Here is a 142936-nt window from a genome sequence, read left to right as displayed (position 1 = left end):
TCCACAGCAGCAGGACTCTTTTTTGTCCGCAATAAGGACTCAAGTCTCAGGCCTATCATCGACTATAGGCAATTGAATGCTATTACAATAAAAGATCGCTATCCTCTACCGCTAATCCCTGAGCTCATTGAGCAGGTGCGTGGAGCTACCTATTTTTCAAAATTGGACCTGAAAGGAGCATACAATCTCATTCGAATCCGTGATGGACACGAGTGGAAGACTGCATTCAGAACCAGATACGGATTGTTCGAATATCTTGTAATGCCATTCGGGCTATGCAACGCCCCTGCAGTTTTTCAACGATTTATAAACGATATTTTCAGAGACTTACTAGATGTCTGTGTTGTGGTATATCTGGACGATATACTTATATATTCACGATCCCTGTCTGAACACATAAGACATGTAAGACTAGTATTATCGAGATTGCTTGCACACAACCTTTATGTGAAACTGAAAAAATGCTTGTTTCATAAAGAAGAGGTACTGTTTCTAGGCTACATCATATCCAAAACAGGAATCGAGATGGACATGAGTAAGATATCCTGCATTCAGGATTGACCTACACCAACCACACGCAAGGCGCTACAGCGATTCCTTGGATTTTCGAATTTCTACAGGAAGTTCATTAGAAACTTCTCTGCCATTGTGAGACCCCTCACACAGCTCACTAGCATTAAAAAACCATTCAAATGGTCAGATGAAGCAAATAAAGCTTTTCACCTGTTAAAGACAAGGTTTACTTCTGCTCCCATACTACGCCATCCAGACCCATCCCTCCAATACATTCTGGAAGTAGATGCGTCAAACATGGCAGTAGGAGCAATACTCTCCCAACGACCAACTCACACTTCACCACTTCATCCAGTCGCCTTTTTTTCTAAATCCCTAAGCAGTCCAGAGATAAATTACCCCGTGGGTGAAAAGGAACTGCATGCTATAAAATTGGCTCTGGAGAATTGGCGACATCTACTCGAAGGCACCCAATTACCAATACATATATACACGGACCATAAAAATCTCCAATATCTTCAGACTAACAAAACTCTCTCGCACCGACAGGTACGATGGTCACTATTCTTTCTAAGGTTTAACTTCCTAGTGACCTACACACCTGCAGATAAGAACAAAAAGGCGGATGCACTATCACGACTAACTGAAGAAAACTACTTTGAAATCCCTTCCGTTCCTATAATACCTCACAAACGCATTATTGGAGTTGTCCGTTCCTTGAAGGAAGAGGTTTTGCATGGTATAAGTTTGGATTCACCCCCACCACAACTAAATACTGATGCAGAAGGCTTCCTCTACTACAACGACAAACTTTACATACCACCTACCATACGCACCAAGATCTTGGAATTATCGCATTATGTGCCTATGGCAGGACATATGGGTATGACAAAGACTCTTAATCTGATTACCAGGCAATTCTGGTGGCCTGACATGAAAACATCTATACAAAAATTCGTCTCTTCATGCAATGTCTGTGCCAGGTCCAAAATTGACACTACGAGACCATCCGGTCTACTATGCAGTCTACCAATACCCCAAACTCCATGGGAAGTTGTGTCCTTGGACTTTATAGTGGAATTGCCTCCTTCCAAAGGATTTAATACCATCTTAGTGTCAGTGGACCATCTGACAAAAATGGCACATTTCATTGCTATTCGCAGACTACCTTCGTCCAAACAAACGGCAGAACTCCTGATGAAACATGTCTTTAAGTTACATGGTATCCCAAAAACTCTTCTGTCTGACCGTGGATCACAATTTATTTCCAAGTTCTGGCAAGAACTATGTCACATACTACGGATCGAGCGGAAGCTCACTTCTCCTTACCATCCGCAGACCAACGGACAGACTGAAAGAGTCAACCAATGCATCGAGCAATATTTACGTTGTTACACTTCTTACCAACAGGATGATTGGGTGGAACTTCTCCCTCTGGCAGAATTTGCCTACAACAACGCAACCCACAGTACGACCAAGCAGAGTCCGTTCTACTTGAACTATGGGTTTCATCCCTCTATTCTTCCACCACGCATCCTTCCTTCAAATAACCCAGTAGCTTCAGACTATCTTACCCAAATAAAGGACTCTCTGGGTTTGCTTAATACTACCATTTCACACGCTCATAGTCAACAAAAGAAGTACTATGATCTTCGCAGAAGACCTTCTCCTCAGTACGCTATCGGGGACCTTGTTTGGCTCTCAACAAAAAATTTAAGACTGAAAATCCCTAGCAAAAAGCTTGGACCTCTGTTCTTGGGACCTTTCCCAATCAAGAAACTTATTGGAAAAGCTGCAGTACAGCTTACATTGCCAATAGACCTCAAAATACATCCCATTTTCCATGTGTCGCTACTGAAGCCCCATGTTCCTGACCAAGGAATAAGGCCTACTATCCCTCCTCCTCCTCCTGTACAAGTTGAAGGTGGAGAAGAATATGAGATAAAAGAGATTCTGGATTCTCGTATCCACAGAGGAAGACTTCAGTACTTGGTTCGATGGAAGAACTATGGGCCCCAAGACGACACCTGGCTAAACACCTCTGACATACATGCCTCTAGATTAATCCGCAATTTTCATGCAAAGTACCCAGACAAACCAGCTCCAGAGGCCTTCAGGAGCCGGCCTTAAGGGGGGGGGGTACTGTAATGTTCTGGTACCTTTGGGTACCCTAATTACTCTTTCATAAGTGTATGCGCCCCACCATTCTCTTTTGGTAAGGTGCGCATACACCTTTAAGACTGATGCGGTCATCACTGAGCGCCGGACTGGATGGCTATTTAGATCGCCGGCTCTCACTCACATGTGTTAGTTCAAACTGCTTTGTGCCTTGATGCTAACCTGTCTTGAAGCTCACATGCTTGCAAGCATACCTCGCTGTCGGAACCACGCTGCGCTGATCCCTGTATCCCTCTACCGGATCATCCGCTCTTGCCGAACCTCTCCTCTGCTACATTGCTATTAGTGATAAGTACCCCACAGGGGAAACCTCTATAACCTTTATACTAAAGCTTACACTATCTAGCTCTGCATATTAAGGACTATTACTACATCTGCATTATCTAAGATTGCTAGCTCTTGAGCCTACTACCACCTGTTCTTGCACTGGGTTGATCTCTCTTGTATGTCCACCTGCTACTCTGTCATCTACTACCATACATGATTGCTAAACCTATCTGCATCCCATCTGCTACTATCTTACTTTCAAGAACATTTCCTTTCAAGTGTCTGTCATCTACCATCTCTACCCAACCTGTCTCTTCAGCCTATCATCACTGTGTTACTATATACATAAGTCACTCTAGGAAACATCTTATTGAGTGTGTGTATTTACTTGCTGAATTGAGATCATCCACACATGATGAGTCATTGAGAGTTGGGAATGGTGTCTCAGCATTTCTCTACATGACTACTGAAGTGGAATATTTCTGCAGCTGAAAATCCACATCATACGTAAAACGCAGGAGCGTTACACAATTCTAAGCATTTGCATGAGTACTCGTGCAAATGCTCCAATACCTGAAACAGATACCTTTGGGGTGCGATTTGAGCCCAAACAAAACGAATGGGCCCAGTTGAAAAGGAATGCGGCAAGATTCCTCTCTGAATCACATGCACCGCATTCCTGTTCAAATCGCTTGCGATTCTTTTCAGTGCTATTTGAGCCCGATAATTTTGTATGGGCTCAAACACGTATCAGCGAGTACTTGACTGAAAGAATCAGAACTTGCACTCGCTGGCAAAAAAACGGTATCGATGTAACCCTAACAAAAAGTATTAAAAACACAAAGATAAAAGTTTATATGCATTCAATCAAACTCTGAATTGTTAATTTGAAATATTTTAACCATTTAGCTATTCCATCTAGCCAGTAAATGTTTTCGTGGTTTCAACCCCGGGAATGTACTAGCTAAAAATTAATCAAATTAAGGTTTCCATCATCTGTTCCTTCAACTGAATGGTAACAATATATTGTGTTACCTTTTGTAAACCTTTTTATGGCTATGAAATCCAAAAGAGCATTCATCTCATTGTGGACTTTAAAGCTCCCAAGACCCTGCTGCTGCACATTCAGACCACTTTGACCTTGGATTCTGATGGATTCTAAACTTCGAGATGTCATCTCTGATTCGGTAATGTCGCTTAGAGTACTTGAGTATTTTCCTGGATACTTTTCTAGCCATGGTCTCTTTGCCCCAAGAGGTCGTTTATGAAACTGCAGTCAGGTTCAGCAATTTGAGTCCTAAAGTTGCTATTGCCTCCGTACTGCAGAGGATTGCTGGTATCTACTTTCAAAATGGTTCCATTTGCACTGCACAAATCAAGATCTTTGCAATGGAGCATCCTAAGGACATGGGACAAATGTAGTCATACTGTAGGCAAGATTATCTGGCTTGCATCCTTGAGCTAAATTGTCTTTGTCATGTTGCTTCTGTCTCTGGTATTTTTAGAGGGTAGGTTTTTTTCTTCCTCACATTTGAACATTGTCATGGTTTGGTTTGGGGCAGCCTTCTGCGCCATCTGTCTAGTCATATCCAAGAATCAACACTTCCAATCAACATCCTAGAATTGCAAGTGTCTCATCTGTTGTTACTTCATTGGACCCCTTTTCTGACAGATCATTTGGTCCGAGTTCAGTTGAAAAATACCACAGCAGTGACTTCCATCAATCATCAGGAGGCACCAGGAGTGTTGGGGTAACTACAGAGGTAGACTCGAACCTGTTCTGGATGGAGTATCATATTTCAGTGAGCTCTACAGTTCTGGGATGCAGAACTGGCAGCTTTTTTCTCAGCAGACAATGTCTAGATCCAGAGGAGGTATACTGGGATATATTTCAGTGAAGGATGCCTAATTCAGTGTGCTAGCTTCTTGGTTCAACAAGAAGCTGGACAGATTGGTTTTTAGGCTGTGGGACCGGGGACTGTGGATACAGCAAATATCCTGGTCCAGATTATGTTTTTACTCTGCTGCAACTTTTACTTCAATGGATCAAAAGCAAGTGCATTCCACTTATTCTATTTGCTCTGAATTGGCTTGCGATAATGCGGTATGCTGACCTCTTTGTCTTTAGGCAGATGTGCTGTGGCTTCTGCCAGATTGGCTAGATCGATATTTTTTCCAGCCTGGCTGTTAAAAGTCAAGTTTTAGATTCTAGGGCATTTCAGATTAAAGCTCCTAAATGTAGTTCCAAACAAAATGTAAAATTGACAGTGAACACCTGTTTTCACTCTGGAGTTTTCCCTGCATTTCTTTTTTGTTCTTTTTTTCCTTCAATTAGGAGTAGAAAGATCTTTGTTCCTTAGCACATCCAGAGTCACGTGTCTACCTTTTCTATTCTTTTTCTTTGTCCTCTTGCTAAAAATTCTTTGATTTGCACTTCCTTACAGGGGGTTGGTCCTCCTGGTAGGCCTCCACTCCAAACTGTAAAATCTAAATCTAGTATTGTCGATAATTCAAGACCCCTGTTTGATCCTATTTGGGAAATTTCCTTGCATTATTAGTCCGTAATGTGGTCTCCCTTGTGGCCAACAATTTGGCCAGAATGGTTTTCCAAGTTATGAGCATTGTCCTGAGAAGGTGTTTTTTTCTACCAAGGAAGGTGTGTGGGGATCAGAAATAATGCTTCAATGATCAGCAGATTCTATCACCAGTCAGCAGGAAACTGTATAAGATTCTTAGAACTTAGAACTGGTAGTCCAGTGTGCCAAGTGGGATAGGGAAATGTTTCTTACATCAGTGGGATCAAGTCTCCTTTAGTGCAAGAGATCAACCTCCCTGTTCGAGTTCAGCAGTTAATTCAGTGATTGTAATCCACCAAACTGAAACCCTGCAAGGCACTTTCTTTATTGCAACTGGACAACCCTTAAGCTGGCCATACATGTTTAGAAAATCGTTTGAAAAAACGGTCGCATTTGATAAAGATCTGTCCAACGTGCATGTCATAACATCATTATATAATTTCCCCCAACTGTTGACATATTATTGTTCGTTAACAACATAAATTATACATTTTTCATCAATTGGCGGAAATGATTTAAAGATTTTTTTGACCTTTGTGAACCCTTACACTCGAAGGGTTAATTAGCTCAGGTGTAACAGGTTGAGGGCTCCTATAAAACTCCCAGGCTGCTTGGGAAAGATACTCCACCCTGGAACCAGATTCCTGTGTAGGACTTGGGAGTAGAATTTTCTCTGAGTGGTGAGATTAAGTCTGTGTGACTAAAGAGACTATATTTGTTCTGTGTGACGATCAGATGTTTGAGCAGCGGTGGGGTCTTCCAGGCAAGGCAGACAGGTTCCTATGTTTTTTAAGTAAACGCCCAAGGTGGCTAGGGTTTTTTCTGTTTTGTTTTATTATTGCTGGATTGATACCAGTGTTCCGTGAAAAAACCATACCAGTGAAAATTCCCTACCCTCGTCACTTCCGGTGCACCTACGTCATTGAACAGCTGAGGAGCTTACTAGTGTGCATGCTGGGAGGGTAGGGAATTTTCACGGTAGTGTGTTGTAAAGTTACACCGCATCAGCTGTTGCGACGGTTACATTAAAACATCTCGGCTGCAATATGAATCATCTCCGCTCCTACCCCTGTCACTTCCCTGATCTTGGCTACTAAATGTAAAAGCAGCGGCGGGTCTATGAAAATATAAATCACGGAGCCAAGATCTCCGTGATTTATACTTTCATACACCCACCGCTTTTACATTTAGTAGCCAAGATCAGGGAAGTGACAGGGGTAGGAGCGGAGATGACTCATGTTGCAGCCGAGCTGTTTTAATGTAACCGCTGCAACAGCTGAGGCGGTGTAAAGTTACAACACACTACCGTGAAAATTCCCTACCCTCCGAGCATGCGCAATGTTAGGCTCCTCAGCTGTTCAATGACGTATCCGGAGCTGTGAGCATGCGCACTGCTACGCTGCTCAGCTGTTCCATTACGTTTCTGACAGGAAGTGACGTGGGTATGGAATTTTCATGAGGTATGGTTTTCTAACGTTACACCGGCACCTTGTAACCAGCGACTTTATAAATAAATCACAGTTTTTGTTTCACACTGAACCTGCTGTCTGCCTGTGCCTATTTCACTGTGCTGTGACCCATCCAGGGGGTGCTGCACACCTCGCTACTAAGCTGATCCCTCACACCATGTATAGTGACCATTCCAAACAGCAGAAAATTTCCCAGCACACTTACTAGCTAGCTTGAAAAAAAATAAATAAATAAAATAGCCCTTTCTAACAGCTCGTGTTAAAAACTGAGCTTTTAGTTGCACACATTTGCAAATATATGTGAAAGCCATAGTGCCTTGCCAAGGCTCCTCTGTGTACTGTGGTTCTATACTGTATTTATACTGTGGATAAATTAAAGGCAGGTTTGCCTGGAGGGAGCCCACTCCTCCTAACAGGCATAGGGACACATTGGTCGCCAAGCAAAAGCACAATGGCAGCTGAAGGCATCCAATGTGTCCCCATGCCAAATTCAGCTGACAAGCTGTGCAGAAAAGTGTCAATCACCCCAATCTATAACAGGACAATACTCACCACAGAGACAAATGGCAAGGGTTGGAGAGCTCACTGTATAGGACGAATGATGCAAAGGCGATGGTCTTTCATAGATTGTTTGAGGAGTTCCAAACTGCTAAAGTTAAGAGCAATACTGGAGGTGATAAAAGCATTTACAACCTGTTACAGGAGAATAGAGTGAGGATCTTGTGGGATGACAAGATGGCAGTGGCAAAATATAGGGGTCACAAAGAGCCTGGCTCTCCTTTAAATGATGGCAGACACCCTAATTTAGGCAGAACTTCACTTGGAAGATTTGACAGTGGTTTATCTTTTGGGGGTTCAGAATGTGACAGCAGATTTAGCAATCACAAGTGGGCACTGCACCGCCGTATGATTTCTACCTGCGCCTTTGGGTTTAAACTACAGTGCTTAGCATAAATGGGTACACCCCTTTTGAAAAGTTTTAAGATTTTAATCAATATCTCAATGAACATTAACAATAATTTTCAAAATGTTGACAAAATTTTGTTTTATAGAACATTTGTTTAGCTCATTACTTGAAATTAAGGTTAATAATATACCTTAGATTACAAAATATTCAGTTTTACTCAAATTAGTTGATGCAAAAATGAATACACCCCTAGAACAAAAACTAATACATCTAGTATGACCTCTATGATTTGTAAGGACAGGCACAACGTCTTCTAGATATGAAATTAACAAGTTTATGACATATTACAACATCTATCTTTTTTCAGAACTACCTCTTTTAGAGCCGGGATGCTAGATGGAGAGTGATGCTTAACTTCTCTCTTCAGAATTCCCCATTGGTGTTCAATTGGGTTTAGATCAGGAGACATACAGTACTTGGCTGCTGAATCACTTTAACCCTGCTCTTTTTCAGAAATGCAAAGTGGCCTTAGATGTGAGTTTTGGATCATTGTCTTGTTGGAAAAGTGCATGACGACCAACGGCATCGAGTGATGGTAGCATCTTCTCTTTCAATATAGAGCAGTACATCTGTGGAATTCATGATACCATCAATGAAATACAGCTCCCCAACACCAGCAGCACTCATGCAGCCCCACAGAAGGACACTGCCACCACCATGTTTCACTGTAGGCACCATGCATTTTTCTTTGTACTCCTCACCTTTGCGGCACCATATAGTTCATTTTTGAAGCCATCAGTTCCAAAAATATTTATCTTGGTCTCATCACTCCACCAGAGTACAGAGTCCCAGTAGTCAAATTATTCTCCAGCATGGGCCCTGGCAAATTCTAAGCAGGCTTTTTTGTGCATGGCCTTTAGAAGGGCTTCCTTCATGGACAATACAAATGCGTGTCATTTCCCTGCAGTGTACGCCATATTATGTCATTGAAAAACAATCACCCCAGTATGGCTTTCTACTTCTTTAGCTAACTACAGTGAACTTGCATGGCGATTTTCTTCAACCCTTCTCATCAGAAGACACTCCCGTTGAGGTGTTAATTTCCATGGAAGGTCTGGGTGTCTCTGTGAGATGGTTGCAATTCCATCTTTGTTAAATTTTTGTATCACTTTTTCTACAGTATTCTAACTGATAAGTAAAGCTTTGCTGATCTTCTTTTAGCTTTCACCTTTCTTGTGTAAAGAAATGATTTTCTTTATCAGGCCTTGTGACAACTTCTCTTCCATACCATTGCTGACAGCATGAAATGGGAAAGAGTAACGCCCTTTTAAAACCAACTGTCTTCTGGACATCTGTTTAATGAATAATTAGACTCACCTGTAGTTGAATTCTTGTTAATTAAGATTTTATTGTGTAGCAGGTTTTCCAGGCATTGGGCCTAATATGGGTCTGTCATTGTTACCGGGGGCACCTTCAGCCCATTTAAGCTGAATACCCAAGTGTGAGAGTTGAGACAATGACCGTTCTGGCATCTTTGGTTTGTTTTGTTTATTTTAAAATTGGGGATGGGAGAAGGGAATGAGTGGGATACTCCTCTGGCTCAACTAGGTAAAACTGGGACACTCTGTAGAAAAAAATGCCTGTTATCACTGTCTTGACGCCAGCTGGATGCCGACCAACGCTTACTGACGCTTGAAAAATGCTTTATCACTGAACTGTACCAGAACTTGACTTGTAACACCACTGGTTAACTCAAAAAATCCTGGATTGTAGTAAGGATAGACTCTTGACACTCTGCTTAGCGCAAAAGTCCTGTGAACAGCTCCCTCCAGCCCTTCGCTGACTGATGTAGCTCCTTGTAACTGCTTGTGCTGCTGCAACTCTCAACACTGTACACTGCACACATCAACTCTTCAGGGCCCAACCACTGGCGCCCCCTTTACACTTTCAGGGTCCTCTCACTAGGCACCCCCTCCAACACTTCAGGGTCCTCTCACTAGGCACCCCCTCTGACACTTCAGGGTCCTCTCACTAGGCACCCCCTCTGACACTTCAGGGTCCTCTCACTAGGCACCCCCTTTGACACTTCAGGGTCCTCTCACTAGGCACACCCTTTACCGCTAGCTAGCTCCTGGATCCCTTGGACCTTCACCGGAGCGGTCCCCTCTCAGCTAGGCAGACCCCAAGGGGCAGTTACAGTACTCACAAACTTGGAATGCTTTCCTGAAACTGGGCCCACTCAACTCTGCTGGTCCTAGGCACACCGGATCCTCTCTGCAGCTCAGCTTAGCTCTCTCTGTACCCTCAGGCAAGCTGCCAGGGACACCCAATCCTGCTGACAGGAGGAGAGACAGCCGTACTCTCCCTCCTGGGACTCTGCTTCCCACCAAAGACACTGCATTATGCGCTCCCCTCAAACTTATACCCGCTCCCAGAATCCTCTGCGGCAGAATCTGCCTTTCTGGTGTAGATACAGGCCTGAATGTGCCACTGATTGGGTTTCCTCCACTGCCCAATGAGAACCCTTCTGATGGAGCCAGTGGGGAGACTCCCCAGTCTCAATAGCAACACCTGGGAGACATGACAGCCCAGCTGAAAATCATGGTCCTGCTGTTAGGCAGCCAAGGCCCACTATACTTTGCCTAGCACCTACCTTGTAGGGTGCAACAGTTGTCTAAAATGTAGCTTTGTTACTAAGACTTTTATTGGGGCGTATTCGTTTTTTCAACATGGTCTTGAATTAATGTTTTAAGAAAAATACATTTTTGTGTGTGCAAATTAACAAATTGTGGTTGCAATCAAAGGCCCGCATTTGTGGGACATTTTGTAGTATAGTGTCCCATAGAAAATGTTGATTCTGAAAAGAAAGTAAGGGTTTTCTGGCAAATCTGTTGGGCTGTACTAATTTATGCGGAGCACTATACTTTGTTCAGTTAGCAGATGAACACTTAATATCTACCTAAATTTTGATATGTATGTGGATGTATAGTGCAGTGCTATTGTATTCAGTGTCTAAATAAATAACTACAAAGACCAATTATTTATACAGTCAATGCTCCCCAAATCAATATACAACTAATATATACCCAAAACTGAATGTAAGTGTCATTAACCACTTCAATACTGGGCACTTTAACCCCCTTCCTGCCCGGGCCAATTTTCAGCTTTTAGTGCTGTGGCACTTTGCATGACATTTGCGCATACATGCAACACTGTACCCATATGACATTTTTATAAATTTGTATACATTTTTTGAGACAGAGCGTTCTTTTGGTGGTATTTAATCACCACTCTTTTTTTTTTTATGGCACAGCCACATGAAATAACCAGCCCACCGTGCACAGTGTACTGACCACATTTGCTGCAGGTCTGATTTTCGTTGGACTGGGGTGTGTTGGCTACGTTCCCATCTGCACGTGTCTGGAACGCATGCAAAATCACGTGCTTTCCTGATACACACGTTGCCCGTTGGCAGATTTCTGCCATTGTTTCTGAATGGCACTCTAAAGCATCTGCTAAAGTGCGAGCTACTTTTCAAAAGAGTCAGGGACTTCTTTTGCAGGTTTCTTACGCTTAGAGCTGCACATTGAAATGAAAGGGCATCCTACATGCGATGCATGTGTAGCAATATTTCCAGGCCTGGGGCCTGAGGTGGGTCTGCCATCAGTACCGGCAACACTTCCAACACATTTAAGTTGTGAACCCAGGTGTGAGAGCTGAGACAATGACCATTCCGGCATCTTTGGTTTGTTTTGTTTTATTGTATTTAGGGGATGGGAGAAGGGAATTAGTGGGATACTCCTCTGGCTCTTCTAGGCTTAACTGGGACTTTGTACAAAAAATGCTCACTAACGCTGTCTTGGTGCCAGCTGAATGCTGACCAGCGCTACCTGATGCTTCAAATGCTGCTTGACTGGATTATTATTATTATTGTATCCATCACAAGTGCATAACTATCACGGATCCATGTATTTTAACATATATGTTTGTCATTTCTGTTATGTTATTATTTTTGTCTTTTTAATATTATAATAAACCTATACATGTTTTTTACATAGTGGTATTGTGACTGCATCCTTTCAACCGCACACATGCCTATATGGTCCCGCTATTTTGGACCTCCCTAGGTCTTTGGTTTTTTGGTATTTCATTGTTGGGGACGATGGCAGGTATATCACGGAAATATATTTTTTGAACTATGACTGGATTAGTGCTGAAACCTCGACTTTAACTTGGATAGTTAGCTCAGAAGCTCACGGACTGTAGACTTCTTGACTCCTGATACTTGGTGTAGCTCAAAAGTCACTGAACAGCTCCCTCTAACCCTTCACTGGCTGAGGTAGCTCCTTGTCACTCCTTGTGCTGCTGCATCTCTCAACTTTGTACACTTCACACTGTACACTGACTATTCAGGGCCCAAACTGCAGGTACCCCCTCTAATACTTCAGGGTCTTCTGACTAGGTACCCCCTCTAATACTTCAGGGTCCTCTGACTAGGCACCCCCTTTTACAGTTAGCTGACTCCTGGATCCCTAGAACCTTCTCCGGAGTGGTCCCTTCTGACACTAGGCAGACCCCCAGGGGCAATCCACAGTACTCACGGCCTTTGTAGGCTTTCCTGGAACTGGACCACTCTCTCTCTCCGCTGGTTCTCGGTACACCGGATCCCCTCTGCAGCTCAACTCCACGCTCTTTGGATTCCCAGGCCGCCACCCAGGACACCCACTTCCTCTGACAGGAGGAGAGACAGCCGTACTCTCCCTTCTGGGATTCTGCTTTCTGCCAAAGAACCTGCGTCATGCCTTCCCTCAGAACTTATACCCACTCCCAGAATACCTCTGCGGCAGAATCTGCCTTCTGGGGTAGATACAGGCCTGAGGGTGTCTCTGATTGGGTTTCCTCCACTGTCCAATTAGAATCCTCTCATGGAGCCAGTAGGGAGACTCCCCTCTCAGCAGACACACCTGGGAGACATGACAGCCAGCTGAAATCATGGCCCTGCTGTTAGGCAGCCAAGGTCCACTATACTTAGCCCTACCTGTAGGGTGCTACACATGCATGGTGTGAACTTGACAAAAATCCTCTATTTTCTTGGAGGTCATTATTTGCAACTCAACATTAACTGCTTCCCTACCGGCCACAGTATATATACATCCCAGTAGAGAAGCAGTTATACCAGGATCATGGTTGGGGCTACAATCATGATCCCAGTAACATTTTTTAGTGCCGGCGATTCTCTTTCATTTAAAAGTATTCAGAGCAGCTAGACAGCCGCTGGAATACTTTTACAGGTGGCTGGGGGGGGCACCCCCATTGCCTTTCTGAGCTCTCCCAAGCGATCGGGAAGCCCAGTAATGATGCAGTTGGAGGCATCCAGCTCCAGGCTCACAGTGAGAGGAACTGAAATTGTTCCTCCCACTGTGTGACGTAAGAACTGAAGTTGTTCCTCCCACTGTGTGACATCAGAACCTGGAAGCGAAGACTATTTTGTCACTTCTGATTCCGGCTCTTTGTTTACTGGCCGCATAGCAGCCAATTAGACCAATCTGTGTTTGATCGGCTGCATTGGCACCCAAAGGACAGAGTACCTGTCACTGCTATTGCTGTCACAAGGGATGTTTACATTCCTTTTGACAGCAATAAAAGTGATCAAGAATTTTTTTTTTTTAAAGAAACTGTGTAAAAATAATAAAATAAAATAAATAATAATAAAAAATGTTAAGCCCCCCACCCCCGTGCTTACACGCAGTGGCGAACGCACATGTTGGTGCCGCATGCATATGTAAACAGTGATCGCACCACACGTGATGTATCACTGCGAAAGTCAGAGCGACATCAATAATTCCAACACCAGACCTCCTGTGTAAATCTAAACTGGTAACCTGCAAAGGCTTTCAAAGCGTCACCTATAATTTAAAGTACCGTAGTTTGTCGCCATTCCATGAGTGTGCGCAGCTTTAAAGCCTGACATGTTTGGTATCTATTTACTCGATGTAACTTCATCTTTTATATTTTACCAAACAAATTATTGGTATTATATTGTGTTTGTGCTCACTAAAATTCATTGTGTATTTTTTCAGAAAAAAATTACGTTTAAAAAAACTGCTGCGCAAATACCATGCAACATAAAACATTTCAACACCCGCAATTTTATTCTCTGAGGTCTTTGCTTTAAAAAATATATATATGTTTGGGGGTTCCACGTAATTGTCTAGCAAAAAAAATATACATTTTACATGCAGGAGAGAAGTACCAGAATAGGATTGGGAAGCAAGTGGTAACAAAAAAAAAAAAAACACTAAACGGCAAACCTTACTGAAAATTGTATAAGAAAACTAAGAACAGGCTGTTCTAATGATTGATACAAGGCCTTTCAATAACAGTCCCTACTACAAGAACAGCGAACATCAGGTTATCTACAATGCTTCCATTGTTCTCACCTGCAATATTGCCTACATAACACAGTTTCTAGGAATAAAAATGAAAGTTTGAGCTCCATGGTAACAGCCGCTCCGCCCTCCCCTTTGTGTAAGAGGAAAGCGGAAATACTCCAATCTCCTTTCCACTATTGTTCTTCCGCCCTCACTAGCCCGATGACATCACCGCTCCAGAAGGAGGCTTGCACCGCACACACTCGTCCTCCCGGCTACGGTGGCCGCCGAGGACCTTGATTGTATTTCACGGAAGGGGGCTCTTCCTTGTAGGTAAGAAACCTTATCGAAGTATGGGGATGGATTAATTTCGGTGACAGTTCTCCCCGTTTTTTTCTTACAGCGGTACTGTCCTTATGTATCTTTTCTTTTGGTTAAAGACGTCGTTTGTCAGAATGCTGGTTTCCTCTTTCACATTGTTAGCAGTTTCCTTGTAGCTGCATAGCTGGGCACCATTGTGTGTGTTTTTTTTTTTTTTTAAAAGACTGACTTTTAAAAAAAGAAAAATGTCTGTACGCTATTGTATCTATTTTTATTTTTTTTCTAATAACCTTTTCTTTTTTTCCGCTTCAGCTAGGGTTGCCCCGCATCCCTTTAACCACTTCTGGACCGGAAGGTTTTTCCCCTAAATGACCAGGCTATTTCTTTGCGATACGGCACTGCGTTATTTTAACTGACAACTGCGCGGTCGTGCGACGCTGTACCCCAAAAAAAAAGGATGTCCTTTTTCCCCACAAATAGAGCTTTTCGTTTGGTGGTATTTGATCACCTCTGAGATTTTTATTTTTTACGCTATAAATAAAAAAAAGCGACAATTCTGAAAAAAATAAACAATATTTTTTTACTTTCTGCTATATATCATTCCCAATAAAAACATTTAAAAATCATTTTTTTTCGCCATGTTAGGCCAGTTTGTATTCTGCTACATATTTTTGGTAATAATAAGCATATAGTGATTGGTTTTGCGCAAAAGTTATGGCACCTACAAACTAGGGAAAACATTTATCATTTTTATTTATTTATTTTTACTAGTAATGGCGGCGATCAGCGATTTTTTTTTTTTTTTTTTTTTTTTTTTTTTTTTTTTAGCGGGATTGCGGCAGACAGGTCGGACACCTAACTGACATTTTTGACAGTGACAGGGGATCAGTGACAATACTACAGTCATCAGTGCAAAAAATATGCACTGTTACTGTACTAATGACACTGACAGGGAAGGGGTTAACACCAGGGGCGATCAAAGGGTTAAATGTGTCCCTAGGGGGTGCTTTCTAATTGTGAGGGGGTGGGCTTGCTTCATGAACACAGAGACCTGTGTTCCTAAACGGGAGAAACACAGGATCCCTGTTTTCATAACTTACAGAACAGGGGTCTGCCGTGGCAGGCCGCCATTCTGTCTCCACCGGGAGCGATCACGGCCGCTGGGCCCGCTGATTGGCTCCCCCTGTAGCCAACTAGGGGTCCCGTGAAATTATGTACAGTTACGTTGTTTCGCAGGTCAGAGCCGACTTTCCACAGTATATGTACTGCTGGCGGTCGGCAAGTGGTTAAAGGAGTTCCACCCAAATATGGAAGCTCTGCTTATCTGCTTCCTCCCTTCGGTGCCATATTTGCACCTTTCAGGGGGGAGCAGATACCTGTCAAAAACAGCTACCCGCTCCCACTTCCATGTAAGAGTGCTGCGGCAACCTAGGTCATTTGTGGCCCCTCCTCCTCCCCCCCCCCCCTGCCATCTGGGAGACACGCACCGGTCCAAGAAGACAGCGGGACCATTCAGAAAGGGCATGCGCATCATGCGCAGTAGCAAACAGGCTGCGAAGCCACAAGGCTTCACTTCCTGTTTCCCTTAGTAAGGATTCTGGCACCTGCACCCAGAGCCGATGGACGGGTCTGCTTCGGGTGCTGACATTGCGGGCTCCCTGGACAGGTAAAGGCCAGTACACACGTACCGATTGTCGGCCGAAAATATTCGGCCACCGAACGATCGGCCGATTTTCGGCTTGTTAGTATGATTCTTCCGACAGCCGACAGCGCATTTTCGGCCGAACAGAATCTGTCGTGCAAGCATTAAAATTTTTGTTGGCCAACACCAGAACGGCCGATTGTTCGCCAGTCAGTACAGATTGCCAGTCAGTACAGATTTCGGCCGACAGACAGCAGATTTGCAAGACTGGGCATGCTCAGAAAAGAAAAAACACACGGAAAGTTAACCATCACATGACATCACTTCTGCAGTCGGCTGTTGTTGGCCGACAAAATTCGTGTGCAGTCTTTTGCACTTTTCAACAGACAAGACAGCCCTCGGACAAAAGACGGCCGATCGTTCGGCCGATGATCGGTACGTGTGTACGGGGCTTAAGTGTCTTTATATTAAAAGTCAACAGCTACAGTGTTTGTACCTGCTGACTTTTAATTTTTTTTTTTTTTTTTAATACAAACTGGAACTTCTCTTTAAATACACAGGTTCTGAGGGTGATTTATTGCAGATAAGGTGAGTTTAATTACAGCCTTAATCAGCCACAAAACCTGTGTAATTAATCTGTGTTCGAGAAGAGATGAGGTGGCAACTATAGCTCTAGCCCCCTCAATTTCCTGTAAGTGAGAATAGTGTCTCCTAAGCTCCTGGTGCCTCTCGGGATATACCCATCACGTATTCCACAAGGCATCGGCTTCTGTTCTGAGGCAGGACCTTGCGAAGCGTCACCAGGGAGGCGGCTGCCACAACCACCCGGAAAGCACAGAGGGCTCCCAATGATGTAGGAAAGAAGATGGTGGCATGGCACCCTGTGCGTGGCAGCAGATTAAGGCTGGATCCGCTGGTCCTGTGAGTACTTTATAGCGGATACTCTACAAAAGGTAAGATGGGGATGATTATCTACTTGCCTACAGGGCACTTTCACCCCCTTCCTGCCCAGGCCAATTTTCAGCTTTCAGTGCTGTCACACTTTGAATGACAATAGCGCAGTCATGCAACACACTACTCATATGAAGTTTATATCATTTTTTTTCACACCAATAGAGCTTTCTTTATGTGGTATTTAATCAGCACTGGGGTTTTAATTTTTTTGGCTAAACAAACGGAAAAAGGCCTGAAAATTAAAAAAGAAAAAAAAATAGTTTGTTATAAAATTTAGCAAATGGGTAATTTTTCTTCTTCGCTAATGTGCGTGGATAAGGACACACTGATAGATGACACTGATGAGGATGCACTGGTGGGACAACACTGATAACCAGGACACTTATAATTAGTGTCCTGATTATCATTCCCTTTACCATAAGCCAGTTATTAGCTTCTTCTTCTCTCCTCATGCTGTCAGTGTGAGGAAAGGAAAGCCAATAACCTGCTTGTGTTTACATCCTGTGATCAGCTAATCACATGGTAAAGGGCTTCTGTGATTAGCCCTTTACCTCCATCTGTGATCAGCTGAGTATATAAAGTTCCATAAATACATGGATGAGGGAGTTTGGGATGGAGGAACTTGACCTGAACCCACTAGAACACCTTTAAGATGAATTAGAGTAGAGACTGCGAGCCAGGCCTTCTCATCCACATCAGTGCCTGACTTCACAAATGCGCTTCTGGAAGAATGGTCAAACTTTCCCATAGACACACTCCTAAACCTTGTCAACCGCATTCCCAGAAGAGTTGTAGCTGTTATAGCTGCAAAGGGTGGGTCAACCCAATATTGAACCCTACAGACTAAGACTGGGATGCCACTAAAGTTTATTTGCGTGTAAAGTCAGGCGTCCCAATACTTTTGGTAATATCGTGTATGTGTGGTGTCAGAGAGGGTGGGCTTTTAGCACCCACATGTCGCATATACTGTATGTCTCCTCTCCATAGACAAACAAGGTTTCTGTGCTGATAGCGCGCTCACTGTGACTGAGCTATCAAAGAGAGCTCCTGATCTCTAGTAATGATCATGTGACAGCCAATCATGGTGGTCACGTGAATGTGCATTCCTTCCCACCCCCTAGGCATAAGGACCCAGTTAAAGGGACATCAGGAAACTTTACCTCCCTTTACATTCCTCCCCATTTACTTGTCTCCTAGGTTGTCATTAAAACATGCTTGCATACTGAGTGTATTCAGTATTATCCTGCTGTGATCCACCAAACAGCTCCTGCAGACCAGGTGACATGATTGGGAGTCGGCTGTCTCTTCTTGGTACAGGCAGCTGATCCATGATGACAAACCGTTAGGTCTGGCCTCTATGGGGAAGCTGATGTCCCTCAAAATATGTCACATCCTTGGAGGCTTCAGGAGTGGAAGAAGACAGTGTGAAAAAATTAAAAAAGTAAACCAACTCCCCAAAAACTGGCGTTTCAGATTACAGATGGGGTAGGGGTGGCTTGTAGGGAATTACTGAATTGGAGTGAAGGAAGATTTACTTTCAATCATGTCTTTAGCTTTATAGATGGATGTGATGCTTTGAAAAATGAGTTCACTAAAGTGGGGTGTAATCAAGAATTTTGTTTGTTCTATCAACACTGCTTTCGCCTTTTGTGCATACTGGTTTGCAACTGGGTGTGGCTGATCTCCTCCAGCTTTTTAAAGCCACTTCCTGTTCACAATTGTTGGCTCCAGCATTGGATGCACATAAAGCTTCTGGACTGATTTCATGATTGTGACAGTGGTAAACCTTGCCTGCACAGTGTATTCAATCATTTGAAGAAAACCAGCCTGACAGAAGTAATAACTCCTCAACATTCTATTTAAAAGTTTAAAAGAACAAAAAAAGTTTTTTTGTTTTGGACGGAGTGGAGAGGGATTAAAACACCTGTCCGGTTCTTATTTCTGTCTGTGCCCACCCTCTATATTTGTCCTGATGACTGTTATCAAATTAAAGTGGTTGTAAAGGCAGAAAGTTTGTATCTTAATGCATTCTATGCATTAAGATAAAAAGCCTTCTGTGTGCAGCAACCCCCCTCAGCCCCTCTAATACTTACCTGAGATCCCTCTAGATCCATCGATGTTGTAAAAGTGTCTCGGCTGCCCGGCTTGCATGAGACAGAAGCACGGCGCCAATGGCTCTTGCTGCTTTCAGTCAAGGCAGTCAAAGAGAAAGGGGGCAGGGCCGGGCCACGGCTTAGTGTTTGAATGGACACAGGGAGCTGCGGCTCAGCTGGAGTGCCCCCATAGCAACCTGTTTGTTGTGGGGGCGCTCAACAGGAGGGAGGGGCCAGGAGCATCGAAGAGGGACCCGAGAATGGGAGGATCGGGGCTGCCCTGTGCAAAACCATTACACAGAGCAGGTAAGTATAACATGTTTGTTATTTTTAACCACTTTACCACTAGAGCATTTTGCTGTCTTACGTCTGACAATTGCGCGGTCGTGCGACGCCGTACCCAAACGAAATTGACGTCCTTTTTTTTCCCACAAACAGAGCTTTCTTTTGATGGTAGTTGATCACCTGTGCAATTTTTACTTTTTGCGCTATAAACAAAAAAAGAGCGTTTATTTTGAGAAAATAACAATATTTTTCACATTTTTTTTATATGAAATTCCCCCCAAAAAAGATGTAAAAACCAATTTTTTTTTAAATTTTTGGCCAATTTGTTTTCTGCTACCCATGTATGTTTGGTAAAAAAAAATCGCAATAAGCGTATTTTGATTGGTTTGCGCAAAAGTTATTGCGTTTACTAACAAAGGGAAAGATTTCTGTAATTTTTGGTGTTTTTTTTTTTTTAACAAGTAATGGCGGCGATCTGCGATTTTTTTTTTTTTTTTTTTGCGGGACTGCGACATTGCGGCGGACAGATCGGACCCTTGACTGACATTTTTGACACTTTTGGGGGTACCAGTGACATTACTACAGTAATCAGTGCTATACATATGCACTGTTACTGTAAAAATGACACTGGCAGGGAAGGGGTTAACTTTATTGGAGAGGGAGGGGTTAATGTATGCCTGGTGCTTACTGACGTGTGGGGGGGGGGGAGGTGACTGTGTGAGACAGGGACAGATCGGATGTCCAGCTATGCTGAACACTCCGATCTGTCACTCCCTGTCACTGAGGAGATCCGCCCGCTTGTGTTTACACAGGCGGGCGGATCTCCACACTAGATCCCCGACGATCGGGGCAGAGCAGCGGCGATCGCCACTGCTCCTCCCCTGGCCCGACTCCCGCTGTGAATGAAAACAGCAGGAGCGCGCCTACAGGGGAGGAGTCTGGCGACGTAGGTCTACGTCGTCAGACCTACAAGAGCCACTTTGCCGCAGTACTATTACAGTACTTAGTGGTAAAGTGGTTAAAGAAACAAAAAAAAAACCGAGACTTTACAATCCCTTTAAATCCCAAATTTTGAATGAGCAGGAACGGAGGAGAACATTTCCAATGGGGACACCAGTTCAGATGACTACCAGGGATTTCCCTCACTTTGGATGGATTTCCTCTTACTTCCTGTAGTAGCTATGAGAAAGGAAGTGAAGGAAAATGGGAATGGGACACAGATGTCAAAAAAACCTGACAGGCATTAGAATCCTCGCTTAAGCTGGCTATATATATATATATAATATAATTTTTTATTTTTTTGTGGCCAGCCAGCTGATCAAAAGGAAATTGAACAGATCCCCCCATCAACAAAACCAAGGTACATGGAGGAATCCTCCACTCTGCACTATTGTATTCTGACCGCGGCACTGCTTTGCTATCAGAATACACTTGTCAGCGCTTCAGCCAGTTTGTTGCATACACTGATCGAACAAACGTTTTCTAACATTCCGGTCTGATAGAAGTCAATCGGTAGATCGATTTCTCTCTAGCAATTCAACAATGAAGCTAATTTTTGTTCAAGTATTGTGATCCTTTAAACAACCACACTGTCTTTTTCCAGAGTAGCCTGTATTTCTCCTGAGGTTACCTGTGTTTTTTTTCTTTGAAGCCTGAACAATTTATCTGGCAGTTGTGGCTGCATTCTTTCATGATGTACCTGACTTTGGCTTGGTATCAAGAGATCCCAGAATTTTCCATTTCCTAATAAGTTATTGAATATTATTGACTATTCAATAACCTACTGATTTTTTTTATATCCTTTTTCCATCTTTATAAAATTCCATTACCTTATTACTCAGGTCTTTTGACAGTTCTTTTCAGCTCCCCATGGTTCAGTACATCCAAGTTAGAGCTAACAAACCCATTGACTCTTTATATACAGACACTATTTGCAATTTAAAAAGCCACAGAAGTGGGAATAACCCGCGCGTGTCACGTTGTGTATCTGTACCAAGGTCAAACATTCCAGGGGATGAAAACTTTTGATCAGGGCCATTTGGGTGATTTCTTTTATCATTCTGATTTAAAAAGGAGCCAAACAGCTATGTATTAATAAATGGCTTCATATGATCACTATCCCTAAATAAAAAAGTTTTTTGGCATGATTAGTTATATTTTCAATATCCATACCAACTTTTCACGATTTTTGCCTGGTTATGCTTGACAATCCAATATAGATACTTGAATCTCCTTTAATGTTGTGAGTTCTGCTTGTCTGCTGGCCTTCTCTTTCCACAACTTCCAGGATTCCCTGCATGCTTTGCAGCTTGTCCTCTACTGTTTACTTTCAGCTTGTAAGGACTTTAAATTCCATGTTACCTTGCTGCCTGCGAACCTGCGATTCCTGTACTGACTCTGCCTCTAGAAACTCCTCCTCTTAGCACCTCTGTAGTTCAGAAGGCAGGCTCTGTGAAGTGTGTGACACAGTAGTGCCTACTCACAGGGCATAGTAAATACATGTCACAGAATTTAAGGAAATAAATGTTTTGGACTCTTCAAGTTTACAAACTTCAAGATTGTTCAGTCTGAAAAGAGTGGGCTAGAAATAATTAAAATACAATGTGGAAATAAATATATGATTTTAATTTTGTTCCCTTTTTATATTTAATTTATTTTGTTAAATTTTTTCAAAATATTTAAGTACAAAAGATCAATGTGCAGGACGGACCAAAACAGACCAAAAAGAGACAAGCAGGTCCTCAGAAGGCAGACATATACATACCCATACATATATACGTAGTGTATATCAAGGCTACTGAAAGCAATAACATTTTAGTCAGAGCACATAAAAGAAAGTGAAAGGACAACAATCCTCATTCCAGAAAATAACAAAATACATACTGGGTATGTTAATTCGAACTAGACACATAGAAAACAATAGAGTTCCCATAAATCATATAGAGCAGGTGGGGTATTCCTACATGGATGTCAAGCAGAAAAACCACCTCTAAACACAGTGCAATATCCTTATAAAGAAGGAACATGAAAAGAAGAAGAAAAAGAAAGGAGGAAGAAGAAGAAAAAGTGAGCAAACGAAAAAGGGGGGGGGGGGGGGGGGGATTGGGATATTGAGGACAGTGAAAGGTCAAATCACTCGGTAAAGGATCCTGGAGGTAATTACGCATTTAAACTTTGGTAAAAATGAAAGAGGCCAAAATGGAAGAGTAATGAAAGTATGTCCAGACCATCCATATGAGGCTATGACATTCAAATTTCTCCTCATTCCTGCTTTCCATATATTCAATTTATGTTCATTTCAGAAGCCCAGGCAGCTACGAATGGAGTTTTAGGGTGGCGCCAGCATCTGGTGATGAAAATTTGGGCAGCTGTCAGGAAGTGTCTAATCAGACTAGTCTATGATTTTAAATTTTGACCGTAGATATGCTCCAAAGTGGTTGTAAAGGCTGAAGGTTTTTTTTTTTTCTTTTACCTTTTTATGCATGAAGATAAACTTTCTGTGTGCTACCCCCCCCCCCCCCCACAGCCCTCCTAATACTCACCGGAGCTCCCTCTCGATCCAGCGATGTGCATGAGCGCCTTGGTTGTCCTGGGACTCCCTCTCCTTATTGGCTGAAACAGAAGCAAGAGTTATTGCCTCCCACTGCTGTCAATCACAGCCAATGAGGAGAGAGAGGGGGCCGTGGCTGAGCCATAGCTCTATGTGTCTTATGGATGCATAGAGCAAGGCTTAAGAGCGAGCACCCACCAGTGCCCCCAAGGCAAGCGGCTTGCTCTTGGGGGCACTGGTCAAGGAGGAGACAGTGTCAGAGTGCCGGTGGGGGACCCAAGAAGATTGGGGCTGCTCTGTGCAAAACCACTGCACAGAGCAGGTAAGTTTAACATGTTTGGTATTTTTTTTTTTAAAGTCAAACCTTTAACCACTTAAGCCTCGGAAGATTTTACCCCCTTCCTGACCAGGGGGTTTTTTGCGATTTTTTTTTTTTTACTGCGTGACTTTAACGGACAATTGCGCGGTCGTGCGACGCTGTACCTAAACGAATTTCACGTCCTTTTTTTCCCACAAACAGAGCTTTCTTTTGGTGGTATTTGATCACCTGTGCAATTTTTTGATCATGCGCTATAGACAAAAAAAGAGTGTAATTTTTGCAAAAATAACAATATTTTTCACTATTTTTTATATGAAATCCCCCCCAAAAAAAATGTAAAAATCAAAATTTTTCAACATTTTCGGCCAAATTGTTTTATGCTACATATGTTTGGTAAAAAAAATCGCAAAAAGCGTATTTTGATTGGTTTGCGCAAAAGTTATCGCGTTTACTAACAAAGGGAAGATTTTTGTCATTTTTGGTGTTTTTTTTTTTTTTAACGCGTAATGGCGGCGATCTGCGATTTTTTTTTTTTTTTTTTTTTTTTTTTTGCAGGGCTGCGACATTGCGGCGGACAGATCGGACCCTTGACTGACATTTTTGACACTTTTGGGGGTACCAGTGACATGCAGTAATCAGTGCTATATATATGCACTGTTACTGCAAAAATGACACTGGCAGGGAAGGGGTTAACTGTATTGGACAGGGAGGGGTTAAGTGTGTCCTAGGGGCGTGATTCTAACTGTAGTGGGACAATGCTATTGGTGTAAAAACAAAGATCAACGGTTCTACATAGTAGGACCGTCTGATCTTCATTTTTACACAGGGGAGAATGACAGGCGGCTTATTTACATAAGCCGCTCTGCCTTTCTCCCGCTGTACCGATGATCGGCGAGTGACCGGCGGACATCGGGTCCACCGGTCACACGCCCGCACTCCTCCCTGAACGAGGCGGGCGCGCGCCTCAGCGGGCGCGTGCTCGCCCGCTATTGGCTCTAATAGCAGTGACAGGCGAGTGACGTAGATCTACGTCACTCTGCCTGGCCGGGGCTGACTGCCACAGTAAATATACTGTGCGCAGTCGGCAACTGGTTAATACCACTTTAACTGCTAGGACTTGTAGACCGAATAGCCTTATTTGTTATAAAGGCGATCTAACCCTTTAACATTTGCAAGGGTTGGCTACCCTTATTGCTAGTTATTCTTGTTATTTAGGTTTTTTTGTAGTGCCAACTGTTTATGCAGTGCTTTACAAAATGAAAAAGACAATACAGTTTCAATACAACAGGGATTAGACAGCCCTTTTTGTTAGAGTTTACAATTTAAAAGTGCGGGCCAAGTGATACAAAATGTAAGAACTACTAGGGATGAGCTGCTGGAGAATGTAAAAGTACAGTTTATTAGTTAGAGGCAGCATAGGCCTCAATGAAGTAATGGGTTTTCAGGGATCACCTAAAGGTGGACAGAGTAAGAGATAGTCGGACAGATTGGAGTAGAGAGTTCTATAGGATGGGAGAGGCTCTGGAGAAGTCCTGGAAGCGGGCATGGGTGAAGGTGACAAAGAAGCTGAGGGCAGGAGGTCCTTGGAGAAGAAAAGAGAATAGTTTGGTTAGTATTTTGAAATAAGTTTAGTGATGTAGTTGAGGGTAGAGTTGTGGATGGCTTTGTAAGTTGTAAGTATTTTGAATGTTATTCATTGGGTGAGTTGAAATCAATAAAGGGATTAGCAGAGAGTGGTGGCAGACAGTGAAAATATCACATTTTGAAAGATTGAGTTTGAGGAAGTGATATAACATCCATGTTGATATTTCAGTTAATAAATTCATGATGTGCAAGGAGACTGATGGAGTGATCCCAAGGGTAGAAAAATGTGGGTATCCGCATAGAAACGGTACGGAAATCTGTGGGAGGCTATCAGTTTATTATTTTATGATGCACACATATGTTCTAATAGTATAGTTAAATGGAAGCGTGAGGTATATGAATGTTTTAATTCCCAGTTCAAAGAGTTCCCTAAGTGGAGTATCAATAATCTTATTTTCGAAACAAGCCAGCTAAACCTTGTGGTTATTCCAGTCTCATGACTTTGGTAGAATTTAAGGAACATGATTTACTCATTGTCCTGAGGCACAGTTTGCTTACAAAACACCATTTGTTCAGTACATTTTGTTTGCGACTTTGTGAGTACTGGTAATTAATATTCATAGTTTTCCTTGCTACTTGATCCCCCTTATTAACTAGTCTCTCTGAGCAAGGCTGGTCCAGACCTCCCACAACACTCCTGTCTTTATGCTGTTTAGCATAGCAGTTTTCAGCATTGTACCTACGCACCTTGGGGTATTCCTGTTCATTTTATCATATGCAAAAATCCAATGGTTGTACCACTCCTGAAGACCCCCGAATGTGATCCTTGAGAATCATTTTCTTTTATAGAATAATCCTCTCTGTCATCCTTGCTTAGGCTATATGATGGTGAACACATGATCTTTATATTTCCGGCTTTAGGAAATATTCATACAGTCATAAGGGACTTTCTTCGCTGGTATGCTTTTGTTATCTTTTGTGCCATACTGTATGTGAGATTTTTTTTTAGAGTTAGAAACATTCGTGTGGATATTGAGAAATATGACACACCATTATGTCAATGAGAAGACTCTGATATTTGGCACTGGTGTATCTGTTTACCTGATATAACTCTATGTTGATTGTCATGAAACTTCTTCTAAATTAATTTTCAAGTTGAAATATGTACTTTAAAAAAAAAAATGTATTTCAATATAATTCTTTCCACACTTCTAGGTATTCCCTACTACGTGAACATGTTTACATTCATGCATAGTTCGGACAGCGAAGAGGAAGAGGACTGCAATGAACGGACATCACTGATTGCTTCTGGAAGTCCACCACTACCTTCTTATCAACATGGAGTACAGACCCCATCAGAGGCTGCAAATCAGAGGGTGAGAAATGTGCAACTAGTCCAAAAACTGCACTTCCAAGTTTTTTACAAAATATAATGTAAACATGGGGGGCCCAGAAGTCCCCAATTCCTTTTCACCAGATGAGAAGCAGACATTTAAAGGAGTTGTAAAGGCAGAAGGTTTTTTTTATCTTAATGCATTCCATGCAAGATTTCCCTTCGCTTCCTGTTCCATAGCCAAGCAGGAAGTGAGAGGATATCCCTGCAAATTAAGGGAATTCCTTGGGGACCCCCAGGTCACCAGAACCAGTGTCCCCACTGGAATATTTCCCCTTTATTCTGTTTCTGGGGAAAACCCAAAATTTGGGATTTTCTTTTCCTTATGCTTTTATTGATGATGGTAAATATGAGAAATAGAGAGAAAAGAGAAATAGAGAGGGTGCATCTGCTTAATGGGGGTACAGACAGCAATAAAAACTGACTAGTGTTCTAAACCATCTCTACTCTGTCCAAAATTAAAAAAAAGTTTAGTTATACTTTAATTAGAACACCATTAAATGTATTTATTTATTTTTTTTAAATCTCAGTATCTGAATTTGACTTGGTGTTACCTACATGCAGCTATATAACACAGCTCAGACTGGGAGAGGAACAAGCAGCACATGGAGGCTATCTGTTCAGGAGTTAACAGCAAGCATGCTGATAGGATGAGAAAGCAGAGTGACAGAGAGATGAGCAAATCACTGCGATTTCTGCTTCACTGTTCAGTCACAGGCTGGAGCGCAGGTCCATAACAGACTAATTATGATGGCCATTAATAACCAAAAAGTTTTAGGGCATCTAGTGGCAAAGGGAGGGCAGCTTGGGATTCATGGTGAGTATTGCAGCTAAAGTTTTTTTTTTTTTTTTTATTGTATATTTTAATTCTGTGTTTAAAAATAATGGTAATTGTGTGTATAGTCAAAAAATCACCACCTGAATACTATATAAATGTTTTATCATAAGGTGGACTTCATGCCCAGCTACGGTCCCACTGCACTTTGGGCAAAACGCAGCTAACTTGCGGGTTTCGTGCAGGCTACTTGCGTTTTCCCATAGACTTCTATGATGTCCAGCGGTTTTGGTGCAGTTTCAGAAAGCACACCAAAGATGCAGCATGTAGGAATTTTTGTGCGCTTTCTGAAACCGCACCAAAACCACAGGACGTCATAGAAATCTATTGGAAAGCATAGCCAACCTGCATGAAAACTGCAGGTTAGCTATGCTTTAGTAAAAGCACAGTGAGGCAGTGTGAAGCCACCCTAAGATGAATGGGCATTGTACTATCTAGGCTTTTGTCATTTGTATCCAGCACTGTTAATTTTGGCAGCAAATTTCAATTTAGTTTTAGTCTTAGTCTTAGGACTAAAATGGCATTTTAGTTTTAGTCCCATTTTAGTCTTCTGCAAGTGTTTTAGTTTTAGTCGTATTTAGTTGACTAAAACTCCAGTACATTTTAGTCGACTAAAACATCTTACATTTTAGTCGACTAAAAAAAAACGTCCTACATTTTAGTCGACTAAAACTCATTTTAGTCATCTAAATGGTCATGGTCAGGTCAGAGCGGAGGCCTGTAATGCTGCTGCCTGCAGTCAGTGCAGTGAGTGCACACAGTCCTGCTCAGAGTACTGGATGGGGGTCTCAGGTTTAAGGGTGGTCTCTGGTCTGACTCTGAACTGAAGTTGTTGAACAGGATGGGCCGGGCGGGCCTCAGCGGCCTATATGCACACACACAGTCCTGAATGGATGGCGGAATCGGATGCCAGTGGTGACTGGTGAGTGGTCTGAGGGTACTCAGGGAGGCAGTAATAGCTGGCCTGGCTGTTAACTCACAGTGGGTGCCCTGCTCTGGATGTGGTGGTGGCCGGGTGCCAGTGCCGTGTGATGAGTAGGGCCTGGCGCGTCTGGCTGTAGTGCTGCAGCTGCAGCGCTCTGGTGAGGTCAGGTGACTGGTCTCGAGTCGACTCTCTTGTAGTAGTCCACTCCTCATGTCGGGACGTCACGGGGCACGCCACGCACGACACCACACAGGCGGAGCTCCGTGAAAACCGGAAGTTGGGTAAATGTCCCTGCCTCACATTCTCGTTTAGTTTTTGTTTGTTAACAAAAACGGATTTGATTTTCCTCATAGTTGTCGTCATTTGACGAAAATGTGCTATATTTTGCGTCTCGTTTTCGTCAGTTGAAAAATGGCGGTGACGAAAACGGTGACGAAAACGTTTTCGTTGACGAAATTAACACTGCTGTAAACTCCATTGGCTGTCATGTCATTGCACATATTACCTGAATATATTACCAACATTAAATATTAGGGAAAAATATAAGAAAAGCCTTTTTCTTAATTGTTTAGTTTTCAGCAGCTTAGTAGATGCTCCTTACTTATGCGTGTGCAATACATGTTTAAACTTTAATGTGCTATTATTACATGCTCCGGATGGAATTGTGTTGCCGATCTAGAAATGACCAGCAGAGGAGTGTTAATTTTGATGATGTCAATTTTTTATTTAGTTTGTTATAGTTTTATGACTAAAATGCCATTTTAGTTTTAGTCGTATTTTAGTCTTAAGACTAAAATGCCATTTTAGTTTTAGTCGTATTTTAGTCATCTGAATTGTTTTCGTTTTAGTCGTATTTTAGTCTACTAAAATTGTGTTCATTTAGTCGACAAAAACGTTTTAGTCGACGAAATTAACACTGGTATCCAGTAAGTACTCCTGTATACCAATTGGTTGTGTGTGTTGTAATTATGAGTTTTTCTATTTTACAAGTTCTTTTTTTTTTTTTTTTTACACAGAAGCGTTATAGCAACAGTGCTGAAGCTTTGGGTGATGCAGCAAATGGAGCGACATCTGTTCCCTCGGACAGACAAGTCCCAGTGGACACTGAAGAAGAAGAACTGACTCTTAAATATGGAGCCAAGCATGTCATCATGCTCTTTGTCCCAGTTACTCTCTGCATGGTGGTTGTTGTAGCTACAATTAAATCTGTCAGCTTCTACACAGAAAAAAATGGACAGTTGTAAGTACTTTTTTATTTAAAGTTTCCATAAATGGGGAGCAATACTGAGCAATTCTTCAGCGTGAAGTGATTGTAAAGTCTTGTGTTTTGTTTTTATTTTTTTAAAAATAACAAACATGTTATACTTACCTGCTCTGTGTAGTTGGTTTTGTACAGAGTAGCCTGTATCCTCCTCTTCTTGGGTCCCTCTTTGCTGCTCCTGGCCTCTTCCTCTTGTTGATTGCCCCCACAGCAAGCAGTTTGCTATGGGGGCACACGAGCTGAGCTGCAGCTCTGTGTGTCCATTCAGACATAAAGCTGCAGTTCAGCCCCGCTCCCTCTCTTTCCTGATTCGCTAACTGACTTTGACAGCCGCGGGAGCCAATGGCTCCGCAGCTGTGTCTCAGCCAATCAGGAGGGAGAGTCCCGTACGGCTGAGGGACTTGCGGACATTGCTGGACAGAAATGGCGCTCAGGTAAATATAAGAGGGTGCTGGGGGAGGCTGCTGCATTCAGAAGGCTTTTTATCTTAATGCATAGAATGCATTATGATAAAAAAACCTTCTGACTTTACAATCCCTTTAAGCATATATACAGGTGCATCTCATAAAAACTAGAATATCATCAAAAAGTTAATTTATTTCAGTAATTCAATTCAAAAAGTGAAATTCATATATTTTATATAGATGTGTTACACACAGAGTAATATATTTCAAGCATTTCCTTCATTTAATTTTGATGAATATGGCTTACAGCTAGTGAAAACCCGAAAATTAGAAGATTACATAAGACCAATAAAAAAAAAAGATTTTAAATATAGACATGTTGGCTTATTGAAAAGTATGCCTATGTACAGTATAGTATGCATGTACTTTATACTTTTGCATGAATTACTGCATCAATGCGGCGTGGCATGGAGGCGATCAGCCTGTGGCACTGTTGAGGTGGTATGGAAGCCCAGGTTGCTTTGATAGCGATTTTCAGCTCATCTGCATTGTTGGGTCTGGTGTCTTTTATCTTCTTGTTGACAATACCCCACAGATTTCCGTATGGAGTTTAGGTCAGCTGAATTTGCTGGCCAATCAAGCACAGTGATACCATGATCATTAAACCAGGTATTGGTACATTTGGCAGTGTGGGCAGGTGCCAAGTCCTGCTGGAAAATGAAATCAGCATCTCCATAAAGCTGGTCAGCAGAGGGAAGCATGAAGTGCTCTAGAATTTCCTGGTAGAGGGCTACGTTGACTTTGGATTCGATAAAACACAGTGTACCAACACCAGCAGATGACATGGCGCCCCAAATTATCACTGACTATGAAAACGTTACACAGGACCTCATGCAACTTGAAATCTGTGCCTCTCCACTCTTCCTCCAGACTCGGGGACCTTGCTTTCCATATGAAATGCAACATTTCTATATTGTACATCACGGGACACAGAGCAGCCATAATAATTACTATTTGGGTTATACGCCACCTATAGGTGAATGGACACTGGCAACCAAAAAGAAAGGAAGTCCCCCTCTATATAACCCCTCCTATACAGGAAGTACCGCAGTTTTTTTTGGCAGTGTCTTAGAGGTGTTGGTCATGGTTGGAGAAGCTCTGCATATTTTTAAAGAAGAGGGAAAAAAAAAGATTATGCTACAGTCCTGGTTAAGATCTCAGGATCCAATGGGATTGGCAATCAGATCCATCCGAAAGTGGAAGAAGGATGGTACCTGAGCCTCAGTAAAGGGAAACGGGGTATTGCCTGTAATGCGACTCTTTTGGGCTCTGAACCCTGGGATCCGGTCCCTTGGTAAGACTAACTCCAAAGGCATTCACGTCCAAAAATTATAGGAGGACCCGGTCCTTGAATGTCCACAAGTGACTAAACCTGCTGTGATGGGTGAAGATTGGATTCTAGTTCTAGGCAGAATCCTGCGGCGGGAATGGAAAGTTCACTATAATTATGATGCACTGTTACCTTTATAATTTAACAGATACCAGTTGCCATGTTTTATGTCTCCACTAGAGGCAGTGGGGGTATTAAGCTGTGGCATGTGTACCTTGGATGCCTTACATTTTTCTGCTCTCAACCCCCCTGATGCTTGGCGGGTAGCGGGACATCCCGCCCGCGCCTCTGCTTACCCTCTGTGGCTCAGGTTCAGGGAGCACCTTCAATTGCCATCCCTGCCGGCGGGAGATCGCAAACGCAAGTTCAGCCAATTTACATGCACGAGCCTGCATGTGGAGCCGGGGGGGGGGGGGGGGGTGTGTCTGTGACGCATTGGGCATGCACGTGACATGCGGACGTGCACGTAGTACGCCACACATGTGCAGTAAGGGGCAGAGGCGATGCAGCATTTGAGTATTTCCGGTGGCGTGAGCTTCTGTCAGGAGCTTAATGGGATACAGAGCAGTTGGGTGCGTGAGTCACTATAGGTGGATGATTACATGCACTGACAGGTTCTGTTACTTTGGGATAACTGTGCTGTGTGTGATAAGCTGTTGCAGCTTGGCACACATTTTGAGTACACTAAAATAGTACCTCAAGTTTTCTTGTCTGGAGCAATGTCCTCCCGGAAAAGGAGTGGGGGGCAGAGATGTATAGTAACTAAGTAGAACTACTTCACTATTGTACTTAAGTACTGAAAGGCGGTATCTGTACTTTCCTAGAGTATAATTTTTTTCTCCTACTTCCACTTTTACTTCACAACATTTTTTCAATGATTTCAATACTTCTACTCCGATTTTTTTTTTTTTTTTTTTTTTTTTTTTTGTGCTGCATAGTTACTCGTTACAATTATAAAAATTACCACTGCCAGAACAGTAGATGGCAGGTTTCGTGAAGCTCAAAACATTATCAGCGCATACGAAAATAAATGCTACTGTATGTATAAATAAAAGCTGCATTTGAAATAATAAAAAACAATATGATGTTCAAACATTTGACTTCTTTCTTTAATAACTACATAACACAGTACTTGTACTTTTACTTTCAGTACTTGAGTAGCAATTTTTTTTTAAAAACTACTTGCAATACTTAAGTACAAAAAATGTTGAATAGTTTAGTACTTCTACTCAAGTCACTTTTTGATTGAGCACTTCCACTTCTACTCAAGTCACTTTTTGATCGAGCACTTGTACTTTTACTCAAGTATGGGTTTCGAGTACTTTATACAACTCTGTGGGGGGGGGGGGGGGGGATAGCGGGAAGGGGCACAAGTGTGCCGCCGCCAGGATTGGAAGATCCCAGGCATGCATCCTCTGTGTTAACCTCCCTTGAGAGGCCAGAGGCGACTGGCCAATCTGAGCCATTACGGTTGTCAGGCATAGTAGCCACATCTAGTGCTTCGGTCTCAGCCTACGTCACTAAGCACGATTTGTCATCAGCTTTAGCCGACGTTGAGGGAAAAATTGCTGGCACAGTGAAGGGAGGAAACGTGATAGATCCCCCTCACCCGAGCCCCCCCCCCCCCTGTTTTAGTTCAGGTTTGGGTAGAGCATGTGGAAGAAGTAGCTGTAAATGGCTTAGGAGGCCAAGCAGAGCTTTCCACTTCTAGGGAGTCAGGGTCTGAGGAGCCATTCTCAGCCTCTCAATCCCAGAGATTGTTAATTCAGTCTTATTGAAATGGTCCAGTCTGGATTTTAATTACCTCCCTTTAGAGATTTCTGAAGCCTCTTTTTCCTCATTAGGCTCGTTACACCCTCCTCAAAATTCTCCGGCTTTTCTCTTGCATCATCTTTTACAGATAGTATATGCTGATTGGGATCACCCTGATAGGGTTTTTCTGCTTCCCAAAAGATTTTCTTTGTTGTATCCTATGGAGGAAAAATTCACAAGAAAATGGAGTATGCCTACAGTGGATGCTGCTATTTCTACTGTAAATAGAAATTTAACCCGTCGTGTAGATACTGCCTAGCAGATAAGAAATTTAAATCTTTATTAAAAGCTTCCTTTGGTATTGCAGGGTCTGCCATACAGCCAGCAGTGGTGGCTATAGGAGTTTGTCAATCTTTGAAAGACCAAATTAAACGGGTGTCTAGAAGTGTTCCTTTTCAGGGAGAGTCTTCTGAAGATTTAGCAGATTTACCTGGGGTTTTCTGTTTTGCAGCAGATGCTCTTAAGGACTCCATACAGCAAATGTCATGGTTTACTCCTCTGTCAGTTTTTATATGCGCAGAATCCCGTGGCTAAAAGGTTGGCCTGCGGAATTAACGTGTAAAAAGTTACTAGCTGGCCTTTTCTCTTTCATGGGGAGCGCCTATTTGATGACGATCTGGACAAATCTATCCAAAAGATTTCGGGGGGGGGGGGGGGAAGAGAGTTAAGAGGGGAAGTGAGCGTCTTTTTTTCAAAAGGTGTCCAACACTCCGATTCCCATTACTTCTAATCCTAGGCAGTTTTGATGGCCTCAGCCGTCTGGATCTGGAGCCAAGCCTTTAGGTCAAGAGCAGAAGAAGCCCTGGTCCCAGAGGCCTATCAAGCCTAGCTCTAAATCTACCTTGTGAAGGAACTCCCCCACTCAGTCGGGTGGGGGGAAGGCTGCTACAGTTCTCAAAGGCCTGGGTAGAAGTGATTCAGGACGACTGGGTTATTTCCACAGTCTCGCAGGGGTACAAACTTGAATTTCGGGTGTTCCTTCATCCTCGGTTTGTAAGGTCAAATATACCTGCAGATACTCTAAAAAGAAGATCCTTTTTTCTGGCTCTGGACCATCTGAGGTCTCAAGCAGTGATTACAGAAGTTCCGGACGATGAGAAATTCAGGGGTTTTTACTCAAACCTTTTCGTAGTCCCCAAACCAAATGGAGATGTGAGACTTCTTCTGGATCTCAAAGCCCTGAACCAGTTCTTAAACATTCGCACATTCCGAATGGAGTCAATTCACTCAGTCATGGTCTCTCTGCAAGAAGGAGAATTTCTAACATCCATAGACATCAAAGATGTATACCTTCACGTGCCAATTTTCCAGGCCCATGAAAGGTTTTTGCGCATTGCTGTGAAAGACCGTCATTTTCAGTTCGTGGCCTTGCCCTTCAGGCTAGCCTCAGCTCCAGGAGTGTTCACAAAAACCCTAGCTCTAGTATTGGCTATTCTAAGGTCTCAAGGGAAAGCAGTTGTAGGATACCTGGTCGATCTATTTCTTATAGACCAGTTGGCTTCTACTCTAAGCCAGAATGTGTTCCGGGCAGTTCAGTTCTTAGTACGTCTGGGTTGGATTCTGAATTTGGCAAAGTCAACATCGCAGCCATCTCAAAGTCTAGAGTCTCTGGGTTTCCTTGTGGACACAGTACAGGCAAAGGTGTTTTTGCCACCAAGAAAGGTCATAGCCCTGAAGGATCTGGTTAGAATCGAAAGAGGGAAAAAGTATCCCTTTGTACGTCTTTGTATGAGGTTGCTAGGGAAGATGGTGTGCTCATTCGAAGCAGTTCCTTATGCCCAATTCCACACCAGACCTTTACAGAACAACATTCTGTCAGCCTGGAGCAAAAAGGTCCAGGCCCTAGATCAGTGATGGTGAACCTTGGCACCCCAGATGTTTTGGAACTACATTTCCCATGATAATCCACTACACTTCAGAGTGCATGAGCATCATAGGAAATGTAGTTGCAAAACATCAGGTGTGCCAAAGTTCGCCATCACTGCCCTAGATTGTCCCATGTCTCTATCACCAAGGGTACGTCAGAGTCTAGGTTGGTGGTTGGTAGCCAGGAATCTGGAGAGAGGGAAATCCTTTTTTCCAGTAGTCTGGAAGGTGGTGACTACAGATGCCAGTCTCTCCGGCTGGGGAACAGTTCTGGAGGAAGTCACTGCCCAAGGGAAATGTTCCTGGTTAGAAAGGAGCTTCCCTATCAATAACCTGGAATTCCAAGCGTTTGTCGGGCGTTAAGGTACTGGACTCCCAGACTTCGGAGTTGGCCCATCAGGGTACAATCCGACAATGCCACGGCTGTGGCCTATATCAGCCATTAGGGGGGCACCAAGAGCCAGTCAGCCCAGAAGGTGAGTCACATCCTATCCTAGGCGGAAAAATTTGTTCCATGCCTGTCTGCGGTTTTCATTCCGGGAATAGAGAACTGGCATTCTGAGTCGCCAGCAGATGTTTCCAAGAGAATGGTCCTTGCATTTCCGAGATTTTTGCAATAATTTGTCAACGCTGGGGGGTCCCGGATGTAGATCTGTTGGCATCCAGGTTCAAAAACAAGTTGGACAAATTTGTGTCCAGGACCAGGGATCGGCTCACAGTCGGACTGGATGCCTTGGTGACTCATAGTTACATAGTTAGTGAGGTTGAAAAAAGACATCAGTCCATCCAGTTCAACCTATGATGTGAGTGTGTGTTTGCTTTTAACCGTACATTGTGTACCCCTGTATGTTGTGGTGCCCATCTAATAGTTTTTGAAATTACCAATGCTCCCTGCTGATACGACTGCTTGTGGAAGAGAATTCCACATCCTTACCGCTCTTACAGTGAAGAACCCCTTACGCATTTTGAGGTTAAACCGCCTTTCCTCTAGTTTTAGTGAGTGGCCACGTGTCTTATTGTATCTCCTTTCTCTGAATAGTTTGTTCCTTATGCTAGGGTCGCCAGTACAGTATTTGTACATTGATATCATATCCCCCCTCAATCGTCTCTTCTCCAGAGAGAATAAGTTCAGTGCTTGTAGTCTTTCCTCATAGCTGATGTCCTCCATTCCCCTAATTATTTTTGTTGCCCTTCTCTGGACTCTTTCCAATTCCAGCACATCCTTCCTGAGGACCGGTGTCCAGAACTGGACAGCATACTCCAGATGTGGCCGGACCAGAGTCTTGTAGAGCGGGAGAATAATCTCTTTATTTCTGGAGTGAATCCCCTTTTTTATACATCCCAGTATTCTGTTGGCTTTACTTGCAGCGGCTTGGCATTGCATGCCACTGCCAAGCCTGTTGTCTACCAGTACCCCCAAGTCTTTTTCCATCCTAGACTCACCCAGAGGTCCCCCCCCCCCCCCTAGTGAGTAGCTTGCTTTCTGGTTTCTGGCCCCCAAGTGCATTACTTTACATTTTTCAACATTAAACCTCATCTGCCATGTAGTTGCCCACCCCGTTATTTTGTTCAGGTCCGCTTGTAAGGTTTCCACATCCTGCATAGAAGATATTGGCATGCCTAGTTTAGTATCATCCGCAAATACTGAGATTGTACTAGATATCCCCTCCTCTAGATCATTTATGAATAAATTAAACAGGATTGGTCCCTGGACAGAACCCTGGGGGACCCCACTTTCCACACCCGCCCAATCCGAGTACACCCCATTAATCATCACCCTCTGGACTCTCCCCTGGAGCCAGTTCTCTATCCAGGTACTCACCTTATGGTCCATACCTACCTTCCTTAGTTTGTACAGTAAGCGTTTGTGGGGAACGGTGTCAAAGGCCTTTGCAAAGTCCAGATACACCACATCCACAGGCTTACCTTTATCTAGGTGGCAGCTCACTTCATAGTAGAAGGTTAATAGATTGGTTTGGCAAGAACTATTTTTCATGAATCCATGCTGATTACTACTAATAATACCGTTTTCATTACTAAAGTCTTGTATGTGGTCTCTTAACATCCCCTCCAAAATCTTGCAGACTACAGATGTTAGGCTGACCGGCCTATAGTTACCCGGGATACATCTCGGCCCCTTTTTAAACATTGGTACCACGTTGGCTTTCTTCCAATCAGCTGGCACCATACCCGTCAGTAAACTATCCTTAAAGATCAAGAATAATGGTCTGGCAATCACCTGGCTGAGCTCTTTCAGAACCCTCGGGTGCAAGCCATCCGGTCCCAGTGATTTATTTATGTTAAATTTCTCTAGTTTAGTTTTAAGTATATCTTCTGTTAGCCATGGCGGTATTTCCTGAGGTGTGTTGTTTAGATCGGCCTTACATGCTAGGTTCGTGTAGCCCCCCGATTCTTTTGTGAAGACTGAAGAGAAGAAATTATTTAACACTTCTGCCTTTTCTCTGTCCTCAGTGGCCATATTTCCTTTGTCATCTTTTATGGGGCCAATGTGTTCTGGCCTCGCTTTCTTACTGTTTATATACTTAAAGAATTTCTTGGGGTTCTTTTTACTCTCCTCTGCTATATGTCTCTCGTGTTCTATTTTAGCCGCCCTGATTTTGTTTTTACATTTCTTATTACACTCTTTGTAATGCTTAAATGCTGCCAATGACCCCTCCAGTCTTGTATTTTTTGAAGGCCTTTTCTTTAGCACTAATATGCATTTTTATGTTGGAGTTTAGCCATCCAGGGTTTAGTTTTGCTCTTTTAAATGTATTTCCCTTTGGAATGCACTGGTCAATCCCTTTAAGTATGCTCTTGAAGCACTCCCATTTTTCCTCCATGTTCTTTGTTCCCAGGGTTCTATCCCAATTGATATTTTCTAGCAGCGAGCGCAGTTTTGGGAAATTGGCTCTTTTGAAATTCAGCGTCCTTATATTACCCCTCTGCTTCCTATTACTGTAATTAATACTGAAACTTATTGACCTATGGTCACTGTTTCCTAAGTTGCCCCGTATTTCTATATCCGTGAGCAGGTCTGTATTGTTGGTAATCAGTAGGTCAAGTACCGCATTGTTTCTTGTCGGTGCATTCACCATCTGACCCATGAAATTGTCCTGCAAAACATTTAGGAACTGCCTAGCCTTGGCTGAGTGTGTGGTTCCTTCTGCCCAGTCTATATCAGGATAATTAAAGTCCCCCATTATAATGACATTTCCCATCCTTGCTGCCAATCCTATCTGTAAAATGAGGTCCGCCTCCCCTCCTCCCTCTTGTTGGGGGGCCTATAGCATATGCCCAATATTACCTTCCCCACCGTGCCTTCCCTTTGAAGCTCTACCCATAGGGATTCTGCCTCGTCCTTAGCTCCATTATTAATATCATCCCTCATATTTATCTGTATACTGTTCTTAATATACAGACATACCCCTCCCCCCTTTTTACCTTCTCTATCTCTGCGATAAAGGGAATACCCCTGAATGGTCGCCATCCAGTCATGAGAGCTGTCAAACCAAGTCTCTGTTATCCCCACAAAATCTAAGTCCTCCTCAAACATCAGTAGCTCCAGCTCACCCATCTTGTTGGCCAGGCTTCTGGCATTGGTATACAAACCTCTTAATTTTGACCGGTTACATACATCCTCATTTGATGTTTTTAGGCTGCTCTCTTGATTTTTTCCCCATACCCACCCTGGGTATAGGGGCTCCGAACACCCTACCGCTAATGCCCCCATTTCTGCTCTCTGAAACTTGCTTTCCACTGGCTAATTCTACATCTGCACCCTCCCCCCCCCCCCATCACCTAGTTTAAAAGCCCCACTAACTTTTTGGCCATCTTCTCACCCAGTACGGCTGCACCCTCCCCATTTAGGTGCAATCCGTCCCTACCAAAGAGCCGGTGGCTGACTGAGAAGTCAGTTCTCCAGGAACCCGAAACCCTCCTTACTACACCAGCTCCTCAGCCACTTGTTAACTTCCCTAATCTCTCGCTGCCTCTCTGGAGTGGCTCGAGGTACAGGTAGTATTTCGGAAAATACTACCTTGGAGGTCCTAGTCCTCAACTTAGCGCCAAAGTCCCTGAAATCGTTTAGGACTCTCCATCTTCCTCTGCCTATGTCATTGGTACCCACGTGTACCATGACAGCTGGGTCTTCCCCAACCCCACCCAATAATCTGTCCACCCGATCTGCGATGTGCCGAACCCGAGCGCCCGGCAAACAACAGACTGTTCGGCGCACACGGTCTTGGTCACAGATTAGACTCCCTGGGAGCAGTTCTCCCTGATCTATGCCTTTTCCCCGGTTCAGCTGCTGCCACGACTTCTGCGCAGGATTCAGGAAGAAGGGAAACCAGTAATCCTGGTGGCTCCAGCTTGGCCACAGGAGGATTTGGTATGCGCAAATTCTAAGGTTGGTTATGGGAAGGCCATGGGTTCTCCCACTGTGTCCAGACCTGCTCTCTCAGGGTCTGATATTCCACCCTGCTTTACAATCTCTAAATTTGACGGTTTGGCTATTGAAGCCAGGATTTTGAGGGAGCGGTGGTATTTCTGGTCCTGCAGTCTCTACCGTGATAAATGCTAGGAAACCAGTCTCAAGGGACATTTATTACAGTCTGGAAGTCTTACATTTCCTGGTGTGAGGCCAGGAAATGGCATTCCTGTAAATATATAATCTGAAGAAGTAGTGGTAGATATGAAGCTTGCCTTAGGCACTATTAAAGGTCAAATTTCAGCTTTGTCAGTCTTATTTCAAAGACCAATTGCTTAGCATTCCTTGGTTTGAGCCTTTATACAAGGGGTGCTACGTATGCTTCCGCCAGTTAAGCCACCGTTGTGTCCTTGGGATTTAAATTTGGTCCTGGCGGTCCTACAGAAACAACCCTTTGAGCCCATTCGGCATATTCTTTTGACCAGAAAGTTAGTCCTTTTGATTGCAGTAGCAGTAACTTCAACTAGAAGGGTGTCAGAATTAGCGACATTTTCTTGTAAGGAGCCATTTTCGATCTTGCATTAAGATAGGGCGATTCTATGTCCACACCTAGGGTTTTTGCCCAAGGTGGTGTCTGCTTTTTATTTGAATCAGGACATTATACTGCTGTCCTTCTTTCCAAATCCTCAAACAACAGAGGAAAAGTTTTTACATTCTCTCGATATAGTACCTGCATTTAAGGTCTATTTGAAGATGTCAGCTTAGATTCAGAAGACCAACCTTTTGTTTGTGCCGCCAGAAGGGCCCAGGAAAGGGCAGGCAGCATCTAGGTCTGCAATTTCTCAGTGAATTCGCCAGGTCATTATCCGTATGGTTTAAAGGGGAAGGTTCCACCTATTTGGGTAAAGGCACACTCTACCAGAAGAGTAGGTGCTTTTGGGCATTTCGCCATCAAGCTTCTATGGCTCAGATTTGCAGGGCCGCCAGTTGGTCTTCAGTACTTACGTTCACTAGATTTTATCAGGTGAATGTTGGCCCCCCGTGATAATTCTGCATTTTGCCGCAGTGTTCTGTGGGCAGCTACGTAGATCTTTTCGGTCTGATGGCAGTTTTTCATATTTAGAGTCCCCCTTCCCTCAAGTAAATTGCTTTGGGATGTCCCAGATAGTAACTAGTGTGGCTGCTCTGTGTCCCGTGAAAATCCTTTTCTTGGAGCACATCACGGGACACAGAGGTCCCTCCCCTCTTGTCTGGAATGTTTATTGATTACTACAAAACTGAGGTACTTCCTGTATGGGAGTGGGACTTCCTGTCTTTTTGGTTGCCAGTGTCCTTTTAGCTATAGGTGGCATATAACCCAGATAGTAATTTTTATGGCTGCTCTGTGTCCCACAATTTACTCCAAGGAAAGGATTTTACAGGTAAGTTGTAGGAAAAAAATTTTTTTTCCACAGTCTGTGATGATCTGGGGAGCCACGTCAACTGCTTTATCAAGTCCAAAGTCAGCGCAGCACTCTACCAGGAAATTCTAGAGCACTTAAACATTGCCATAAAGCTGGTCAGCAGGTAAGCGCATGATTTTATTTTCCAGGAGGACCTAGCACCTGCCCACACTGCCAAAAGTACCAATACCTGGTTTAATCACTTAACCACTGGGCACTTAAACCCCCTTCCTAACCAGACCAATGTTAAACTTTCAGTGCTCTTACATTTTGAATGACAATTACTCAGTCCTGCAACACTGTACCCATATGAAATTTTCACCTTTTTTTTCACACAAATAGAGCTTTTGTTTGGTGGTATTTATTCATCATTGTTTGTTTTTGTTTTTTTGCGCTATAAATGAAAAAAGACCAAAAATGTTGTGTAAAAAAATTGCATTTTTCTTTGTTTCAGTGTTAAAAGTTTGCAAATCTAGTAATTTTTCTTCATAAATTTTGGCCAAAAGTTATACTGCTACATATCTTTGTTAAAATTAACCAAAATAAGTATATATTATTTGGTCTTTGTGAAGGTTATAGAGTCTACAAGCCATGGCGACAATCATTGGTCACACCTGATGTACTGACGGCCTATCTCATTTCTTGAGACACTATCAAGCCAAAGTGCAAACACTCCCCAAATGACCCCTTTTTGGAAAGTACATTTCAAGATATTTTCTAAGAGGCATAGTGAGTTTTTTGAAGTTGTAATTTTTTTCCCACAATTCTTTGCAAAATTATTATTTTTTTTTTTTTCCACAAAATTGTCATTACCAAGTTATTTCTCACACACAGTATAGGTATACTTGCAACTACACCCCAAAATACATTCTGCTACTTCTGAATATGGCAGTAGCACATGTGTGAGACTTTTACACAGCCTGGCACATACATAGGCCCAACATCCAACTAGCACCTCCAGGCATTTTAGGAGCATACATTACAAAAATAATTTCCTGACAACCTATCACACGTTTTTAAATGCCCTGGAGCACCAGGACAATGGAACCGCCCACAAAATGACCCCATTTTGGAAAGAAAACACCCCAACACATAATCTAGGAGTCATTATGAGTCTTTTGAACATGTAATTTTTTCCCACAAGTTTTTGGAAAATGTGGAAATAAAATTGAAAACGCATTATTTTTTTTTTTTTTTTTACACAAAGTTGTCCATTTATAAGATATCTCTAACACGTAGCATGTACATGTCAAAATTGACACCCCAAAATACATTCTGCTACTCCTGAGTATGGCGATACTACATATGTAAGACTTTTACACAGCATGGCCACATGCCATTGTCAAGAGGAAGATGAGAGACGCCAGAACCAACAAAGCAAATGAGCTGAAGGCCGCTATCGGAGAAACCTGGACTTCCATAGCAAATCAGCAGGGCCACAGGTTGATCAGCTCCATGCCCCGCCGCACTGATGCATGCAAAAGGAGCCCGATCAAGTATTGAGTATAGGGCTACAACTAACGATTATTTTATCTGTCGACTATTCTAACGATTATTTTTATTTTTTTGACTAGCTAATTAATCCTTTGAATAACTTTACAAAAAATGATACGTACAACTTCTAATATAATATTTCAACTTTCATTACATTGTTTCCAAAAAATACTTCAATGTGGTTGAAGTTTTTACAGTATACAGAAATGAATTGGCAAAAATAAAATGTAAAAAGGGGGAAATTTCTGCGCTAAAGATAAAATCATATGAGTGAAATAGCCTACAAGCAAAGCTGCTGGCACTGCATGAAGGGATGAATGAAGGGATAAGAGGGCTGCTTACCAGAGGTCCATGGCCATTCAAACTAATGAATTGGCCCCAAAACAGCAATAGGCATTGGCACTGGTACAGGGTCCCGAGCAAGCACTGTTCACATCCCAGATAAATATTCCTCAAATCCAGTAAGGCACCAAACAGGATCCATTGTGAATGGCATTTAAATGAAAAATAGAAGAGGGGAGACACATAGCGTAATCCAGTAAAAACAATAGGAAGGCTTTAATAAAATAACACTTACAAAAGGAAGCAGAAACGATCGCGTAAAACCAGATTCCAAAGGTTAGTAGGAGGATTGTGGCGTCCCGCGTCCTCACTGGTACAAACTAAGCCGGCAGGGGGCGTGTTGATGTCACGTGTGACGCGTCCGTCGCCTTTCACGCATATTTCCGTAGTCGACATAATCGATTACGCCGTTGCAGCGCTAATTGAGTGCATACTATACTGTACATGGACATACTTTTCAGTAAGCGAACATTTCTGTAATAAAATCTTTTTTTTTTTTTTTTATTGGTTTTACGTAATATTCAGATTTTCTGAGATACTGGATTTTGGGTTTTCACTAGCTGTAAGCCATATTCCTCAAAATGTAAAAGAAAGAAATGCTTGAAATAAATCACTCTGTGTGTAACACATCTATGTAAAATATGAGTTTCCCTCTCCATGACTTTTCCATTAAGGTCAAAAATGCAACCGTCAATCTCTCCCCTCACGCCAGGGTGTTAATCCTAGACTATGATCAGTCCTTTCAGCCCCCAAATTCAATAGATGTCAAAGGCTTGTAGGCTTCACCTCCATAACATCTCTAAAATTCACCCCTTTTTAACTAATGAACCACCAAGCTACTCATTAACTCCCTTGTTATCTCTTGCCTTGACTATTGCAACTCCCTTCTCATAGGCCTACCTCTCCATAGGCTATCCCCTGCTGCTGCCAGACTCAGTGTCTGCCACCCCTCTCTGCCAATCTATACACTGGCTTCTGATCGCCCAGCAAATTAAATTCAATATGCTAACAATCCCCAGTTGATCCAGGGAATATCCCATTGCCTCTTGGGGAATAAGGAAGGAATTCCCCCCCTTCCCCACTGGAGAAAATCGGATCATGCTTTGCTGGGGGGTTTTTTGGCCTTCCTCTGGATCAACTGTGGGTATAGGATTGTGTATATAGGCTTGTATGATTTTTATTTGTTTTTTTATTTCCCTTTAATAGTTGAATTGGGTGGACTTGTGTCTTTTTTTTTTTTTTTTTACCCTGACTAACTATGTAACAACATACAAAGCCATTCACAACTCTTCCCTGAGCTTCATCACCATTTTTGCCTCTAAATATCACCCAAACCGTCCTCTCAAGACCTCCTGCTCTCAAGCTCCCTTGTCTTGTGATTTCATGCTCGTCTCCAGGACTTCTCCAGAGTCTCTCCCATCCTCTTGAACTCTCTACCTCAATCTACCCAACTATCTCCTCCTCTGGCTGCCCTTAGGGGTGAACACTAAAAACTCATCTCTTCAGGGAAGGAAGCCTATCACGCCTCCAACAAATCTCTTATCACTTCCACCAGCGCATCCCCCACAGTTATAACCTTTTGTATCAATATCCACACCCTATTAGATCGTAAGCTCTTATGAGCAGGGCCAAGGGGGTTCAGAAGTTGAGGGAAAAGCGGGTATAGTATCTCCTCCTTTCTATATCCCCCTAGGTGATTTTCTCCTGATTTGTTTTTTCCCAGTATTTTGAGATGGGGGGGGGGGGTACACTAGGTATGCAACTTTTCATGAAGATTTAGAGGCCAAATTCCACTTTTCTGACCATGTTTCATGTTGCATCCACATATTGGGTATAGCATTAAACATGGATATATTTCACAGATATATATTATAGGGGTTGCAGCATCCTATTTTCTATTTTTTTTTAATTATTTTGGTGTGTATAATAATATAAAAGTGCAGCACTACAAATCATATACCAAAATGATGACATATATGGGCATATATGTTGAGAAAAAAATGAATTGAAATTCATATATATTGAGTCCCAAGTGAAAGTGAAGCATCCAAATTCATAAAGGTGATTGTAGATTGAAGATAGATCTCTACACCAGCAGAAACAAATGGTGTGTATGTGCAGCCAAAATAAGCAGTGATATGTGAATGCAAGACTAAAAGTCCCTTCTGTCATTGTAGTAGAAGGACCTGTAGACTTCATTGAAGCACAAGTGCAATACCGTCACTCCATTTGCAGTCCATTGATGGTTCCACCTGCTCTTTAACTGAAAGTCCAAGACCAAGCATAGACTGGAGCTGGAGAAATAGTTTGCAGGGGCCTGTGCATGCCACCCCATGATGGGCCGATGGTTGCAATGCTTTACAAGCTCCAATTAAAAATAAAATGCACTTTTTTCTTTCATTGTCGGTATATGTTTTCATTTTTTTTTAAAAAGTGGAATCTGCTTTTCGGTGTTTCATTCTTCTAGTCACCTGACAATATTTTCACTAGTCCCAAATGCTCAGATTTTTATACTTAGCAGATGTAGATAGCATATGGACAAGCCTGGATTGCATGATGAGTGTTTTACTGTTCAGATCCACATTAGGCACAGAATAACTGTAACCACTCAGAAGTTGCACATTCTGTTCTTTACACGATATGATGCTTTTATTCAGCACTGTCTGTCTTGTAAACATCTTTTACTCATCCATAATAAAATGCAAGGCCAAATATCCTCTTATCCATTAGGCCCCCACCCACCTGTAAAAAACAGAGATATTTCTTTTTTTTTTTTAATTTAACAAAATCCTTGGAAAGTTGAGTATTCCAACTCACACAAAAAGATGCTCCAACACCGTGCTGGGTATCCTCCTCTTTCTTAAGATCTTACCAGAAGCCCCGTGACATCACACTCACTGGGTGCCAGGACCTGGTGACGTATAAACCTGGCAATAAAAGGGTTAAGAAAACAATATACCATTTTCATCAAGACATTTTGTAAATCCCATAGGTTAGCTATAAGTTGATTATACCAGACGACTTTCTCAATGCTTTAATCCAAGAAAAACCCTTGAAATAATTTTCAGGTCTCAGGGAGCCACTGCGAAAACAGAAAATTGTCTATCAGATACTTACCGTAATTTTCCTTTCCTGATGGACTCCATGGCAGCATACATATGGGTTAACCCCGCCTCCACTCCTCCCCTATAGGACCCCATTCCCATAAGACTTTGCTCTAAGCCAGGGGCTGTGTTCCGTAAATAGCCTACTCATGACTCTGGGTGGGAACTCCTGTTGCCACGGAGTCCATCAGAAAAGGAAAATTACGGTAAGTATCTGATAGACAATTTTCAGTTTTCCTGACAGACTCCATGGCAGCATACGTATGGGAAATAACTAGCCATACACATCCGGGTGGGCAATTGCAGAACCAAAGAAAAGGGTTTAATTGACACGGTCAACCGACAGGATTTGTAAACCAAAAATTAACAGAAGATAAGAGGCCGGCTCTACACAATAATGAGCCATAAATGTATTGTTCGGGGACCCCAAGGTCACCCTACTGGTTACATTGGGAACCACATGCTGCAAAGCCACCCAGGATGTGGGCACACTCCTGTGAGCAGTCACCATCCCCAAAGGAGCCTGTTGGATGGCCCCAAACAATCCATGCCACAATCATCCTAGATGAGGCACATTTCCCTTTTGTCCTTTCCGAAAAAAAGGGATGAACATGCGTTTCTGAAGCCTGAAGGAAGCTCTAGCTTGTAGATATAACTTCAAAATATCTGAGAGATTCCTAGAACCAAAGGAAGGCACTGCTGAGAGTCAAAATCAGGATTCCCTGTTTACTAGACATGCGCTTTAACCAGCTAAACCACAGGGCGACCTCTCCCACATCTAAAGGATGCAAGTTAGCACTCCAAAGGTTGGCAGAATAATTTCTTGGTTCCCATGAAAGCCTGATGTACCCTTGGGAATTGAGTCAAGTATAGATAAAAGCACCACTCGAACTGGAAGAACGTTAAGGAAAGTTCTCCAGGACCAGTGAATCATTCTCTGCGGCTTTTTACGGTGATGTGATAACCAGGAGAAGGGCAAACATAACGGAGACAGCCCTAGAACACTACACTCCCAATTCCTGAGAAGGAGTTTAAGAACAAGAGGGAGATTCCATTTGGAAACCTCCCCTTACTCTGAGGTGTGAACCAAGTTGCTCCCATGAAGAATTGTTGGACAGGAAAGACGCCTAGACCTGGAAACACCGGTGAAGGTCCATAAAGCTGACACTTGTACTCTGAAGGAGCTGATCGATAGAGCCTATCTAAATCCGACTGGAGGAAGCCCAGAATATTTAGAACTTCTAGACCAGTACATGATCTGTCAGCAGCAGACATGTATTGCACAGACTTTGACCAGATTCTCCCGTAAACTTTGTTTGTGTTCACTCTACCATACAAGAGAAAGAGAGATGACTCTTGGGGAGAAGCCGAGGACCTCCAATCTCAAGAACCAGACTGTCAGACGTAACCATGCTGGAAATGGATGTAAAAATGCACCCAGTGACAGAAGGTCTGGCCTGATGGGAAGGGGCACTGGGTTCTAGTTGCTGAACAGTGCTAGCAAGGGGAACCATGGCCTAATTGGCCAATAAGGCATCACTGCCATTCCCTCCACAACTTCTGTTCAGGGTTTTCGTAGAAACCAGAGGATAACCAGGACTTGAAGAAACACACAGGACTCGCTTCCCTTTCAAGGATCCGTCAGGCCATCTGTGCCTGAAAAACCTCCACATGTAGAGACCATTCCTTGTTGTCCAACTGGACTCTGGAAAGAAAGACTGTTCGAATATTCTGGACTCTGGGGAAATAAGCCACTAAGATGTAGGCTTGATTCTTCTGAGCCCAAGACATAATTGGCTTTGCTTCCTTTAATAAAGAACAGACTGTGAGTCCCCCCCTTGTCTTTTAACATAGGAGACCGCCGTTATATGGTGAAAGGCCTGTAGGGTGCAGAAGGCTGCCCAGAGTTTCAGAATGTTCAACACAATCTTGTGAAATTGACAGCCCCGCCTGCCTTGAGCTATCCCCGACAGGCAGCAAGCCCCCCATCCCATATTGGTGGTATCGAATGTGATCGTGAACCAGGAAATGGGGCAATGGAATAAGAAAATGAGCGAGTTTCTCCCTGCAGCCACCAGGGGACTCATTCTCATGACTGAGGTTATGGTTCCTGGCGCCCACTACTGGAGAAACACCTTCTGAAAGGGCTGAGTTCTCTGGAGCATCCACTTGACCATTGGATCTGTAGACACCATAGAGCTAATCATTTTAGACACTAAAAGGCACGCAGGTGGGAAGAACACAGGGCCAGGAGTATTCTGTTCCAGAACATCAGGATCCAGAGACAAAGCAATGGTCCTCTTGATTATATCGAACTGAGCCCCGAGGCACACAAGAGACAGAGTGGGCTCTAGGTGTCCCTTATCCAGAATCAGCTGCTAGCTGAATTTTGAGGAGCAGCTGGCTTCTGTTTTGGGACAGTAGGAGAAGAACATCCAAGTAACTATGCAGGCGTACGCTCCTTGCTTTGATAAAGACCTTAACAACCAATATAGATGCTTAAAACCCACAGGGTGATGTTAAAAGCCCGAATGGTAGACAAGCAAGCTGGAGATGGTCTTGACTTACAGCAAACCAAAGGAACTTGCAGAGGCCTTCTACAATGTGCACATGAAAGTAAGCATCCTTAGGTCTATTGGAAATGAACCAGTCGCCTGGCTGGACCCCCTATCTTTTGATGAATACTGGTTTAGGTGCGCAAGGTGTAAAAAAACGGCCCCTGCAAGTCGCTCCTCTTCATCACCATAAAGAGAGGCGAGTACATGCCCTAAAATGTCTCGCATCCTGGGACTGCCACACCAGTGATTTTTACGTAATACAAGAGTATAAAGCTGCAAGAAAAAGTATGTGAACCCTTTGGAATGATATGGATTTCTGCACAAATTGGGTCATCAAATGTGATCTGATCATCATCTATGTCACAACAATAGACAATCACAGTCTGCTTAAACTAATAACACACAAACAATAAAATGTTGCCATGTTTTTATTGAACACACCATGTAAACATTCACAGTGCAGGTGGAAAAAGTATGTGAACCCTTGGATTTAATAACTGGTTGAACCTCCTTTTGGCAGCAATAACTTCAACCAAACGTTTCCTGTAGTTGCAGATCAGACGTGCACAATGGTCAGGAGTAATTCTTGACCATTCCTCTTTACAGAACTGTTTCAGTTCAGCAATATTCTTGGGATGTCTGGTGTGAATCGCTTTCTTGAGGTCATGCCACAGCATCTCAATCGGGTTGAGGTCAGGACTCTGACTGGGCCACTTCATAATTCGTATTTTCTTCTGTTTAGGCCAATCTGTTGTTGATTTACTTCTATGCTTTGTAGAGCTGCACGATTAATCGTATGAAAATCGCAATCTCGATTAACCCCCCCCCCTGACGATCTAAACCTGACATAGTCTCGATTCTTTGCATAGCTAAGGAAGCAGAGAGAACAGCTGTGGAAAAAAAAAAAGCCTCCCGCAAACAAACGCCTATCAGCATTAAGGCTACATTCACACCTGAGCGTAGCGATTTTTACCGCGATTTTAGTGCAGGCGTTTTTAGATTGAATAGAAACCAATGGAAAACGCCTGTAATCTGCCCAAAAAGAAGCTCATGTACTTTTTTGAGCGTTGGGCGTTTTGCTCACAGCGTCAAAACGCTCAGATGTGAACAGGGGCCATTGAAATGAATAGGATTTGTCTTGTTGGGCGTTTTGAGAGCTGATCCTAGAGCAGAAAAACTCCCCAAAAACGCCCCAAAACGCCTACATGTGAACGGAGCCTAAGGCCCCGTTCACACAGGGGCGATCCGACTTCGGGGGGCGACCTCCGAGGTTGCGGTGCGAGCAGCGCGCCGCGACCTCGAAGCGGCCGCCACGGACTTCATAACATTAAAGTCTATGGCGGTCGCCTCCGGGTCGCCCCAAAGAAGCTCCGGACCCTTTTTCTAAGTCGGAGCGACTTGTGTCGCTCCTATTTGAACGGGTCCGCAGCTTCCCTATGGAAGGCGACTTGTGAGGCGACCAGGTCGCCTTAGTGTGAACGGGGACTAAGTCTCCCAGTAACTATAAACAAAATGATTACATTGTATCTTTTCCTTCCCTCTGCCAGGGGGAAAGGAAGTTTTTAACCTCTTAAAGACTAGACCTTTTTCTGACACTTGTTGCTTGCAAGTTAAAATCAGTTTTTTTTGCTAGAAAAGTACTTAGAACCCCCAAACATTTTATATATTTTTTTAGCAGAGACCCTGCAGAATAAAATGGCGATTGTTGTAATATTTTATGTCACACTGTATTTGCGCAGAAGTCTTTCAAACGCAATTAATAGACTTTAATGAATAAAAAAAAAAAAACGTAACAGTAAAGTTATCCCAATTTTTTTTGTTACACAGAGAATCGTGAGAGAATCGTGATCTTTATTCCAAGCTAAAAAATCGTGATTCTCATTTTGGCCAGAATCGTGCAGCTCTAATGCTTTGGGTCATTGTCCTGTTGCAACACCCATCTTCTGTTGAGCTTCAGCTGATAGACAGATGGCCTTAAGTTCTCCTGCAAAATGTCTTGATAAACTTGGGAATTCATTTTTCCTTCGATGATAGCAATCCATCCAGGCCCTGACGCAGCAAAGCAGCCCCAAACCATGATGCCCCACCACCATACTTCACAGTTGGGATGAGGTTTTGATGTTGGTGTGCTGTGCCTCTTTTTCGCCACACATAGTGTTGTGTGTTTCTTCCAAACAACTCAACTTTGGTTTTATCTGTCCACAAAATATTTTGCCACTACTGCTGTGGAACATCCAGGTGCTCTTGTGCAAACTGTAAACGTGCAGCAATGTTTTGTTTGGACAGCAGTGGCTTGCTCTGTGGTATCCTTCCATGAAATCCATTCTTGTTTAGTGTTTTACGTATTGTAGATTCGCTAACAGGGATGTTTGCATTTGCCAGTGACTTTTGTAAGTCTTTAGCTGACACTCTAGGATTCTTTTTCATCTCATTGAGCAGTCTGCGCTGTACTCTTGCAGTCATCTTTACAGGACGGCCACTCCTAGGGAGAGTAGCAGCATTGCTGAACTTTCTCCATTTATAGACAATTTGTCTTACCGTGGATTGATGAACAGCAAGGCTTTTGGAGATACTTTTATAACCCTTTCCAGCTTCATGCAAGTCAACAATTCTTAATCGTAGGTCTTCTGAGAGCTCTTTTATGCGAGGCATCATTCACATCAGGCAATGCTTCTTGTGAAAAACAAACCCAGAACTGGTGTGTGTTTTATAGGGCAGGGCATCTGTAACCAACACCTCCAATCTCATCTCATTGATTGGTCTCCAGTTGGCTGACATCTCACTCCAATTAGCTCTTGGAGATGTCATTAGTCTAGGGGTTCACATAATTTTTCCACCTGCACTGTGAATGTTTACATGGTGTGTTCAATAACAACATGGCAACATTTCATTCTTTGTGTGTTATTAGTTTAAGCAGACTGTGATTGTCCATTGTTGCGTCTTAGATGATGATCAGATCACATTTTATGACCAATTTGTGCAGAAATCCATATCATTCCAAAGGGTTCACATACTTTTTCTTGCAGCTGTATGCTTAATTTTACCTCCGAGTGAGGCAAAATCTGTGGAAATTATTCCACGATGAGGAGGACTTCTGAAGGACCATGCGTGCCCTGAAAAGACCGCTTTGATGTTCCAATAGTCTGAGGCTCAAACTCAGTAGCTTCTTGAATACCCAAGGTCAAGCTTTTAGCCTACTTCTGAGGGTATATCTGGCCTCTTCACCAGCTCTTCCTAAAATCCAGACCTGTTCTGTAAAAATGTGCGACCCTCACACGCTCTGAACATTGTCCTTTTGACTGTGTCATCTTCCGGCCTAGCAGGTGCCGGACGCCACTATGCGCATGATTTACCTTGGAGCCTCACCATGGAAACCGACACCAGCTCTGGGTCCTAAACTACCGAGCTCTTGAATACTGTGTCTGCATTCTCCTTCCACGTTTCCATCACTTTTAGCCTGGGCTCTTGTGGCCATGTTTACTTTCAGGTCATTCACTGCATCTTCTAAGGAAGAGCGACATGCCTGCTTGCCTCATTAAGGCCTCAACAACTAGAGAGGCAGTCTTTAGATGCTTCACATCCTTATCTCTGAATGGATAGAGCTTGACCATCTTGCTCAGAAGGGAGGTATATCTCATGACCTTGCTCCACTTATCCAAAATTATGTCCCTTATTTCCGTTAGGAATGGGAAATTAGAACGCTCTCTCTAGAGGTGCATAAAGAACTTCCTCTTGCTTTGCAGGAGACTCTACAGGTTCTATTTGTGTAAATGCTCCCTTCAATGCCTTGACCAAGGGCGTCACAAGGGCTCTGCCTCACTTTTTGAGGTCTTTATAGATTAATGGCTTGAATAGGACGGTTCTAGTCCTTCCTGGCTGTCCATAGTGGGAGAATACGCCATAACGACTGTTGGACCTTGCGTGTGGCTTGTACCCCACTTTTTTTAAGGGTTTTCTGCACTACACGCCTCACCAGAGATTCCATTTGCTGGAAACCACCACTTTTTCCCAACCGCCTGGGCTTAGTATGGCTCACACAGAGACTTGTCCTCTGGTGCCGAAGTCCTGCATCCCCAGCAGGCTCCTTCCTTTGAGCAGCTGACATGGCGGTGGATGTGGAGGATTCAGAGCTTCTGCAATAAAGGCTGGACTTTGATTGTGACTAATGATGACTAAATCTGGAAGAAGGTTGATGTAGTGACCTAATGAGGTCTTTCCCATCTTGTGCCGTGTATTGTCAACCAGAACTAGAAGGACTTAAAAACCTAAAAGAAAACAAAATAGGGTAGAAAGGAAAAGGGTTAAAAACCCAAAGGGAATTGCTCAGGCAAGCGAAGAAAGGAAAGGGTTTAACACACCCTCTCATCCCCCGCTACACATAGGCTGGCTACAAGGCTGGGGGGGGGGGGGGCAGTGATACATCCGTAATGTGGAAATTGCACAGACAGCCAACCTGCACAGGTGATAGAACCATCAGGATCACACACAGGCAGCACACAAGGGTGTTATTGTAGAGCATGTACCTGTGAGGATTGCACACAGCATTTAGGGAAACTGCTGCCAACAGAGAAGTCCCAATATCAACAGTACTGACTGCTGATTGAATCTCTCCACTGTAATGACACCAAAGCCCACAGGACGAGTCTCCGGACATGAGTAACCCAGGGACGCTAGGCCGGCAGAGAGAGCGGCGGCTTGGAACCCAAATGCGCTCCGGCCGCCATAGGCTGGAAGACACTAGAGCAGGGGAGTAAAACAGATAAAACACACACAACTGCTGCCATGGAATATGCAAAAAAAAAAGTATACATCACTGCACACAGCATCCCCTACGACCATGCCTGGATCCATAAGACACTGCTGCATGGGCCCAGGACATTTATGGCCACCTGCTAATAGCAAGGCTCTTTGGCCGTACTGACGCTTTGCCTGCCAATGGCCAAGCTTAAGCTTTTCATGGCACCGCATCCACCGCCCTTCTCCACCCTGCTATCAGCTGGGGATTGCTGGAGACTCCACATGGCACCGAATCCATCGCCCTTCCCCGCCCTGCTAATAGCTGGGGAATGCTGGAGACTTCACATGTCTTCCGGGGCACAGCTTGCCGAACAACCAGGCCTTGATCGTGGACACTTCATCCAAGGTAAGACTTCAACCATTCTGGTCCTTAGGAGGAGGAGGAGGACAAAAAAGGAACAGGGTCTCTGGCTCAGAGCAAAGATTTATGGGAATGGGGTCCTATAGGGGAGGAGTGGAGGTGGGGCTAACCCATACGTATGCTGCCATGGAGTCTGTCAGTAAACAATATTATATCTACAACTGTTTTGCTGTCCATTAGCAAGTCTGGTATGTTGTGTGTGCGTGTGTATATATAAAATTTACGAAATAAATAAAACCATAAGGAATGTTGTATACCTGGAGTATTTGACACTCAAGGTGGATCATGTTTCAACAAAATGGGAAAAAAATCATGGCCAGAAAAGAAATGCAGACTGACTCCGTTACATTCGTGGTCAATAGAGAATTGCCTCTTTACTACGGTGTTCCGTGAAGGGACCCATTACACTGTGGTCATTGGGAGAGATGTGTCCTTACATTAGTGGTATTAAAGAAGCCATCCCTACATTGAGGTTAGTGAGAGCAGTGCATCCTTGAGTGGAAGAATGCCCCCCTTACTTTGGAGGTAATTTGAAAGAATGATCCATTTCATTGGGGATTGCTGCAAATAATGCCATTCTTGCAGTCTGCTAAAAAAAAAATCCCTGGTCATGTGATTACTTCAACATTTGTTTCAAAGGTCTTTTCCATTAGACCCAGTTCACTATCTACTAGGTCTTCCCTTCTCCAGTTTCCCTAAATCAACTTGGGGTCTGATCTCATACATTCTCCAAACTGCTAGGGGAGCCATCCCCCTCCGATGGTTGTCTACTGACCCCCCCCCCCCCTACAAAACCCCAACTTTTACATATTGTGGCGGAAATCCGGAGAATGGAATTCCTTACTACTATTGTTACCGACTCTTGTACAGTTTAATAAATGTTGGTATACCTAAGACCAATTCGAATATGGTGACCTTTCTCCTCCAAAAACCACCCTAATGCCACCTGTCGCCTCCCTTATAACCTCCTATAACCCCCTCCCTCCCTTCCCCTCCTTATCCAATGTGTGGCTCTCTCACAGCTCTGGCACCCACGTTTATTTTTCCATGTTTTTAAGTGCTGATACCTTATTCTTGCTTCAATCTTGCTCCTGTCCTGAATTATACTAGGTGTCTGTTATTTTTATTTATCAACCATAAACCTGTAAATTGTACTTTGACATTCCTCTTTTGGTGAACTGCCATATCTTTACTCTGTTTTGTTTTTTGTGTTATGTACAACTTTTAATAAAAAACATAATTATATTAAAAAAAATCCCTGGTGTCAAACCAGGTATTGTTGACCCTGGAACTATGCAGGCAGCATTGGGTGGTAGATTAGTCAGCCATTGCCCCTGGTAACCTCTGGAATAACCCTAATTAGGAATGTCTGGATTATACCTGGATTATACAATATATGTAGTGTAGAAAAATAACCGCACTTGCTGTAAATTAAAACAGTGTTTACAGACTATTTACATCAAGCTGATCTGTTACATGTATGTCCTAAAAACATTTAAAAATATATTCACATGGGCATACTGATCTATACATCCATGTGATGGGCCGTTTTCATCCCTCTGGGATGCACAGATGTTCAGTGCAGCTGTATGCAGGCAGCCTGTTCAAATCAGGGAAAGACAGGCGGCTTCATGGATCTCCAAGTGCATTCCGGAGTGTAGATCCATATGGGTCTAATCCATGCATCGGCCCTACACCATTGTACACTCCGGAATGTGCTTGGAGATCCATGTGGCCACCCGCCTGTCCTTGAATTGAACAAGTTGTCTAATTTGCTTAGCAAATCTTCGCCCAATACAGGCTATTCCACATCCCTTAGGTTGTATCTGCTTTTCTAACTTGCAATGAAACAGTAGAATGTCTGTTTTCTGTGCAGTTAGGCTCCATTCACACCTGAACGTAGCAATTAACTGGTGTTTCTCAGGCGTTTTTTAAGTCGCTCCGACTTAGAAAAAGGGTCCTGTACTACTTCGGGGCAACCTCAGAGCGACTTGCATAGACTTCCATTATGTGAAGTCCCTGCAAGTCGCTCCGAAGTTGTGGTGCACGGCACTGACAAGTCGCCTCCCGAAGTAGTAAGGAGTCGTGTCGCCCCAGTGTGAACCGACTCTAAAGGAGAGAAGAGGGAAAGGAAATTCAGGGTAGAGAGCTTCTGTTTGAGTAGAAAACAAGCAACAAAACACTTCAAACCTCTAAAGTCAGGCGTTTCTATTGAAGTCTATGGGGCAAAAAATGCTTGTAATCTGCCAAAAAGAAGCTCATGTACTTTTTTGAGAGACAGTCGTTTTGCTTCAGGTGATAGAATGCTCATATATGAACAGGGGCCATTGAAATTAATGGGATTCAGCTTGTTTAGTATTTTAGATTTAGAAGCATTAAATAGAAAATCGCTCAGGTATGAAGGGGGCCTAAAGCCTAAGGGTGCCCATACATGGGTCCGTTTTTCAGCCAGGCGGCTGAACTAAAGAACTGACTCGATTTCCCCATTCACACATTCTAACATGGCTAACAAATATTTTAGGTTTGAGGGGCTTACAAGTCATTTTATTCATTTGTTTGTCCTTTTCAGAATCTATACACCTTTTTCAGAAGATACAACTTCAGTTGGGCAACGACTTCTGAATTCTGTTCTGAATACAATTATAATGATAAGTGTTATTCTTGTGATGACAGTTTTCCTTGTTTTATTATACAAATATCGCTGCTATAAGGTAAGAGACCTTTATTTCATATATTCCCCCCAAATACTGCATAAAGAATACTCTGTAAACTATTAAATAGAGTTTATTCAATAAAAGACATAGACCCTAAATAATTTACAGGTAAATGTTTTTCAGTAAGGCTGGGTTCACACTATTGCGAATTGGATGCGGATTTCCCCACATCCAATTCACATATCAGGAGATTGTGACTGGCTCTCTATGGAGCCGATTCACATATCTCTGGAGCAGCTCTGGTGAGAATTGCACAGAAGTCCTGTGCGTCTTCTGGTCCGTTTCAGGCCCAAACTTAGCCACACAATCGCACCTGTAACGGTGAATAGGGACGCACTGGACCCCTGCTGTGAGCCGCTCTGTGTGGCAGTGTGAACCCAGCCTAACAGTTTGTGCTTTCTATGGGTAGGTTGAAAACTAGTTTCTGTTAGCTTTACTTGCCTGACTTTTATTCACCTTTACATCTGCACAATGTTGGCCGTGTTTACATGTGAGAATCCCAGAGGGGGTTCCCGGTTATTTTCTGCAGGAAAAAACCCCATTGAAAGTAAGGCCCCTTTCACACATACGGTCCAATCAGATCCGCCTGTCAGTTTTTCAGGCGGACCTGATCGGATGCCCCATGCATCCCTATGGGGCAGTGGATGTTTCCGCTGACACCCGCTGCCATCTGATCCGATCCTGTCCGTCAAATCCGGACGAATGGAAACCCAGCGGTCCGTTCTCATCCGATTCCCCCATAGAGGACAGCGGGGATCTGACAGCTCTGTCTCTGCACAGAGAGCAGAGACGGAGCTGTCATCCGCCTGCTCAGCGGGGATCGGCGGATCGATCCCCGCTGAGCAGAACGGAGTCCGTCAGCAGGAACGGACAGGTGTGAAGGGACCCTTATGGGAAGCTGACCGTTCCTGTAGATAATGCAGTTGCTGGCCTGGCGTGTTTACCTGTAAATGATTGGCCCTGAGCTCATACAGTCTGCGTTCATTTACAGGTAATCGCTTAGTCATGTATGTTGAAATTTTTCCCTAGTTTAGAGGGTTGATCTAAATTGTGTACATTTTCAGTGCCTTTTTTTTTTTTTCCTAGGTATTCTTGTATCACACTAGTCACTTCTGTAGGTAATCTTATGATCTGCTTTTGATGCTGGGACATTCACTGCAAGTTTCTTTCTGTCTCTTACATACAGCAAGCCTGATATAAAAAATTCATATGAAAAATTTGCTTTCTCTTACGTCCTCCGACAGTCGCCGCCTCTTCATATTCGTCACAATGGGGTATTAGACTTTGCTCCGAAGGAGTAGCTAGGCAACAGAATATGTTAACATTAAAGCTTTTAACATATCCCACCCACAGGGGGTGGTCCCCTCAGTCAATACCCTCCTACTTCCTGCAACCATATCTCAGTTTCAATGTCTAGCTTGTCAGGAGTAGCTGGATCTCTCTATGCTGGGGCTTTTTGCCTCAGCCTTTCTCTTCTTTTTTGATTTTTTGTTTGAGTTTTTTCTCTCTCTTTACTTAGCTGTTCTTTTTTGTCAGCGTTAGTTAGTTCTTCTGATGAAGAGGATTCGTGCGGGCTGGGTCTCGGGCTGATCCCCCTGGTCGCAGGTCGTGGGTCAGTGGCTTCCCAGCCTGCCGTCGAGCGTTCAGCCAGGTAACGATCCTGGCGCAGTGAACGACCCACCCTGTTCGGTGCAGGGATGATTGGTGAGGTGGCTACCTCACTGGACGCTGTGCGGTTTCTTAACCCCGATTTTGTGCGTCCTGGATGCGACTCTCCCTGCCTCATGTGAAGCGGCTTGTTCGCCTGTGCGGGTTCCCCACGCCATTAAGAGGTAGGTGTATCTATGCGGGGACCTGTCTGTCGGGGGGGTGTCAGTCTGGGACTGTGTAACCTGCCTCTGTTCACACTGTTTGTCTCCCTATCGCTCTGGCTGCATGCTGTGGGCTGCAGGGGGGGGGGCTGTGTGGCACTGTCTGTGTCAGCCTGTGTACAGTGTGAAGGGCTGTGTGCTGTGGGGCATGTTTTTGTCATGTTTGGGGCACGATACAGCGATCGCTGCGGCGATCCGCCATGTTTTTTTACATGGGTGGTGTTATCTGCATCACAGTAGTGGGGGAGCGGCGGTTTCGGCGCCAAACGGCGCCATTTTGCCTGCGCTCGCTCCAGCCGCATGTTTTCACTGCGGGCGGCCATTTTCTTGTAGCCTTCCATAGGCTTTAATAGAGCGCCCTGATTTCATCACTTCCTCTTTCCTGGGTGCACCGATCGAGCCGGCAGCAGCAGCAGGGGTCTCCTCAGGTTTTATCCTTCTGTTTCTTCCTATATCCATTGACTGTGTTCAGTTTTATCCCTGTGGGGGTCTCATTGTGCTAGTGTGTGTGTGCGGTGGGCTGCGCTCGCCGCGCTTGTTAAAGGGGCAGTTAACCCTTTATTCTCCGGCATATTTTTTTTTTGGGGCAAATGGATTCTCAGGAGGGCAAATTTCCTGCCACCTTGGTGGGAAGCCAGGGGACTGCTGTTTCACCCCCAGGGGGGGATTTAGCCGAAGTGGTGGCTAACCTTGCTGCTCAGGTGCAGATGCTGGTGGCTGCTCAATCCACTAAAAGACCCAGACTTTCTATTTCCTCTGATTCTGAGGGTGAAGGTGATGGGGCTGCTATGGCTGGGGTCTCCTTATCAGGGTCCCGTTCCTCCCTGAATCTCGTGGGGTCCGAGGTGGAGGCTGAGGTTGAAGGGGTTGATAATTCTCCCCCTGGCTCGCCTGAAGAGCTTGCAATCATGGATGAATTGGTTGCTTCTATAAAACAAACACTGCGTTTGCAGGATGAACTGTGTCCTCCCGCTGCCTTGGCGGCTTATGGGACACAGAAAAGACGCAAGACATCGCAGGTCTTTCCCTGCACTGATGATTTTCAGCGCGCTGTTAAGGAACAATGGCGCAATTTACGCAAACCTTTTGCTGTGCCAAGTAGGTTCAGGCTGTGTTATCCTTTCACGCCTGCCACTGATGAACGGTGGTGTGTGCCACCCCCGGTGGATCACGCAATTGCAGTTTTGAATAAATCCACTGCGATTCCTGCAGAGGATACCCCGGTGTTCCGAGATGCCACGGATAGGAGAATGGAGTCTCTTGCCCGTCATACTTATTCTGTCACGGGTTCGATGCTTAAAGCTCTGTTTGCCTCTCTTATGGCAGCCCAGGCTGTCGCAAGTTGGACGCAGGTGCTTAGGCGCGTCCTAGTGGCTGATTCGGCCTCGCCGGCGACATTGGATATGGTGGATCAAATCCATCAGGGTGTCATGTACCTGTGTGATGCTGACTTGGACTTAGTGCAGTTGGCTGCACGTGTGCAAAGCATGGCGGTGTTGTCTCGCCGCCTGGTTTGGTTGAAGTGTTGGTCGGTGGACCAATCTTCGCGCAAGACCTTAGCCAATCTGCCTTATGATGGATCTCGCCTTTTTGGGGAGTCCTTGGATACGTTGATAAAGGGGATCACGGGCGGTAAGAGCACGCTCTTGCCCCACTTCCCCAAGGCTAAGGGGGCTCCTGGTAAGAAGCATACTAATTTTCAGCCTCCTCAGGGGTCCTTTTGTGCCTTTCGGTCGCACTACAAGGGCAAACCGTTCAAGGGTCAAGGCTCCCAAAAGAAGCCGTGGTCTGGTAAACAGAAGTCCGGTCAGTCCGGACCCGCTGCCCATAACAGTGCGGCCTGAAGGGGCGCCCTCACCCAGTTCTGGGGTGGGGGGACGCTTGCTCGGTTTTCTTCAGCCCTGGCTGGCCCGCGTGCGGGACCGGTGGGTTCAGGAAATCGTTCGATCTGGCTACAAGATCGAGTTTCTCTCTCGGCCGGAGAGCAGATTCTTTCCCTCAAATCTTCAACTGTCTCCGGAGCGTTTGCGGGACCTGCACTTAGCGGTGCGGGACCTGAGGGCTCAGGGAGTGGTGGTTCCGGTGCCTCACCGGGACAGATTTCAGGGGTTTTATTCCAATCTGTTCACTGTGCCCAGAAAGGAGGGCAAGGTTCGTCCAATTCTGGACTTAAAGGCTTTGAACCCCTTTGTGCGGGTTCACAAGTTCCGCATGGAGTCCCTGCGGTCGGTGGTGGCTGCCCTGGTTCCGGGGGAATTCATGGCCTCCATCGATCTGAAGGATGCGTACCTTCACATCCCAATTTTTGAGGGTCACCAGAGGTTCCTTCGATTCGCCATTGCGGAGGATCATTACCAATTCGTGGCGTTGCCTTTTGGTCTCACCTCGGCTCCTCGGGTTTTCACCAAGGTGCTTGCACCCGTTCTGGCTTTGTTGAGAGCTCAGGGCATCTCTGTCCTGGGGTATCTGGACGACATTCTGGTTCGGTCTGCGTCCAGCCAGGGTCTAGAACAGGACCTGTCCATCATGATGCAAACTCTACAGGAGTTTGGTTGGACGATAAATTTTCCAAAGTCGACGCTGAGTCCGTCGGTTCGTCTTCCCTACCTGGGAATGATCCTGGACTCGATCCAGGCGAAGGTCTTCCTGCTGGAAGACAAGCTCAGGACTCTTCAGGAGGAAGTCAGGTCCCTCAGGGACAGTCCGTGCTCGTCCCTCCGGACGTGCATGAGATGTCTGGGATTGATGGTCTCGGCTTTCGAGGCGATTCCCTTCGCCCAGTTTCACACGCGGGGTCTCCAAGCGGAGATCCTGTCCAAGTGGGATGGGCGACCCCAATCTCTGGATCTTCTGATTTCGTTGAGCCTTCGCACCAGAAGGGATCTTCTGTGGTGGCTCCAGTCCCCGATGATATCGGGGGGCAAGTCCTTTTGTCCTATCTCATGGACAGTGATCACCACGGATGCCAGCCTGTCGGGCTGGGGTGGTGTTCTGGGCGTTCTGTCCGCCCAGCGAACTTGGTCGGAGGGGGGAGTCCTCCCTTCCGATCAACATTCTGGAATTGCGTGCGATAAATCTCTGCCTCCGTCACTGGACGGACCGACTGCAGGGCTGTCCGGTTCGGGTGCAGACGGACAATGCCACGGCGGTGGCCTACATCAACCACCAAGGGGGCACCAGGAGTGCCCGAGTGGCTCGGGAAGTGGCCGACATTCTGTCTTGGGCCGAGACTCATGTCCCGGCGATAACGGCAGTTCACATTCCGGGGGTGGAGAACTGGCAGGCGGACTATCTGAGTCGCCAGACCCTGGATCAGGGGGAATGGTCTCTCCACCCGGCTGTCTTCCAGATGTTGTTCGCAAAGTGGGGTCTTCCAGATGTGGACCTGTTCGCGTCTCGTCTGAACAACAAGGTGAGAAGGTTCGTGGCAAGGACGCGCGACCCTCGGGCAGACGCATCAGACGCGTTGGTGGCCCCGTGGCATCAGTACAGACTGATGTATGCGTTTCCACCGATTCAATTGCTGTCCAGGTTCCTCCGCAGGTTGCACTCGGAATGCAGCACGGTGATTCTTGTGGCACCGGACTGGCCTCGTCGGTCCTGGTACGCAGGCCTCGTGAATCTGGCGGTCGACGCCCCATGGCGTCTACCTCTTCGAGACGATCTCCTGTCTCAGGGCCCGATATTCCATCCTGCTTTACAGTCGCTGGCTTTGACGGCCTGGCTGTTGAGACCGAGGTCCTGAAGGATAGGGGTCTCTCCCCAGAGGTCGTTCATACCTTGATCAACGCGAGGAAGTCTTCCTCGGGGAAGGTTTATTACCGTACTTGGAAGGCCTATTTTGCCTGGTGTGAGTTCAGGGGGTTTTCACCTCGCACGTACTCGTTTTCTCGAGTGTTGTCCTTCCTTCAAACGGGTGTCGACCAGCGTTTGGCGCTGGCTACGGTCAAGGGTCAGGTGTCTGCGCTGGCCGTTCTTTTTCAACGTCCTGTGGCTTCTAACTCCTTGGTTGCCTGGTTACCTTTGCCTCCTTGGGACTTGAATCTCGTTCTATCTGTGTTACAACGTGCTCCTTTTGAACAGATCAGGGAGATCTCGTTGTCCATGTTGTCCAAAAAGGTCGCCTTTTTGGTGGCGATCACTTCGGCTCGCAGAGTGTCGGAGCTGGCGGCTTTGTCCTGCAAGTCTCCGTATCTGGTCATTCACTTGGATAAGGTGGTCTTGCGACCTAATCCTTCTTTTCTTCCGAAGCGAGTTTCGGAATTCCATCTCAATGAGGATATTGTCTTACCTTCGCTGTGCGCGAAGCGTAAACATCCGAAGGAGGTGAGGTTGCACTCTTTGGATGTTGTTCGGGCGATAAGGGTTTACCTTAAATCGACTGAGTCTTTTCGCAAGACGGATTCTTTGTTTGTCCTTCCGGAGGGTCCTCGGAAGGGTATGGCGGCGTCGGCTTCTACCATCGCCAAATGGATCAGACAGACCATTGAACAGGCATATGCTTTGCAGGGGAAAGTTCCGCCTGTGCCTGTGAAGGCGCACTCTACTAGATGTCTGAGTACGTCTTGGGCCTGTCGTCATGGGGCTTCTGTGGCCCAGGTGTGTAAGGCGGCGACCTGGTCGACCGTACACACTTTCACAAAATTCTACAGAGTAGATGTTCAGGCATCGGCAGATGCTTCCTTTGGCCGCAAGGTTCTTAGTGCGGCAGTTCCTTAGGGTCCTTTGTTTTGGACCCCTGGCTGTTGGGATACGTTTTTATCCCTGGGTTATTTGTTTTTCCTGGGTTGTTGCTCCTGTTGAGCAAGTTTTTTTCCTGTTGCCCAGCTGGTGTCCTTCCTTTGGTAAGGTTCCTTTCTTTGATGTGGAGACTGCGTTGCCTTACGGCGCGGCTGCGTTTCCCACCCCTCATGTTTGCACTGCTTTGGGACGTCCCCATTGTGACGAATATGAAGAGGCGGCGACTGTCGGAGGACGTAAGAGAAAACGGAATTTTTGTAAAATCTTACCTGTAAAATTCCTTTCTCTGAGTCCTCCGACAGTCGCCGCTCCCCGCCCCTCTTTTGGGGTTTTGGTTGTATACTCTACTGCTATTCCACTGAAACTGAGATATGGTTGCAGGAAGTAGGAGGGTATTGACTGAGGGGACCACCCCCTGTGGGTGGGATATGTTAAAAGCTTTAATGTTAACATATTCTGTTGCCTAGCTACTCCTTCGGAGCAAAGTCTAATACCCCATTGTGACGAATATGAAGAGGCGGCGACTGTCGGAGGACTCAGAGAAAGGAATTTTACAGGTAAGATTTTACAAAAATTCAGTTTTTCCGAACATTCCTTTGTTTTTCTAATCATTATGGGGTAATGGGGTCAAATTGATGTTTGTTTTCAAACACAGTGACAAAAAAATTTGAAGAAGCAGGATGGGAAATTTTCCTCAAGTGATTTTCTAACAGTGTATGTGGTTTTCGTTCAGGAAAATCCATTTATCCTAAATTCAATGTTGAAAGCAAACACAATGTTACTTTTAAGCGACAATCGTCATGGATTGTACTGATTCAAATTTTTGTACAAATGTACAGTAGGAAATCTACTGTGTGTAGCCAGCTTAAGTGATTAACAGCCATCAATCAAATGTAATCCTACTTTGGAAGATTAAATGAAATTGTTAATGCAGGAAGGAAATTACACATCAGACACCAGCTGCCCTCATACTGATCCTATGAAGATGTACAGAGAGCTATATGCCGGGGATAATAGAGAACATATATTCATAAAGGCATATTAAAGGGTTAAAACCCCTCTTGGCAAAGAAAAAAAAAAACCACAAACTGTTCTTCCTTATAAAACTGGTCATCACTACACTTGCATCACTTTTCATCCCTTATGAACTATACTATCCATGAGTAATATAAAGTGTATCAAACTGCCCTAACTACAAAAATTAATCTAAAGAGCTGCTAGCAAATTAACTGACGTGTTGTAAATACTGTAAAGTGAAAAAATAAAAATTGCAGCGCTAAACCAAAACACATAAATATGTGACCATATATGGATAAATGAACATCATATATATCAAATAAATCATATATAACCAAACGTGACTGGGAATAATCAAATGTGTTGCCACTGAAAAAAGTTAATAAAGAAAGTCCCAGGTGGTGAATGAAACTAAATGTGCATCCAAATTCAAAGATGATAGTGAACCGTGCCACGGGACCCCACACCAAGGATCAAAAGATTGCGCTCACCGGAGGGTATGGACCCAAAATACTTTATAGTATATGGGCCATACGGGCTGATGATGCTGTATACTCCCAAGATAAGGCTGGAACACCGGATGATCAGGAAGGTAGCCAAAGTGTCACAAATGGAAGCTGTAGATCTCTCACAGTCATACATGGAGGAAGTCAGACAAAACCGACATAGTGTAAAACTGCTAAAACTTTAATAATGTATAAAAGCCAAAGAAAGACTTACAAGCATCCAATGGACTTAGGCATGTAATACAGAAACTGATGGCATGAATAACGTTTCTGACGCGTTTCCTCTAAGCAGACCTAATCATAGGAAGCTGCCAAGGCTTTTATATATTATTACACTATGAACGTAAAATGAACATAAAGAACACATAGTGTTCAAAAATAATATGTTCAAAAATAAAAGGGTGGGACTTTATATGAGGTGTGGCCAGTTGACACATGATGTTTTATTGGTAGTACATATACATTTGCTGGTAAGCATAAAAAGGCATATGGTCAAACATCATGTGTTTATTGACATGTAAAATGGCGGTTAGCCTAGGTACAATCAATACAATCAGTTCAAGGGGGACATAAACAGTATACAGCTGGATAATATGGTAGAATCATAATGAAAAATGACAAAGGTAGACCAACAAACATTTGATTTGTACAACATGATAATTGGATGCATGCTAAGATGATATTGAGTATACATGGCCTCTTCAGCTCGACGCGCATCGTGAAAACCGTTTCACTTCATCAGGAGCAGGCACAATTGGACTATGTCAGTGAGGCTGTAATGGCACCCATAAATGCGTCTGGAAGGGAACTGAGGGAGCAAGAAAAAAACCGCGCAAGGCCAGAGGCGCAAGTCCATAGACATAATGTGAATTGCCATATAGGTTCTCAGGCTGGGTGATCAAATGTAGCTCTGTGCAGTGGCTGCAGCCGCGGAGGTAGCTCCCAGCGTCATGGGCAATTCGAAAACTCGGAACAACACCTGGCAGACGGAAGAGGCCATGTATACTCAATATCATCTTAGCATGCATCCAATTATCATGTTGTACAAATCAAATGTTTGTTGGTCTACCTTTGTCATTTTTCATTATGATTCTACCATATTATCCAGCTGTATACTGTTTATGTCCCCCTTGAACTGATTGTATTGATTGTACCTAGGCTAACCGCCATTTTACATGTCAATAAACACATGATGTTTGACCATATGCCTTTTTATGCTTACCAGCAAATGTATATGTACTACCAATAAAACATCATGTGTCAACTGGCCACACCTCATATAAAGTCCCACCCTTTTATTTTTGAACATATTATTTTTGAACACTATGTGTTCTTTATGTTCATTTTACGTTCATGATCAATAGGGATGGAGACTCTATGGCACGAGTCTCATTTAAAGTCCCACTTCCCTCATCTTTCCCTATCTTCCGTTTCCCCCCTTCCTTCCCCATTTTCCTCATTCCCATCAACTTATATTATTACACTATGTTGGTTTTGTCTGACTTCCTCCATGTATGACTGTGAGAGATCTACGGCTTCCATTTGTGACACTTTGGCTACCTTCCTGATCATCCGGTGTTCCAGCCTTATCTTGGGAGTATACAGCATACAGCATTATCAGCCCGTATGGCCCATATACTATAAAGTGTTTTGGGTCCATACCCTCCGGTGAGTGCAATCTTTTGATCCTTGGTGTAGGGTCCCGTGGCACGGTTCACTATCATCTTTGAATTTGGATGCACATTTATTTTTTCACTTTATACTATCCATGCCCCATATCCCCCAATACACTAACTCTATCATCCACAACCCCAATTATTATTACTTTTACAGGGGCTATGCCCAGAGTATTGGATAATGTTATGTCTGCTGGTCTATGGTATTTTACTGGCTGCAATGCAGTCTTACCTATGCACTAAAATCAACTTGTATGCCAGTTTTGTGTTTCTATGCAAATTGGAGATGTTTGTATTAGGGATAGACTGATATGTTTTTTTCCAGGGCCGATACCGATATTTTGGTCACAACGTATCGGTATGGGCCGATATTTTGTTAATTTTTAAAGTTTTGAAAAATAAAGACAATTTTTGACACAAATCTGGTACTGAACATGTTAATTTTTGTTTAATGCTTAATGGCTGGCTTGCTGGCCCCCTGTGGTGGGTGGCTGGCTGGCTGGCACCCTGTGGTAGGTGGCTGTCTGGCACCCTGTGGTGGGTGGCTGGCTGTCTGCCACCCTGTGGTGGGTAGGTGGGTGGCTGGCACAGGGGCTGTGGGTGGCTGGCTGGTACAGTGCCTGTGGCTGGCTGGTACGGAGCCTGTGGGTGGGTGGCTGGCTGTCTGGCACCCTGTGGTGGGTGACTGGCTGGCGCCCTGTGTTGGGTGGGTGGCTGGCACAGGGGCTGTGGGTGGGTGGCTGACTGGTAACGGGGCTTTGGGTGGGTGGCTGACTAGTACAGGGCCTGTGGGTGGGTGGCTGGCTGGCTGGTGCAGTGCCTGTGGGTAGCAGATACAGGGCCTGTGGGTGGCTGGCTGGTACAGTGCCTGTGGCTGGCTGGCTAGTACAGGGCCTGTGGATGTGGGTGGCTGGCTGGCACCGGGCTGCTGTGGGTGGGTGTATGGCTGTGATACACTCCCGCTAGACTACTCCCGACTACAGACGAGGCTGTCCAAGGCGAGGGAGGCGGCCTAAGAAGGCAGAATGAAGTCACAAAAATACCGGCAATATCGGCCAGTTCCGGGGCCGATACCGATATATTGGGGAAAGTGCATATCGGCCTTGCCGATTAATCGGTCTGTCCCTAGTTTGTATGCCATCTAATAATATTCTCAAGAAAATGATTTGGAAATAAAACCCCTTCCAGGCTATTTTAGCTGTCTGTATCCATTTGAGATATTTCCCCACACTTATTGTCCTGGAGAGGAGTAACTTTGAGGAAGTCCCACCTTCACCAGAACAGCTACGAAAAAGGGTATTAAGTCCAAAATGCAACATTTTATTGTTTCCACTTGTATGCTGATGCCACTAATAAAGAGTTATTTAGGACATTGGACCTGCTGCTGCTTTCTCCCACCAGCAGTAAAAACCTGATAGAGGATCTAACCCTTTCCCATTCTATGTAAAACAAGAAAAAAGGTTATGGCTGCAGTTCTGTTTTAACTTGGGTGACAGTTTAATTTACAGTAGCACAGTTGCAATGCATACTGGAAAGCACTAGTGGTTTTCAAACTGATATTTTCATCTAGTAGAAGGATCTTTTCTGTAATTAAGGGATGCACCACCTGTATGTCTTAGAGACCCTGTCACTTTGAAAAACTCATCAGCATGTACTTGGTAATATTAAGGTTACATCCACACAGCAGAATTGAAGTGGCCAGGGGTGGCTCCCAGTCAGAATCATTATATTCTTGCTGTCATTTGTAAATGCTGCTTGCATGCACTGTGTGGGACAAGGCAACAGTTATCAGTGTGGCTTTCAGATTAGTACTCTGTACAGATCAATGGCCAGCGCCGCTGTTGCTCACAAAAAAAAAACAGTCATTTGAGCTTTTACATGCGAATAGAGCCTCTGACCAACCCAGGACGAAGACCGTATGCGTCTAGGGTTGGTGTTTCTGCGCAGAAGCGAATGAGTGGTTACATGTGAATAGCAGTGGCATTGGCCATTGGTCTGTACAAAGTACTAATCTGATAGCCACCAATGACAGCTGCTGCTGGTGAGACACGGTGTGTGCAAGCAGCGCTTACAACCGTCGTAGTTAATTGGCCAGTGTGTATGTGGCCATATTCTAAATCATTTTAGGTCATAGAGTACTGTATGTACTACTAATTTATAGAATGCTGTATGTACCTTTTTTGATCTTTAATTTTGTGCTATTTAATTCCTAGTGTTATGTTTTTATTTTTATTTTTTATTTATTTTAGTTCATTCATGGATGGCTGATTCTGTCCTCTCTTATGCTGCTGTTCATGTTCACCTACATGTATCTTGGGTTTGTATAAATTATTCCTACATCTTTATAAAAAATGTTGTCAGGGCTTGGCAAATTTGCTTTGAATCTAGGAGCCACCTAAAAAAGTTAGGAGCTATTTTTTTTTCTATTTCTGTTCAGAGTATAAAATGGCAGAATAAAATAAAAGCCATAAATTACTTCTACTTACCCTGGTTGTTTCATGAGGTGGGCAATTATAAGTCATTTATGGCTTTTATTTTATTTATTTCAAAATGTAGACAGCTGTTTCATCCAGTTACACTATTGAATGAGACAGCGTTTTCACTAGCTAATTTCAAGGGTTGTCACATGATATTACAACAGAGATCTAGAAAGCGCAAAATTTCAGTAAAAAACACATTAAAGTAAATTTTAGGGCACAAAAACGCAATAAATTACGAATTCACTACCCTATATTTTTTTTATCAGCGACGCTTTAAAAGCCCCCTATAGGTCAGTTTAGCGCTATGGAGGAGGTCTTTCTATTAATATTAATGTTTGCACATGATATTGATATGATTTATGATTTCAAAAGACTTATGATTGTACACACCATTCATGTTTGTGTTTTGATTATAAGTGGCGCTAATACCCATAGGGTAGGTGGGGTTTTTTTTTTTTTTTTTTTAGTCTCTTCAGTTTTTTATACATAGTATAAGAGCAGCATTCTGTTTTTATTATTTTAGTGTTTTATTTTTTTGGTTTTATTGATTTTTATTACCTGTACAACATCTATACATATATCCATAGCGTGGATTAAATTTCTTTATATATTACTAAAAATAATGTTTTTTCTTTTCTTTTGATTTTGTCATAGGGAAGTTTTTAAAACCTACAATGTAGCGATGGACTACCCAACGTTGATCATGATTATCTGGAACTTTGGAGCAGTGGGCATGATCTGTATTCACTGGAAGGGGCCTCTACAATTGCAGCAGGCTTATCTTATCATGATCAGTGCTCTTATGGCCCTTGTGTTTATCAAGTATTTGCCTGAGTGGTCCGCCTGGGTAATACTGGGAGCAATATCTGTATACGGTACTTCACTTATAATACATGCTATTTTATGTTATGAAAGGTGAATGTCATGAAGGGCATTTTGATTTATATTAAACTTGTCATTTTAATATAAATTCACATTCTGAAATTGCAAAAAAAAAAGTTTGCTGCTCCCGTGTTCCTTTGTAAAAGCTCCAAGCTAATCGTATTTGGCGGATTAGTGTTGAATCTGATGTGTAGGCACTCAGATAAAATAATGTTTATGTTTATTTGTTAATAATTATGTTTTGAAAAATATTACCTGTGAATTTAAAAGCAATTAGCATGGGTTGTGGCTCTAGTTGGCCTAAATGAAACATATGTAACAGAAAAATAAAAAATTCAGCTAAACGGACAAAAAAAATAAGACAATGCAACAAAAATATTTAAATAAAAACATTTGCCACTTCCCTACTTTTAAAACCACTAAGGTAGCCCATAAATTATTCTTTTTTTTTTTTGATTCAACCAGCGAGTGAAAAGAAAATTACCTGATTTAACCATCCACACAGTCTGTGCGGATGGGGGAATCACTCCTGCTGATTCCATCAGACAACTTCACCCACCCACAGCTCTCTGTGAGTAAGTCTCATCAAGGGAGCTTAGTGCTGTGGTTCTTTCGGATCTGGAATTTCTCTACACCTTTAACCACTTCCATACAGAGCAGTTGCACCCCCTTCCTGCCCAGACCAATTTTCAGCTTTCGGCGCTCTCACATTTTGAATGATAATTACTCAGTCATGCAACCCTGTACCCAATCAAATTTTTTATCATTTTTTTCACACAAATAGAGCTTTCTTTTGGTAGTATTTAATCACCACTGGGTTTTTTATTTTTTGGGATATAAGTGAAAAAATATCGAACATTTTGAAAAAAACACATTTTGTTTTAGTTTCTATTATAAAATTTTGCAAAGAAGTAATTTTTTTCATAAATTCTGGCCAAAATTTATACTTTTACATATCTTTGGTAAAAATAACCCAAATTAGTGGTTATTATTTAGTCTGTGTAAAAGTTAGAGTCTACAAGCTATGGTGCCAATATTTGAAAATTGATCACACCTGATGTACCAATGGCCTATCTCATTTCTTGAGGCCCTGAAATGTCACGACAGTACAAATACCCCCCAAATGACCCCCTTTTGGAAAGTAGACATTCCAGGGTATTTAGTAAGAGGCATGGTGAGTTTTTTGAAGTTGTAATTTTTTCCCACAATTCTTGGGAAAATGAAGAATTTTTTTTTTTCTTTTTTTACACAAAATTGTCATAATTACAAGTTATTTCTCACACACAGTATATGCATACTTGCAATTACACCCCAAAATACATTCTGCTACTCCTCCTGAGTATGGCAATACCACATGTGTGAGACCTTTACACAGCCTGGCCACATACAGAGGCCCAACATGCAGGGAGCACCATCAGGTTGTCTAGGAGCATAAATTACACATATAATTTCCTAACGACCTATCCCATTTTTGAAGGCCCAGGAACACCAAGACAATGCAATTACCAACAAAATGACCCCATTTTGGAAAGCAAACACCCCAATGTATATTCTATGAGGCATAGTTAGTCTTTTGAACATGTCATTTTTTCCACAAGTTTTTGGAAAATGTGGAAACAAAATGAAAACGCATTTGTTTTTATACAAAGTTGTCAATTTATAGGATATTTCTAACACATAGCATGTACATAGCAAAAATGACACCCCAAAATACATTCTGCTACTCCTCCTGAGTATAGCGATACCACATGTGTGGGACTTTGTCACAGCATAGTCACATACAAAGGCCCAACATTCAAGGAACACCGTCAGGTGTTCTAGGAGCATAAATTACACATATCATTTCATTACAACCAATCACACTTTTGAAGGCCCTGGTAACCCCCACAAAATGACCCCATTTTGGAAAGCAAACACCCCAACACATAATCTAGGAGGCATGGGCTGAAGATGGTACTCAGGTACATTGATCGGCTTCAGAAAGGTACTCGGGTACTCTGATGAGCTTCAGAGAGGTACTTGGGCACTCTGGGCTGGAGACAGATACTCGGGTACTCTGATGACAGGTACTCGGGTACTCTGATGACAGGTACTCTGATGACAGGTACTCGGGTACTCTGATGGGCTAGAGACAGGTACTCGGGTAATCTGATGGGGTGCAGATAGGTACTCGGGCACTCTGGGCTGGAGACAGATACTTGGGTACTCTGATGACAGGTACTCGGGTACTCTGATGACAGGTACTCTGGTACTCCGATGACAGATACTCAAAGTACCCGAGTACCTGTCACCGGAGTACCCGAGTACCTGTCACCGGAGTACCCGAGTACCTGTCACCAGAGTACCCGAGTACCTGTCACCAGAGTACCCGAGTACCTGTCACCAGAGTACCCGAGTACCTGTCACCAGACCATCAGAGTGTACCCGAGTACCTATCATCAGAGTGCCTGATGGGCTGGTGACAGGTACTCGGGTACTCTGATGGGCTGGTGACAGGTACTTTGGTGGGGTAGTGACAGGTACTTTGATGGGCTAGTGACAGGTCCTCTTTATTGGGGGGGCAATCAGTGTGTTTTGGGGTGCACTGTAATCGGTAACTAGCTGTTACTGCAATCTCCTCCTCACACAGGATCAGCGTGTGAGGAGGAGAACACGGTGACAGCTAGTTACCGTGTTCTCTGTTGACATTCTGTGACCGGCTGTGATTGACAGCCGGTCACGTGGTAAAAAGCCAATTTCATTGGCTCTTTACCTAGATCGGAGATGGGCTCTGTCCGAGGGACGAGCCTCATCCTCGATCACCGCGATGCGCGCCCCTGGGGGCGCACAATAGCTGCGAGAGCGGGCCGCCATCATATGACCGCGGCCCGGATCGAGGAGCACTTGCTGTCGCCGTCATTTTTCAATGACGCGGTATGGAAGTGGTTAAAGTGGAACTATACTCACACTGAATCCAGCGATGCAATGTCCCTGGAACTCACTGCTGGAGGGCCTCCGAACTAGGGATAGACCTATATGGTTTTCCCTTACGTCCTCTGACAGTTGCCGCCCACTCATACTGTCTTCACTTATGGGTATCGACCTCTTATCCACAGGAGTAAGCAAGGCAGAAGATTTTGTTAAAAACACAAAACTTTGCATAGATACACCTACGGGGGGCTGTCCCTCTGGTCCAATACCCCCAGCTAGCCTCATTCCAATTCAGTTTGTCTTTTGCCTAGCTTAGGAGTAGGCAGGCTTCCCTGTCCTGGGGCTACAGTCTCAGCCTTTTCTCTGTTTTATTACATTTTATTTTCTGCTAAGTGTGTCTTTCTTTGCACTAATAGCTTTTTATTTGTTCCTGCGCTTAGTTAGTCAGACTTCAGAAGACTACAGCGTTTGCGGAGCTGGGAATCGGACTGGTTGTACTAGAGCCTTACGGAATCCCAGCCCACCATCGAGCGTTTAGCAGGCTATGCGTACGCTCAGGTCTCGTAAACGACCTGTCCCTGTCCTCAGGTACAAAGCCCGCGAAGTGGCCACTTCGCTAGGATGTCTCAACTGCGGTACGCCGCGTGTTGCTAGAATCCTGTTTGGCTGAAGGCACCCCCACCGCCTGGGGTGGGAGGCTTCCCGTCGCAGAGTGGCACCCACGAATTTGCATGGATCGTGAGTAACATGCTACCCCCTCTGTCTATACATTGTATGCCCGGGGGTGTGTGTGTAGGGCCTTCTCTCATGGGGATGGCAGTCTGTTTAGAGTCTGTGTGATCCCCTCATGTCTGTCTGTGTGGTCCCTGTGTCTCCCTCACGGTCCCTGATGGGGCGATATTTGCGGTCATGCCACGCTGTGGGGGGTTTGCGGGGGTCCCTGAGTCCCTCGGGAGTGTTTTGTTTCACTTTGGGGGTACAGGCATGGTTGTGGGGACCGCTGCAGTGTAAAAATCGTGGGGCCGCCATTTTGGGTGTGGGCAGGCTGTTCTGGCTTCATGTGTGGGCATTCAGCAGCCATTTTCCCTAGTGTATTCGCGCCCTTTCGGGCGCCATCTTTAATGGGGGCAGTGTAATCTTTCATGCTCTGCGGCCATTTTCCCGGAGCCTCCCCATAGTTTCATGGGCAACCATTTTTCTTTAGTTCAGTTCCTATTTGGGCCTCTAGCAGCGTGACATCACTTCCTTTCTTCAGTCGGATCGAGCTGGAAGCTGGTATAGTACAGCTACACTTCTGGGGGGCTTTCTATGCTGTTTTTCTGGGTCATGCCTTGCTGGCAGCTATGTTACTCTGTATTTAGTGGCACATGCTGGTCCTCTTTGCGGCGCTTTGCGGTGGGATCCGCCGCTGACGCTGATTTAAAGGGCCAGTGCCCAAAAAAAATTTTAAGTAGGTATTTGGGCAGCATGTTCCCCCCAGCGCTGGTGGAGGGTTCAGGTGACCTGAATCTTCTGTACTAAGCTCCCTTCCTTCTGCACTTGTGACTTTAGTGTCTTAAGTGGCTCTGATGATGTCTGAGCGGGCTTCTAGAAAAAGACCCAGACTGTCTCAGTCTTCTTATTCTGAGCTAGATATGATTGCCATGGACAGTGTACCCCCTGAAGGGTCTGTCCTCTCGGTCGGAGGGGAGGAGGAGGGGGACGACTCCCCCTCCAGGTCGGCCAGAGAACGCGCGGTAACGTCTGTGTTTATAGTTCTGTTAAGGATACACTGCTTTTAGGGGATGAGCCCCACCCGCCGGGTAAGCGGTCCTCCTTTGGGACCCACAGAACCCAGAAAGCGGCTCAGGTATTTCCCTGTCCCGCTGAGTTTCAAGAAACGGTGAACGAACAATGGCGCAATTTATAGCGCACTCTTGTGGTACCTATGCGGTTTTCAGTACCGTTGTCCCTTTGCGTCTCCAATGGATTCGCACTGGACTGTGGCCCCTAAGGTGGACCACATGGTATCCAGATTACACAAGGCCACTCTGATGCCCATGGAGGCTTATCCGGTGCTTAGAGACCCGGCGGATAGGTGGGTGGAATCTCCTTCCCGCCACTCCTATGTGGTGGCAGGTTCCTTGCTGAAGCCCGTGTTCGCCTCAGTAATGGTCTCTCAGGATGTGGTGTAGTGGACTAAGGTGCTCAGTTGCACCCTTGTGGCTGATTCCGCCCCTCCTGCTACTTTGGAGATGGTGGACCAAATTGTTCAGGCGGTTTTATGCCTGTGTGATGCGGCCTTGGATGAGGCCCCTTTAGTCTTATGCTTATCTGCTTTTGCAGCGATAATCCGTCGCCTTGTGTGGCTGTAGAGCTGGTCAGCCGACCAGACCTCCAGGAAGAAGGTGTCTGACATCCCTTATGCAGGGAATCGCCTTGGACGAGTTGGTGAAGGGGGTCACTGGGGGTAAAAGCACTCTGCTGCCCCATGTGTCCAAGGGTAAGTTTTTTGCCGCGGTAAGCGGGGCCCTTCCTTTAAACCTAACCAGGGGTCCTTTCGTGTCTTTAAAGCACATGGCAAGGCGTATCCTTCAAGGCCTCTGGTGGCCAGAAGAAGCCTTGGGCGGGCAAGTCTATAGCCGCCCACTCTGGCACGGCAGCCCCGTCCGCCATTCAGGACAGATGGGTTCAGGAACTCATTCGGTCGGGGTACAAGATCGAATTTCGATCGCGCCCAGCAGGCAGATTCTTTCCCTCAAATCTTCATTGGCCCCAGATCGTTTCCAAGATCTCCAACGGGCAGTTCAGGATCTCCTCGCCCAGGGGGTGATCGTCCCGGTGTCACATCGGGACAGGTTTTGGGGGTTTTTAACTTGAATCTGTTCACGGTGCCCTGAAAGGAAGGCAAGGTGTGTCCGATTCTGGACTTAAAGTTTCTGAACCGCTTTGTGCGGGTTCAAAATTCCGTATGGAATCCCTCTGATCGGTGGTGGCCTCTCTTTGCCCGGGAGATTCCTGGCTTTAATCGACCTCATGGATGCGTTTCTACACATCCTTGTATTTGAGGGTCATCAGAGGTACCTCCGATTCGCAATCGCAGAGGAGCGATATCAGTTCGTGGCGTTACCTTTCGGTCTCGCTTCGGCTCCAAGGGTGTTTATAAAAGCTTTGGCTCCTGTTCTGGCCCTGTTGCGGGCGCAGGGGATCACAATCCTTGGATATCTGGACGATCTCCTGTTAAGGTCGAGTTCCAGTTCAACTCTGTTGCGCGCTCTGTCAACCACGATTCGGACGCTCCAGGAGTTCGGGTGGGACATCAACTTTCAGAAGTCGACATTGCTCCCTTCTGTTCGTCTCCCTTCTCTGGGAATGGTCCTGGACTCCGCCCATGCGAGAGTTTTCCTGCCGGAGGACATGCTCCGGACTCTGCTGAACGAGGTCAGGTCCCTCAGGGACAACGAATCCTCATCACTCAGGACCTGCATGCGGTCCCTAGGATTGATGGTGTCAGCCTTCGTGGCGATGCCGTTTGCACAGTTCCACACGTGATCTCTGCAAGAGGGGATCCTAGCCAGGTGGGGCAGGCATCCTCAGTCCTTGGACAGGAAGATATCATTGAGTCACTGGGTCAGAGCGGACCTTCTGTGGTGGCTCCAGTCTCCGGCTCTGACGGAAGGGAAATCCTTCCGGCCGTTGTTATAGAAGGTGCTCACCACGGACGCCAGCCTGTCGGGCTGGGGTGGCGTTCTGGGCAAATTGTCTGCCCAGGGCACTTGGTTGGAGGGGGAATCCTCCCTACCGATACATGCCTTGGAACTGAGAACGATCAGACTCTGTTTGCTCCGTTGGTGGGATCGTCTTCAGGGCCACCCTGTGCGGGTGCAGGTGGACAACACCACTGTGGTGGCATACATCCATCACCAAAGGGGCACCAGGAGTGCCCGGGCGGCCAAGGAAGTGGCCGAGATTTTGCCTTGGGCCAAGACGCGGGTCTCTGCGCTTTCGGCAGTTCACATTCCGGGTATAGAACACTGGCAGGCCGACTATCGGAGTCGCCAGACCAGGGGGAATGGTCCCCACACCCGGAGGTGTTTCAGATGCTGTGTGTGCGATGGCGTGCCTCTAAACAAGGTGGGAAGGCTCTTGGCAAGAACACGCGATCCTCTGGCAGCCGCATCGGACGCGCTGGTGGTGCCCTGGAATCAGTATCGCCTCATTTATGCCTTCCCCCCCCCCCAATCCAGTTGTTGTCACGGTTCCTTTGCAGGTTGGTCTCGGAACCGAGGTTGGTGGTCCTGGGTGCCCGGACTGGCCGCGCCGGTCTTGATACGCGGACGTCATGCAAATGGTCGTCGAGCCTCCCTGGCGGCTCCCCTTACGAGACGATCTGTTGTCTCAGGAGGTGTTCTTCCATCCTGCTTTACAGTCGCTGGCTTTGACGGCGTGGCTGGTAAAAGCCAGATCTTGAGAGATCGGGGTCTCTCGTTGGCGGTCACTCCTACCTTGCTTAGAGCTAGGAAGGCCTTGTCCGGTAAGATTTATTATCGTACCTGCAAGGCTTGCTTCGCCTGGTGCGAATCGCAGGGTTTCCATCCACCCTACTTTTCGGTGGCAAGGGTGTTAGCCTTACTGCAATCCGGTGTGGACCTACGTCTTGCACTGACCACGGTTGAGGGTCAGTTGTCTGCGCTGGCAATTCTTTTCCAGCGCCCCTTGGCATCAAATTCCTTGATCCGCACCTTTATTCAAGGGGTGCGTCATTTGGCCCCCCCTCGGAGGGCGCCCTTAACCCCTTGGGACTTGAATTTGGTTCTGTCCGTTTTGCAACGTCCTCCCTTTGAGAACATCCGGGAGATTCCTCTGCCTGCACTGTCACGAAAAGTTGCCTTTCTGGTGGCGATCACATCTGCTCGCAGAGTGTCAGAGTTGGGGGTCCTATCATGCCACTCCCCCCTAACTGGTTCATAGGGATAAAGTGGTCTTGCGACCTCATCAATCCTTCCTTCCGAAGGTGGTGTCTGAAATCCATCTCCATGAGGACATTGTTTTGCTTTCGCTGTGTGCGAATCCTACGCATCCTACGGAGTTTGCCTTACATTCCTTGGATGTTGTCAGGGCGATCAGGGTTACCTGTCGTCTACTAAATCCTTCAGAAAGTCGGATTCTCTTTTTGTCCTTCCTGAGGGCCTCGGAAGGGTATGGCTGCGTCTGCGGCAACCATTCCTGTCTGGTTCAGACGGACGATTGTACAGGCTTATTCGCCTAGTGACCGGGTTCTGCCCTTCCCTGTCACGGCGCACTCTTCTGAGCGGTGGGTGCGTCTTGGGCCTTTCGCCATCAGGCGTCGGTGTCCCGGGTGTGCAAAGCGGTGACCTGGTCGTCAGTGAACACCTTTACAAAGTTTACGAACTTGATGTTTTCGGCATCGGCAGATGCCTCCTTTGGCCGTAAAGTTCTGAGTGCGGCAGTACTTTGGGGGAGACATGGCGTTTTTAGCCTGTCCCCTCCTGTGGGGTTTTTTTCCCCCTTGGTTATTTTACCTTCCTGGGTTTGTTTGATCCTGTTGAGCTTTCCTGTTACCCAGTAGGTTACCTTTCTGGTTCAGATAAGGTTCTTTTATCTGACCTTGGGTGCTTTGTTACCTTGAGACGGTTGCGTTTCCCACCCCTCATGTCTACACTGCTTTGGGACATACCATAAGTGAAGACTGTATGAGTGGGCGGCGACTGTCAGAGGACGTAAGAGAAAATTGAATTTTTGTAAAATCTTACCGTAAAATTCCTTTCTCTGAGTCCTCTGCCGCCCCCACCCCTCTTTTGGGGTTTATGGACTATCTACTGCTTGCTACCAAACTGAATTGGCAATGAGGCTAGCCGGGGGTATTGAACTAGAGGGACAGCCCCCTGTAGGTGTGTCTATGCAAAGTTTTTTGTGTTTTTAACAAAATCTTCTGCCTAGCTTACTCCTGTGGATAAGAGGTCAATACCCATAAGTGAAGACTGTGTGAGTGGGTGGCGACTGTCAGAGGACTCAGAAAAAGGAATTTTACGGTAAGATTTTACAAAAATTCTGTTTTTCAGGGCCGATACCAATATTTCGGTCACAACATATCGGTATCAGCCGATACGGGCCGATATTTTGTACATTTAAAGTTTTGAAATTAATTCATGTCTAACCAAAATATCCCTCACATTCCTGGCCCTTTTTGCAGTCATATGGGAGCAAGATCTATCTATTTATTTGTCTGTCTCTGTCTATCTGTCTGTCTAATTTAACGTTTGGTAAGTTGCAATAGTTTAAATTTTTGGTTTTGGGTTTATTACCACTTTAGCTGTTGCAGCTAAAGTTATACCAGCTTCTCTCAAAATAGGTGTCTGTATTGTGTCTTTGCTGACAGATTTGCTAGCTGTATTATGTCCAAAAGGCCCTCTCAGAATGCTGGTGGAAACTGCCCAGGAAAGAAATGAGCCTATATTTCCAGCATTAATATATTCCTGTAAGTATATAGTTGTTTTCACTATTCTGCCGTAGAAAAGATGTCACTTAGACATCCTTGACGTCCAGACTTGATTTAAATGCAGGGGGTGAGTTGTATGACCCTGGGCAGTCATGAGTGTTTCCTAAAAGATACCTCTGTGTCTGATAAACACTTCAATGTGTACCCTTGTGGGATATATTCCTTTCTATGTTCTAATCTGTAAATAAAAATACTGCGTGTCCCTGGTCTCTGCCTAGTTTTCCTATTTCTGTGGACTGCAAATGTAAAAACTTTATATAATGAGACTAATAGTAGGTATAGCACACAAAAAATATCTATTTCTAATTGGACAACACTTGGCACATGGCAAAAAGGTTGGCAAGCTCTTAGCTAACCAATTGAAGGGGACACATACCCGACAACGTATATCTAAATTGACACATCACTCTACTGAACTGACTTTAACCAACCCTAAAGACATTGCCGATGCCTTCAGCCAATACTATGGCTCGCTTTACAACTTAAGGGATGACATGTCCACTCCCCAACCATCTCCGGAGGACATTGATAGCTTTTTAGCTTCGATCTCCCTACCCAAATTACGACCCGCAGACGTGTCGGAATTGAACCTCCCTATCACAGACGCTGAAATTATTAAAGCAATCCATTCATTGCCCCTCAACAAGGCCCCTGGCCCTGATGGGTTCTCTTCGGAGTACTACAAACAATATGTGCACCTTTTAGCCCCCAGACTCCGGGGGGTGTTCCGCAGGGCTGCCTCTTCTGCCTCCTTCCCTCCTGAGATGTTGGAGGCTACTGTTATTACGTTGCCCAAGCCGGGGAAACCCCCGGATTGCGCGAAGAACTTCAGACCCATCTCTTTGCTCAACGTGGATCTGAAGGTCTACTCGAAAATACTGGCAAATCGAATCTCCAAATTTTTACCTGACCTTATTAATCAGGATCAGGTAGTTTTGTCATGGGCCGTCAGGCCACCGATGCTACTAGGAGGATGCTGAATCTCATCCACCATGCCGAGTCCACTCGTACTCCCACAGTGTCCCTGTCCCTTGATGCCGAAAAGGCCTTTGACAGGATACACTGGGGATATTTACGTAAGGTTCTGCAACGCTTCGGCATGGTGGGCGAGATATTGGATGCTGTACTGGCCTTGTATACTACACATTCGGCCTATGTCTATACAGAGGCTCTTTTCTCCACTAAATTTTAAATAACCAATGGCACCCGCCAGGGGTGCCCATTATCACCATTAGTGTTTGCTCTCTTCATGGAGCCTTTTGCAGAAAGGATCAGAAGCCATCTGGGGATAAAGGGTTTAGATACTAAATGTTTTACCAACAAGATATCGTTGTTCGCGGATGACATTATCTTGTCCACGACCTCTCCCTTATCCTCGTTACCAGCTGCTCAGGAGGTTCTCAGGGAGTTTAGCTCTGTCTCCTACTACAAAGTAAATGACACTAAATCGAACATGTTAGGAGTAGCAATTTCAGACAATCTAAAACAGGATATTAAGGGTATGGTTCCATTTCATATTGATTACCTGGGTGTTAGGCTCACGAGCAGAATAGGGGATCTTTTCAAAACCAATTTTACTCCATTCCTTGACCCCCTCACGCACAAACTATCTAGACTTAGCAAATATTATCTCTCCTGGTCAGGAAGGAATGCAGCGTTTAAAATGCTGACTTTCCCAAAGCTATTATACTTATTTAGGGCTATCCCCATTAAGATTCCCTTAACGTTTTACCGCATGGTTCAATCAATGGTATCCAAATCCTCTGGGACGGGAAAAGGCCTCGCTGCTCCCACAAACACTTGGTCAAACACCCCCACATAGGAGGCATGGGCATTCCAGATATACGTGGCTACCATATGGCTGCTATTCTTACCCAGTCCCTCCATTGGCTGAAGCCTGCCCAGCCACCTAGTTGGAGACAGATTGAGCAGTTGGTGGTGACACAAGGCTCTCTAGCCGACCTCATACTCAGTATCCCTCTATCTAAATGCAGCTATTCGGTGGAACATCCCATCATCTCAGCCACGGTACATGCGTGGCAATATTTTTATGCCCATAGCGCCACGCTTGCCAAACGGGTGGATGTCCCTGTCCCTCTGACTGCTCTCTCTTTTCTCTCCCCGAACCTACATTTTGGCCCATTGGTCCTCATTTGGGCTTAATACTGTTCACGACATCACAGAAGGCCCTCCAGGTTTCTCCTTCTCTGAAAGGTGCGACCAATTCCCGACTTTCGCCAAGGAATATTTCACATTCCTCCGAGTGTCTCACTTGACTTTTACCATAAAATCAACTTGCATTCCTTTCCCGGAGACGTTTTATACACTGTGCTTATTCATAAAGACATTTATGAATAAACAGTTGAAAGGTATAGGCAAATTCTACACTACCCTCCATGATAAGAAGACATTTATGAAAAACACCTATCACCTGAAGTGGGAGGGCGACCTCGGACAGGAGTTTACTGAGGAGCAATGGGTGCGATCCTATAAGCATACATTCGCTCATACCACGTGCTCCAATTTCAGGGAGGGTTTACTGAAAATACACCTTAGGTGGTATAAGACACCGTACTCCATTGATAAATACTACCCGGGCGCTTCCAATTTGTGTTGGAGACAGTGCGGACAAGTTGGCACCCTGCTCCATGTATTGTGAACAAGTGTCTCCTTGAGAAGTTTCTGGGCTTCTATATCCAAACTGATAGCAGAAGTGACCGGGATACTTAATAGAATTTCGGTGGAACAGGCATTACTGGGTATAAACATTGACAGATACCCCCCCAATTTAGGACGGTGGTCCAGAATATCCTGTTTGCTGCAAGATTATCCATAGCTCGCAAGTGGAAAAGTGACGATACCCCAACTAAGAGGGAAGTCATCCAAATAGTGGGGGAATCGTGTGTATATGAAAAAACTTTAGCTTTAATGGCCTTTAGAATGCAACAATTTCAGGCCAGATGGTCCGTTTGGAATGAATATGTAGGGAAGCATAGTCCCCACTAATCTCTAACTTCTGATTGATGCTAATGGTGAACTTGATGGGGCCCTGGGGGGGTGGGGTAGGGGTAGAGTTCAGTAGGGGGGCGCAGTATGTTCCCCCTTTGGGGTGCCCTCCTCCCAGTGGTTTCTGCAATTAGGATGCTACTAGTGGCACGCTTGGTGCCCTTGCCCCCCCCCCCCCCTGAGTAGTTCTGTACTTACTTGACTGTACTATGATGGTGATCGCTACGGAAGGTCTGGCACTTAGGTGGTTCCCATTCTTTGTGGGTCTTATCATAAGCCGTGGACTGCATTTGCATGCTCACTCATGCACCTCGCTGTACTTCAGTTGATTTGTTAACAATGTTTTCATATGTTTATGTATGTTTGTTCAATTTCTTTGAAAAACCCAAATAAAAAGATTTAAAAAAAAATATATATATATCTATTTCAAGCTAAAGCAGCCAAACCTACTTAGATTTTTTTATTGAACAAATGTACATAACATATATCTATATAACTAAAACTTAAGCTAGCCATACATTATACAATTCTCTTATTAAATTTTTCTTTAGATTTACCTTCAACTATGTAGTGCAAGGGCCTGCCTGATTGCATACAAATTGAAAGTGTTTAGGTTTGACCTCATGCATGGTTTTGGTAAATCTAAAGGAAATTTATGTATGGCCAAGCCTTAGTGTTGATTAAAAATGTGGCTACTTTGAACTATTTAAAAACAAATATAGTCTGCATAGCTTTTTGGGGAAGAATGGGGGGGGGGGGGGGTGGAGTGTGGCACTATGGGATGTTAAGGAATCTGCAGCTAGCTGGAGGCCGATAGAGAGGGTAGGCTGCTGGCCAAACGAGAGCCATGGCCCGGTGGTTGAGAAGCACTGCTCTAGGGTAAAAAGTGTATGTAGCACATTGTCCCATTTTTGTCGGTGGTCTAGCTTCTAGGATAGCCTGGTTTACTGCACCCCCCCCCCTCTCCCCATTGCTGTTCAACCACGCTACATTCAAGGAGACACGCTTACACACTTGTCATCTTATTAAAGACAGGCATGCTCACAGAGCTGTGCATCTTCTTCTAAACCCATGAAATCCAGTTCTTCTAAAATAGGTGGCTTGGTCACCTGCACCATGACAACCAACAATGCCATGCATTTAGGCCACCCACACCTTAAAATGCATGATGCTGTGCAGTCCGGCCACCTGCAGCCTAGCAACCAGTGAAGCTGGGTCACCAGGTGGCGGATCTGGCTGAGCCTGTCAAAAGGCCAGGAGGGGGTGGAATAAGGGAACTGGGTGCATGAGTTTAGTGCACAGCTCTGCTGTGAGCACGCCACAATAAAGCTGGAATGAAGCATATCCATGCTCCTGACAGGCATGCTTACTAAACGGGGGACGATGGCAACTGAGCTTTGCCTGAGCTCAACAACAGTAATGCCCACAAATCTGCTTTTGGCGGAGAAGAAGCTAACTGGCAAGAATGCAAAAAATAAGGGATTTTCTTTACAATACATAACCATTTTAGTGGAGAGGCAGAGAAAGGTATTTACAGTGCCTTGCGAAAGTATTCGGCCCCTTTGAACTTTTCGACCTTTTGCCACCTTTCAGAAACATAAACATAAAGATATAAAACAGTAATTATTTGTGAAGAATGAAGAATCAACAACAAGTGGGACACCATGAAGTGGAACGAAATTTATTGGATATTTCAAACTTTAACAAATAAAAACCTGAAAAATTGGGCGTGCAAAATTATTCAGCCCCCTTAAGTTAATACTTTGTAGCGCCACCTTTTGCTGCGATTACAGCTGTAAGTCGCTTGGGGTATGTCTCTATCAGTTTTGCACATGGAGAGACTGAAATTTTTGCCCATTCCTCCTTGCAAAACAGCTCGAGCTCAGTGAGGTTGGATGGAGAGCGTTTGTGAACAGCAGTTTTCAGTTCTTTCCACAGATTCTCAATTGGATTCAGGTCTGGACTTTGACTTGGCCATTCTAACACCTGGATATGTTTATTTGTGAACCATTCCATTGTAGATTTTGCTTTATGTTTTGGATCATTATCTTGTTGGAAGACAAATCGCCATCCCAGTCTCAGGTCTTTTGCAGACTCCATCAGGTTTTCTTCCAGAATGGTCCTGTATTTGGCTCCAGCCATCTTCCCATCAATTTTAACCATCTTCCCTGTCCCTGCTGAAGAAAAGCAGGCCCAAACCATGATGCTGCCACCACCATGTTTGACAGTGGGAATGGTGTGTTCAGGGTAATGAGCTGTGTTGCTTTTACGCCAAACATAACGTTTTGCATTCTTGCCAAAAAGTTTGATTTTGGTTTCATCTGACCAGAGCACCTTCTTCCACATGTTTGGTGTGTCTCCCAGGTGGCTTGTGACAAACTTTAAACAACACTTTTTATGGATATCTTTAAGAAATGGCTTTCTTCTTGCCACTTTTCCATAAAGGCCAGATTTGTGCAGTATACGACTGATTGTTGTCCTATGGACAGAGTCTCCCACCTCAACTGTAGATCTCTGCAGTTCATCCAGAGTGATCATGGGCCTCTTGGTTGCATCTCTGATCAGTCTTCTCCTTGTATGAGCTGAAAGTTTAGAGGGACGGCCAGGTCTTCGTAGATTTGCAGTGGTCTGATACTCCTTCCATTTCAATATCGCTTGCACAGTGCTCCTTGGGATGTTTAAAGCTTGGGAAATCTTTTTGTATCCAAATCCGGCTTTAAACTTCTCCACAACAGTATCTCGGACCTGCCTGGTGTGTTCCTTGTTCTTCATGATGCTCTATGCGCTTTAAACGGACCTCTGAGACTATCACAGTGCAGGTGCATTTATACAGAGACTTGATTACACACAGGTGGATTCTATTTATCATCATTAGTCATTTAGGTCAACATTGGATCATTCAGAGATCCTCACTGAACTTCTGGAGAGAGTTTGCTGCACTGAAAGTAAAGGGGCTGAATAATTTTGCACGCCCAATTTTTCAGTTTTTTATTTGTTAACAAAGTTTGAAATATCCAATAAATTTCGTTCCACTTCATGATTGTGTCCCACTTGTTGTTGATTCTTCACAGATAATTACTGTTTTATATCTTTATGTTGGAAGCCTAAAATGTGGCAAAAGGTCAAAGTTCAAGGGGGCCGAATACTTTCTCAAGGCACTGTATACAGTACATTAATATATGCACTGTTTTTTTGTTTTTGCTTCCCATATATGCACTGGTATTTCATTTTTAAATTGACTGGTGTAATAAAGCTTACATTTAGGCACATTGATTGACTTTTTTAAAGTCTTAAAATTATTTTTACCTTTTTCAAGGCTGCTTATTTCTGCTTAGTTCAACAAGTGAACTATGTTATTCTAACTTTGTATTTGTTTTAAAAGCTGCCATGGTATGGACAGTGGGAATGGCAGATTCTGATGACTCCGATCAAAGAACAGATCAGAATGCAGGTAAATATAATATGATGAGTCATATCTAGCCATTGGCATTCATGAGTTCATACTAGGAACTGAAAGACTAAGTTCACCCTTAGGAAAATTTAGGGTGTAACATGCTCGTAATTTCCTCGCACCCACTGTCACATTTGAAGAGTAGCTATGACCGGGCTCTGTCAATGTGATTGGGTGTAGGCTAGAAGTTTCCTTACCTGTCAATGAAATTGGACTATAAAGCCTAGTACACACAGGCCAAATTTCAGGCGACAAAAAAACGTCTGACATTCGATTCGTGTATATGCCAGCTGGTCCAATGTTTGGCAGGCTTCTGTCGGTCATGCATGTTTAAAATCTAGTGGCCGATCAGCGCTCTCAGCCAACGGCTAAAAGCGCTTACCGGAGTGTTCTGGCATGAGGGCCGTCCCCTTGTCAGAACACAACAGCTCAGCGGGGGAGATCACTATACTAACATCAGATTGTTAGTACAGTTGCTGTGATCTGAGCTGTGAGGTTTTTTTTCGTTCAACCAGAAAAAAACTAGTGGTGTGTACCAGGCTTAAGAGTGAGCAGGACAGACTTAGAGTCTAAGCTGCCTGGTTTCTCTCACCACATATAGTAGAATTACAATGGGCTATTACAGGACCAGTGGACCTTGATGGAGAGGGCATAACAGCCACTGGCCCTACTAACAGGAAATTGGGGACACTGAGCCCTGTAAATACAGGAATCAGAGAGTGTTTTTTTCAGTAGCTGCTGCTACTGAAAAAGAACATATTCATTCAAGGTAGGAAATTAAGTATACCATAATCCTCCTATATTCTACCGCTGTGTTTTTGGCTTCCTTACTCTAAATAGACTTCTTATTGGGAGCAAGAATCATTTGTTCAAGTGTCTAAGAGAAAATTACCAATGCAGTTTGATCAAAGCATTTTTTTTTAAATTAAAGCTGTACTCAAAGCTACAGTAATTTTGGATGCACAGCTCCCTCCCCTTTCTGAATTTAGAGAAAATTTGCAGCACAGCCTAAAGTTTTATAAAATGTAAAGAAACCCCTGTGATGCCATCACAGATATTTAAAAATACCTCTACAAAGTGCTAGCCAGAGGAGGGGCTGCAGGACGACCTGTGTCTATTCCTTTACATATATAGTATGTGTGTATATAATATATATATAATTGTGTGTATGTGTATATATACCGTATTTTCCGGCGTATAAGACGACTGGGCGTATAAGACGACCCCCCTATTACATGATCTACCGGTTAATACTTATTCTTAGGTTACCTTGGAGAAATTATACTCAGCGTATAAGACGACCTCCCATTTTTGGGGGATTTGTTTGAGGTTCAAAAGTAGTCTTATACGCCAGAAAATACAGTATATATATCAGTGTTGGTCATGTAAGTTAAAAAAGTAATTAGTTACTTTTGCACTTTAGCAGAATTTGAAATAAGACCATTTGTCACATGCTCTACGATCGGAGTGGTATACTATTAGGAAGGGGTTCAAAAAGCATTCTGTATCCAAGCATTATCTTACATAGAGACCTAACAATAACCTCTTTTTGGGGATAGATAATTTCAGTCCTCATTGTCCGGGTAGTTCCTTTATTAGGGAGATCTTTTGGATCTCCCTAAAATCTGAGATGTCCTGGATTTATAGGATTAAATCCTATGCCCCCTTTGGTTTAGACATCGATGTGGATGTTAATGCTTTTATTGATAATTCTTGAGCCCAAAATATTTGGGCAGTAGTAGTGACCATTTGCTGTAATTAGTTGTGACATTATTTGGTCCCGTTTTGTGTATTCATCCTATTTAATGTAATTTATACACATTTAATGTTGCTCTCATTTTTGTGAACTCGATTTGAGTGCTGGGCATTTGCTTTCTTTGCCCTCCTTTATTTTGTTTTTTTCCCACTTAGTTTTAAGTTGATCAATTCATTAAAACTTGTTTTCTCTTACGTCCTCCGACAGGCGCCTCCCACTCATACAGTCATCACTTATGGGTATTGACTTCATCTCCACAGGAGTAGCTAGGCATAAGACTTGTTAGAAACAAAAAACATTTACATAGACACACCCATGGGGGCTGTCCCACTGGTCCAATACCCCTCCTGCAAAAGCCATCCCAGCTCAGTTTGTCTTCTGCCTAGTTTAGAAGTAGATAGGCTTCCCTGTGCTGGGGCTACAGTCTCAGCCTTCTTCTATTTTATGATTTTATTTTCTGCAAATGTCATTTTTTCTTTGCATTACTAGCTGTTTATTTTGTCAGCGTTAGTTAGTCGGATCTTCGGATGAAGACGTTGTTTTGCGGAGCTGGGAATCGGACTGGTCATCCTGGGTCTCCAGGACAGAGGGTCAGATGGAATCCCAGCCCGCCATTGAGTGCTTAATAGGCTATGTGTTCGCCCTGGCCTCACAAACAACCCATCCCTGTCCTCGGGGATGCAGCCTTGTGAGGTGGCTACCTCACCGGACACATGCTCGGTTCGCCCGTGCACTCCTGGTGTCCTGCGTTTTTGGCTGACGGCACTCCCCTGCCATCTGAGGGCGGGCGGTTTCCCGTTTGATATGAGGCGCCCCCACGCCATCGGGTACAGGTAAGTACACTCTGTGTGGGGCCTCTGTCTGGGGTCCGCAGTCTTATGTGGTCTGTGGTGTCCCCTATGTCTGTGCGGTTTTGGGCTCCCCGTTCCGGTCCCTGCGATGTTTTTTCCCACAGCCAGCGCTGTGTGGGGTTTTGGGGGATCCCTCTCCTGTGTCACCTTAGGGTGCGTGGAGGTGCAGACAGTGCGGCGACCGCCGCGGGGTTAAAAAAAACTGCCGGTCCGCCATTTTAGGTGTGGGCAGCATGTCTGGCTTCACTATGGGCGCTTATACAGCATGGTATGTAGTGTATTTTGGCGCTCTGCGGCGCCATCTTGTGTGTGGCAAAGGATTGTTCCGAGCACATGTTGACGGCCATTTTGCCGAAGCCTCCCGTTACTTTGCATAGGCATCCATGTTTCCTTAGCCTGCAGCCTCAGTTCAGCCTCTGGCAATGACATCACTTCCTTCTTTCTTTCACTCAGGAGCGACCGACGGCGGTGGTAACACACTGGTGGGGCTCTGTTCTGCTGTCCTTCTCTTTCCTCCCCTGTGCAATCTTTCTGGCTTCAGTTTGTCCTTGTGGGGGGTCTGTGTTCCACAGTCCATATAGTGGTGTGCTGCGGGGTCCGCTGCGCCCTTAAGGGGCCAGTATATATTTATATATATATATATATATAATAGTTTTTTTGTAATTGAATCCCAGGACAGCAAATTCCCTCCAGCCTTGGTGGGGGATTCAAGTTCTTCTGAATCCTCTACCCTGACTAATTTGGCTGCTGTAGTGGCGACTTTGGTGTCAAAAATGGATGTGCTGATGTCTGAACGTGCTGCTAGAAAAAGGCATAGGATTTCTGTTTCCTCTGATTCTGATTGTGACATAGTTGCTGTAGGTAGCGTGCACCCTTCAGGGTCTCGCTCTTCTCAGGACCCACTAGAGTCTGAGGGGGAGGCGGAGGCCACAGGGGTGGATGAATCCCCCCCTGGGTCGCCCGAGGAACGCGCAGCTATGGATGCGCTGATTTCTGCCATTAAAGAAACACTACATTTAGAGGATGAGCCCAATCCTCCGGGCATTGTGTCATCTTTTGGTACACACAGGACTCGCAAGACGGTGCAGGTTTTTCCTTGCCCCGTTGAGTTTCATCACACAGTACATGAGAAATGGCGCAATTTAAAACACACTTTCACGGTGCCTAAGAGGTTTCAACTTCTCTACCCTTTTGCGTCTACTATGGTTGCACGCTGGTGTGTGGCTCCTCAAGTGGATCACACTGTGGCCAGATTGAACAAGGCTACTCTGGTTCCCACCAAAGATTCTCCGGTGTTAAGGGATCCTACGGATAGGAGGCTGGAATCTCTTGCCCGCCATGCCTACGTGGTGGTGGGTTCCCTGCTAAAGCCTATTTTCGGTTCTGTCATGACGGCTCAGGCTGTGGCGGATTGGACTAAGATGCTAAGATGCACTCTCGTGGCTGATTCTGCTCCCCCACTACGGTGGAGATGGTGGACCAGATTTATCAAGGGGTCATGTATTTGAGCGATGCGGCCTTGAATGAGGCCCCATTCGGCTGCACGCCTGTCCGGTGTCGGTGTGATTAACAGGCGACTGATCTGGTTAAAAATCTGGTCGGCTGACCAGAAATCCAGAAAGACGGTGGCTGACATTCCCTATGCGGGGTCTCGTCTTTTTGGGGAATCCCTGGATGAATTGGTTAAAGGAGTCACTGGGGGCAAGAGCACTCTGCTGCCCCAGAATCCTAAAGGAAAGTTTTTTCGCAGTAAGCGGGGTCCCGTCTTTAAACCTAATCAGGGATCCTTTTGTAGAAAAAAAGAAAATCCGCGCTTGTGGACGGGAAAGAAGGCTGCAGCCTACCTCAAAATATGGCCCGAAGGCTATATCAAGGTATATGAGTAAGGTGAGGTAAAGTGGCGCTGCCTAATTTTAAGTGCTAAAAAATGAATATTCCTGTTTAAAGTGCTATAGTGTTATTTGATAGATGAAGACACAGTGTAAAGAGCAGTCTCTGCAAGACAGGTGCCATCGACTCCATACCATACCATATTGTATATGAAATCTACCTTGGTCGAAGAGGAATAACATGGAATATAATTTAGAGTGATTGCAAAGAAAGCCATTGTTAATTAGCAAAATTCATCAGATTTCTTCTAACTTCCTCTTGCATCTCTGGAGCAGAGATCCTATTATCTGGCATAACAGGGGGACATCCCCCTCCCCCCTCCCTCAGGAGTCTTACAGACCACGCTGCAATAAGGCTTGTTACCCCTGTAGGGGTACATACCTCCGGTGAGTGCTGGAGCAATTAGAGGGGGTGCACCTGTGTGTTTCACCCATCACTCACACCACCCCTAAAGCATTTGAAGCACCTTAACATCACTTGATTAGCTGCCTTTCACCGATTATTGAATATATATTTTTTTACACATCACGGATTCACCCAGCAACAAAATGACTGTTGACTTGTTGTTTTTTTTGGGACCATTATTCCACTGCATGAGCACTATTTATTGCTATATTTATTGTTATATTTATTCGCTATTAGCACAGATGTGATTTTATTTATTACAATATTTATTGCATGGTTCACTATTTATACTGGTTAGGCATACATTACACCAAGTGTGCTTTCAAACATATATATTCTTTATATTTTTTCTACTGGCACAACTAGCTATTTATTTATTGTACGCACTGTAACACTTTATAACACTTCAACATATGAGAACACTTTGTGCAATATTTTTTGACCTTGTTTTTACACTGTATCTTCAGCTATCAAATAACACTATAGCACTTTAAACAGGGATCCTTTCGTGCCTTCAAGGCACAGTACAAGGGGAAACCCTTCAAAGGCCAGGGTGGCCAGAGGAAGCCCTGGGCTGGCAAACAAAAATCCGGCCAAGCGGGTGCGGCGGCTCAGTCCGCCTCTGCCTGAAGGGGCGCCCTCACCCGTTTCAGGAGTGGGGGGACATTTGCGCGGTTTCCTCCAACCTTGGCTGCTCCGGATTCCGGACAGGTGGGTTCAGGAAATCATTCGATCAGGGTACAAGATCGAATTCCTTTCGCGACCGGCGGGCAGATTCTTTCCCTCAAATCTTCAGTTGACCCCAGATCGGTTACGGGATCTTCATCGGGCAGTGCAAGATCTTCTCGCCCAGGGGGTGATCGTCCCGGTGCCACATCGGGACAGGTTTCGGGGGTTTTATTCAAATCTGTTCACTGTGCCCAGAAAGGAGGGCAAGGTGCGTCCGATTCTGGACTTAAAAGCTCTGAACCGCTTTGTGAGCGTTCGGAAATTCCGCATGGAATCACTTCGCTCGGTAATAGCCTCCTTGAGTCCGGGAGAATTCCTGGCCTCTATCGATCTGAAGGATGCGTATCTTCACGTCCCTATTTGAGGGTCATCCGATTCGCTATCGCGGAGGATCACTATCAGTTTGTGGCATTACCTTTCGGTCTTGCTTCGGCTCCAAGGGTCTTTACCAAAGTGTTGGCGCCTGTTCTGGGCCTGTTGCGGGCACAGGGCATTGCGGTCTTGGGTTATCTGGACGATCTCCTGTTGAGATCAAGTACCAGTCAGGGCCTGCTGCACGATCTGTCCACAACGGTCCAGAATCTCCAGGAGTTCGGATGGACCATCAACGCTCAGAAGTCGACCTTGTCTCCATTGGTTCGTCTCCCATATTTGGGAATGGTTCTGGATTCTGCTCAAGCAAAAGTGTTTTTACCGAAGGACAAGCTCCGAACCCTGCAGTCCGAGGTCAGGTCCCTCAGGGACCACGAATCCTCCTCACTCAGGACCTGTATGCGGTCCCTGGGGTTGATGGTGTCAGCCTTCGAGGCGATACCATTTGCACAGTTTCACACGCGGGCTCTCCAGGCGGAGATCCTGGCCAGGTGGGACAGACTACCTCAGTTCTTGGACCTGAGAGTGTCTCTGAGTCGCCAAACCAGAATGGATCTCTTATGGTGGCTTCAGTCACCAGCTGTTTCGGAAGGAAAATCCTTCCGGCCGTTACAGTGAACGGTGATCACCACGGATGCCAGCCTGTCGGGCTGGGGTGGCGTCCAGGGCACTTGGTCGGAGGAGGAATCCTCCCTCCCGATCAACATATTGGAATTGAGAGCGATCAGGCTATGCCTGTTCCACTGGTCGGATCATCTGCAGGGCCGTCCTGTACGGGTGCAGACGGACAATGCCACTGCGGTGGCTTACATCAATCACCAAGGGGGCACCAGGAGTGCCCGGGCAGCCCAGGAAGTGACCAGTATTCTGTCTTGGGCCGAGACTCATGTCCCGGCGATCTCGGCAGTTCACATTCCGGGTGTGGAGAATTGGCAGGCCGATTATCTGAGCCGCCAGACCCTGGACCAGGGGGAATGGTCCCTACACCCGGAGGTATTTCAAATGCTGTGTGCGAAGTGGGGATCCCCGGATGTGGATCTGTTCGCGTCTCGGCTAAACCACAAGGTGCAAAGGTTTGCGGTAAGAACGCGCGATACTCTGGCAGACGCTGGTGGTGCCTTGGCATCAGTATCATCTGATATGCCTTTCCTCCGATTCAGTTGTTGTCCAGGTTCCTTTGCAGGTTGACCTCTGAACAATCGCTGGTGATTCTGGTGGCGCCGGACTGGCCACGCCGGTCCTGGTATGCGGACATCGTTCGCCTGGCCGTCGAGCCTCCGTGGCGGCTGCCAATTCGAGAAGATCTACTGTCTCAGGGATCGATCTTCCATCCTGCTTTACAGTCGCTGGCTTTAACGGCTTGGCTGTTGAAAGCCAGGTCCTGAGAGACAAGGGGTCTCTCATCAGAGGTCATTCCTACTTTAATCAAGGCTAGAAAAGCATCATCTGGTAAGATTTATTACCGTACATGGAAAGCTTATTTTGCCTGGTGTGAGTCCAGGAGCTTCTCTCCACATCCTTACTTACGATTAAGGGTCAGGTTTCTGCACTGGCTATTCTTTTCCAACGCCCTGTGGCGTCTAATTCCTTGATTCGCACCTTCATTCAAGGTGTGCGTCACTTGGCTCCTCCTAGAAGGGAGCCCTTACCTCCGTGGGACTTGAACTTGGTTCTGTCCGTGTTACAACGTCCTCCGTTTGAAAACATCAGGGTTACCTCTGCTGTCAAAAAAGGTTGCCTTTCTGGTGGCGATCACTTCGACTCGCAGAGTGTCGGAGCTGGCAGCGTTGTCTTGCCGCTCCCCTTACCTGGTGGTTCATAAGGGTATGGTGGTCTTGCGACCTAACCTGTCCTTTCTTCCAAAGGTGGTTTCTGATTTTCACCTTAATGAGGACATTGTTTTACCTTCGCAATGTGTGAGTCCTAAGCATCCTAAGGAGATTGCCTTGCATTCTTTGGCTGTTCTCAGGGCGATCAGGGTTTACCTGTCGTCGACCGAATCCTTTCGTAAATCGGATTCCCTCTTTGTCCTTCCTGAGGGACCTCGGAAGGGCATGGCTGCGTCCGCGGCGACCATTTCAAAATGGATCAGACAGACGATTGTACAGGCCTATTCGTTGAAGGAACGGGTTCCACCCTTCCCTGTCAAGGCACACTCTACCAGATCGGTGAGTACGTCCTGGGCCTTCCGGCATCAGGCCTCGGTGATCCAGGTGTGTAAGGCTGCGACTTGGTCGTCAGTGCACACCTTTTCCAAATTCTACAAAATTGATGTTCTGGCATCAGCTGATGCCTCCTTTTGCCGCAAAGTTCTCTGTGCGGCAGTGCCATAGGGGACCCTGGTTTTGTTGCGGGTCCCTGATTGTTGGGGTTGTTGACGGCCTTGGTTGTTTGCTTTACTGGGTTGTTGCTCCTGTTGAGCTTTCTTGTTGCCCAGACAGTTCCCTTGCTGTTATTGTAAGGTTCCTTTCTCTGGTATGGGTACTGCGTTGCCTTTCTGACGGTTGCGCTTCCCATCCCTCATGTCTACACTGCTTTGGGACATCCCCATAAGTGATGACTGTATGAGTGGGCGGCGACTGTCGGAGGACGTAAGAGAAAACAGGATTTTTGTAAAATTCCTTTCTCTGAGTCCTCCGACAGTCGCCGCCCCCGCCCCTCTTTTTGGGTTCTTATACACTTAACTGCTTGCTACCAAACTGAGCTGGGATGGCTATTGCAGGAGGGGTATTGACCAGTGGGACAGCCCCCATGGATGTGTCTATGTAAATGTTTTTTGTTTCTAACAAGTCTTATGCCTAGCTACTCCTGTGGAGATGAAGTCAATACCCATAAGTGATGACTGTATGAGTGGGCGGCGACTGTCGGAGGACTCAGAGAGAGAAATTTTACGGTAAGATTTTACAAAAATTCCGTTATTTTAATTTAATTATAATTTTTTCATTAATTTTTAGGATTAATATCCTTCTTGGGGAGAGTCTAAGTCTTTCCGGTATTTGGAAGAAACAGTCAGCTGTTCCCCTTTTTGTTTCAGTGTGGTATTCTTATTCTGACCACGAGAGACATTTCCAGCTTAGGTTGCACGCACCTTATGTCTAACATTGCGATGTTGCTGGCTTTGTTTTCATATTGTATGTTAGTCCTTTTTTTATTAGGTGGGGTGGTCTATATACCTGTAAGGGTGTTATCCTTTTTTCAGTATATGAGTATTCCATCTGGGCTAATGGGTCTGACAGCATTCCCTGGTCCAAGATGGGGGGATGAGAGGCGGATCGCTCAAGGCCCAGATTGAGGCGTGGTTTCTGTGTGATTTAATATTTAAGCGGTAATTCAGCATGCCGCCCGTACCCCAGGACGACGGCATATTGGGACGAAACGTTTCGGGGGAGCGACGTGCTGATGTCACCGCTCTGTTTAGATGATCCTGAAAGGATGGGGGCTTTATTGGAGCCATCCAGCTTTTCAAACCCATGTGTAATTTAAATGTTCTTGATGTAAGTGCCACTTTCCTTTTACCCAAATAAAGTAGCGTTGGTTTTACACTATGGCACGCATTATCTCTTTTTGGAAACCCTTATGAGATCTACTGTGTGTGTTGGAAGATCCTCACCCTCAGTGCTTTGTGGATAATCCTGACATCCATCCTTGCTGTGTTGTTGATCCATTGGGAATCTTGAGGAGGTTATGAGGCCATCCACCCTGATGGCATGATTAAAGCCCCTGGCAGGGCATTAACCGCAAGAGTGTTTGACCCTCTGTGATAGGGGGTCCATACCATCCGGTAAGCATGCAATTTATCAGGTGGAGGTTGCACTAGCTTTGTGGTGATTGGATATCCTAACACTGGAGGAATTATTTTTCTACATAATATTTTTTTCAGCATTTGTATCACGGGTGTTTTGCTAATTATTTGTGTTTATCTGCAAGGACTGATTATCCTGTATTTGGGACTATCCCATTGCTGGGATTACTTTTTGAATGTCCTAGATTTGCTGATCTTTTCGAATATAACACTATTCATGTGTGTGTCTAGCGCAGCTCTTTACACTACTGTTTACTTTTTTCACTGTGCATATCTCGCAGCTGAGTTGCTGCTTTAGGTTATGTTGGTTTATATTATTTTAGTGAAGTTTTTTTTTTTCTCTTTTCACTCTGTATGGTAGAGTGGCCAGACGGAAGCCACCCCTCAGTAAAAGGCACATGACCGCCTGCCTGTATTTTGCCAAAAGGCACCTGAAGGAGACTCAGTTCATGAGAAACAAAATTCTCTGGTCTGAAGAAACAAAGATTGAACTCTTTGGCCTGAATGGCAAGCATTATGCCTGGAGGAATCCAGGCATCGCTTATCACCTGTCCAATACTATCCCTACAGTGAACCATGGTGGTGCCAGCATCATGCTCTGGGGATGTTTTTCAGCGGTAGGAACTGGGAGACTAGTCAGGATAGAGAGAAAGATGAATGCAGCAATGTAGAGACATCTTTGATGAAAACCTGCTCCAGAGCGCTCTGAACCTCAGACTGGAGCAAAGGTTTTACTTCCAACAGGACAATGACCCTAAGCACACAGCCAAGATAACAAAGGAGTGGCTACAGGACAACTATGTGAATGTCCTTGAGTGGCGCAGACTTGAACCTAATTAAACATCTCTGGAGACATCTGAAAATGGCTGTGCACCGACGCTCCCCCTGATGTTCTATAAAGAAGAATGGGAGAAACTGAGAAAAGGCTGTGAATATTATATATGTATGTATGTATGTGTGTGTGTGTGTGTATATTTATATATGCACAATCACTTTAATATCTGAGCACTTTAGGGGTAATCCCCTTCTATCATATTTATTGTGGTTTGTGATTTATGTATTTATTTATTTAATAAATGTATTTAAATATTTAAATTTGATTCACATGGTTGAGCGTTGTCCTACATTTATCACAACTGAAGTAGTTCCACCCAGATCTGGATCAGGGCATCACTGAGCTCCTGAACAGACTGAGGTGCAACCAGGCAGCGTTGGATAAACTGAAACATAATGTCCCAGAGGGGTTCTCTTGGATTTAGGTCAGGCGAGCATGGGGACCATTCAATGGTATCAATTCCCTCATCCTCCAAGAACTGGCGACATACTCCCGCCACATGAGGCTGGGCAATGTCATGCACCAGGAGGTACCTAGGACCCGCTGCACCAGAGTATGGTCTGACAATTGATTCAAGGATTTCATCCCGATACCTAATGGCAGTCAGGGTGACATTGTCTAGCCTTTAGAGGTCTATTCATCCCTCCATGGATATGCCTCCCTAGACCATCACTGACCCACCACCAAACCGGTCATGCTGAATGATGTTACAGGCAGCAGTACGTTCTTCATGTCTTCTCCTGGACCCTTTCATGTCTGCCACATGTGCTCAGGATGAACCTGCTCTCATCTGTAAAAGCACAGGGCAACAGTGGCAGACCTGCCAATTCTGATGTTCAATGACAAATGCCAATCGAGCTCCATGGTGCTGGACAGTGAGCACAGGGGCCACTAGAGGACATCGGGCCCTCAGGCCACCCTCATGAAGTCTGTGTCTGATTGTTTGGTCAGAGAAATTCACACCAGTGGCCTGCTGGAGGTAATTTTCTAAAGCTCTGGCAGTGTTCATCCTGTTCCTCCTTGAACGAAGGAGCAGATGCTGGTCCTGCTGATGGGTTAAGGACCTTCTACGACCCTGTCCAGCCCTCCTAGAGTAACTGCCTGTCTCCTGGAATCTCCTCTATGCTCTTGAGACTGTGCTGGGAGACACAGCAAACCTTCTGGCAATGGCATGTATTGTGTGCCATCCTGGAGGAGTTGGCCTGCCTGTGCAAACTCTGTAGGGCCCAGATATCGCCTCATGCTACCGGTAGTGACACTGACCCTAGCCAAATGCAAAACTAGTGGAAAAACAGTCAGAAAAGATGAGTAGGGAAAAAAATGTCAGTGACCCCCACCTGTAAAACCATTCCTATTTTGGAGGGCGTCAACACCAAAGCAGCTGAAACTGATTAACAACCCCCTCTGCTACTTAACTGACCAGATCAAAATCGTAGGGAGTTAATTGATACTATACTCTGATGAAAAAGTGTTCCTTTATTTTTTTAAGCAGTGTGTGTGTGTGCGTGTGTGTGTATGCATGCATGCATGTATGTGTGTATATGTGTGTGTGTATGTATGTGTGTGTGTGTGTGTATATATATATATATATATATATATATATACATACACCATATCTCACAAAAGTGAGTACACCCCTCACATTTTTGTAAATATTTTATTATACCTTTTCATGTGACAACACTGAAGAAATTACACTTTGCTACAATGTAAAGTAGTGAGTGTACAGCTTGTATAACAGTGTAAATTTGCTGTCCCCTCAAAATAACAACACACAGCCATTAGTGCCGGTTCACATTTGTGCGAGGCGGGAACGCTGCGAATATGCAGCGTGATCCCGCATCTCATCCGCACCTCTGGCAGTTCACACTGCCATATTCGATATGCAGGGGGTGTCAATTAAAAGTTAACGACACCCCCAGTTGCGATCGTTGTGCAATCTGCAAGTTCGCACAGAATCGGATCGCACTAGTATGAACCACTATGCAATCTGATTCTGCTGTGGATAAAAAAAAAAAGCCTCATGTGCGAGTTTAGTGTGGATGCGGTGCGAATTCAGCCATACAAAGTGTATGGCTGAAATTTGCACCGCACATGAGATCGCATGTAATTTAGGAGCAGTGCGCTCCGAATTGCATGCGATCTCTGTAAACGCACTAATGTGAACCGGGGCTTAATGTCTAAACCGCTGGCAACAAAAGTGAGTACATCCATAAGTGAACATTTCCAAATTGGTCCCAAACTGTCAATATTTTCTGTGGCAACCATTATTTTCCAGCACTGCCTTAACCCTTTTGGGCAGGCATGGAGTTAACCGGAGCTTCACAGGTTGCCACTGGAGTCCTCTTCCACTCCTCTATGATGACATCACGGAACTGGTGGATGCCAGAGACCTTGCACTCCTCCACCTTCTGTTTGAGGATGCCCCACAGATGCTCATTAGGGTTTAGGTCTGGAGACATGCTTGGGCAGTCCATCACCTTTACCCTCAGCTTCTTTAGCAAGGCAGTGGTTGTCTTGGAGGTGTGTTTGAGGTCGTTATCATGTTGGAATACTGCCCTGCGGACTAGTCTCCGAAGGGAGGGGATCATGCTCAGCTTCAGTATGTCACAGTACATGTTGGCATACATGGTTCTCTCAATGAACTGTAGCTCCCCAGTGCTGGCAGCACTCATGCAGCCCCAGATCATGACACTCCCACCACCATGCTTGACTGTAGGCAAGACACGCTTTTCTTTGTACTCCTCACCTTGTTGCCACCACACACACGTCTGACACCATCTGAACCAAATAAGTTTATCTTGGTCTCATCAGATCACAGAACATGGTTCCAATAATCCATGTCCTTAGTCTGCTGGTCTTCAGAAAACTGTTTGCAGGCTTTCTTGTGCAGAATCTTTAGAAGAGGCTTCCTTCTGGGAGGACAGCCATGCAGACCAATTTGATGCAGTTTGAGGCGTATAGTCTGAGCACTGACAGGCTGACACCCCACCCGTTCAACCTCTGCAGCAATGCTGGCAGCACTCATAAGTCTATTTCCCAAAGACAATCTCTGGATATGACACTGAGCACACGCACCCAACTTCTTTTGTCGACCATGGCTAGGCCTGTTCTGAGTGGAACTTGTCCTGTTAAACCGCTGTATGGTCTTGGCTACCGTGCTGCAGCTCAGTTTCAGGGTCTTGGAAATCTTATCGCTTAGGCCATCTTTATGTAGAAAAACAGTTCTGTTTTTCAGATCCTCAGAGAGTTCTTTGCCATGAGGTGCCATGTTGAACTTCCAGTGACCAGTATGAGAGAGTGAGAGCGATAACGCCATATTTAACACCCCTGCTCCCCATTCACACCTGAGACCTTGTAACACTAATGAGTCACATGACACCGGGGAGGGAAAATGGCTAATTGGGCCCAATTTGGACATTGTCACTTAGGGGTGTACTCACTTTTGTTGCCAGCGGTTTAGACATTAATGGCTGTGTGTTGAGTCATTTTGAGGGGACATAAAATGTACATTGTTATACAAGCTGTACACGCACTACTTTACATTGTAGCAAAGTGTAATTTCTTCAGTGTTGTCACATGAAAAGATATAATAAAATGTTTAAGTAAATGTGAGGGGTGTACTCACTTTTGAGAGATAGTGTGTGTGTGTGTGTATATATATATATATATATATATATATATATATATATATATATATATATATATACAGTGGGTACGAAAAGTATTCAGACCCCCTTAAATTTTTCACTCTTTGTTATATTGCAGCCATTTGCTAAAATCATTTAAGTTCATTCTTCTTCCTCATGAATGTACACATAGCACCCCATACTGACAGAAAAACACAGAATTGTTGACATTGTTGCAGATTTATTAAAAAAGAAAAACTGAAATATCACATGGTCCTAAGTATTCAGACCCTTTGCTCAGTATTTAGTAGAAGCCCACTTTTGATCTAATACAGCCAGGAGTCTTTTTGGGAAAGATGCAACAAGTCTTTCACACCTGGATTTGGGGATCCTCTGCCATTCCTCCTTGCAGATCCTCTCCAGTTCTGTCACTTTGGATGGTAAACTTTGGTGGACAGCCATTTTTAGGTCTCTCCAGAGATGCTCAATTGGGTTTAAGTCAGGGCTCTGGCTGGGCCATTCAAGAACAGTCACGGAGTTGTTGTGAAGCCACTCCTTCGTTATTTTAGCTGTGTGCTTAGGGTCATTGTCTTGTTGGAAGGTAAACCTTCGGCCCAGTCTGAGGTCCAGAGCACTCTGGAGAAGGTTTTTGTCCAGGATATCCCTGTACTTGGCCGCATTCATCTTTCCCTCGATTGCAACCAGTCGATCTGTCCCTGCAGCTGAAAAACACCCCCACAGCATGATGCTGCCACCACCATGCTTCACTGTTGGGACTGTATTGGACAGGTGATGAGCAGTGCCTGTTTTTCACCACACATACCGCTTAGAATTAAGGCCAAAAAGTTCTATTTTGGTCTCATCAGACCAGAGAATCTTATTTCTCACCATCTTGGAGTCCTTCAGGTGTTTTTTAGCAAACTCCATGCGGGCTTTCATGTGTCTTACACTGAGGAGAGGCTTCCGTCGGACCACTCTGCCATAAAGCCCCGACTGGTGGAGGGCTGCAGTGATGGTTGACTTTCTACAACTTTCTCCCATCTCCTGACTGCATCTCTGGAGCTCAGCCACAGTGATCTTTGGGTTCTTCTTTACCTCTCTCACCAAGGCTCTTCTCCCCCGATAGCTCAGTTTGGCCGGACGGCCAGCTCTAGGAAGGGTTCTGGTCGTCCCAAACGTCTTCCATTTGAGGATTATGGAGGCCACTGTGCTCTTAGGAACCTTAAGTTCAGCAGAAATCTTTTTGTAACCTTGGCCAGATCTGTGGCTTGCCACAATTCTGTCTCTGAGCTCTTCAGGCAGTTCCTTTGACCTCATGATTCTCATTTGCTCTGACATGCATTGTGATCTGGAAGGTCTTATATAGACAGGTGTGTGGCTTTCCTAATCAAGTCCAATCAGTATAATCCAACACAGCTGGACTCAAATGAAGGTGTAGAACCATCTCAAGGATGATCAGAAGAAATGGAAAGCACCTGAGTTAAATATATGAGTGTCACAGCAAAGGGTCTGAATACTTAGGACCATGTGATATTTCAGTTTTTCTTTTTTAATAAATCTGCAACAATGTCAACAATTCTGTGTTTTCCTGTCAGTATGGGGTGCTATGTGTACATTCATGAGGAAGAAGAATGAACCTAAATGATTTTAGCAAATGGCTGCAATATAACAAAGAGTGAAAAATTTAAGGGGGTCTAAATACTTTTCGTGCCCACTGTGTGTGTATATATATATATATATATATGTGTGTGTGTGTGTGTATATATGTGTATATATGTATATATATATATATATATATATATATATATATATATATATACTTTTACCGCAAGATAGCATCTCCTAGGAGCCCTATGCATCCATGAAGAGGACTGGCTCTCAGGAGTGTACTCTGCTGTGGTATATTCAGGGAGAACTCATACTTTCCCTCATGTTTCTGCATCATAAGAAGCAAAATAGAAGCAAATATAGATATAATAGGGTGTATGCTAGTTCTGTTAGGCCCCTTTCACACGGGCGATCCGATCTGATCCGCCTGTCAGTTTTTCAGGCGGACCGGATCGGATGCTCCATGCATCCCTATGGGCAGCGGATGTCAGTGGAGACATCTCCGCTGACACCCGCTGCTATCCGATTCCGATCCTATCTGTGAAATCCGAACGGATGGAAACCCTATTTTCCATCCGTCTGGCGGATTGGATGAGAATGGACAGGCGGTCCGTTCTTATTCGATCTCCCCATAGAGGACAGCCGGGATCTGACAGCTCCGTCTCCGCACACAGAGCGGAGACAGAGCTTTTATCCGCCTGCTCAGCGGGGATCAGCGGATCGCTGAGCAGAGAACGGACCTCGTCGGACAGCGCACCGTGTGAAAAGGACCCTTACATTGCTGATAGGTGATCAGATCAGATTGGGGCAGAGCAGGGGAAACCTCCACTGTCAGCAGTGTGCAGAGACTTCAGTGGAACAGGGCAGAGAGCTTTCATTCTTTGAGAAGCAATAGGAGACCATAATACCATAATAAAATAAGCACTTTGTACACAACTGGTTAATGGGGCAGAGCGTATAAAGCTTTCACTGTTGGCACTGTCTCTGCCCTGTTTCTGGCAGTGGAGGTTTTATCTGCTATGCATGCTTTTTCCATTATGCCTGCTCCACTGATCAGGGTACAATACATACAGTATGAACAGGCTCCAGATTAAAGTAAGGGATCAATGTAGCCACACATAGAATTATATGCCTGGCATTCTGCTGTAACTTCATTTTATTGAGACACTTTATATTTATTTGAAGCAAAAATAATCACCATAATTTTTATCATTTTGGAAATAGTATCATTTCTAAGTAAAATGAAAGTTGAACATAAGCTGTATATTTGCTACATAATTGTCTTGCTGTCATTTTAATAGAAGAAAGACCACTAAATTCGAACCATAGGTTACAAGCAGACGAAGAAACTAGTGAGACCCAAATTCAAACATCTAGCCATCGAACTGCATCTTCTGATGACGATGAGGAGAGTAAGTGGCATGAACTTTGCATGTACCAGCACAGAATTCTTCACCAGTACTATTTCCTTTATTATTTACATGTTTACAAGAAAATACAAATTGAAGTCATAAAAAAGAATGATATTTTTACTAATATAAAATAGAAGACCTTTAGAACCACTTTAATCTTCCCAGTGGGGGGACACAGGCAGCACTCACAAGCTAGCAAGGCTTTTACTCTAGCCAAATAAATAAAAAAGTTTGAGTTGTAGTTTTAGCTTGCATTGTCAAATATTACAGAAAATGCTCAAATGTATTTCTGGCATTTCAATACTTCCTATATAGCACATGAAATTAACTAATGTTAATAATTAATAATTAACTAAAGCCTAAATATTTTACCTTTAATGCATTCCGTGCATTAAAAGAGAAGTTTTGTTTTTACAAATCATACTCGCCTAGGTGGATGCAGCATCTGTCCCCCACCGGCTCGAAAACCAAAAACTAAGTGATCAAAGTCCATTGGTCGCTCAGTTTTCGGTGCTTTGTGAGCAGAGAGCTGGTGACTGTCAGTGACAGCCTCACTGGAGCACTGGGCTGTGGGGTGTGGGAGTGGATGGCTCAGGCTCTCAGTGGCTCACTGAAAGGCTAAGACAGGTGCCCGTCAGGCTTCTGGGTGGAGTCCGACATTAAAGTCAGGATCTCTCCAGTATCTTTAGCCTGCTGTCTGCTGAAAACAGGTCACAGGAGTGCAGAACAAACTGCAAAATGTATCATCCTTTTATCCTCCCTATACTTACTTAAGTCATTAATCAACCCAATACTGTGCCCTCATTTGGAGGCTCTCTCCACTCTCACAGGCTTTGATGAGCTAGTGGGAGCATTTGGGGTGGGGCCGGGCTGCACTGCCTGCGTCTATGGGCCCGGAGGTGGTATCCCATAGGAAGCGACTTCCTATGCAGTACAAAAGAGTGGAGGAGGAGCCAGGATAACGTTTGTTACAAAAAAAGAAAAAAAATGTTTTGAGTTTACAATCGCTTTAACCCAGTCTTTGTCCTGGTGACCATTGTCTACAGGAGAACAATAGGTCAGGGTAAAAATTCCAATGAGGATGCTTGCTCCAGTGACAACTGTATTTCCTCTTCTCATTCTGGGACAGGAAATAAAAGCTCTCCCCAAGGAAACTTATAGATCCAAAAATAGTTACAAACGATCTAACCATTTCTTACCTTATCCAAAACTAGAAAATAAGGCGTGGGCTTTAAATATAGAGAAGTTACCTTGCAAAATGTTCAGGATGATGCAAAACACTGTTTTGCATCATGCCCCCCTAAACTTAAACAGTTCTACAATGACCTACTTTAGGATGTGCTGAGGCACAGTGTAAAAAGCACACTTCTATGGCCTCATGCACACTGTGCTCTCCTGAATGCTCTTCTGACCGTTAAAAAGCAGAGTTAAAAACGTGCCTGAAGACACAGTTTTCAAACGTGTTTAGGCGCGTTTGGATGCATTCAGGCGCATCATGGCATTCATTCATTTCATTGGCAAGAACAGTAATTTATTACTAATAGACGCTTAATCCCTTAATGCGTTTAGCGCTTAGGTGCGTTTAAATGCCTTTACTTGCTTCATCTGCCCCAAATGCTCCTCTCCTAAATGCGATTTTGGTGCGTTAAGATTTCTTCCCCTAAATGCCCCTGCCTCTAAATGCCTGCAACCACTTATGTGTGCATGGACATTTAAGCTAACGTAGAGGGGCATTTAGGGGCAGAAAAAACATCAAATGCCTGTAAAGCAGGCCTTTGACATCTGCAGTATGCATGAGGTCCCAGTCATTTGTTACAAAGCGATGTGTTTGGTTACACGTATAACTCTTTTATTTTAACTTACAGTTTGGAACAGCTAGATTGTCATTAAACTGGCCACACTATACAATTTACGATTGTATCAACTTTAAATGTACTATGTAGTGTGGGGGGGGGGGGTCTAAGTAATTGAATATAAATTTCATAAATTGTATAAGCCAGCCTTCACGCAGCTTATTTTTTGGTAGATCAAAAGGGGATTGTATGGAAATGATACTTTCAGATTGCAGTATGTGTGACCAGCTGTAGACCTCTTATTCCTAACTGACAAGTGTTGTGTATGGCACAGGTACAGATAAACCATTTCTACAAACAAAGGCCATAGTATGGCATAGCTTTTTCTATGATTTTCTAATCCATGTTTTTTCAGGGGGAGTGAAACTCGGCCTTGGCGACTTCATATTCTACAGCGTTCTTGTAGGGAAAGCTGCAGCGACTGCTAGTGGAGATTGGAATACTACACTTGCCTGTTTTGTTGCTATTCTAATAGTAAGTGCCAGAATTCAACTAACTAAATAATATATTGCACAAAAGAAAACTGATAAGTACTTAATTTCCAAACACGTATTTAATATAGTCATACAGCTATAGTTTTATTGTGCAGCAACATATTAGACTGGGTCATTCTTCCTGGGATATTTTTTAGAAAGGCATTTTGACATTTTTTTTAGATGATTTTCTGCTGGGCATATTTTCCTCTTTGCTTATATTGCTCATAGATTTTCATAGGGAATTTAGTGGATCAGCCTGTCTTTGTGTTACACAATGCAACAGGTTTTTCTTGTACAGCATTGCAACCAGCCACCAGTGCCCTACCATCATCATCAGATTATAAGGAACACGTCAGATGCTCCTTGCTTGACCCTCCCCTGCCCCTCTTCATCTGTACTGGGGTCATGTTAGCTGAGTGAGAGTGAGAAATTGAGCGAGAGGAGAAATGCTGGAATACTAGTCAGTACCAAAGAGCAAAGGTGTATTTGACTTGTAAGAAAAAAAAAACCCTCTAAATCTAGGTTGAAATATGTGCAGGTTGGGATCAAGTGCATAATTGCATGTGTTTTCCAACATGCACAGAAACGCACTGCTCTTTAGCAAGCATGCGGGGTGCCATTAATTCCAAATATCACCCCTATGAATTGCACCTGTGCGTGAAACCACATGGTGCAGCGTGGTTCGTTTTTATGAATAAATGGGCTGCAACAGCATTTGTTGGAATTAGGGAGCATCAGACACAAATAGACACAGGAAAAATTTTAGAATGACACAGAATCACAGGCTCAGATGGACACAGGCTAAAGCAACAGTGCTAGGCAAAGTCATAAGTCAGTAAGACACATAACGATCTTATTAAAAAATATTAAATTTCTCAAAATGGTGTTCTGTAAACAGGCATATTCAGGGCTTTTTTTTTCTCAGAGAATAGCTGCAGGTACTCCCTCCTTCCATATCACCCCTTGTCTCTGCCCCCTTCCCACCTCCGATCACTGTTTCTTGGTTCCACCCCCTACCACCCCTTTTTGAGAATATAGTACCAAGTAATTTGTATGGAATCAGATACTGATAACAAAAAAAGCAATAGAATAAATCCCCTGCAGTCAACAATAATAGAGCCCATTAGCAACAAGCGATCCACCTAGCAACAAAAAAGCTGCCACAAAAAAATCCCCCACCCCAGCAACATTAGACCCCCACTAGCAACAATAGATCCCCCAGCAGCCAGCAATAATAGACCCCTCCCTTAACAGTAGATCCCTCACAGCAACAATGACCCCCCCCCCCCAGCAACAATAAACCTCCCCAGAAAAACTAGACCCCCACACAACAATAGATACCCCTAGCGACCATTGATGCCTCAGCAGCCAGCATCAATAGACCCTCCAGCACACTCTTTCACCCCTTGCCATTGCATGCATTTTGTGCTGGAGGTGCCGGAACTACATTCCCCCACGTTCCTGCTGAAAAAACGTCCTGGGCATATTTATCAAGTTTCCTTGGACACTATATTTTTTCCTTTAGCGTTTATATTGACAATCTTGTATATGCATGTAACTGTGATTAAACCGACATTTATGTATGTGATGTATATTTATAGTGTTTGTTTTCGTTTCACAGGGACTCTGTCTGACCCTTTTACTACTGGCAGTTTTCAAGAAAGCACTACCTGCACTTCCAATTTCTATCACATTTGGCTTGGTATTTTATTTCTCTACAGATAACATTGTACGGCCATTTATGGACACCTTGGCCTCCCATCAGATGTATATATAACAGAGCGATTTTTTCTGAATAGACATTTTTAGGAATCTGTGATCAGTATGTGTACATATGTGCTTTTACCTTTAGTGCCATATATGTATATATTAAATTAGCAGGGATAGTGTGCACAACACATGGTAGTCATAGGAACAAAACCAAAGTTTTAATTTGGTGTATCTTTCTGGAAGGTCATAGATGATCTGTGTTCACAAAACATGAAACAGTACAAGCGTTAGGGCTTGTTTACACTTCTTGCCGGTAAAAATAGACGGTTGATCCCTGTTTTTTCACCTCTCAAGTTGCAAAGGCAGCCAGGTGGGGTTGTACACCTGTTGGGGCAACCGTTATCCCCCCCCCCCCCTGTTGCATTTGTTAGAACCCCTGCTGAACGCAACTCATTATTGTGAATGGAGCCACGCCACAACTGCCCTGTAACTGCATGCAGTGCACGTGGTTGCGGCGCTGCAATTACAGGGTTTACTATAACAAAATAATGGAAAGGAATATCCGCCCTAGGCGAATATAATTTATTAAAAATCACTAAGCAGCCAACCTAACAATTTGTTGATGACAAAAAAAAAAAAAAATATATATAAAGTCCATATGCAGTGCTTAAATATAAATGTAGATGTGTCTATAAAGGAGAGATGAATATCCTCCACCGACTTTAATGTGAATTGTAGAAGCACACTGCACCACTGTGAGGCACTCCAATCTCCTTACCAGACAACGGATAGAGATGCACAGTCTATAATGAATCCCTTGGTGGGTAACAGTAGAAAAGCAATTCCACACTCCAGCAGACCGCCAGTAATCAAAGATCCACAACGATATAGGTTGAGATCACATACTACAAAAAAAATCTTCCACTCGACCCGAAAAATCGCATCATGGTAACATCACCAAGAAATGAACAAAAGGCTTATAGTGAAGTATTTAAGGTCAAGGAATAGATTTATTTAAAATGTACTTAGAAACAGCATCACACAATTACAGGCCCACTGCCTGACAATCTTTTTTTGCTGGGGAGGGAGGGAGGAAGGAAGTCAGGTCGGGGGTACGGCCACAGCAGCTTCCAACTAACGGTGGGCAGAGGCTGAGGGGAGGGGTGGGGGAGGCGAGCATGTGCAGTGTTTGACTCCTACCACCATGACCACTTCAAATCACTGAAGTGGTCATGGTGGTTAGAGTGTTCCTTTATTGTCTCTCAGAAGAGGTAAACCTCTGTATACTGATTCCATTTAATTTGATCATCCTCTAGTTGTGTTAAATTAGTGCGGGGGGGCGCAGCGGCATTTTATTATGCCATAACTATAGTCTATATTTTATATGCGGCCCGAGAAAATTTCTCTACACTCAATGTGGCCCAGAGAAGCCAAAAGGTTGGACACCCATGTCCTAAGTGATCTAATGTGTGTACATGTAGAAGTATAAAGGATAAAAGGTTCCCTGTAAGGTGTTCCCATAAAAACTGCACCCCTTTACTTTCTGTGGATACTTCAGTTTACAAAGAAGATGCTCAGTGAGCCCCACAGAGAAATGGAAACATCGACCTCACATTTCAATTTATTGTAGTGAGACCTGTGAGAGATGACTTTGGAATATGCCATGGGTAGTGTGGTTGACTGATGCCGATGCAAGGACTATTTATTGAACACTGCATTTTAAACGGTTTTGATGCATTTGCATCACGATTTATAACTAGGTCTCATGACCGAGTTTTTGCTGCTTAAAGCATGATGAAGCCATACGTTCCTGTTTGGCATGGATATCTGTTTGGAGAGCTCTGGGCATGCTCATTGGTAAATCACAAGTCACAAACCCTACTGGAGAAAGAAAACTCATACCGCAGTATGTCAAGCTGTCGGGAACTTCCTTGCACTCTGCACTGGCTTCAATAAGCCTGAATTTACTTATTCTGGCAGCATGAAGGACTCCATTATTGTTGTCTCAGAACGGTTATAAGAATGACTCAAGGAAAAATGAAGGCATGACTGCAAAAAATATCTACTGATTTATTTATATTTTCTTGCACATTTCTAGCTGTAATATACTGTAGAGATATTTTGCCCATGTTAATAAATGATGAGAAAATTAAGTAATCACATGATTTATATATTCATTGCTCATATTTCGAAATGGGCCAGTTAGTAATAGTGCATGTGACATTAAATCACTAAGGCACTAAAGAAAGGTCTTAAAGTGGTATTAAAGAAGACCTCCAGATTGTCCTCCCAAACACAACAGATACCATGTGCATGTAAATGAATCACAACCCTTCTGTCCGTTTGTGTGTAACTTACCTCCTTAACTGTATACAATAGGTTTCTGTGTCTGTGATGCCACTCCTCCTGACTGAATTTCAAAGTTCTCTGACTTCCTGTTTCCTTCCTTTTCCAGTTCTGATACTACATGTCCCATGATCCTTTGAGCCTTTGTAGCTTCAGGGCGGGCTATGGGAGTCAATTGTACCAGGTCTGGGAGTTGATGGGGTGGGTCCTGTTTCTGAATCTACATGTGGGTGGTGAAAGGTGTGAACGTGTCATACCTCCTCATATGTCGTTTCTGTCTTGCAGCATGCCAAAGAATAATGGCTTACTGCAAGACTACACAGGAAGGGCTATGGGAGGTTTTTATAAAGGTGTTTCCTTCATATGTAAAATAATCGCTTCACAGAGAGCACGACCCTTGGAGAGCGGGATTTAAAGGGGTGAAACTCTCCCTGTTCACACTATTTGGCAAATTTAACTGGGCAGGATTGAATTCTAATTGTGATTCATCCTGCCCAGCAGCAGCACTACTAGTATTTAGAACAGGCTGTGTATGAAGGTGTCTCCTTGAATAATGCTGTGATCTGTGAGATGGGACATGGGCGGTTGGGACTCTTCCTGTAGGTGTGATTGGATGGGAATGAATGGTAATTAGGATGTATTCAATCCCATTCACCATCAGAGCTGTGAAGGAAATTACATCATTTGCAGAGTCTGAAAGACTACAGAGGTGTTTTATAGACTAGCTGTGGCAGGAAGTGGTTGTGGAAAGGACAGAGTCTATCAGCAGGATATACAGTGTGTCACATGATACAAAGCCCCAACTAAACCCAGAATATCAAGGGATCTGAGGCAACTAAGCAACATGGTGCAGAGGTATGATCTATGCTGGGACTGATCATTAGAAGGGTGAGACATAACATTTACTACTGACTGGGGTGCTCACAACGGTCAGCTTTTATGTATTCATGTGAAACCTTTATCCCACCTGGGGAAAACAACTGTTGCTGTAACTGTAGTGTGAGCCTGGGGCTTGGCTTCAATTTATTAGTGTATCTAAATCTGCTAGTACATCGAACACGTCCTCCCCCTAGACCAGCGATGGTGAACCTTGGCACCGAAGATGTTTTGGAAATACATTTCCCATGATGCTCATGCACTCTGCAGTGTAGCTGAGCATCATGTGAACTGTAGTTCCAAAACACCTTTGGTGCCAAGGTTCACCATCACTGCCCTAGACTGACAATGCTGCTGTTCTAAGGTGCCCCCCTGTGTGCCAGATCACCAGGTAAAGACAGAAAATAAAAAGTATACAAAAAATGAAAAATAAATAAAAAAACTAATGCAGCCACTACATCTAAGGACTGGTATGCTGCAATATATTATATTTTTTTTTTTTTCTGGGTGGGGTGGGTTACTTACACTTTAAGCTGTCCATAAACTAGTAAGTTCTTTAACTATTGTTCATACGGGTCTCAGTGTTTTTTTTTTTTTTTTCAGTGCAAGTTTGAATGAAGAGTTTCAAGAGGGAAACATAGGCAAATGTATTCATTTTATGAAGATGTCAATGAAAAAATGTATACATCCAAACACTGGCCTTTTTCTGTATAACATTTTTTAGCTCTTTCATAATATTGCTACCAGTTTTCTATTTGCTTGACCAGGAGCTAGATATGCCTTGAAAAGTTGCTGGTTAAAAGAGCTGTTATTGTTTCCTGCTTCAGAAGAATCAATGCAACTAGTAAAAACATGCCTCATTCCTGAGGAGGGAATTCAATGACATCATATTTGGGGCTATGGTTCCACTGTGGTGCCAAAGGCCACCCGTGGCAGACCTGCCCCGTCCACCTGGTAAACCATCACCTTAAAAAATGGATAACCCCCACACATAGACGTGCGCAGCCTATTGCATTAGGGTGTGCACCCCAAAGCTCAAGCACACATGAATATATATATATATATATATATATATATATATATATATATATATATATATATATATATATAATATTGTAAGGGGTTAGCTCGGTAGCGGTTGTGTGTGTGTGTGTGACCCCTTGGGTGGGTTCGTTACACAGAGAGACAGCCAAGGAGTGGTTGAAAACAACGGTCTATGGTTTATTCTTCCAATTTGCTGGAAACAAGTGTAAGCATCCAAACAGCATAAATCAAACATAAAATAAACCCTGCCCACTTGGGGCGTCTACCTTCACAACACAGGAACCTACCTATGGTGTCTGTCCCAACCTACTGCTGGGCAGACACTGCTGGTCATACAGCAGAAGACCAATAGTCTCTTTGTTTTCTTTTCACACAGAAAAAGTCAACACCACCTCACCTTCAGAAGTCTCTCAGCTCACTGCTCTCCTTAACGCACAAAGCCTCAGGATGCAGCAATCAGTAGTCATCCTCTGGATAACTTCTAGAGGCCTGAATTGCCTCATTCTGAATAGCTGAAGCTTTCCAACGTCCTTAAACCTTTCGGGCTATCTCTGCAGCCGACACCTGATAGTAATTGGTGAATTGTCTAAACAAGGCAGAAATGTATCTCCCATCTGTGACAACACCCACAGATTTACCTGACTTCCTGTCACAATATAGATACAGTGCCTTGCGAAAGTATTCGGCCCCCTTGAACTTTGCAACCTTTAGCCACATTTCAGGCTTCAAACATAAAGATATAAAACTGTAATTTTTTGTGAAGAATCAACAACAAGTGGGACACAATCATGAAGTGGAATGAAATGTATTGGATATTTCAAACTTTGTTAACAAATAAAAAACTGAAAAATTGGGTGTGCAAAATTATTCAGCCCCTTTACTTTCAGTGCAGCAAACTCTCTCCAGAAGTTCAGTGAGGATCTCTGAATGATCCAATGTTGACCTGAATGACTAATGATGATAAATAGAATCCACCTGTGTGTAATCAATTCTCCCTATAAATGCACCTGCACTGTGATAGTCTCATAGGTTTGTTTAAAGCACAGATGAAGCACATCATGAAGAACAAGGAACACACCAGGCAGGTCCGAGATACTGTTGTGGAGAAGTTTAAAGCTGGATTTGGATACAAAAAGATTTCCCAAGCTTTAAACATCCCAAGGAGCACTTTGCAAGCGATAATATTGAAATGGAAGGAGTATCAGACAACTGCAAATCTACGAAGACCTGGCTATCCCTCTAAACTTTCAGCTCATACAAGGAGAAGACTGACCAGAGATGCAGCCAAGAGGCCCATGATCACTCTGGATGAACTGCAGAGATCTACAGCTGAGGTGGGAGACTCTGTCCATAGGACAACAATCAGTCGTGTACTGCACAAATCTGGCCTTTATGGAAAAGTGGCAAGAAGAAAGCCATTTCTTAAAGATATCCATAAAAAGTGTTGTTTAAAGTTTGCCACAAGCCACCTGGGAGACACACCAAACGTGGAAGAAGGTGCTCTGGTCAGATGAAACCAAAATCGAACTTTTTGGCAACAATGCAAAACGTTATGTTTGGCGTAAAAGCAACACAGCTCATCAGCCTGAACACACCATCCCCACTGTCAAACATGATGGTGGCAGCATCATGGTTTGGGCCTGCTTTTCTTCAGCAGGGACAGGGAAGATGGTTAAAATTGATGGTAAGATGGATGGAGCCAAATACAGGACCATTCTGGAAGAAAACCTGATGGAGTCTGCAAAAGACCTGAGACTGGGATGGAGATTTGTCTTCCAACAAGACAATGATCCAAAACATAAAGCATAATCTACAATGGAATGGTTCACAAATAAACATATCCAGGTGTTAGAATGGCCAAGTCAAAGTCCAGACCTGAATCCAATCGAGAAGCTGTGGAAAGAACTGAAAACTGCTGTTCACAAACGCTCTCCATCCAACCTCACTGAGCTCGAGCTGTTTTGCAAGGAGGAATGGGCAAAAATTTCAGTCTCTCGATGTGCAAAACTGAGAGAGACATACCCCAAGCGACTTACAGCTGTAATCGCAGCAAAAGGTGGTACTACAAAGTATTAACTTAAGGGGGCTGAATAATTTTGCACGCCCAATTTCTCAGTTTATTTGTTAAAGTTTGAAATATCCAATAAATTTCGTTCCACTTCATGATTGTGTCCCACTTGTTGTTGATTCTTCACAAAAAATTACAGTTTTATATCTTTATGTTTGAAGCCTGAAATGTGGCAAAAGGTTGCAAAGTTCAAGGGGGCCGAATACTTTCGCAAAGGCACTGTGTGTGTGTATTGTATATATGTATATATATATGTATACATACACACACACACACACAATATATATATATATATTTATATATATATATATATATATTTTGTGTGTATGTATACATATATACTGTGAGGGATTAGCTCGGTGGTAGGCGTGGATGACCCCTTGGGTGGGGTGCGTTTTCACAAGAAGATAGCCAAGAAGGGCTTGCAAACAACAGTTTGGTTTATTAATGCATTTTTTCTTCACCAGACTGCAAGCATCAAAACCAGCAAAATAAAATAAAAGACAAAATAAATCCTTGCCTCTGTGGGCGGCTACCTTCTCACACTGGAACCTACCTAAGAGTCTGTCCCCAACCTACTGTTGGGCAGACTTTCTTATCCTACAGCGGATACTCAACAGTCCATGTTTTATCTCTTCACACAGCACATGTTCATTTAACAGGTCCCTTTACTCTTCACAATGAGAATGTCTCTTTGCTTGTCCCTTCACATGGCAAACAATCCTTTATTTCTTCCACATAGCAATTCGTTTTCTCACCTTTGAGAAGTCTTCACAGCGGTTTACCCTCCTTAGCGCACATCACTTCAGGGGGTCTTCTCCCATGCTCACCAGCTTGTCGGGAGGCACTCATCTGTCTGTCCTCCTCTCCCAGCCCACACGGCTTCAGGAGACAGCTTCCGGAGGCAGCAATCAATAGGACTTCCTTTGGACAAATTATAGAGGCCTTCATTTCCTCATTCTGAACAGCTGAAGTCTGTTCAACTTCCTGCTGGCTAGCTCTGTAGCCAACACCCTATAGTAATTGGTGAACTTTCTAAATCAGGTGGAAATGTATCTCCTGACTGTGACTACATTCCCAGATTTACCTGACTTCCTGTCACATACCCCCCCCCCTCTTGTTTCAACCCTAGGGTTGGGACACAGATTTCCAGGCACGCATGTGTCAGGCACTGCTGACTCTCACTGATAAGCCTCCTATTATCCTCAAGCTTCCGGATGAAACCGTTTCTGTCATCTTCATTGACAGATTTCTCATAAATGTCACACGGTTTGTCTCTCATCTCATATACACATTCCTCAACTGCATTTTTGGCATCATTTCGCTCCTTCTCAAGTTTGTCTTGCATGCAAGTTTGTCCTATCCGCCATGGAGGACCGTGATCCATAGGCAACTCAATTGGGCTAGTCTTAATGTCTTCAACATTCTTGAGCCGCCTCTCTCTGCAATCCATAAATGTTTTCCACAAAACTTTGAGAACCTCTGCTTCAATAAGCTTTGTTCCAAGTAGGGACTCTTGACGTCCCTCTGTGACTTGAGTTGCCTCTCCATACAGCTGTACACAATCATTGACTCTTTGTTTCTTGAGCTTAGCTTGCTCTAAGATGCTGTGCAGAGGGCCTTCCATTTGCCACAACAGGCTGTCACACATTTCTTCAAAGTGACCCCTGTTCATTTTTCCAGCGACATCAACTTTCCTTCCACCAACATATGGGTCAAAGGCAACAACACAGTTGAACCCAGCGATCTGGGTGGTATCCATTATAGACCTCCTCTCTGCATCAGTGAAGAAGCATGGAACTGCAACACATTCTTTTACAGGTTTCTTCAATGCACTTTCTGCTGAACTATTTGACCGCTCAAGGTCACCTAGTTCCTTTTCTCTATCTGAATTCCACATGGAATGCATCTCAAGATCACAATCAAACTTCTGCCACCTGTCTTTCACCAGTTCCATTTTGGAAATATCCCCTGAAAGGCACTTGAAATTCATTTGCTTCACGTTTTCACCAACAGCCTTAGTTTTCTCCACTAGGTGGTGTTTGCTTTTTTCTCCCAGATTTATATCACTTGCTTTAGTTTTCTCCGCTTTAGTTTTCTCCACTAGGTTTTCAGCCTGAACTGAGAAATCATCACATTTCTTACACAGCTCCTTTGTTTGCTGAAGTTCTAATGATACATTTTCCAATGCTTGAAGTTTTTGAAGGAACGGTTTACTCCAAAGGGGTGATTCAAGCCACATGTTATCACATTTCTGAGGCTCACTCAGGACAGACCCCAAAACTCTGATCCTTTTAAAAACTGCATCAGGCACACTATCCCCTCTTTGGGACAGATCCTCTGTTGCCTGTAATTCCTCTTCCAGTTCCTGCAACGGAATCTTCATCTCTTCTACTTGCTGTTCTAAGGCTCGCCTAGACCTTTCTAGCTCCCGAACGCTTTTCACAACATCATCCTTGGAGCTGACCAAATCTTCCATTTCTGTACACAGCTGTTGGTTAACTCTTTCTAGTTCAACCTTACACTCTAGAGCTTCCTCCAAGGAGCGAGCCAAGAACAGGGCTTTGCTCTCGTTATCATGCGCCTCCGTTTTTGCACGGTCGTGTTCTACTGCATATTTTGCAGTCTTCTCCTCACCAAGCATCTGATCAAACTTCTTTTGCTTCTTCTCCAGGTTGGACACAATCTGATTCTGGTGATCCAGATTCACACTCAGTTCATCCAATTCCTGCTGAAGTCTTGTCTTGGTCTTCTCAAGCTTGTCATAAGCAGCTGTTTTTTTTCTCATAGCGTTGATTAGCAACTTCAAGGTCTTTCTGCAGTTTCTTTTTCACAACTTCAACACTCTCTAATGAACAAATTTTATTCTTCCATGCGTTTTTTCATAACCGCTATCTGAACTTGCAATGTTGCGACTTGCTCTGATAGGTTTTTCTTTGCTTCCTCCTCCTCTTTAAATTGTTCCAGGAAGCCATTTTTCTCATCTTCCATTTGTTCGAGCTTTGTGCTAAAACTCAGCCTTTGACACCTCTCTTCCTGTAAGAGTTCCTGCGTGTCTTGCAGCTGCGATTCCAAGATAGAAAAATCCTTGTCAATTTTTCTAGATTTGCTGTCTGCTTGAGAAAGCTGATTTGTGACATTGTCCAGCTCAACCTGCAGTCGGTTTGCCTTCTCTGACAGCTTAGCACACAATCGGTCACCTTCTGACACCTTGACTTGCGATTCCTGCAGCTGTGCCTCTACTTTTTTTCTCTTGTGTTCAGAATCTCCTTTTCCCTGCATAAGAGCTTTCACCTCACTGGCTAGTATCTGGGAATAACAATGTAATTCTGCCACACAGGCTTCTTTCTCCTTTAACTGCTGCTGGACACGTTGGGCTTCCCCTTTCCAACTTTCACAGTCAGCACGCAATTCATCTACCACATTGCTCAAAGTAGTGAGCTCATACACAGTACTCAGTAATTTAGCCTCTCTTTCACTTTTCTCGTTGTCGCTGAGAGACAATGTCGTTTTCAGAGCGACATTCTGTTCCTGCGCCCCCTGCAGGTCTATTTTTGTAGCTTCCAAACACTGAAGACTTTTTTCCAGCTGATTACGCAACTCCAACCTTTCACACATACTTTGCTTCTGCAAAGTCTGAATTTCAATTTCCTTTTCCGTGAGGATGGTATCTTTCTCCATTATAGGCTTTCTAGGGTTTTTCAACTCGGGGAAAAAAGAAGAGCAGTGGTTTCTTCCCACTGTAACTGTACCCCCAGGGGTTGTTCCTTTTCTTCCATTTTCCGTTGTACGGCAGCCAGCTCAGCCCTGCACACATACTCGGTTTCCTCCATACCGATGGCCTCCATTTGCTGCTGGCGTCTCTGTTTCCAGCCTGCCATGCTCTCTTGATGAGCCTTTTGTTGAGCTGCAAAGCTCCGCTGAAAATCCGCATTTGCCTGCTGTTGAGCTGCATTTGCCTGCTGTTGAGCTGCATTTGATATAATCAGTTGTTTCAACATCTCCTCCATTTTGGGCTTACTTTCCATCTGAGAACACTGTGTCTCCATAACCGTTTCATTTACACCAGCGTTGCTAGGGACAACAACCTTTCTCTTTAGCCGATTCCGTTCAGGCATGGATGGGGCTGGTTCAGACGGTAGCATCCCCTCCATCCATAGAATCCGGTCTCTCATTTCAGCGATCCTTGCATCTTTCAGGCGCTTTGACCGCCCCATCTTCGGTCACTCCACAATAAATTTTTTCAAAGTCCAGCAAAACTTTTAAGACCACTGTCTCTTTAAAACTTAGTAGTTTTTTCTCTCTCTTGCAGGATTTCCTTTCCTGTACACACAGTTTGTGCAGTCCCTTGCACCAGACACAGTTCATCAAAAATTTTGAGAAAGCTGTCTCTTTAAAACACTTTTTTATTTATTTTTTATTTTTTTCAGGATCTTCTCTCCTGCACACATAGATTGTGCAATCTCATGCACCAGACAAAGTTCATCAAACATATGCACTTCTTTGCAGGGATCTCTGCTTCTGCCCACTGCATACCTCCACCATATGTGAGGGATTAGCTCGGTGGTAGGCGTGGATGACCCCTTGGGGGGGGGTGCGTTTTCACAAGAAGATAGCCGAGAAGGGCTTGCAAACAACAGTTTGGTTTATTAATGCATTTTTTCTTCACCAGACTGCAAGCGTCAAAACCAGCAAAATAAAATAAAAGACAAAATAAATCCTTGCCTCTGTGGGCGGCTACCTTCTCACACTGGAACCTACCTAAGAGTCTGTCCCCAACCTACTGTTGGGCAGACTTTCTTATCCTACAGCGGATACTCAACAGTCCATGTTTTATCTCTTCACACAGCACATGTTCATTTAACAGGTCCCTTTACTCTTCACAATGAGAATGTCTCTTTGCTTGTCCCTTCACATGGCAAACAATCCTTTATTTCTTCCACATAGCAATAGTTCGTTTTCTCACCTTTGAGAAGTCTTTACAGCGGTTTACCCTCCTTAGCGCACATCACTTCAGGGGGTCTTCTCCCATGCTCACCAGCTTGTTGGGAGGCACTCATCTGTCTGTCCTCCTCTCCCAGCCCACACGGCTTCAGGAGACAGCTTCCGGAGGCAGCAATCAATAGGACTTCCTTTGGACAAATTATAGAGGCCTTCATTTCCTCATTCTGAACAGCTGAAGTCTGTTCAACTTCCTGCTGGCTAGCTCTGTAGCCAACACCCTATAGTAATTGGTGAACTTTCTAAATCAGGTGGAAATGTATCTCCTGACTGTGACTACATTCCCAGATTTACCTGACTTCCTGTCACAATACATATATACAATACACACACACACACACAGTGCCTTGCGAAAGTATTCGGCCCCCTTGAACTTTGCGACCTTTTGCCACATTTCAGGCTTCAAACATAAAGATATAAAACTGTAATTTTTTGTGAAGAATCAACAAGTGGGACACAATCATGAAGCAGAACGAAATTTATTGGATATTTCAAACTTTTTTAACAAATAAACTGAAAAATTGGGCGTGCAAAATTATTCAGCCCCCCTAAGTTAACCTCCCTGGCGGTATGATTCTTTTGGATTTTAGGTGCTGAAAGCGGTACCATTATTTTGCATGTAATTCTTGTGAATGAGCAGCCCAAACCAACTGTATACATTTATTTTATATATATATATATATATATATATATATATATATATATATATATATAATATAATGTATACAGTTGGTTTGGGCTGCTCATTCACAAGAATTACGTGTGTATATATATATATATATATATATATATATATATATATATATATTTACATAAAAAGTACAGTAAAACTGCAGGAAAGGGCACTGGGGGGCAATGTAATGTGATTTTATTTTATTTTGAACGGTATCAGTGTGTTTGGTGCATTTTACATTTGAATTTGCCGCCGGTTCCACCCCCCCGGTGGACGTCACGTCGCCGGAGACGGAAGCCGGGGCTCGCAGACGATCAGGAGGAAGCTCCGCCGCCGCACACCGCTCGCAGTCTTCGCTGGATCCCGGAGAAAAGGTGAGTAAAACCTCTTCCAGCATCCAGCGATCTTCTTAGCGCTACCCCGAGTGTGGCTCGGGGGTTACTGCTTTTGGCACTAAAATCTTACCCCGAGTCACACTCGGGAATACCGCTAGGAAGGTTAATACTTTGTAGCGCCACCTTTTGCTGCGATTACAGCTGTAAGTCGCTTGGGGTATGTCTCTATCAGTTTTGCACAGCGAGAGACTGAAATTTTTGCCCATTCCTGCTTGCAAAACAGCTCGAGCTCAGTAAGGTTGGATGGAGAGCGTTTGTGAACAGCAGTTTTCAGTTCTTTCCACAGATTCTCGCTTAGATTCAGGTCTGGACTTTGACTTGGCCATTCTAACACCTGGATATGTTTATTTGTGAACCATTCCATTGTAGATTTTGCTTTATGTTTTGGATCATTGTCTTGTTGGAAGACAAATCTCCATCCCAGTCTCAGGTCTTTTGCAGACTCCATCAGGTTTTCTTCCAGAATGGTCCTGTATTTGGCTCCATCCATCTTCCCATCAATTTTAACCATCTTCCTTGTCCCTGCTGAAGAAAAGCAGGCCCAAACTATGATGCTGCCACCACCATATTTGACATTGGGGATGGTGTGTTCAGGGTGATGAGCTGTGTTGCTTTTACGCCAAACATAACGTTTTGCATTGTTGCGAAAAAGTTTGATTTTGGTTTCATCTGACCAGAGCACCTTCTTCCACAGGTTTGGTGTTACATTGATGACTTGACTTAAAGCGGAGTTCCGGGCACAAAATCGATCTTTTTTTTTGTGCCCGTCCGCTAGTTCCCCTTCACCTGTAAAGGAATTGGATAGTTAGGTTTTTTTTTTTTTTTTTAACACTCACCTTGTAATTGAAGATCGAAAATACTCACCTCAGTGTACTTCCTCCCTCAGCGCTGCGGCTCCGCCGTCACTTCCTGTCTTGCGATGATTCCTGAACGTCATCGCTCCCAGGAATCAATGCGACGGCACCGGCCCCGCTCGTCACTTCCGGGGCGACGCCTGCTAAACAGCTTGTGGGCATGCCCAGAAGCTGTGGAGGAATGCGGCGCAGCACCGGAAGTGACGAGAGGGGCCGGTGCAGGCGCATTCTGGGAGAAGAGGACGTGGAAGAAGACGCAGAAGAGGACCGCGCCGGCTTCAGCTGCCCACAAGAGAGATGGCAACGCTGTGGAAGAAATTTTATAAGTGAGTATTTCATCTTGCAGGTAAGTGCGAACCGGGACAGATCAGAGGCTAGCCATTGTGGAATGTACTAGCCCTGACTGTCCCGGGGGTATGTTCACTGAAAAATGTTTTCTGTGCCCGGAACTCCGCTTTAATGACTTGACTTGATTACACACACGTGGATTTTATTTATCATCATTATTTATCACCATTAGTCATTTGGGTCAACATTGGATCATTCAGAGATCCTCACTGAACTTCTGGAGAGAGTTTGCTGCACTGAAAGTAAAGGGGCTGACTAATTTTGCACGCCCAATATTTATTGTATATACATACATACACACATACACACTTGTCAACACTTGGGACACCTGCCTTTACACGCACATGAATTTTAATGGCATCCCAGTCTCAGTCCGTAGGGTTCAATATTAAGTTAGCCCACCCTTTGCAGCTATGCCAGCATCAACTCTTCTGGGAAGGCTGTCCACAAGGTTTAGCAGTGTGTCTATGGGAATGTTTGACCATTCTTCCAGAAGCGAATTAGTAAGGTCAGGCACTGATGTTGGACGAAAAGGCCGGGCTCGCAGTCTTTGCTCTAATTCATCCCAAAGGTGTTCTATCGGGTTGAGGTCAGGACTCTGTGCAGGCCAGTCAAGTTCCTCCATCTCAAACTCGCTCATCCATGTCTTTATGGTCCTTGCTTTGTGCACTGGTCTGAGTCATTTGGTGAAGGGGGGGATTATAATGTGGGGTATTTTTCAGGGGTTGGGCTTGGCTCCTTAGACTCTTAGGGCTTCAGCATAACAAGACATTTTGGACAATTTTATGCTCCCAACTTTGTGGGAACAGTTTGGGGATGACCCCTTCCTGTTCCAATGTGACTGCACAAAGCAAGGTCCATAAAGACATGGACTTAGCATGGGTGGTGGAAAATTAACTTCAAGTGCAATAATTTGCATTATAATAACTAAAACATATAAAATTAAGTGTAACAATCTAAAAAATAAAAATTCTAAAGTGCTCTACTGGTGTGAACCTTCCAACTAAAAAGTTTTTGCACTTAAGTTAAATTGTATGGCAAATATCTGTAGAGGGGTTCCACCATCCCTGCTAAGTTTTGAAAAAGCTGTATGCCTTATTTTCCTTTTGATGTGTATTATATTTGAAATTACATGTGAGGCACTGATAGGGACTGATAGGCAGCACTAATGGGCACTTGTTCTTAGCACTGATTGGCACTGATGAGGCTGCACTGATGGGCACTGATTGGCAGAACTGATTGGCAGCACTGAGAGGTGGCACTTATTGGCAGCACTGATGGGTACTGATAGGTGGCACTGATAGGCAGCACTGCTGGGCACTGATTGGCAGCCCTCCTGGGCACTAATAGGCAGCACTGATGGCTACTGATAGGCGGCATGGGTGGGCACTAATTGGTGGCACTGATAGGCACTGTGAGTGGTCACTGATAGGCACTGAGACGGCACTGATGGGCAGCACTGGTGGGATACTGATAGGTGGCACTGGTGGGCACTGATAGGTGGCACTGATGAGGCAGCACTGGTGGGAACTGATGAGGCGGCACTGGTGGGCAATGATAGGTGGCACTACTGGGCACTGATAGGTGGCACTAACAGGCAGTGTTAGGTGACACTGATAAGGTGGCACTGGTGGGCACTGATAGGTGGCACTGATGAGGTGACACTGGTGGGCACTGATAGGTGGCACTACTGGGCACTGATTGGTGCCACTTATTGGCACTGTTAGGTGACACTGATGCGTACTGATGAGGCGGCACTGATGAGGCAAGACTGGTGGGCACTGAGAGGTGGCACTACTGGGCACTGATAAGCACCACTTATGGACACTAACAGGGGAGAGGGGGGGTTTCACATTCAGCAGATAGTGAGGCTCGGAAGAGCCGCTCCGTGTGTGTGACACTGTCATGTAATGTAACTGCTTGCATGGAGAACCAGCTGTCAAAACTCAGCGGTGATGTCGGGGGTGGGCGGGATCGAGCAGCTGTCAAACACCAGCCAATGATTGGACTGCTTAAGAAAGGGGCGAACGGAGCCACAGAAAAGAAGCCAGACCCCATCCCATTGGCTGGTGTTTGATAGCTGTACGGTCCCGCCCACTCCCGACATCACCGCTGAGTTTTTACAGCTGATCTTTCCCCCTGCAAGCAGTAACATTACCTGACAGTGTCACACACACTGAACGGCTCTGGCAAGCCTCACTATCTGCTGAATGTGAACCTGTTTCACAGGCAGCGCATGCTACACACTACTTGGATGCAGCATTTTCACGGCAGCCCCCCGGGCGGAAAACTGTGATAGTAGGGGGTGCCAGCGGGAGGGAAGACATGACAGCCAACAACACAGCCCCCTCTCCACCGAGTATCCCACTACCCTCAGTTCCAAAGAGGGAGAACTCGGGAGACAGCTGGCATTACACTAACAGACACAGGGTGATTAAGGTGTGCCCAGGCACACCGGGTACACCCCGTGCGCACGCCTATGCCCCCCACATCTCATTTTGGAATTAATCTGGGTGCTCGAATTCTTTCCAAGGTGGACCTCAGAGAGGCATATGATCTAATTAGGATCTGGGAGAGCAACAAATCGAAGGCAGCCTCCAACTCCAGGGATGGCATTTTTCAAAAGTGTTATCAACAAGCTCTTCTGTGACCTCGCCTTGTATACTTGTAGTATAGTATATCTACACAATATTCTTTTCTACTCCCCAGATCTGTGCACCCATCGGTATCATGTGAAAACAGTTCTACAATGGCTTTGAGACAACAATCTCTAGGCCAATATCAAAAAACATAAAGGAACAGCATCCCAATCAATAACAATGTATAGGAACTACATTATGTGGTGGGACTTTTTAGGCACCAATGCATACCAAAATTCCTGAAACAAAGAAGATTTACTAAAACTGGTGCACAGAATCTGGGGCAGCTTTGCATAGTAACCAATCAGCTTCCAGGTTTTACTGTCAAAGCTTAATTGAACAAGCTGAAGTTAGAAGCGGATTAGTTAGTATGCACAACTGTACCAGATTCTGTGTGCACCAGTTTTAGTAAATCTCTGCCAAAAAAGAAAAGTATGCATCAGATTAAGGCTAACAAATATGGCCTATTCCTCATGCAAGTACTGTGTTCTATCAGATGTCATAATTAGTGATGGACGAACATCGGCTGGGGCGGTTCGCGAACGTTAGCCACAAACTTTCTCAAATGTCCACGAACCGCATGTTCGCGGCAGGCCCCATTGACTTTAATTGGAGGCAACTTTAAAAACCTTTAGGTCATATTTTCAGCCACAAAAGACTTACTAGCTGTGCACAAATAGTCCCACCACATGGACAATGTCATAACAGAAGAATTTCAATTGGAAAAGTTGCCCTAAATATTTTTTTTTTTTTTTTACAGCAAAAAACTTTTTTTTTTTTCCCCCCCTAAATCATCCCACATGGGTTTACCTGACAGCTAAGAACGTTGTATTATGTGGCTGGAGGTACATTAGGCATTGACAGGATACAGAAGTATGTGTGGGCCATAAAAGGCCACACAAATTAAGCATTCAATGGACATGAAATGCCTTTTATTATGCCGCTGTATTTACCGAAGACAAGAACCATTTGTGGCCTGTCATGAGGAATTTAAATGAAACATGGTCTACTCATCACATGTGTTGAATTCCTCAGAGATCCATGCCCCATTCATTTTTATAAATGTGAGGTAGTCTACACTGTCATGAGCTAGGCGAGTGCGCTTATTGGTCACGATCCCACCTGCCGCGCTGAACGTCCTTTCGGACAAGACACTGGATGGAGGGCAAGCCAACAGTTAAGTTGCAAATTGTGCAAGCTCTGGCCAGAGGTCAAGCCTGCCCACCCAGTAGTCCAGGGGTTCATCACTCTTCAGAGCGTCCACATCGGCCGTTAACCCGGTGTAGTCGGACACCTGTCGGTCTAGGCGTTCCCTGATACTGGATCCGGAGTACAGCTGTCGATGGGTCGGCTGAAAGAAGGATCTCATATCTGAAGTAACCAACACATCTTCAAACCGCCCTCTTCTTGCAGGCGCTGTTGGATTGCTACCCGCAACTGTCTTTCTGTGACTGGAAATTCCTCTGCCAGCACACGCAAAGCAGAATGCCGCATTTCTCCCAGCAAGGCCTGGAAGTGCTGCATTCTGACCGCCCTCTGTGATTGTGGTAACATTTCTGCCATTTTTTGTTTGTACCGGGGGGTCTAAGTACGTTGCCACCCAGTACTGGTCCTTGCCCTTTATGCTTTTTATACGAGGGTCCCCCTTAAAACACTGGAGCATGAAGGCTCCCATTCACACTAAACTGGACGCGATGTAGTGGCCTGGCCCCAGCTCATCATCCAGGATAATCTCGTCCTCATTCTCCTCCCCCATCCACGTACAACACCAGGGATCCCAGACAGGTTTAAAGCATGCTCTTCTTGCTCCTCCTCATCCACCCCGGCCACATCCTCCTATGACTCCTCTTCAGACTCCTGTTGTTGACTTGCCTCAGATGGAGTAGCACCCCCTGGGAATTCATCCAACACTGCGACTTCCTCATCTTCCTGCTCCTGCTCCTCGATGGCTTGATCAATGACACAACGCAATGCACGCTCCAGAAAGAAGGCATAAGGCACAATGTCACTAATGGCGCCCTGGGCGTTACTGACCAGTTTGGTGATCTCATCAAATGGCCGTAGAAGTCTGCATGCGTCGCGCATGAGCAACCACTAGCGAGGTGAAAAAACTCCCCCAGAACCTGTCCTGCCGCAGAGTTTGTACAGGATGTTGTTAACTGCACGTTTCTGCTGGAGCAGCCTATCAAGCATATGCAACGTTGAGTTCCATCGCATCGGGCAGTCACAAAAAAGATGGGGAGGTTGTGTCGCCGCTGAATGTCAGCAAGGCGAGCCGTGGCTGTGTAAGATATTCTGAAATGGCCCGAGATTTTCCTGGCCTGCCGCAAGACGTCCTGGACCCCACGGTATTTGGCAACGAATCGCTGCACGACCAAGTTCAGGACGTGTGCCATGCATGGCACGTGTGTTATTTTGCCCTGTTTCAGCGCGCTCAGCAGATTGGCACCGTTGTCGCACACCACTTTACCAACTGTCAAATTGTGCGTTGTCAGCCACTGATCTGCCTGTGAACGCAAAGCTGAAAGGAGTGCAGGACCAGTGTGACTCTTGGCTTCCAGGCACAACAGACACAACACAGCATGGCAACATCTCACCTGGCATGTGGAATAGGTTCTGGGGATCTTGGGCGGCGCAGCGGAAGAGACGGTCCTGTGTGCCAGAGATACATTCACTTGCCGCTGAACATGGCCATACGGCTCTGGAATGCCCTTCTGCGAGAAATATTTCCTGCCTGGGACCTTCCATTGTGGTGTTCCAATGGCCACAAATTTCCGAAAGTCCACCAGTTGATATGGTAGTAGTTGGTGGACTATCAGTTCCAACAAGCCAGCAGTCAGACGTTGGGAAAGAGGGTTATCCGGCGCCATTTTTTTACGCTCCAACATTTGGGCCACGGAAGCCTGCCTTTTTCCAGAACAACGTGAGGATGGCATGATGGAAGGTGGAGTGGAGGACAATTGTGAGGAGAGAGGAGATGGAGAAGAGGCTGGACGGTGAGAGCCTGGAGTGTGGCTTTGTGGGTTCTGACGGCGTTGCTCCCACTGGGCTCGGTGACGGAAGTTCAGGTGCCTTCTTAAGGCGGTCGTCCCTAGGTGAGTGTTGGGCTTACCGCGACTTATGCGTTGACTGCAAAGGCTGCAGATGGCAACACTGTTGTCAGCAGCGAACACATTAAAAAAAGCCCACACTGCGGAGCCATGTGCTGGCGTCCTGGGAGCGCCAGATGTGACCGTACATGGTTAATGGCTCGCTCCTGATACATTTGCAGTCTGCTTTGCCCCTCCTGCAATGCAAGTTCTGCCTGCTTCTCCTCCCTATTTGCTGGTCCGTTTCTCCCTCTGAACTCCCCTCCTCTTCCTCTCTTGTGGGCACCCATGTGACATCCATAGACACATCATCATCCACGTCACCTTCCCCACCACTAACATTCGAGATCTCGGAGTAGGCAGCAACAGCGGGACCAACCTCCTTGGGCTGATCTGGGTACTGTCGTCAGACTGCTGAGTGGCGGCTGTTGCTACCTCCTCTTCCTGATCCGATGCCAACAATGGCTGCGCATCGCAAATGTCTTGTGATGGATCGGAAAATAATTCCAGTGATTCAAGCTTACAGTATATAGTGGTGGTGGTGTTGGTTTTGGTGTCTTTGTGGGTGCACACAGCAGAGAGTGAAGAGGGTGCACATAGAGAGGATGAGGAGGGTGCAGAAGAGGAAGGCTGAGTGAGCCACTCAACCAAGTCTGGTGCGCCCTTTGACGTAATTGAACGCACCTTCTGAAACTTCACACTTTTGGCTCCGGCCTACTGCTCCTGCCCTACCCCTACCACCCCTGTGTAAGGGCCTTCCTCTGCCTGTCATTTTTTAAATTACCCTGTGACAAAAGTCTCTAGAGAAGCGCACTATATGTGGAACAAGGTATATAACACCCCACTTCAATCTGTGGTATTGGGGGGGCCACAGGTTTATCACACCCGTTCTACAAATAATTGGCCAGTAACTGTTGTCACTGTGTGTAGCACAGTTAACGCAGCAAAAGAAGCCAAATTTTTGCAGGACTAAAATACACTCTTAGAAAAGTATACTGTTAAATAACACCCCACTTCAATATGTGGTATTGGGGGGCCACTGGTCTATCATACCAGTTGTACAAAAAATTGGCCAGTGAGTTTGGCTCTGTGTGTAGCAGAGTAAACACAGCAAAAGAGGCAATATTGTTGCAGGACACAAATATATTTATACAAGTATACTCAGATAACACCCCACTTCAACATGTGGTATTGGAGGGCGAATGGTTTATCACACCAGTTGTCCAAAAATTTGGCCAGTGAGTTTGGCACTGTGTGTATGTAATTTTGGCGTTGCCACGGGCAACCTTCGAGGCGCACTTCTATTTTCATCCCACTCTCCCTATCTCCTGTGATGCAGGCCTCACACTTGGATTGAGCGTTAGAACAAAGTCCCGGACACAAAAATGGAGATTTTGAAAATTTTCTTCGGCCGTTGCCATTAGCAACCGGGCCGGTAACCCAGGGCAACATCCCGGACGAGCCCCCAAATGTAGTGAAGTGAAAAGAAATCAGCGCTCACCAGGATGTAATGAGTATAATATTACTAAATACCAGTAGATTATATGTGTATTAATTACATAAAACCAATAGCTGCTCACATTAAGTGCTTTCACATAACACAGTAGACAATTAAAACAAAAATGAATGCGGCACCAAAGGGATAATAAAAATTATACCAATAAATATATATATATATATATATATATATATATATATATATAGGTATAATTTTTATTATTTATAGTACTTATAGTACTTTTACTCAAGTATAGCTATATATATATCTATATATATATATATATATATATATATATATATCAGAGATGTATAGTAACTAAGTAGAACTACTTCACTACTGTACTTAAGTACCGAAAGGCGGTATCTGTACTTTCCTAGAGTAGAATTTTTTTCTCCTACTTCCACTTTTACTTCACTACATTTTTTCAATGATTTCAATACTTCTACTCCAATATTATTTTTTTTGTGCTGCATAGTTACAATTATAAAAATTACCATTGCCAGAACAGTAGATGGCAGGTTTCATGAAGCTCAAAACATGTGTATTATCAGCGCATACGAAAAATAAAAGCTACTGTATGTACAGTGGGTATGGAAAGTATTCAGACCCCCTTAAATTTTTCACTCTTTGTTATTGCAGCCATTTGCTAAAATCATTTAGGTTCATTCTTCTTCCTCATGAATGTACACATAGCACCCCATACTGACAGAAAAACACAGAATTGTTGACATTGTTGCAGATTTATTAAAAAAGAAAAACTGAAATATCACATTGTCCTAAGTATTCAGACCCTTTGCTCAGTATTTAGTAGAAGCCCCCTTTTGATCTAATACAGCCAGGAGTCTTTTTGGGAAAGATGCAACAAGTCTTTCACACCTGGATTTGGGGATCCTCTGCCATTCCTCCTTGCAGATCCTCTCCAGTTCTGTCAGGTTGGATGGTAAACGTTGGTGGACAGCCATTTTTAGGTCTCTCCAGAGATGCTCAATTGGGTTTAAGTCAGGGCTCTGGCTGGGCCATTCAAGAACAGTCATGGAGTTGTTGTGAAGCCACTCCTTCGTTATTTTAGCTGTGTGCTTAGGGTCATTGTCTTGTTGGAAGGTAAACCTTCGGCCCAGTCTGAGGTCCAGAGCACTCTGGAGAAGGTTTTTGTCCAGGATATCCCTGTACTTGGCCGCATTCATCTTTCCCTCGATTGCAACCAGTCGTCCTGTCCCTGCAGCTGAAAAACACCCCCACAGCATGATGCTGCCACCACCATGCTTCACTGTTGGGACTGTATTGGACAGGTGATGAGCAGTGCCTGGTTTTCTCCACACATACCGCTTAGAATTAAGGCCAAAAAGTTCTATTTTGGTCTCATCAGACCAGAGAATCTTATTTCTCACCATCTTGGAGTCCTTCAGGTGTTTTTTAGCAAACTCCATGCAGGCTTTCATGTGTCTTACACTGAGGAGAGGCTTCTGTCGGGCCACTCTGCCATAAAGCCCCGACTGGTGGAGGGCTGCAGTGATGGTTGACTTTCTACAACTTTCTCCCATCTCCTGACTGCATCTCTGGAGCTCAGCCACAGTGATCTTTGGGTTCTTCTTTACCTCTCTCACCAAGGCTCTTCTCCCCCGATAGCTCAGTTTGGCCGGACGGCCAGCTCTAGGAAGGGTTCTGGTCATCCCAAACGTCTTCCATTTGAGGATTATGGAGGCCACTGTGCTCTTAGGAACCTTAAGTGCAGCAGAAATCTTTTTGTAACCTTGGCCAGATCTGTGCCTTGCCACAATTCTGTCTCTGAGCTCTTCAGGCAGTTCCTTTGACCTCATGATTCTCATTTGCTCTGACATGCATTGTGATCTGGAAGGTCTTATATAGACAGGTGTGTGGCTTTCCTAATCAAGTCCAATCAGTATAATCAAACACAGCTGGACTCAAATGAAGGTGTAGAACCATCTCAAGGATGATCAGAAGAAATGGAAAGCACCTGAGTTAAATATATGAGTGTCACAGCAAAGGGTCTGAATACTTAGGACCATGTGATATTTCAGTTTTTCTTTTTTAATAAATCTGCAACAATGTCAACAATTCTGTGTTTTTCTGTCAGTATGGGGTGCTATGTGTACATTCATGAGGAAGAAGAATGAACTTAAATGATTTTAGCAAATGGCTGCAATATAACAAAGAGTGAAAAATTTAAGGGGGTCTGAATACTTTCCGTACCCACTGTATAATTAAAAGCTGCATTTGAAATAATAAAAAACAATATGTTCAAACTTTTGACTTCTTTCTTTAATAACTACATAACACAGTACTTGTACTTTTACTTTCAATACTTGAGTAGCAAATTTTTTAAAAAACTACTTGCAATACTTAAGTACAAAAAATGTTGAATACTTTAGTACTTCTACTCAAGTCACTTTTCGATCGAGCACTTCCATTTCTACTCAAGTCACTTTTTGATCGAGCACTTGTACTTTTACTCAAGTATGGGTTTCGAGTACTTTATACAACTCTGATATATATATATATAATACATTTTGAAAATTTTCTTTGGCCGTTGCCATTAGCAACCGGGCCGGTAACCCAGGGCAACATTCCGGATGAGCCCCCAAATGTAGCACTACTCCCATGGGAGCTGCTGTGTGTGGGTTCCCCTGGGTTACCACTAGCAACGGTAGACCATTCTGACATGTTTCCAAGTGTTTTTACCTCAGACAAGGACCAGACCAGTCTCCTTGGTTTTTGTCTTATTATTTGAAACTCTGATAGGAGAAGGGATGAGTGGGATACTCCAATAACTGAACTAAGCACAAAAAGGCAGGGACTGTACAAAAAATGCTGACTGACGCTGGTTAATGCTGTTTGAGCTAGTCACGGCTAGGACGCTTACTCTATTTCACCTTTGACTGTGAAAGGGTCCTATTAGCTTCCTATGGCACTCCTTTCCTGAGATAGCTGACTTTAATAGTAGACTGCACTGCTGAGCAACTTCAGGGCCCTTCCTGGCGCCCCCTTTAACCCCTAATCTTCAGAGCTTTCCAACTTGGCACCCCCTTTACTGTAACACTCCAGGTTAGCTGGCTCCTTGATCCTCTTGACCTCTCTGGAGTGGTCCCCTCTCTTAGGCAGACCCCTGGGCAGATGCTTAAGTACTTACGATACTGTTTTTCCAGAAGAATCCTGCCCAGCAGCTCCACTTGGTCAGCACACACTGAATCCTCTGCAGCACAGCTCAACCCCCGGTCCCCAGGCCGACTGCCTGGACCACCTTCCTCAGCAACAGGAGGAGAAACAGCCGTTGCCCTCCTCCTGGGACCTAGCTTCCTGCCCAAAGACCCCCTGTCACATGTTCCCCTCCTATTTATTTCCAATCCCAGGATGCATTGCAGGAATGCCCTCCTGCTGGAACTGACACAAAACAGAGTGTGCCACTGGCTAGGCTCCCTCCACTGTCCAATAAGGTCCCTCAGGGTCATAGATATGTTTTACCTAGCAAGGGTGCTACATAAGAGAAAAAGAAGAGATCATTCTAAATGCAGGTAAGAGACTCCACTCTAAAGATACTAAATCTTATGTCTGACATGTGCAGACCCTTTGAATGACAAGTTATTGTGAAAACCAGTTTGTTTTTTGTTTTTTCTGTAATAAGGGAAATGGTAACTTTTTAAACAGGCGAAAGAATCTGGAAATGTTAACATTCAATAAAATAATTACTTCCTGGGTAATGTGATGTGAATAGGGAATGTAGGTTTGTAGGCTTCCAAGACACAATCATCAAATACACGAGTTAGGCCCTTTTCACACGGGCTTTCCGATCAGGTTCGCCTGTCAGTTTTCCAGGCGAACCTGATCGGACCCTCCATTCACCTATATGGGGTGGCAGTTGTCACCAGTGACATCTCTGCTGACACTTGCCACTATCCGATCCTGTTCCCCAAATCCAGATGGTGACCCTATTTTCCATCCATCTGAAGGATCAGATTTGATGGGATCGGATGAAAACAAACAGGCGGTCCATTTTCATCCGATCCTCCTATAGAAGAGAGCGGGACTCTAACAGGTCTGTCTCTGCACAGTGAGTGGAGAAGGACCTGTCATCTGCCTGCTCAGCGGGAATCAATGGATCGATCCCCCTGCTGAGCAAAGCAGAGTCTGCCGAGGGGATGGCTCGTGTGAAAGGAGCCTAAGCAAGTGGAAAATGCGTCAAGGGTTTTGCGTATATGTGTGTGCACTCACACATCCCATCATATAGCTATCAATCCACCTATATTCCGCATTTGCTTGGGTGTTTGAAGTGTACACAGCTTTAGTAGATCAGTATCATAATCTGGAGGGAAAAAAAAAATTCTAATACAACAGGTTCCAGCTTTCATTTTTTTTATCACACTACCAATGGGAAATGCTAAAAAAAATTATATTTAGTTCCGAGCTTTACTCTAGCTAGAACAGGTAGCAGCACCATGACATGTATTGGAGAGCTTGTCAGAAACATGTAAATACACATCCTTATTGTAGTCTTACCTTCCATAATCCTGACACAGATTTCAGCTCCTACACCAAACTGAGGCCACCCTCCCTCTATTGTGACCAGATGGTTGGTTTTTACAATGCTGGTTTCTATTGTTTCAATGTTCATTGGTTGGATTGTGCGCAAGTTGATAACCTAGAAAAGGACAAGGATTTCATTTCAAGTTTAAAAGTTATAACAACAAGTAGTACAAACTGTATGCTACAGAAAATATTTTAGCTAAACTTACCCTTTAACCACAAAAGCACATGATGTACAGTACTGTGCAAAAGGTTTAGGCAGGCGTGAAAAAATGCTGTAAATTAGGAATGCTTTCAGAAATAGAAGTGTTTATAATTAATTTGTATTAATTAAGAAAATGGAAAGTAAATTAACAGAAGAGAAATCCATATGTCAGGGAACTTACCACAAGAGAGCTGGATCTGCCACCTACACTAATGCAATGGCGCATAGAAATTCACCAGCGCTACGGCGCATGCGCGAATGCACATATGCGGCGAAGATTCAGGCGCCAGTGCGAACGCAAGACATGATGATTGTTGGCGCCCAGTGGCCTATTTAAACCAGCCTGCTCCAGCCATTAGTTGCTGGATGATCTTCAGCTTCCCAGTGAGTTCATGTGTTCCTGTTAATGTTTACTTGGATTACCTGTTACCGACCCGGCTCTCATCTCTCCTCCTGGCTCCGACCACTGGCTTGTTTACCTACTGTGCTCCAGTCTGCTGTTCCCGTGTATGACCCCTGGCTTGCTCCTTCAGGCTCCTCTACTGCTTGATGAACTGTGTTTGACCCCTTGGCTTGACCTTGACCTCGCACCTGTCTCACGCCTGGCTACCTCCTCCGGCCACCTTCAAGGCAACCTACGTGTCTACTACCACAGATGTCACCTCTCCACCGGAGCCTGCCGCAGCCAGCGGCCCCTGTTCCTTTGGGCACAGCACTTCCTGTCTCCACCTCCAGGGGTGCCTTGCACTTAGCCACAAGGGAAGCCCTCTCAGCACCTCCGCCTCTGATCAGGTACTTGATACCATATCAAATCAATATTTGGTGTGAACACGCTTTGTCTTTAAAACAACATCGATTCAATCTAGGTACACTTGTACACAGTCCACTTCCGGACCGCCCACTGTATATACAGTGGGTACGGAAAGTATTCAGACCCCCTTAAATTTTTCACACTTTGTTATATTGCAGCCATTTGCTAAAATCATTTAAGTTCATTCTTCTTCCTCATGAATGTACACATAGCACCCCATACTGACAGAAAAACACAGAATTGTTGACATTGTTGCAGATTTATTAAAAAAGAAAAACTGAAATATCACATGGTCCTAAGTATTCAGACCCTTTGCTCAGTATTTAGTAGAAGCCCCCTTTTGTTCTAATACAGCCAGGAGTCTTTTTGGGAAAGATGCAACAAGTCTTTCACACCTGGATTTGGGGATCCTCTGCCATTCCTCCTTGCAGATCCTCTTCAGTTCTGTCAGGTTGGATGGTAAACGTTGGTGGACAGCCATTTTTAGGTCTCTCCAGAGATGCTCAATTGGGTTTAAGTCAGGGCTCTGGCTGGGCCATTCAAGAACAGTCACGGAGTTGTTGTGAAGCCACTCCTTCGTTATTTTAGCTGTGTGCTTAGGGTCATTGTCTTGTTGGAAGGTAAACCTTCGGCCCAGTCTGAGGTCCAGAGCACTCTGGAGAAGGTTTTTGTCCAGGATATCCCTGTACTTGGCCGCATTCATCTTTCCCTCGATTGCAACCAGTCGTCCTGTCCCTGCAGCTGAAAAACACCCCCACAGCATGATGCTGCCACCACCATGCTTCACTGTTGGGACTGTATTGGACAGGTGATGAGCAGTGCCTGGTTTTCTCCACACATACCGCTTAGAATTAAGGCCAAAAAGTTCTATTTTGGTCTCATCAGACCAGAGAATCTTATTTCTCACCATCTTGTAGTCCTTCAGGTGTTTTTTAGCAAACTCCATGCGGGCTTTCATGTGTCTTACACTGAGGAGAGGCTTCCGTCGGGCCACTCTGCCATAAAGCCCCGACTGGTGGAGGGCTGCAGTGATGGTTGACTTTCTACAACTTTCTCCCATCTCCTGACTGCATCTCTGGAGCTCAGCCACAGTGATCTTTGGGTTCTTCTTTACCTCTCTCACCAAGGCTCTTCTCCCCCGATAGCTCAGTTTGGCCGGACGGCCAGCTCTAGGAAGGGTTCTGGTCGTCCCAAACGTCTTCAATTTGAGGATTATGGAGGCCACTGTGCTCTTAGGAACCTTAAGTGCAGCAGAAATCTTTTTGTAACCTTGGCCAGATCTGTGCCTTGCCACAATTCTGTCTCTGAGCTCTTCAGGCAGTTCCTTTGACCTCATGATTCTCATTTGCTCTGACATGCATTGTGATCTGGAAGGTCTTATATAGACAGGTGTGTGGCTTTCCTAATCAAGTCCAATCAGTATAATCAAACACAGCTGGACTCAAATGAAGGTGTAGAACCATCTCAAGGATGATCAGAAGAAATGGAAAGCACCTGAGTTAAATATATGAGTGTCACAGCAAAGGGTCTGAATACTTAGGACCATGTGATATTTCATTTTTTTTTTTTTAATAAATCTGCAACAATGTCAACAATTCTGTGTTTTTCTGTCAGTATGGGGTGCTATGTGTACATTCATGTAGCAAATGGCTGCAATATAACAAAGAGTGAAAAATTTAAGGGGGTCTGAATACTTTCCGTACCCACTGTATATATTTATATATATATATATATGTGTGTGTGTGTAGCAGGTTTTCCAGGCATTGAGACTGATGTGGGTCTGCCAACATTACCGGTTACCTCTCCAGCCCATGTGAGCTGCGACCCTGGGTGTGAGAACTGAGACAACTCCGGCATCTTTGTTTTGTGGTTATATTGTATTTAAGGGAGTGGGAGAAGGGAATGAGTGGGATACTTCTTTAGGCTCAACTAGGTAAAACTTGGGACTTTATCCACAAAAAATGTCTGTTAACGCTGCCTTGATGCCAGCCAACGCTGGCCAATGCTCACTGACGCTTATAACTCACTGTAACTTGAAAGAAGTGCTGAATCCTCGACTTTAAGTCCAAAAGACCCAGGACTGTAGAGTATGAAACTGCTGACCCTGCAAAGTCACTGACTACTCCCTCCAGCCTTGCACTGGCTTGAGGTAGCTTGTTGTGAATTCCTGTATGGCTGCAACTCTTAACTGGTACTCTGCACAATTCAGGGCCCAAACTGCAGGCGCCCCCTTTAACATTTAACTCTTCAGGGTCCACTGACTATGTACCTCCTCTGTTACTTCAGGGTCCTCAACCTAGGTACCCCCTTTCCAACTAGCTGACACTGGATCCCAGAACCTCCTCCGGAGCGGTCTCCTCTAACACTTTAGGCAGACCCCCAGGGGCAATCCTCAGTACTGTGTAGGCTTTCCTGGGACTGGACCCCTCTCGCTCTCCGCTGGTTCTCGGCACACCGGATCCCCTCAGCTCAACACAGCACTCTCTGGATTCTTAGACGACACCCCGAGACATCCACTTCATCAGACAGGATGAGAGACAGCCGTTCTCTCCCTCCTGGGACTCTGCTCCCACCAAAGACGCCCTCTTCAGACTTATACTTTCCCCCAGAATTCTCTGCAGCAGAATCTGCCTCTTGGGGTAGATACAAGCCTGAATGTATCTCTGATTGGGTTTCCTCCACTGCCCTATCAGAAGCTTCCAATAGAGCCAGTGGGGAGACTCCCCTTCTCAGAAGACACACTTGGGAGCCATGACAACCTACCTGACAGAAAGGAACATGGCCCTGCTGTTAAGCAAACAAGGCCTACTATGCATTTACCTAGCACCTACCTGTAGGGTGCTACATATGTCATTACTTTGACGTTAAATACCGGGGTTATGGCAGCAGCTAGCTACCATAACTCTGGTATTTTTTTATACAGTGGGCGGTTTGGCATCCGATAAAAGTGGTCCCGGCAGTGGATTCACCACAGGATCACTTTTATAGGCAGCGGGAGAGGTGACCTCTCCTCCCTTCCGCCGCTTTCTGGTTGTTTCCCTGCTTACCGGAGCAGTCAGTAAAGGGGGAAACAATCTCATCCCCTGGAGCGATGGGCAGGAAGTAGAGTGAAGGCAAGATGGTACCCACTCGACTCTATGCCCTGTGGATGCAGGCTGCCTTAGATCCCTCTGTCTTTTCATGTAATTCCAGACAGACTCCATGTTGAAATCAGGGCTCTGTGAGAGCCAAACCATCACTTCCAGGACTCGTGGATTCCAGGATTCTTCTTTATACTGAAGGTACAGTAAGTCCCCTACATACGAACATTCAACTTGCGAACTTTCAAAGAAGCAAACGTGTTTGCATTACCAATCCTGTAAAGCTAGGTAAAGACGTTTTTTTTTTTTTCATTCAACCCAGCGGGCTAAATGAAAACAAAATGACAGATTGCTGTACTAACACAAGCAATGTTGGTGCAGCGATCTCCCCTGCTGTGCCTGTGCGTTCTGACAGAAGGCCTCCCTCCACCTGAACACACTGATCAGCGCTCCAGTCTTTGTCTGCGAGCACTGATCTTTGGTTACGATCAAGCTCCCGAAACGGCACTTGTCCGCAAGAAGGGGACTTATTATAGTTCTTATGTTTTCTGTTCTGTTTTGTATGTTTTTATGCATAGAACCTGGAAATAAGGCATAGGACGTGGAAACATAGTTTACTCAACTATGCAGAAAAACATAGGTTCTGGGGTGCAGAAAAATGGCAGCAGATGCATTGGGTTGAAAAAAGAAAATCAGGTGCGCTAAATTCACATATGTCACACGTCAAGACTTGGGTGTGACACTATAATGAGTGACCAACCAACCTCTGCAGTGTGTACCTTTAGTTGATGTGCACTAAGAGGGTATATGGTATTACCAGATACCCTGGTGCTAGCAAATGAAAAGTGATGGATGAAGTAATAGTTATTCAATGTGATAATATCAACATAATCAAATGGTGCTTCACAAATAATTCAGAGAGGAGCGCCGCGCCGTCATCGTTGGTCGCCGGACCGCACTGCAGGTGGTCTCGGCCTCTATTACTGGAATTGGTTTTTGTGATTCGGAACTGACCGTCTAAATGTAAGTGCATTTACTTTTGTTAAATGAAACCACCCAAGGTACTGCACTATGGTCTGATTTATTTTCATGAGCCACAAGTTGAAGCCTCCATCCGGGATAATAGAGAGAACTCCCAGGAAGATAGAGGACCGGGATTGGGACATAATACCAAGAGTGAGACAACTTGCCCATACTTTGAGTGATCTGGTAAGAGGCCAATTTTGTCTGCACATCCCAAGGTGATCCCCGGGACCCCTAGGACATCACTGGGTTAATTATCCGCCCTTGACCTCTTTCCTATGGTAAGAGGCCAATCCCCATCAAGGTGGTGGAACCATTGCACCCTCACAGTTTTACCCAATACACGTTTGTGGATTGCATTATTATTTGTGTGGGAACTTGGGACTCGTGTACCCCTCAAGGGTGTATATACACTTTAGGTGGTTCACACTGAAGTTTTGGACTTTATTTTGAATTATTTGTGAAGCACCATTTGATTATGTTGATATTATCACATTGAATAACTATTACTTCATCCATCACTTTTCATTTGCTAGCACCAGGGTATCTGGTAATACCATATACCCTCTTAGTGCACATCAACTAAAGGTACACACTGCAGAGGTTGGTTGGTCACTCATTATAGTGTCACACCCAAGTCTTGACGTGTGACATATGTGAATTTAGCGCACCTGATTTTCTTTTTTCATTTTCATATCACCTATTGGCTCTAAGGTTGCTGCTTTTTTCACCTACCCTATCCAGCGCACTTTTTCTTCATACAGATGCATTGGGTTGTTGAGTCAAAAATTAAAATATTTAGCTGCAGCAAAAGGCAGTTTGTTTGCCAAAGGCCTGGAGAGTGGTACAATAATGAATGTCTGCAGGCAACAGTGAGGCATAGTGGAGGTTCCTTGCAAGTTTGGGGCTGCATTTCTGCAAATGGAGTTGGAGATTTGGTCAAGATCAATGGTGTCCTCAATGCTGAGAAATACAGGTAAATACTTATTCATCATGCCATACCATCAGGGAGGCATGTGATTGGCCCCAAATTTGTTCTGCAGCAGGGCAATGACCCCAAACTTACAGCCAATGTCATTAAGACTAAATATAATAAACCCTGCACTATGGTGTGTGTACTAAGTGTAGCTGCCTGCACTATGATTACCCTGGTGAAGAGTTAATCGCAAACCAACAAGTATGTGCGGCGCTACCCCTAAATATATGATAAAGTCCTCTGCCTGTATGTTTCTGGACCATGCAATACAGATTGTTTGCTGGATATACATGCGCATGTAGCTTGTGAAATGCGAGCATTTTTACATTGTGGGTAGCACAATGGATTTTGATGAATTTAATGAATTTACATAAATTTATTCACAAGCATGGAGCACTTATTATTTGCAATTATATGATGTATGTAGAGAACTTACTGCGCATGCGCCATGGGTTCTAACATGGCCGCTATGCGTTCCAATAGGTTTCCTAATGTGGCAGAACACGAAGCAGCTGCAGACATCTACTTGCACCCACGCAAGTCTTGAATTTTACATTTATTTTAGCAGTAAACTCACCTTACGTATATACAGAATCACAATATTACATTTGTATTATTATTGTATTCTAGTAAGTATAGCGAGAAAGAAACCTGCAGGTAGAAGGTGGCGATGGCCATCTTGGTGCCCCGCACTGCTCAGCAACAAACTGATTATATAGTGAAATAGACTATTTCACTCGGTCGCTGTGAAATGGTCTATTTCAGTATATAAAGTGAGTTTACTGCTAAAATAAATGTAAAATTCAAGACTTGCATGGGTGTAAGAAGATGTCCGCCGCTGCTTTGTGTTCTGTCACATTAGGAAACCTATTGGAACGTATAGTGGCCATATTGGAACGCATGGCACATGCACAGTAAAATGTTCTCGTCTGAACGTCACTTCCGGTTGCAGAATCTGAAAGGTAGCAGTATTCTGATAGAACACCACCTTCGTCTTCTGTCAGATATTAGGAAACCTATTGGAACGCATAGCGGCCATGTTGTAACGCATGGCGCATACGCAGTAAGTTGTTCTCTTCTGAACGTCACTTCCGGTTGCAGAATCTGATAGGTAGTGGTATTCAGATAGAACACCACCTTAATATCTGTCAGATTAGGAAACCTATTGGAAACGCATAGCGGCCACGTCCTAACACATGGCGCATGCGCAGTAAGTTGTTCTCTTCTGAACGTCACTTCCGGTTGCAGAATCTGATAGGTAGTGGTATTCAGATAGAACACCACCTTCATTTCTGTCAGATTAGGAAACCCATTGGAAACGCATAGCGGCCACGTTGGAACGCATAGAGCATGGGTGTCCAACCTTTTGGCTTCCCTGGGCCACATTGAGTGTAGAGAAATTTTCTTGGGCCGCATATAAAATATATACTATATTTAAGGTATATACACTAAGTAATAAAACGCTCCTGTGCCTCCCCCCCCCCCCCCCCCCGCACACTAATTTAACACAACTAGAGGATAATGAAATTAAATGTAATCAGTATACAGAGGTTTACTTCTTCTGAGAGATATTAAAGGAACTCTCTAACCACCATGACCACTTCAGTGATTCAGTGTTAATTTTGGCAGCAAATTTCAATTTAGTTTTAGTCTTAGTCTTAGGACTAAAATGGCATTTTAGTTTTAGTCCCATTTTAGTCTTCTGCAAGTGTTTTAGTTTTAGTCGTATTTAGTCGACTAAAACTCCAGTATATTTTAGTCGACTAAAACGCCCTACATTTTAGTCGACTAAAACTCATTTTAGTCATCTATAATCAAATGGGTGTAGTTCAATTGTAATTTGTAATGCATTATTTAAGCATTTCTCTACAATTTCCAAACTCATTATATACTACTGCTGGTCCTGGAGTGAAAAATCTAATATGTTATTATTTATGCTTTGAGCATGCACCAGTGTTAATTTTTGGCAGCAAATTTCGATTTAGTTTTAGTTATAGTCTTTTGACTAAAATGCCATTTTAGTTTTAGTCGTATTTTAGTCTTAAGACTAAAATGCCATTTTAATTTTAGTCGTATTTTAGTCACCTGAATTGTGTTAGTCGACGAAAACGTTTTAGTCGGTTTTAGTCGACGAAATTAACACTGCAGTGATTTGAAGTGGTCATGATGGTAGGAGTCAGAAACACTGCACATGCCGGGATATTTACAGTTATGTGCTGGGGGCTAGTCGCACCCCTAGCACATATGACTTAGGCAGCCAGAAAATGTCCCGTCCTTATTCATATATGTATGAATAAGGACATAACATATTATGACAAAACACAACTAGTTTTTAAAAAACATATAGCAACAATTTACACACACTAATGCACATACCTTTTCTACTTATTTTGCAGACTGCTGGCGGTTACTGCTGGCAGGTACTGCTGGTGCAGTACCTGCTGGCGGGTAATGCTGGCGGGTAATGCTGGTCATGCGGGTACTGCTGGTCATGCGGGTACTGTTGGAGGAAGCAGCGGCTGCAGCAGAGAGCAGAGCCACTGCTTCCTGTATGGCTCCTGTCACAGTCAGAGGAGGGGTGCATTTCATATCACTCCCCCTGTGACAGAGCTGGAACTATACAGGAAGCAGCGGCTTTGTCACTGACTGCAGACATCCTGTCTCCCGCAGCAGCTGGGAAATCGCACGGCACTTGCAGCCTAAACAGTGCCCATCCAATGCAGCTTCACCAGTGCATGCCCATCCAATGTAACCTGATCAGTGCCCATCCAATGCAGCCTCACCAGTGCATGTCCATCCAATGCAGCCTGATAAGTGCCCATCCAATGCAACCTCCCCAGTGCATGTCCATCCATTGCAGCCTGATCAGTGCCCATCCAATGCAGCCTCACTAGTGCCCATCCAATGCACCCTCACCAGTGTGTGCCTATCCAATGCAACCTTACTAGTGCATGCCCATCCAATGCAGCCTGATCAGTGCCCATCCAATGCAGCCTGAACAGTTAATGCCCATCCAACGCAGCCTGATCAGTGTCCATCCAATGTAGCCTCACCAGTGCATGCCCATCCAATGAAGCCTCACCAGTGCATGCCCATCCAATGCAGTCTGCAATGAAGAGAGAGGAGAGCTGCTGGATTACAGAGCGGGGATCTCCTGCTTACCCGGCGACCACTGTCATGCGAAGTCCTGCCTCCTTGACCGGCTCCTATGATAGATGTCACCAATGTGCTGTCTATCATAAGAGCTGGGCCAGGGGGCGGGGCTCTGTATGACAGTGGCCACCGGGTAAGCAGGACATCCCCGCTCTGTTTGTAATCCGGCGGCACTCGCCCCCCCCTCCCCTCGCCTCCGAGGCAACCTCTGCCTACAGGTAGTTGAAAGTCGCTGTGGCCGTGCCTCCGACTTGACTTCCTTCCTCCCCAGCAAAAAAAGATTAATTTGTCAGGGGGCAGTGCGCCGCATTGCCTGCGGTTCCGGTGTAACGTTAGAAAACCATACCCTGTGAGAAATCCATACCCACATCACTTCCTGTCAGGAACAGCTGAGCAGCGTAGCAGTGCGCATGCCCACAGCTCAGGATACGTCATTGAACAGCTGAGGAGCTGTCTAGTGCGCATGTACGGAAGGTATGGATTTTTCCCGGTAGTGTGTGTAATGTTACACCGCCTCAGCTGTTGCGGTGGTTACATTAAAGGTTACAGTAAAATAGCCCGGCAGCAATATGAGTCATCTCCGCTCCTATCCCTGTCACTTCTCTGATCTTGGCTAGTAAATATAACAGCGGCGGCGGGTGTATAAAATCTAAATCATGGAGATCTCGGCTCCGTGATTTATCTTTTCATACACCTGCCGCCGCTGTTATATTTAGTAGCCGAGATCAGAGAAGTGACAGGGATAGGAGCGGAGATGACTCATATTGCTGCTGAGCTGTTTTACTGTAAACGCCACAAGTGTAACGTTACACACACTGCCGTGAAAAATCCATACCCTCCGAGCATGCGCACTAGTCAGCTCCTCAGCTGTTCAATGACGTAGGTGCACCGGAAGTGACGGGGGTATGGATTTTTTACGGGTATGGTTTTTTTCACGGAACACCGGTGTTCCGTGAAAAAACCATACCCATGAGAAAACCATGCCCTCGCCACTTCTGGTGCATCTACGGAGGGTATGGATTTCTCACAGTAGTGTCTGAAACTTTACACTTGCCGCGGTTACATTAAAACAGCTCCTCTGCAATATGAATCAGCTCCGCTCCTACCCCTGTCACTTCCCTGATCTCGGCTAATAAATATAAAAGCGGATCACGGAGCCGAGATCTCTCGTTTCATACACCCACCGCCGCTTTTATATTTATTAGCCAAGATCAGGGAAGTCACAGGGATAGAAGCGGAGATGACCCATGTTGCAGCCGAACTGTTTTAATGTAACCGCTGCAAGTGTAACATTACACACAGTGCCGTGATAATTTCATACCCTCCGAGCATGCGCACTTGTCATCTTCTCTGCTGTTCCATGACATATCCGGGGCTCTGAGCATGCGCACTGCTATGCTGCTCAGCTGTTTCAGACAGGAAGTGACGAGGGTATGGAATTCTAACGAGGTATGGTTTTCTAACGTTACACCGGTGTTCCGTGAGAATTACCTACCCGTGAGAAAAACCTACCCCTCGTCACTTCCGGTTCACGGCACTGTATGGAATGCAGCGCTTACATTAAAACAGCTGTGCTGAAATACGAGTCATCTCCGCTCCTGTCCCGGTCACTTCCCTGCTCTCGGATAGTAAATATAAAAGCGGCGGCGGCTGTATGAAAACATAAATCACGGAGCCGCCAGCCGCTTTTATATTTACTTGCCGTGAGCAGGGAAGTGACCGGGACAGGAGCGGGGATGACTCGTATGTCAGCACAGCTGTTTTAGGTAAGTGCCGCGTCGGTAGGTTTTTTT

The 142936-nt window shown here is 44.6% G+C and overlaps 1 protein-coding gene across 1 annotated transcript; it reads left to right on the top strand.

The window, feature by feature from the left end:
• Positions 1-26242: 26242 nt before the first annotated feature.
• Positions 26243-106835, top strand: PSEN2 (presenilin 2). Its single transcript, XM_082248935.1, has 10 exons — positions 26243-26405; positions 29199-29422; positions 56012-56153; positions 68216-68283; positions 69101-69321; positions 78618-78716; positions 85126-85194; positions 102373-102483; positions 104692-104810; positions 106434-106835. The coding sequence occupies exons 1-10, from the start codon at positions 26265-26267 to the stop codon at positions 106587-106589; spliced, it is 1350 nt and encodes a 449-aa protein (XP_082105061.1). The 5' UTR covers positions 26243-26264; the 3' UTR covers positions 106590-106835.
• The last annotated feature ends 36101 nt before the right edge of the window (positions 106836-142936 follow it).

The sequence above is a fragment of the Pelophylax lessonae genome, assembly GCF_965119305.1.
Source record: "Pelophylax lessonae genome assembly, chromosome: 3".
In the NCBI taxonomy this organism is placed as follows: Eukaryota; Metazoa; Chordata; class Amphibia; order Anura; family Ranidae; genus Pelophylax; species Pelophylax lessonae.
This window is presented reverse-complemented; position numbering and strand designations above follow the sequence as displayed.

What these genes read in the sequence shown, in the direction of transcription:
- PSEN2 (XM_082248935.1), top strand. Translation starts at nt 26,265, where the DNA reads ATGTTTACATTCATGCATAGTTCGGACAGCGAAGAGGAAGAGGACTGC. An exon ending in TTCTGATGACGATGAGGAGA is followed by an intron (nt 102,484 to 104,691) that starts GTAAGTGGCATG and finishes ATGTTTTTTCAG; the next exon opens with GGGGAGTGAAACTCGGCCTT. An exon ending in GTTTTGTTGCTATTCTAATA is followed by an intron (nt 104,811 to 106,433) that starts GTAAGTGCCAGA and finishes TTCGTTTCACAG; the next exon opens with GGACTCTGTCTGACCCTTTT.